At 44.6% G+C, this 141,055-nt stretch overlaps 1 protein-coding gene and 1 non-coding gene across 14 annotated transcripts; one reads left to right on the top strand and one right to left on the bottom strand.

Annotated features, from left to right (window-relative positions):
- Positions 1-25,192: 25,192 nt before the first annotated feature.
- Positions 25,193-139,566, top strand: XPO6 (exportin 6). 13 transcript variants are annotated; one of them, XM_063654701.1, is made up of 26 exons: positions 25,574-25,793; positions 55,329-55,441; positions 56,078-56,168; positions 59,776-59,888; positions 61,005-61,202; positions 67,197-67,356; positions 70,523-70,600; positions 80,566-81,019; positions 84,282-84,408; positions 90,906-91,015; positions 102,021-102,129; positions 102,328-102,354; positions 103,412-103,504; positions 104,939-105,008; positions 111,770-111,929; positions 115,877-115,969; positions 120,159-120,303; positions 124,551-124,697; positions 125,607-125,796; positions 129,940-130,095; positions 131,126-131,240; positions 131,409-131,580; positions 132,910-133,071; positions 135,609-135,707; positions 135,866-136,096; positions 138,884-139,566. In XM_063654701.1, the coding sequence occupies exons 2-26, from the start codon at positions 55,391-55,393 to the stop codon at positions 139,517-139,519; spliced, it is 3,987 nt and encodes a 1,328-aa protein (XP_063510771.1). In that variant the 5' UTR covers positions 25,574-25,793; positions 55,329-55,390; the 3' UTR covers positions 139,520-139,566. The 13 variants fall into 13 exon arrangements, with proteins under 13 accessions (XP_054308701.1, XP_063510774.1, XP_063510779.1 ...); XM_063654706.1 differs by lacking the exon at positions 55,329-55,441 and adding an exon at positions 27,965-28,100; XM_063654704.1 differs by lacking the exon at positions 55,329-55,441 and having other exon boundaries at positions 25,277-25,793.
- Positions 57,887-58,012, bottom strand: LOC129016397 (small nucleolar RNA SNORA25). Its single transcript, XR_008494799.2, has one exon. It is a non-coding gene; the product is annotated as a small nucleolar RNA SNORA25 (small nucleolar RNA).
- Positions 139,567-141,055: the final 1,489 nt, after the last annotated feature.

The raw sequence follows: 141,055 nt of genomic DNA, 5'->3' as shown, positions 1-141,055 counted from the left end.
CTTTTTGAGACAGGATCTTGCTCTATCCTTCAAGCTGGAGTGCAGTGGTGTATCATGGCTCAATGCAGCCTCAACTTCCTGGACTCCAGCAATCCTCTTATCTCAGCCTCCCAAGTAGCTGGGACTACAGGTGTGCACCACCATGTCTAGCTTACCTTTGTATTTTTTTGTAGAGATGGGGTTTCACCATGTTGCCCAGGCTGGTCTCCAACTCCTGCGCTCAAGTGATCCTCCTGCCTTGGCCTCCCAAAGTGTTGGGATTACGGACGTGAGCCACCGTGCCTGGTCCCATCTGCTCTGGACTTTCTCAAGCGTCTCTCTGGTGTCTCATCGCTTTTCCCCCAAGAAGTAGAGTTCAGAACTTCTCCCTCTGAGATTTCCCAAACTCTCTCTTTTTTCCCATTACTTCCCCTCTGCCTTTCTCTTTTCTCCCTACCCCAGGGGCATCTGAAAGTGACAAGTCCTATTTTTGGTCTTTATCTTTCTCCAATAAGGACTTAAGCTATTGGGATACAAAAGCCTGAAACTCACGGATTTTACCTGCTTTCCACCCTCTCCCATTTCTCTACTGAATATGAGACAAAGACAGGTTTTGGATTAACAGTAGGGAAGAAAGAAGAAAATAAAATATCAGGCTAGACATGGTGGCTCACACCTGTAATCTCAGCACTTTGGGAGGCTGAGCTGGGAGGATCACTTGAGCCCAGAAGTTTGAGACCAGTCTGGGGAACACAGTAAGACTCCGTCTCTACAAATAATAATAATAATAATAATAATAGTAAAGGTTTTTTAAAATCATGAAATTAAATAAAACATCAATCCGTGTCTCAAAAACTATTATCCTGCCATATTTACAATAAAGTGTCCTGTGGTTGGCACTATTTGGCATTCCTCATTTCCCTCTCTCTTGCTACTGCCACTATAGAGTCTAGAAAAGCTACATTTTCTCTTTCTCAGCCTCTCTTGAAGCTTAGGGAGGTGGTATTTCCCAGTCCTGGTCGATAAGATAGGAACAGAAGGCTGTTCAAGGTTTACAGGAAAGCTTTGAAAAAAGGGGGGCCACGTGTGGCTGGCATCATTTCTTTCCCTCTGCTTCCTACTTATAATGTGAACATGGCTGGGCGCCATGGCTCACATCTTTAATCCCAGCACTTCAGGAGGCCAAAGCAGGTGGATCACCTGAGGTCAGGAGTTCGAGATCAGCCTGGCTAACATGGTGAAACCCTGTTTCTACTAAAAATACAAAAAATTAGTTGGGGGTGGTGGCACGCATCTGTAATCCCAGCTATTTGGGAGGCTGAGGCAGGAGAGTTGCTTGAACCTGGGAGGTGGAGGTTACAGTGAGCTGAGATCATGCCATTGCATGCACTCCAGCTTGGGCAACAAGAGTGAAACCATCTCAAAAAAAAAAAAAAAAAAAAAAAAAAAAAAAGAACACGAACGTGAACACAATGCCTGGAGCTGCAGCAGTTATCTTGCAACCATGAAGAAAAGGCTAAGAGAATCATACAGATGCCATGGCATCATAAGCAGTTGTATCTATATAGTATCATTTATTTACTATTAAGAAAGAAAAATAAACCCTGTTTTTAAGTAAACATAATCCCCAGGACATGGTAGGAGCCCCTGGATCAGGCTATGCCTGAAAGCCTTTTAGACTTTTGTTACTTGCTGCTGAAAGCATTCCTAATGTATATATGTTATTAAATTAACACAAATGCTTTTCTCTTTATTGTCACAAACTATGCCCAGATAGTGACAGAGTGACAGGCATCTTGAATTTTTTTTTTTTTTTTTTTTTTTTATTTTTTTTTTAGATGGAGTCTCACTCTGTTACCCAGGCTGGAGTGCAATGGCACCATCTTGGCTCACTGCAACCTCTGCCTTCTGGGTTCAAGCTATTCTTCTGCCTCAGCCTCCCATCTTGAACTCTGAACCACATGGATGCAAGACCATTTCTAACCATCCTTCAATCATGCTCAGCCCAGGGCCTGCCACCAATTCTGTCCTGAGGGTTTGCATGCCAGACTCTAATTTTCAGAGTAAGTCAGGTGTGTAAGGTAATGTTCAGGGCATACTGAGTGGAAACTCTTGATCCTTCAGACAGGCTGTAGAATGGAGATAGTCCTCCAATTATTGCCAACCTTAGGACCCACCACCATGCCTTGGTTCCCCTTTCTCAGCAGCAGAGCTCATAAACTGAGTGTTTGAAGGAAGTCCAGACCTGTCTACTATAAGTCTTCTACAGGATATGTCATTGCTACCGTCTGAATGTTTGTGTCCCTCCAAAATTCACCTGTTAAAACCTAGCCCCTACGGTGATGGCATTGAGAGGCTGGGGCCTTTGGGAGGTCATTAGGTCGTGAGGGTTCTGCCCTAGTGAATGGAATTTGTGCCCTTATAAAAGAGGTATGGGCCGGTGTGATGGCTCACACCTGTAATCCCAGCACTTTGGGAGGCTGAGGCAGTGGATTGCTTGAGCCCAGGAGTTCAAGGTCAGTCTGGGCAACATAGCAAAACCCTACAAAAAATACAAAAATTAGCGGGGTGTGGTGGTGCATGCCTGTAGTCCCAGCGACTCAGGAAGCTGAGGTGGGAGGATCACCTGAGCCTGGAAGGTCAAGACTGCAGTGTGGCCAGGTGCAGTGGCTCACACCTGTAATCTCGGCACTTTGGGAGGCTGACGCGGGTGGATCATTTGAGGTCAAGAGTTCAAGACCAGCCTGGCCAACATGGTGAAACCCCATCTCTACTAAAAATACAAGAAATTAGCAGGGCAGTAATGGCATGCACCTGTAATCCCAGCTACTCAGGAGGCTGAGGCAGGAGAATCATTTGAGCCTAGGCGGTAGAGGCTGCAGTGAGCCCAGATTGTGCCACTGCACTCCAGCCTGGGTGACAGAGTGAGACCCTGTCAAAAAAAAAAAAAAAAAAAAAAAAAAAAAAAAAGCCGGCGCGGTGGCTCAGGCCTGTAATCCCAGCACTTTGGGAGGCTGAGGCGGGTGGATCATTTGAGGTCAGGAGTCCGAGACCAGCCTAACCAACATAGAGAAACCGCATCTCTACTAAAAATACAAAATTAGCTAGATGCGGTGGCACATGCCTGTAATTCCAGCTACTCAGGAGGCCGAGGCAGGAGAATCACTTGAACCCGGGAGGCGGAGGTTGTGGTGAGCCGAGATCATGCCATTGCACTCTAGCCTGGCCAATAAGAGCAAAGCTCCGTCTCAAAAAAAAAAAAAAAAAAAAAAAAAATGGTGGCTGGGTGCTGTGGCTCACGCCTGTAATCCCAGCACTTTAGGAGGCCGAGGCAGGCAGACTACAAGGTCAGGAGACTGAGACCATTCTGGCTAACACAGTGAAATCCCATCTCTACTAAAAATACAAAAAAATTAGCCGGGCATGGTGGCACACACCTGTGGTCCCAACTACGTGGGAGGCTGAGGCAGAATTGCTTGAACCTGGGAGGCGGAGGTTGCAGTGAGTTGAGATCGTACCACTGCACTCCAACCTGGGCTACAGAGTGAGACTCTGTCTCAAAAAAAAAAAAAAAAAAGGTTTGAGAGAGCCTGTTTTCCACTTCTTCGGTGTGAGGACACAGTAACAACGTTAACAAGGTGGCATCTATGAGGAACAGGCCCTCACCAAATTGGTCAGTACCTTGATCTTGTCTTCACAGCCTCCAAAACCGTGAGCAATATATATCTGTTGTTGGCAAATTACCCAGTATATGTTGTTATAGCAGCCTGAATGGACTAAGACAGTCATGATGTACTGGGAAGGTTCCTGACTGCTCCAACGGGTGGTGCCAGGCTCAGGGCCCCTCTTCTTTTTTTTTTAAGATGGGATCTCACTCTGTTGCTCAGGCTGGACTGAAGTGGCGCCATCTTGGCTCACTGCAACCTCCGCCTCCCAGGTTCAAGTGTTTCTCCTGCCCACCCTGTAGCTGGGATTACAGGCGCCTGCCACCAAGCCTGGCTAATTTTTGTATTTTTAGTAGAGATGGGGTTTAGCCATGTCGGCCAGGCTGGTCTCGAACTCCTGATCTCAGGTGATCCACCCACCTTGGCCTCCCAAAGTGCAGGGATTATAGGCGTGAGCCACCACACCCGGCCAGCTCCTCTTCTTTGAGAAGTCCCTTTGCTAGTCCCTCACTTCTACACTCTCCCTCAGCTGAGCTCACCAGGGCCTGGAAATGGAGAGGTGACAGAATACAGATATGGTTGGTGCATGGAACATGTGTCCCATGGACTTCAAATCTGATTCCAGCTAGCTAAAAAGTCATGACCCAAGCCAAGTCAGCCAGAGTAAGTCCTAGGACTCTTTTCAGAACAATTCAGGAGGAGAAACTTTCTTTCCTTTAGACTTAATCCTGAGAGAATCATAGTCTAGAATAGCCAGGATCCATCACTAGGGGCAAGTATGCCCTAGAGTAAAGTGAAAGCTAGGACGGTGGGCATGGTGGCTTACGCCTGTAATCCCAGCAGTTTAGGAGACTGAAGCAGGTGGATCACCCGAGGTAAGGAGTTTGAGACCAGCCTGGCCAACATGGTAAAACCCTGTCTCAACTAAAAATACAAAAATTAGCCAGGCATGGTGGCGGGCGCCTGTAATCCCAGCTACTTGGGAGGCTGAGGCAGGAGAATTGCTTGAACTCAGGAGGCAGAGGTTGCAGTGGGCCAAGACTTCGCCATTGCACTCCAGCCTGGGCAACAAGAGCAAAACTCCGTCTCAAAAATAAAAAAAACAAAAAACAAACAACAAAAAAAGAAAGCTAGGAGACAGAGAGACCAAGTCCCTAGGACATGGTAGAACCCCTGGATCAGGCTATGCCTGAAGGCCACCTATACCTAGAGTTTTAATATATGTGAATTAGAATAGATCGTGTGTGTGTGTGTGTGTGTGTGTGTCAGAATCTTATTCTGTGGCCTAGTCTGGAGTGCGGTGGCATGATTTTGGCTCACTGCAGCATCTGCCTCCCAGGTTCAAGCAATTCTTGTGCCTCGGCCTCCCAAGTAGCTGGGATTACAGGCATGTGCCATCATGCCAGGCTAATTTTTTTATTTTTTATTTTTAGTAGAGATGTGGTTTCCCCATGTTTGCCAGGCTGGTCTCGAATTCCTGGCCTCAAGTGTGGATCCCTCTTTTGTTATAGCCAACTGGAATTACTTTTCTCTCTTAAAAAAAAGTCTTGCAAATTTCAGGCCATGATGAAAACACTGTGGTATGCAGGCAGCTAGGCTGAGATCTAAAGCCCAAATTGCCTGCGGTCAGATCCATTGCCATGCACTGATTGACCAGAGTCTGAATCCAAAGTCTCCCTGGGAGAATTTATGTGCCCGTAGCTTTTCCTGATATTTGTACTCTGCCTTGTCTCTGAGGCTTTCCCAGACCATTGGGTTCAGCCCAAAGTGCATCTCTCTCTTCTCCACATTTGCCAGCACAGTGCATTTGGCACTGAAGTATGTGCCATCTCATCTGTTATTGTCCTGAGATGGTCTTTAAATCTTGGCAAACTTGGGCTGTTCTTCAACTTTTCTCTTTTGATGTTAACTCCTCCCGGACAGTGGCTAGCTCTTATTGATTTAATTTTTCCACATAGCTCTTAGCAGAGGGCTTAGCACATTGATGGACTTTTGGGTGGCAGCATGGGATGATGGAAGGAACGCTAGCCTTGCATCCTGGCTCTGCCACTTAACGAGCTGGATGACCTTCGGCAAGTTACTGAAGTATTCTGGGCCCTGTGAGAATTGCTGTGAAGACTAAACATAACGTGTGCCTTTTTCCATTCAGGTTTCAACAATAAAAGATCATAAACTGGCTGGGCGAGGTGGCTCACTCCTGTAATCCCAGCACTTAGGGAGGCTGAGGCATGCGGATCACCTGAGGTCAGGAGTTCAAGACCAGCCCGGCCAATACGACAAAACCCCGTCTCTACTAAAAATACAAAAAATTAGCCAGCTTGGTGATGGGGGCCTGTAATCCTAGCTACTCAGGAGGCTGAAGCACAAGAATTGCTTGAGCCTGGGAGGCAGAGGTTGCAGTGAGCTGAGATCACGCCACTGCACTCCAGCCTAGGCGATGAAATGAGACTCCAACTCAAAAAAAAAAAAAAAAGATCATAAATTGGGTGGCTTACGAACAACAGAAATTTATTGCTCACAGCTCTGGAGACTGGCAAGTCCAAGATCAAGGTGCTGGAAGGTTTGGGCTGGTGAGGGCCTGCTTTCTGGTTCTTACATGGCACCTTCCAGCTGTGTCCCCACATGGAGGAAAAGGCAAGGCGGCTCTCTGGGACCTCTTTTATAAGGGGACTAATTCCAATCATGAGGACTCCACTTCCATGACCTGGTCACCTCCCAAACTGCACCTCCTAATATCATTGCATTGGGGGTTAGGATTTCAAAAGATGAATTTGGAGGAGATGCAAACATTCAGACCACAGTGATGTGTCATTCAATTGTTTGTTCAATCAATAAATATTTATTGAGTACACATTCTATGTCAGGCATGGGGCTACAGACTGAAAATATGATGGTGAGTGTATAAGTTAAGATACACTGGCTGGGCGTGGTGGCTCACACCTGTAATACCAGCACTTTGGGAGGCCAAGGCAGGCAGATCACAAGGTTAGAAGTTCGAGACCAGCCTGGTCAATATGGTGAAACCCTGTCTCTACTAAAAATACAAAAATTAGCTGGGCATGGTGGCGGGTGCCTGTAATCCCAGCTACTCGGGATGCTGAGGCAAGAGAATCACTTGAGCCTGGGAGGTGGAGGTTGCAGTGAGCCGACATCGTACCACTGCATTCCAGCCTGGGCGACAGAGCGAGACTCCATCTCAAAAAAAAGAAAACAACAACAATAACAACAACAAAAACACTTTGGTTGGCCGGGCGTGGTGATTCATGCCTGTAACCCCAGCACTTTAGGAGGCTGAGGTCAAAGGATTGTTTGAGGCTAGAAGTTCAAGACCAGCCTGGGCAACACAGCAAGACCCTGTCTCTATTTTTTTTTATTAAAAACAATGTTTTTTAAAGATACACTTTGTGGCTGGGTGCGGTGGCTCATGCCTGTAATTCCAGCACTTTGGGAGGCCGAGGCAGGCGGATCATGAGGTCAGGAGATCAAGACCATCCTGGCCAACATGGTGTAACCCTGTCTCTACTAAAAATACAAAAATTAGCCAGGCGTGGTGGCAGGCACCTGTAGTCCCAGCTACTTGGGAGGCTGAGGCAGGAGAATCATTTGAACTTGGGAGGCAGAGGTTGCAGTGAGCTGAGATTGCACCACTGCACTCCAGCCTGGGTAACAGAGTGAGACTGTCTCAAAAAAAAAAAAAAAAAAAAAAGATACACTTTGGTTGCTTGCAAGCAATAGCAACAAGCCTGGTTTCTTTTTTTCTTCTGGCACATGGCTAGACTACATTTCTTAGCCCCTCCTGCAGCTGGATGGGGCCATATGAGTAAGTTTTGGTCACTGGAATGTGGGCAGAAGTGATATATGTTGCTTCTAGGCCTTTCTCCTAAAATACTTCCAGGAGAAGATCTGATGTAGGTCCAAAGAACTACAGGAATGTTGAGCCCCAAGATGGAAAGGGCCTGGGTCCCTGAATAACTGTGGAGCAGAGCCTCACTGCCAACCCACTGTGACTGTGACATGAACCAGAAATAGGCTTTTCCTTTGTTAAACTACTGGGATTTTATTTTTTAATTTTATTGATTGATTGATTGATTGATTGCTTCTGAGACAGGGTCTTGCTCTGTCACCTAGCTGGAGTGTAGTGGTGTGATCATGGATCATTGAAACCTCCACCTCCAGGGCTCAAGTGATCCTCCCACCTCAGCCTCCTGAGTAGCTGGGATTACAGGTTTGTGCCACCACATGCAGCTGATTTTAAAATTTTTTGTAGAGATAAGGTCTTGCTATGTTGCCCAGGCTGGCCTCGAACTCCTGAGCTCCAGTGACCCTCCTGCCTCAGCCTCCCAAAGTGCTGAGATTACAGGTATGAACCACTGTGCCTGGCCAAACTCCTGGGATTTTAGATTATCTGTTACAGCAGCATAGCCTATCCTGACATCAACTCTAGCCAACTCGAGCAAAACTGGATTTCTTGGAAGGAAATGGGATGCTCATAAAGTTGACAGCAAGCTTGGGAATGAGCAGCTCTGGAGGTTAGAAGGGAGGACTGGTCATGGAGAGTGTGCACTCGTTTTGGAACTGTCATCCAGCCATTTCAATCTCTTTGTCTCAATATTAAAATTTCCAGGCCAGGCGTGGTGGCTCATGCCTGTAATCTCAGCACTTTGGGAAGCCAAGGCAGGCAGATCACGAGGTCAGGAGTTCGAGACCAGCCTGACCAACATGGTGAAACTCTATCTCTACTAAAAATACAAAAATTAGCTGGGCGTGGTGGCACGTGCCTGTAATCCCAGCTACTCTGGAGGCTGAGGGAGGAGACTCGCTCGAACCCTGGAGGTGGAGGTTGCAGTGAGCTGAGATTGTGCCACTGCACTCCAGCCTGGGCGACAGAGAGAGACTCCACCTCAAAAGAAAAAAAAATTTCCAGAAGGGGCGATTTATCTGGCCTGGTTTTGATCATATGCCCTGCCCCTTGGCTAGAGGATAGCAGACCTTTTATTTCAATCCCTGCTAACTGTATTTATTTATTTATTGGTGACAGAGTCTCAATTTAGTATATATACATACTAAAATTAGTTGGGTGTGGTAGCACATGCCTGCAGTCCTAGCTATTTGGGAAGCTGAGGTGGGAGGATCACTTGAGCCCAAGAGCCAGAGGTTGCAGTGAGTTATAATTTTGCCACTGTCCTCCAGCCTGGGTGACAGAGCAAGAGGCTGTCTCAATCAAATCAATCAACCCACCAATCAATCAATCAATCAATAAAGGGGGATAGCAAAGGGAAGGACATATGTAACAGCTATGAAGTACTACAATAAATGCAAATTTCTCTCCTCTTCTTCCTCACTAAATGTGCAGGGCTGAAGCATTTTATTTATTTATTTATTTATGAGATGGAGTTTTACTCATTTTCCAGGCTGGGGTGCAATGGCGCGATCTCAGCTCACCGCACCCTCCACCTCCCAGGTTCAAGTGATTCTCCTGCCTCAGCCTCCCGAGTAGCTGGGATTACAGGCATGCACCACCACGCTCAACTAATTTTGTATATTCAGTAGAGACAGGGTTTCTCCATGCTGGTCAGGCTGGTCTCAAACTCCCAGCCTGTGGTGATCCGCCTGCCTTAGCCTCCCAAAGTGCTGGGATTACAGGAGTGAGCCACCGCTCCTGGCCTGAAACATTTTATTTTTGGTCACTTCTGGAAAATGGAAAAGGTGGCTAGGTGTGGTGGCTCAGGCCTAGAATCTTAGCACTTTGGGAGGCTGAGGTGGAAGGACCCTTTGAGGTCAGAAGTTTGAGACCAGCCTGGGCAACAGAGCAAGACCCCGTCTCTATTCTATACATTTTTTGAAAATTAAAAAAAGAAAATGGAAAAAGGGAGATAAAATTAACATGATTTACAGATGATACAGCCTTATACCTGGAAAACCTAAGTGAATTTGTTGCCAAAAAAAAAAAAATGATAAAATATTCAGTTAGTTAGCTGGGTCCAAGATTAAAAAAAGGAAATCAATTGCTTCCCTATTAATACCAACACCAACCACTTAGAGGGTGTAATGGAAGGGGTGACCCCATTTACAATAGCAACACAAAAGATGAAAGACCTAATAATAGATTTAACAAGAAATGTATAAAATATATACGAAGGAAACTTTAAAATGCTGCTGACGAAGGCAAAAGAAGACCAGAACTCACGGAATGACAGACTTATTCTTGAAAGAGCAAAGTCAACAGCATAAAGACATCACTTCTCCCTAAGATGACGTATACAATTAATGCTATTACAATTAAAAGTAATTCTTAGGCTGGGTGTGGTGGCTCATGCCTGTAATCTCAGCACTTTGGGAGGCCAAGGCAGGTAGATCACTGAGGTCAGGAGTTTGAGATCAGCCTGGCCAGCATAGTGAAACCCTGTCTCTACTAAAAATACAAAAAAAATTAGCCGGGCATGATGGCAGGCTCCTGTAATACCAGCTACTTGGGAAGCTAAGGCAGGGGAATCACTTGAACACAGGAGGTGGAGGTTGCAGTGAGCCAAGACTGTGCCACTGCACTCCACCCTGGGCAACAGAGCGAGACACTGTCTCGGAAAAAAAAAAAAAAAAAGTAATTTTCGGCCTGTTGAACACTCAAAAAAATTTTTTTTTTTTTTTGAGACGGAGTCTCGCTCTGTCACCCACACTGGAGTGCAATGGCTTGATCTTGGCTCACTGCAAGCTCCGCCTCCTGGGTTCATGCCATTCTCCTGCCTCAGCCTCCCAAGTAGCTGGGACTACAGGCGCCCGCCACCATGCTCAGCTAATTTTTTGTATTTTTAGTAGAGATGGGGTTTTACCGTGTTAGCCAGGATGGTCTCGATCTCCTGACCTCGTGATCCACCTGCCTCGGCCTCCCAAAGTGCTGGGATTACAGGCGTGAGCCACCACGCTCAGCCCAACAATTTTTTAAAGCTCAGCTCAAATGCCATCACCTCCTACATAAAGCCCTCCTGAAAGTTAGGATGTATTATTCACAGTCTCTTGATTTTTATTTATTTTATTTTTTGACATGGGGTCTCACTCTATTGCTGAGGCTGGAGTGCAGTGGCACGATTATCGGCTCACTGTGACCTCTGCCTCCCGGGTTCAAGCAATTCTCCTGCCTCAGCCTCCTGAGTAGTTTGGACTACAGATGCCTGCCACCATGCCTGGCTGATTTTTGTATTTTTAGTAGAGACGGGATTTCACCATGTTGGACAGGCTGATTTCAAACTCCTGACCTCAGGTGATCCACACACGTTGGCCTCCCAAAGTGCTGGGATTACAGGTGTGAGCCACTGTACCTGGCTGTTCATAGTCTCTTGACCTTTATTTTATTCTGCCTTTGGTCTTAGAATCCTTGGCTGATACATGTGACTCTTCTTTAAGAATTAGAACCTTAGGTCAGGCGCGGTGGCTCACACCTGTAATCCCAGCACTTTGGGAAGCCGAGGTGGGCAGATCACGAGGTCAAGAGATTGAGACCATCCTGGCCAACATGATGAAACCCCACCTCTACTAAAAATACAAAAGTTAACTGGGCGTGGTGGTGCGTGCCTGTAGTCCCAGCTACTCCGGAGGCTGAGGCAGGAGAATTGCTTGAACCCAGGAGGCAGAGGTTGCAGTGAGCCAAGATCGAGTCACTGCACTCCAGCCTGGTAACAGAGCGAGACTCCGTCTGAAAAAAAAGAAAAAAAAAAGAAAAGAATTAGAATCTTATGTGTGTATTTAATTCCTATATTTTTTTAAATTATAGAAGAGATGGGGTTTCCCTATGTTGCCCAGGCTAGTCTCCAACTCCTGGGCTCAAGAGATCTGCCCACCTTGGCTTCCCAAAGTGCTGGGATTACAGGCGTGAGCCACCGTGCTTGGCCTTATTTATTTATTTATTTAAGAGACAAGGTTTTGCTTTGTCACCCAGGGTGGAGTGCAGTAGTGTAATCATAGCTCACTACAGCCTTGCTAACTCCTGGGCTCAAGCGATCCTCCCACCTAAAGTTCCCGAGTAGCTGGGACTACAGGTGTGAGCCACCACGCCCAGACAATAAGAACTTTTTGAAGGTAAGGACGCTCTCTCACCTGTCTCTGTGTATCAGGAAAGTAGGGCTCAGGGAAAGAGTGACCTTGAGGCTCAGGAGGCCTGGAGTCCCAAAGGTCAGGCCACAGGCAGGCTTTGTCTGAAGTGCAGAAGCAGCATCCCTGTCCCTTCTCCTGCCCTCCTTGTCCCTCTGATGGCTGGGACTCTGGGCTTGCCACCTGATTCTGCTTCTTGCCATCACCCCTGTTGGAACATGGTGTTGCCTCCTATTGTCTTGGAGCCTAAACTTGGCCAGTCCCAGGCAATTCTTTTGCTCCATGCATCAAGTCCTGGCAACTGGCCTGGCCTCTTCCTGGGAACGAAGTTACCGGTCCCTGGTTTGGGTTTGGCTTCTCCCGTCTCAAAACAACAGCCTGGACTGGGCACAGTGGCTCACACCTGTAATCCCAGCACTTTAGGAGGCCGAGGCGGGTGGATCACCTGAGGTCAGGAGTTTGAGACCAACCTGGCCAACATGGTAAAACCTCATCTTTACTAAAAATACAAAAATTAGCCGGGCGTGGTGGCGGGCACCTGTAGTCCCAGCTACTCAGGAGGCTGAAGCAGGAGAATCACTTGAACCTGGGAGACGGAGGTTGCAGTGAGCCGAGATCATGCCATTGCATTTCAGCCTGGGCGATAAGAGTGAAACTCTGTCTAAAAACAAACAAACAAACAAACAAACAAACAAAGCAACCTGGATTCATACCTCATACTGGACACCAAGATAGACTCCAAGTAGATGAAAGATTTACCTGCTAAAAAGAAAAAACTAGAAAAGCAGTGGAAGAAAGCACAGGCAAATTCCTTGATAACATTGGCATGGAAGCCTCCTTCTTTTCTTTTTTTTTTTTTTTGAGATGGAGTCTTGTTCTGCCACCCAGGCTGGAGTGCTGTGGCAGGATCTCGGCTCACTGCAACCTCTGCCTCCAGGGTTCAAGTGATTCTCCTGCCACAATCTCCTGAGTAGCTGGGACTACAGGCGTGCCGCCATGCCCAGCTAATTTTTGTATTATCAGTAGAGGCGGGGTTTCACCATATTGGCCAGGCTGGTCTTGAACTCCTGACCTCGTGATCCACACACCTTGGACTCCCAAAGTGCTGGGATTACAGGCATGAGCAACTGTGCCCTACCTCTCTCTTTTTTTTTTTTTAGAAAGAGTCTCGCTCTGGCACCCAGGCTGGAGTGCAGTGGCACAATTATAGTTCACTGCAGCCTCAAACTCCTGGGCTTAAGGGATCCTCCTGCTTCAGCCTCCCGAGTAGCTGAGACTACAGGCAGGTGCCACCATGGCTGGCCAATATTAGAAATTTTTTGGTAGAGAGGGAGTCTTGCTATGTTGCCCAGGCTGGTCTCAAATTCCTGGGCTGAAGCAATCCTCCCACCTTGGTCTCCCAAAGTGCTGCGATGACAGGCATGAGCCACCATGCCTGGCCAGGATAATGCGTTCTGTTAATGTAAAGGTCCTTTTCTTTGCTGAGCACCAAGAGTATGGATATGCAAATGGGGGGCAGCATCTAGGGCAATGCTGAGTCCCATTTCTGCATAATAGTGGGGAGAGCGGGCTGGGCGCGGTGGCTCATGCCTGTAATCCCAGCACTTTGGGAGGCAGAGGCGGGTGGATCATGAGGTCAGGAGTTCAAGACCAGCCTGGCCAACATGGTGAAACCCCATCTCTACTAAAAATACAAAAATTAGCTGGGCACGGTGGCGAGTGCATGTAATCCCAGCTACTCAGGAGGCTGAGGCAGAGAACTGCTTAAACCCGGGAGGCAGAGGTTGCAGTGAGCCAAGATCGCACCACTGCACTCAGGCCTGGGCAACAGAGTGAGACTCCGTCTCAAAAAAAAAAAAAAAAAAAAAGAAGTGGCAGAGAGAAACGTGAGATTTGGAGTGAAATTCTGAAGGCAGGGAAGATGTCCCGGACAGCTAGGCATTATGGGAGATGAGGGGCTCAGGAAAAAAGTGAGCTAGCAGCAGACCAGCTGATGAAATATTGTGAAAAAAGGCAGAAAGTATGGGGGAATAAAAAGCTGATGGCCGGGCGCTGTGGCTCACCCCTGTAATCCCAGCACTTTGGGAGGCCGAGGCGGGTGGATCATGAGGGTCAGGAGTTCAAGACCAGCCTGGCCAACATGGTGAAACCCCGTCTCTACTAAAAATACAAAAATTAGCCCGGCGTAGTGGCCTGCGCCTGTAGTCCCAGCTATTTGGGAGGCTGAGGCAGAAGAATCGCTGGAACCCAGGAGGTGGAGGTTGCAGTGAGACGAAATCAGAGGTTGCAGTGAGCTAAGATCGTGCCACTGCACTCCAGCCTGGGAGAGAGGCGCGAGACTCCAACAACAACAACAAAAAAAGGCTGAAAGGTGGGCCAGGCATGGTGGCTCACACCTGTAATCCCAGCACTTTGGGAGGCTGAGACAGGTAGATCATGAGGTCAGGCGTTAGAGACCAGCCTGGCCAACATGGTGAAACCTCGTCTCTACTAAACATACAAAAATTAGCTGGGTGTGGTGGCGCACGCCTGTAGTCTCAGCTACTCGGGAGGCTGAGGCAAAAGAATCGCTTGAACCCAGGAGGCGGAGGTTGCAGTGAGCAAAGATCGTGCCACTGCACGCCAGCCTGCGCGACAGAGTGAGTCTCAAAAAAAACAAAAAAAAGCTGAAAGGTTGGGTTATTTGCTATGGGGTCAGTGATGTGTCCTCTCCTCTGTATCCTCATGAACTCTTAGTAAAGATGCATAGACCGATGCAGCAGCTTGTGTCTGTAGCCCCAGCTACACAGGAGGCTGATGTGGGAGGATCTCTTGAGCCCAGGAGTTCAAGGCTGCAGTAAGTTGAGATCGCACCACTGCACTCCAGCCTGGGATACACAGCCAGACCCCATCTCCCTTAAAAAAAAAAAAAAAAAGGGCATAGTGGCTCACGCCTGTATCCCAACACTTTGAGAGGCTCAGGTGGGAGGATTGCTTCAGCCTAGGATTGTTTGAGAACAGCTTGGGCAACGCAGTGAGAGCCCATCTCTACAAAAAATTAAAAAATTATCCAAGTGTGGTGGTGTATGTGTGTTGTCCCAGCTACTCGGGAGGCTGAGACAGGAGAATTTCTTGAACCTGGGAGGCGGAGGTTGCAGTGAGCCGAGATCGCGCCACTGCATTCTAGCCTATGCAACAGAGCGAGACTCTGTCTCAAAAAAAAAAAAAAAAAAAAAAAAAAGAAAGAAATATATTGTTCCAACAACCAGCTAAAAGTGAAGGTGGGAGGTTGGGTTCAAGCTCTGAGGGGTCTCATAATCTGAAAGTTGCCTGACGTTCTTGGAAGATGTGAGTATGTCTTGGGTTTGGATGGGAGTAGTTTTGTTGTTTTTTTTGGTTTTGTTTTGTTTTGTTTTTGAGATGGAGTCTCGCTCTATTGCCCAGGCTGGAGTGCAGTGGCACTATCTCGGCTCACTGCAACCTCCACCTCCCAGGTTCAAGCAATTCTCTGCCTCAGCCTCCCGAGTAGCTGGGATTATAGGCAAGTGCCACTATGCCCGGATAATTTTTGTATTTTTAGTAGAGATGGGGTTTCACCATGTTGGCCAGGCTGGTCTTGAACTCCTGACCTCATGATCCACCTGCCTTGGCCTCCCAAAGTGTTGGAATTACAGGCGTGAGCCACCACGCCAGGCCGGGAGTGGTCTTAATGAACATGAGTCTCAGACACTACCTTTCTTTTTTTTTTTATTGTTTTATTTTGAGACAGAGTTTCACTCTGTCGCTCAGGCTGGAGTGCAATGGCGCGATCTTGGCTCACTGCAGCTTCCACCTTTGTAGAGATTGGGTCTCACTATGTTGCCCAGGCTCGTGTCAAACCTGTAGGTTCATGTGATCCTCCCACTTTGGCCTCCCAAAGTGCTGGGGTTACAGGCATGAGCCACTGTGCCTGGTCAGATTCCCTTTTGATCAATGAAATGGGTGGAATAAAACCAGGCATGGTCCCTGTAGTCCCAGCTACTTGGGAGGCCATGGTGGAGAATCGCTTGAGCCCAGGAGGTCAAGGCAGCAGTGAGCCATGTTTTCGCCACTGCACTCCAGCTTGGGCAACAGAGCAAGATCACATCTCAAAAAGAATCTGCTTAAGTTATTCTTTAAAAAAAAGCATTATGATTCTAATATCAGAAATCCTATCTAAAAGAGCAATGCGGATGCAAGTGGTCAGTATCTAGTGCCGTGTGACTTTTGGGTACAAGGAAGTGGGTCAAAGTGCAGCCTGGTTAATGCTTAATTGTAACTGTATTTCTGTGCAGAATTCTTGTTAATCCTGTGAGGATGGCTTCATTCAGGCAAAATTTCTCCATTAATCATGGCAATGGATGTTTGCAAACATTCATTTACTCTATGCCAGGAAATCACTGAGTAGGATACATTTGAGTTGGGTCCTTAGGGTGAGTAGGAATTTAAAAGGAAGGGAAAGGGATGAGGAAAAGGACACTCCAAATAGCACAACAACATGAGCCTTGGCTCTGAGACATGAAAGAGTCTGCCGGGTGCAGTGGCTCATGCCTGGAATCCCAGCACTTTGGGAGACTGAGGCAGGTAAATCACCTGAGGTCAGGAGTCCGAGACTGGCCTGGCCAACATGGTGAAAACCCAACTCTACTGAAAAAACACACACACACACAGAAAACACAAAAATTAGCTGGACGTGGTGGCACATGCCTGTAATTGCAGCTACTTAGGAGGCTGAGGCACAAGAAGCACTTTAACCAGGGAGGCAGAGGTTACGGTAAGCAGAGAACGCACCATTACACTCCAGCCTGGGCAATAGAGTGAGACTCCGTCTCAAAAAAAAAAAAAAAAAAAAAAAGGACACTAGCTTGCTGGGCTTGTATATGGAGAGGAGTTAGAAAGGTGGGATGGAGGCCGGGTGCAGTAGCTCACACCTGTAATCCTTCGGCCTTTGGGAGGCCGAGGCGGGTGGATCGCCAGAGGTTGGGAGTTTGAGACCAGCCTGACTAACATTTTGAAAACCCGTCTCTACTAAAATTACAAAAATTAGCCGGGCATGGTGACAGGACCCTGTAATCCTAGCTACTTGGGAGGCTGAGGCAGGAGAATCGCTTGAACCCGGGAAGCGGAAGTTGCAGTGAGCCAAGATCACACCATTGCACTCCAGCCTGGGCAACAAGAGCGAGACTTCATCTCAAAAAAAAAAGAAAGCTGGGATGGATATAGTGATTAATAACTCAAATTTATTGAAAATCTTGGTCAAGTGTGGTGGCTCATGCCTGTGATCCCAGCACTTTGAGAGGCTGAGGTGGGAGGATTGCTTGAGCCCGGGAGTTTGAAACCAGCCTGGGCAACATAGTGAGACTGGTCTCTACAAAAGAATAAATAAAAAATAGCTGGGTGTGGTGACACGTGCCTATAGTTTCAGCTACTCAGGAGGATGAGGTGGAAGGATCACTGGAGCCTGGAATGTTGAGGCTGCAGTGAGCCATGACTGCACCACTGCACTCCTGCCTGGGCAATGGAGTGAGATCCTGTCTCTCCTTAAAAAAAAAAAAAAAAAAAAAGAAAGAAAGTCTTGTAGTATACAAGCACAGTTCTTTTTTTTTTTTGAGATAGAGTCTCACTGTGTTGCCCAGGCTGGAGTGCAGTGGTGCGGTCTCAGCTCACTGCAACCTCCGCCTCCTGGGTTCAAACATTTCTCCTGCCTCAGCCTCCCAAGTAGCTGGGACTACAGGTATGCACCACCACAACTGGCTCAGTTTTGTATTTTTAGTAGAGACAGGGTTCCACCATATTAGCCAGGCTGGTCTCAAACTCCTGACCCAGGTGATCCACTCACACAGTTCTAAACAGTTCCCATCCTTTGCCGTGGTCATGGTGGGCTGCCGGATCTCTTCCATGTGCTCCCCTGCTGTCACACTTTCCCTGTGCTGCCTGCCCTATGCCTGGAAGTTTAACCTGTACGGATTACATCAGCAGGCTCCCTTGCTCCCTGGCTTACAGCTGGACTTATCCAATGTGGATCCCCCAGCAGGAGATTAGCAAGAGAGCGGACAGGGAGGTCAGCATGTTTATTTCACTGGCATTCTCCCCACAGCATTGCCTTGGCTGGCTGCTTCCTTCAGCTGCTCTGACACAATTCTTCCTTTCCAGATTCTGGCCCCCATTCCTCCTCTTGTCCCTGCAGGCTTAGAAGTACTAATAATCATGCTGTTACTAGACCTCTTGTGTTGTGTTTTCCTTTGCAGGGTTTCCTTACACCCCACCCTTTAAAAATAGTCCCCTTGTTAGCTGGGCATCGTGGCTCACACCTGTAATCCCAACATTTTGGGAGGCCGAGGTGGGGGGATCACCTGAGGTCAGGAGTTCACGACTAGCCTGGCCAACACAGTGAAACCTCATCTCTACTAAAAATACAAAAATTAGCCAGTCATGGTGGTGCGTGCCTATAATCCTAGCTACTCAAGAGGCTAAGGCAGGAGAATCGCTTGCACCCGGGAGGCAGAGGTTGCAGTGAGCTGAGATCATGCCACTGTACTCCAGCCTGGGTGACAGAGCGAGACTCTGTCTCCAAAAAAAAAAAAAAAATAGTCCCCTTGTCAACATTTCTTTTGTTTTTTTTTCAGACAGACTTTTCCTCTGTCTTTCAGGCTGGAGTGCAGTGGTGTGATCTTGGCTCACTGCAACCTCTACCTCCCAGGTTCAAGCGATTCTCTTGCCTCAGCCATCTGAGTAGCTGGGACTACAGGCACATGCCACCACGCCTGGATAATTTTTGTGTTTTTAGTAGAGACAGGGTTTCGCCATGCTGGCCAGGCTGGCCTCGAACTCCTAACCTCAAGTGATCCACCCGCTTTGGCCTCCCAAAGTGCTGGAATTACAGGCGTGAGCCACTGTGCCCGGCTCCCTTGTCAATATTTTGACTCCTAATTTGATTTTCCTGATAGAATTTGGCTGAAACAGGTACCTGCCCAGCCAAGTACGTAGTAGTATTATTCCTATTTTTTATGGATGAGGAAACTGAGGTTACAAAGAGTTTAAATGACTTGCTAAAGGCCACACAGCTACGTAACAGGGTGAGTAAAAACTCAAAGAGTCTGGCTCTAGAGCTGTGAAGGCCTTCAAAGGCCTTAAATGCCAGGCTTCGCAGACAGTGTGTTCCCATCACCTACAGAGGGTGCCAGACTCTCACCCTTTCTTCCTTCTGAGATCCTCACAGAGCTGTCGTGGGGCTCAGAGAGATCTTGGCTATGGAGGCCAGGCACAGTGGCTCACCCCTGTAATCCCAGCATTTTGGGAGGCTGAGACAGGAGGATTCCTTGAGCCTAGGAGTTTGTTTGTTTTTTTTGAGACAAAGTCTTTCTCTTGTCCCCAAGCTGGAGTGCAATGGCACGATCTTGGCTCACTGCAACCTCCACCACCCAGGTTCAAGCGATTCTCCTGCCTCAGCCTCCCAAGTAGCTCGGATTACAGATGCCTGCCACCACGCACAGCTAATTTTTGTATTTTTAGTAGAGACAGGGTTTCACCATGTTGGCCAAGCTGGTCTCGAACTCCTGACCTCAGGTGATCTGCCCACCTTGGCCTCCCAAAGTGCTGGGATTACAGGCGTGAGCTACCATGCCTGGCCGAGCCTAGGAGTTTGAGACCAGCCTAGGGAGACCCTCGTCTCTGCATTAAAAAAAAAAAAAATTAGCTGGGCACAGTGACTGTAGTCCCAGCTACTCGGGAGGCTGAGGTGGGAGGATCACTTGAGCCCAGGAGTTTGAAGCTACTTCAGTTATGATCGAGACACTGCACTCCAGCCTGGGCAACAGAGCAAGACCCTGTCTCAAAACAAACAAATGAAAAAACAAAAACAAAAACGAGAGCTCGAGAGAGAGAGAAATGTTGGCCATTGAAAGAGCTACTCTGGAGCTTGGTGGCACATATGACCCAAGATTAGCCAATCAGGGCATCACACTCCCCAGGCCATGGTGACTGGTTCAGGAGTGGGCATGTGACCCAATCAAAGACAAAGGGTTTATTTTTCTACGACATTTGTAGGAGATGCATATGCCCTTCTCTCCACCAGGCTTCAACCTGGAAGAAGGGAAAGCCTGGATATGCCAGGGCTCATGAGGATAAATGACCCCCAGTCAAGGAAGCAGAAGCAACGAATAGAGAGAAACTGAATTCTGTGATATTCACACCCTGAATCCACCATATCCGAAATTCATCCAAACCTTTGGATGGCATTTTACGAGACAATACATTCTTTTTTTCTCCTTTGACTGTTAAAGAGTCCAAACTTTAGGGTCCCCACCTCTTACTTGCAATGAAACGGACACAGTGGAAGACAGCTTGGAGTAGGAAAAGGACTGAAGACTGCAGCAGCCGGGTGAACTTCTATTCGTCCATCAAGACCCAACCCAAAGGTTACCATCTTTGTTGCTTCCTCCCCATTTCCTCGTATGCTTAGGAAGTTCATACACACCTCACAATGTGCTATAATTATTTGGGTGGCTGTTGCTGACCCAGACAGTGGACAATTTGCCTGATTCTTATTCACTTTAAATACTTCATTTTTAGCAAAAGGCCTGGCACAAAGCTAATACTAACTCACTGAAAGTTTGTTGAATGAATAACTAAATGCAGGTGATCAAGGCAGTAGCAATAGAAATAGGCAGGCAGCGATGGCTGGGGGCCATCCCTGCAGTGCCAACTAAAAGTAATAGCAGCCTTAAATCTTTTTTTGGAATAAGACAGGCTTCAGATTAATATTAATAACAAAATGTTACTTACTTTACTTGAACAAAATCCCTGGAGTCAAATTTATAATAGCTGTGACTTATCGCATGCCTCATGTGCCAGGTGTTTTATGTACATTAAATTAAATCTTCACCCCAGCCTGGCAATGGAGCTATGATGTGGTGACTCCACACATCCAGTTTATTCTGAGGAACTGAAAGCAACTCCAGGGGATTCTATAAGCCACTCATAGCAGTTCCATCCTCCTTCACTATGGCTAGATCTGGGGGACTAGGCCTAGGCCAATTAGGATCAGTAGGGAAAGCTTCTTGCCTTGAGAAAGGATGTGAGAAAGGTGCTCTTTCTTTTTTATTTTGAGTTGGAGTCTCACTCTGTCACCCAGGCTGGAGTGCAGTGGTGCAATCTTGGCTCACTGCAACCTCTGCCTCCTGGGTTCAAGCAATAGTCTCCTTCCTCAGCCTCCTGAGTAGCTGGGACTACAGGCGCCTGCCACCATGCCCAGTTAATTTTTTTTTTTTTTTGAGATGGAGTTTTGCTCTGGTTGCCCAGGCTGGAGTGCAATGGTGCGATCTCGGCTCACCGCAACATCCGCCTCCCGGGTTCACGCGATTCTCCTGCCTCAGCCTCCCAAGTAGCTAGGATTACAGGCATGCACCACCAGGCCTGGCTAATTTTTTGTATTTTTAGTAGAGATGGGGTTTCTCCATATTGGCTAGGCTGGTCTTGAACTCTCGACCTTAGGTGATCCACCCACCTCGGCCTCCCAAAGTGCTGGGATTACAGGCATAAGCCACCATGCCCGGCCTAATTTTTGTATTTTTAAGTAGAGATGGGGTTTCACCAGTTGGCCAGGCTGGTCTCAAACTGCTGACCTCAAGCGATCCATCCATCTTGGCCTCCCAAAGTGTTGGGGATTACAGGTGTGAGCCACTGTGCCTGGCCAAAAGGTGCTCTCTTTTGCTGGATTTGAACAGGGAATTTTGTGGCCCTGGCTGTTCCTGGCAACCACCTTCACAAGCCTGAGAATGAAGAAGAGCAGAGCAAGAAAGTCCTAGAGGAATGGCCGGGCGTGGTGGCTCATGCCTGTAATCCCAGCACTTTGGGAGGCTGAAGTGGGCAGATCACTTGAGCTCAGAAGTTGGAGACTAGCCTGGGCAACACACTGAGACATTGTCTTTGCTGAAAAAAAAAAAAAAAAAAAGCTGGCCATAGTGGCGTACACCTGTAGTCCCAGCTAATTGGGAGGTTAAGGTGAGAGGCTTGCTTGAGCTTGGGAGGTCGAGACTGCAGTGAGCTGTGATTGCGCCACTGCACTCTAGCACGGAGAACAGACTGAGACTCTGTCTCAAAAAAACAAAACAAAACAAACAAACAAACACAAAACCACACACAGAAAAAAAGAATATCCTAGAGGAATGGATCTAGGCCTCCCATCACACCCAGCCAGAAGCTAATGAATCTCTGGAAGTCCAGTTATGCGAGTGATGTAACCCAAAGGCATACCCTTAAGTGAGTCAGTTGCATTTCTGTTGTCTCATTCAATTTTACAGTAAGGAAACCAAGACTTCGAGAGTCAATTACTCAAGATACCTTAGCTAGAGAAGTTAAGAGCTGGATTCCACTCCAAATGAGTCTCATCCCAAAGCTTTCGCTCATCCTACTAAACTGAGCCAAGAAAGTGACTTGGCCTCCATCCCGATTCATCAGCTTACCTACTGAGATGGCTTCTCTTCTCTTGTACATGCTGTTTCTGCTGCCTTGAATGTTCTATGCCCCCTCTCTTTGCCTAGCAAACTCCTACTTCTTTAAGGCCAAAGCTTAAAGAAATGTCACTTCCTGACTTCCTCCCCATCCTAATCCGTCAGATTATTTTAGATCCCTTGGCCTTATTAGCGAGTAAACTATATTAAAGTTATATCATGTTAGTTTCAATTTTTCCCTCATTGCTCTTATCACTGACCCATTATTGTATAATATTTTACAAATAATTTGTCTTTAAATTCCATAAGGGCACACATATATTTGTTTTGCTCAGCATTGAATCCTTGAAATAGTGACTGTCACTTAGTGGACAACAATAAAGATTTGATAAAATAAATGTGCTTGAGGCTGGGCATGGTGGCTCATGCCTGTAATACCACAACTTTGGGAGGTCGAGGTGGGCGCATCACTTGAGGTCAGGAGTTTGAGACCAGCCTGGCCAACATGGCGAAACCCCATCTCTACTAAAAATACAAAAATAAATTTAGCTGGGTGTGGTGGCATGTGCCTGTAAGCCCAGCTACTCGGGAGGCTGAGGCAGGAGAATCGCTTGAACCCGGGAGGCGGAGGTTGCAGTGAGCTGAGATTGCGCCACTGTACTCCAGCCCGGGCAACAAGAGCGAAACTCCCTCTCAAAAGAAAAAAAAAGTGCTTGATGGCCGGGCGCAGTGGCTCATGCCTATAATCTCAGCACTTTGGGAGGACGAGGCGGGTGGATCACCTGAGGTCGGGAGTTTGAGACCAGCCTGACCAACATGGTGAAACCTCATCTCTACTGAAAATACAAAAAATTAGTCGGGTGTGGTGGTGGGCTCCTGTAATCCCAGCTACTTGGGAGGCTGAGGCAGGAGAATTGCTTGAACCCAGGAGGCGGACGTTGCGGTGAGCTGAGATCATGCCATTGCACTCCAGCCTGGGCAACAAGAGTGAAACTCTGCCTCATAAAAAAAAAAAAAAAAAGTGCTTGAGGCCAGGAGTTTGAGGCTGCAGTGAGCCATGATCATGTCACTGCAACAGAGTGAGACCCTTTCTCCAGAAAAAAAAAAAGAAAAAAAAAGCAACAACCCCTGAAAGCTATTGCTTTCAGTGGTAAAGTGTTGTATCAGTGGTTCTCCAAATGTGGTAGCTAGACCTGCAGCATCAGCTTCATTTGGGAGCTTGTTAGAAATGCAAATTATTCAGCCCCATCTCAAACCTACTGGATGGGGAAGTCTATGAGTGGAGCGAGTAATCTTTGTTTTAACAGTCCTTCTGGGTGAATTGATTCAGATCACACTGAGGTTTGACAGGAAAGAAAAATAGCTCAGGGAAGTCTGAGTTATGTGAAGTACGCAAAATTTGTCAGGTCCACTGAGACTTGTGTATGGGAGTTCGGGCACACTCCCACCTCCACATGCCCGGGGACAATTGTTTAAAGATATTTTGTTCCAGACTAGCTGCCTCCCCCATTTCCTTCAGGTTCCTGAAATTTGTGATACAAAGAACAATGTATAGGCAATAGCTTATGTTATTTTTTCCCCCTTTCTCACCATTCCTATTCAACTTTATGTTATGCCTCTTTTTTCCTTAGAAACCCACTTGAAGCCAGGCGGGAGGGCTCACGCCTATAATCCCAGCACTTTGGGAGGCCGAGGCTGGCGGATCACCTGAGGTGGGGAGTTCAAGACCAGCCTGGCCACTATGGTGAAACCCCGTTTCTACTAAAAATAAAAAAAATAGCCGGGCATCATGGCGGGTGCTTGTAGTCCCAGCTACTGGAGAGGCTGAGGCAGGATAATCGTTTGAACCCGGGAGGCGGAAGTTGCAGTGAGCCGAGATTGCGCCATTGCACTCCAGCCTGGGCGACAGAGCGAGACTCCATCTCAAACAACAACAACAACAAACTACACTCTAGTCTGGGCGACAGAGCAAGACCCTGTCTTAAAAACAAACAAACAAGAAAACCCCATTTGTAACTGCCACTAACTGGACTATACTTCTGGTGGGCCATCTTCAAGCTTTGGGCTTGAATAAACCCTATACTTAAATACTATTTTCTCAATCTCGTTATTTAAGGTTGACAAGGGCCATTGGGTTATATAGATTTGCTCCAATCTATGTAGTAGGCACACCCGCGGGCTCAACCTCAGCTGTTTGGGATAGTTTCCTGACTCTGTTTCTTAACATTAGCACTTTCAGCCTGGCTGGATGACTCATACCTGTAATCCCAGCACTTTGGAAGGCTGAGGCAGGAAAGCTGCTTGAGCCCAGGAGTTCCAGACCAGCCCGAGCATCAAAAGGATACCTCATCTCTGCAAAAAATAAAAAAATTTAGCTGGGCATGGTGGCGCGCCAGGAGGTTGAGGCTGCAGTGAGCCATGATTGTGCTACCGAACTCCAGCCTGGGCAACAGAGCAAGACCCTGTCCCTAAAAATAAAATGAAATAAAGATGAGCACTTTCACGAGTAAAGTGGATTGGAGAATAGGAACAGGAATCCAACACATTCTCTCTCTGCCTCTCTCAGCACCTTGACTATAGAAGTTATGTTTATCTCCCCGGTCCTAGCATCCACAGCGGGGCCAGGAATATAGTCGGGCAAGAGTGTGTGGACTGCATGAATGTAAGCTCCATGGGGCCGCGTGTCGCCACGCTGCCAGCTCGATGCTCCCTACGTAAAAGGGACTCACTAAAGCTTTGCAGAATGAATGGGCGAAGAAAGCGAAAGAGAAACCACGCCTTTACTAAAATGGCAGCCAGGGCTCCCTTTACCAAGATGGCTGCCCGCCCGCGTGGCCGCAGGGCGGTGGGCGGAGCAAGGGAGGGCGTGGCAAGAAGGCGGGGCCAGTGGGAGCCGTCAGGTGCGGCCCCGCCCTCCGCCCTCCGCCGGCTCCCCCGGCTCGCCCCGCTCGATTCCGGATTGGTCCGGTTCCAGCGCCGCAGCCCGGCGGCCGCGCTGTGGGGCCGCCCGGCGCTCGCCACTTCCGGCGCGTTGGGGCTGTTGGTCGGGGGCGGCCGCGCGGTACTAGCGGGCGGCTCCAGGACGGGTGCGCGCAGGGATGCTCTGGGGGGCGGCGGCAGCGGCCGTGTGGGTTGAGGCTGCGAGGACAGCGCGGGCCCCCGGGCCTCTCCCCTGAGCCGGCCGCCTGGGCCGCGCAGTCGAGGCCCGTCAGCCTCCGCCCGTTCAGACTCGGGGCCGGGCCCGCCGCCACCTCTGCCCGCGGAGGCCGGGGAGCCCCTGCCTGGGCCCGCAGCCTCCCCCGCGGGGGTCGGGCCCGGGCGGGGGTCCCGAGCCGCTGCCCTCCTCGCCGGCATCCGAGCCTCATTTCCTGCTTTTTCAGTTTCCTTGGGGAGGGGCGGGTGGGTCTGGATGAATTGTCTCGGGGGCCCCCGATGAGGCGACCCGGGCGGCCCTGCCCTTTTTAGAGGGTCCCCTTGGGGCCCGGTGGGGAAGGGGTTGTCTTTGCATGGGTGGGGGACTTCCCGAGTCTGCCGGGACCATGACCTGAACTGTGCGAGCGGGACGTGTCCGAAGCCCAAGAACCAGCTCATCTGAGCCGCCCCCTCCCCGGCCAGCATGGTAAGTAGGATTGGAGCACCCTTCCCTCCTGGGGTGCCCTACCGGAGGGGTGGGAATGGGCCCCGGGGCTGCTGAGCCATCGCTTCTCTCCCCATGGCGGGTAGAGGCGCGTGCGGAGCCTGGCCGGTGACACATGCGTGCAGAGTGTGCAGCCCCGGCCCTGCGCTCCCATCCCCCCAGGGATGATGGCTCAGGCCTGGGAGGGCCCTGGGAGCGCAGCAGGCACAACCCTTGCATCTGGTGTTTGCCTCCTGCAGCTCCGGACAATAACTATCGTTTATTGAGGGCTTACTACTTGCCAAGGCCCTGCGCGAAGTGATTGACAGTGCAGTAGTATTTAATGATCACACCAGCCCTCTGTTCGGAAGTGGGGAGACTGAGGCACGGAGCAATTAATTCCCCAGCTCAAGGTCAAGCGACTTTTTAACAGTGTTAAGATTTGAACCTAGGCATCTGACTTTGAACCTAGGCATCTCTAATACACTTAGAGAGCTGGGTGATTGTAGGAGAAACATCTCATCTAGCTGTAGGTTTATATATGGGGAAACTGAGAGAGGGATTTACAGAGGTCACTTGCACAGGTGATGGCAAAGTCAGGAATGGTCGTGATCTTTTGACACTGAGGCTGCTATTCTACATGCTCTGATCTCTGCTGAAGATACCTTCCACGTTTTCTAGACCGATACTTTCAATACTCCCCTAAATGTGTGTACCAACATCTCTTTGTTAAGCATTTGCCTTTTTGCTCTTGTAATTATTTCTGAGCCTTATCTGTCTATTGCGGTAGACACAGCTCCTTTCAAAGACCAAATTGTCCGAACCCTTATCTGCTCCAGCTCCTGGCACATAGTAAGCCCTTGGTAAGTACTGGATCACCCAGCCTGTGGTTGAGCACCTCGAGGAGTGGAGCTGTTCTCCTCAGTTTCACCCATTTTACCCCTGGCAAATTAGTGGTAAAATAGAGAAAGGGACATAGCTGCATCTTTTGTGATGCAGACCTTAAGGCCTGTGGAATTTTCGAAACATTCAAGGGGCCTGTGGGTAGTGTGTAGGTCCTGAGATATGGAGCTTACAGCCAGCTAGGTAAAGTACACCATTAATGCTGAGCAGCACCGTACAGTATATGCTATACGTATAGTGTATGTGTTTTATTTTTATTTTATTTGAGACAGGGTCTTGCTTTGTTTCCTAGGCTGGAGTGCAGTGGCACTTTCATGGCTCACTGCAGCCTCGACCTCCTAGGCTCAAGCAGTCCTCCCACCTTAGCCTCCCAAGTAGCTGGGACTGCAGGCAAGTGCCACCATGCCTGGCTAATTTTTTGTGGAGATGAGGTCTCACCATGTTCCCCAGGCTGGTCTTGAACCTGAGCTCAAGTGATCCGTCCTCCTCAGCCTCCCAAAGTGCTGGGATTACAGGCGTGAGCCACCGCGCACAGCTGAGTCTGTATATTTTAACATATATATTACACAGTATGAATTGTGGCAAATCAGTTAAGCTCTCAGTTCCAATTCCTCAATTATGAAATTTGGGGTAGGAATTCTCTAAAGAGTAATCTAGAGGTATGAGGTATAAAATTTAGTGGCTGATGAAAGTAGCACTCATTCCTTCCTTCATTTATTCTTTCAGTAATGCTTTTTTTTTTTTTTTTTGAGATGGAGTTTAGCTCTTGTTGCCCAGGCTGGAGTGCGGTGGTGCAGTCTCAGCTCACTGCAACTTCTGCCTCCCAGGTTCAAGTGATTCTCCTGCCTCAGCCTCCCAAGTAGCTGGGATTATAGGCATGCGTCACCATGCCCGGCTAAATTTTGTATTTTTAGTAGAGATGGGGTTTCACTATGTTGGTCAGGCTGGTCTCGACCTCCTGACCTCAGGTGATCCACCCGCCTCGGCCTTCCAGAGTGCTGAGATTACATGCGTAAGCCATCGCGCCCGGCCTCGATGTACTTCTTAAGTTTTGTTTTTTAATTGTAGTAAAGTATACATAATTAAAATTTGCCATTTTAACCATTTTTAAGTGTACAGTTCAGTGACATTAAGAACACTCACATTGTTTTCCAACCATCACCACCATATATCTCCAAAGATTTTTTCCCAAAACAACCTATACCCCTCTTTTTTCAGTCTCTCCTCTGCCCTACTTTAGTTTCTGTTTCTATGAATTTGACTTACTTTAGGTAGCTCATGTAAGTGGAGTCATGAAGTATTTGGCCTGTTGTGACTGGCTTATTTCACATGGCACAGTGTTCTCAAGCTTCATCCGTGTTGTGGCGTGTGTCAGAGCTTCCTTCCTTTTGAAGGCTGAATTCCATTGTGAGTATGTGCTACATTTCATATATCCTTTCATCCTTCAGTGGATACCTGGGTTGCTTCCACCCTTTGGCTATTGTGAATAATACTGCTATGAATATGGGTGTACAAATCTTACAAGTGAATTTTCAGTAGCCACCACCATATACCAGGGCCTAGGGCATGTACAGATGAACAAAACACACGTTCCTCCCCTTGGGAAACTTACAGCATTGCTTTAGGACCCTTGGACAGAATTTTGTTATTGACTGAGCTAGCCCAGCACCCTTGTACTCAGGTTTCATTTTAATTGGCAGTCAGTAGAGCGTCATGGGAATGACCGACCACCTTTGAGTAATGAATTGTAAAGTAGTTGGCTTCATGAACTCCATGTGCATTTTTTCTGAGGTATATTGCAAGTCAAAGTTTTTGTCACCTAGACCTCAGTTATTTAAGTACACAGGGGGTGGCCATAGTTGATGTGAATAGGATTGTCCTTTTCGTGTCACTGACACAGTGGTTCATCTGTAGGTATCCCAGGGTCAGGGGCTTGGGTAGGGTAGGCCCTGTCCCCCAAAGGTAAGGAAACTGTTGCCTGGCTGGTGTCTTACAGGCAGAGGGTCTTTTCCCTGGGATCCCAGCTCTTTATTCCAGGAAATTATTTCCTCTCCATTTCTTGCTGACTTAACATTTTTACTTTTAAGGGTATTGGTTGGCATAAGTTTGAGCCTTTTTAATATCTTCTTTTTAAATCTTCAACTCTAATAAGACTCGAAAGTGGCGTAATGTGATAAAAACTACCACTTATTAAGCATCTTTGATGTGCTAGCTATTCTTCACTCATTACTTGTTTTTTCTTTCTTTTTTTTAAGATGGAGTCTCGCTCTGTCACCCAGGCTGGAGTGTAGTGGCATGATCTTGGATCACTACAACCTCTGCCTCTTGGATTCAAATGATTCTCCAGCCTCAGCCTCCTGAGTAGCTGGGATTACAGGCACCTGCCATCATGCCCGGCTAGTTTTTTTTTTTTTGTATTTCTAGTAGAGATGGGGTTTCACCAGGTTGGCCAGGCTGATCTCGAACTCCTGACCTCAGGTGATCCACTTGCCTTGGCCTCCCAAAGTTCTGGTATTATAGGCGTGAGCCACTGTGCCTGGCCTACTTTTTCTCTTAGTCATTCAGTATCAGTAAACCCCACCACCTCTGCTAGGTTCCACTGTGGCTGTTCCTGCCAGAGCGGGAGATGGACAGACCTGCTCTAGGATTCCTAGTTGACAGGTGGTGGAGTTGGCATTTAGACCCAAAGTGCTCTACTCTGGAGCCTGTGCTCTTGGTGCTGCCTCATGGGAAGGAAGATCAGGAGAGTCCTCCACCTGTATTTTGTTTGGCTTAGAGATAGATAGTGGTGGGGCATAGGGAGTATGGGGAATTTTGTTTACACTATCCCTGTTGACCTTCACATTTAGAACCAGTTTAAAAAGATTTATAGTTGCAGTATAGAATTACAGGAAGAGCTAGCATACTTTAACTGTATTTGATTAAATCATTTTTGGTTGCATTCCTATGGATTCTTAAGTGGTGTGACATGTTAGAGGTTTCCACTACTTTGCTGAGAAATTATTACTTAGTATTGAGTGAGCTGTTGCTTAATATGAAAATTGTGTGCAAAATTGAGTTTTTGCTTATATTAGCATTTCTTTTTTAGTTGCTTAGAAATTGAATTGCCTGCTAAGGTGTCTTTTCTTTCTTTCTTTCTTTTTTTTTTTTTTTTTTTGAGACGGCGTCTTGCTCTTTCACCCAGGCTGTAGTGCAATGGTACGATCTTGGCTTACTGCAACCTCTGTCTCCCAGGTTCAAGCGATTCTCCTGCCTCAGCCTCCTGAGTAGCTGGGATTACAGGCACCCACCACCATACCCGGCTAATTTTTGTGTTTTTTAGTAGAGATGGGGTTTGACCACGTTGGTCAGGCTGGTCTCGAACTCTAGACCTCAGGTGATCTGCCCACCTTGGCCTCCCAAAGTGCTGGGATTACAGGTGGGAGCCACCACACCTGGCCTTATTTTTTTAATATCAATTACCATGAGTGGCCCCTGTAATGGAGGCAGAATCAGAACTGAAATGTAGCCACTCACATGGCATGTCATCTACTTGTTCACCCACAGCATTGTACCCCATGCTCTGAGAGGTACGAAGAAGACGTGGGGGTGCAGGGAGATGGCAGGGAAAGGTTCAGCAGTACCCAGAGGTTTTGTATGTCAGTCACAGCATTAGAGAAAGTCTGGAGAAAAAGTTACTTTTCAAGAAATGACTTGAATAGCTTCTGAAAAAATTAGTATATGATATGGTTCAAATCACCTGATAAAACCAAAATGTGGTCAGCAAAATTAATGTAGTATAAAGAAATAGGTAGATTAAGCCAGAGTTTTTGTTACTGGTTTTTACTTTTATTATATATTTATATTTATTTTTTGAGACAGGGTCTTGCTCTGTTGTCTAGGCTGGGGCGCAGCGGCACAGTCACAGCTCATAGTGACCTCGATCTCCTGGTCTCAAGCAATCCTCCCACCTCAGCCTCCTCAGTAGCTGAGACTACAGGCCCATGCCACCATGCCCAGCTAATTTTTTTATTTTTATTTTTTGTAGATAGTGGGGGTTGCTATGTTGCCCAGCCTGGTCTTGAACTTCTGACCTCAACCAGTCCTCTTGCTTCAGCCTCCCAAAGTGCTAGGATCACAGGCGTGGGCCACCACACCATGCCAAATAATCATGAAATAATGTGTTGACTTCCTGCTGTGAAGTTTACAACCCTAGGTGCTGTGGTTACAATATAATAGTTAATTGTGTGTGTGTGTGTGTGTGTGTGTGTGTGTGTATGCGTGTGTATGTGTGTGTATGTATATATATATATATATATAGCTTTCTATATGCCAGGCATCTTACATCTATGAACCTATGAACCCATTTACCGTCCCAAACAACTCCAGGAGGTAGAGGCAGTTTTTTTTTTTTTGAGACAGAGTCTTGCTCTGTCGCCTAGGCTGGAGTGCAGTGGTGTGATCTCGGCTCACTGCAGTCTCCACTTCCTGTGTTCAAGTGATTCTCCTGCCTCAGCCTCCCGAGTAGCTGGGACTACAGGTGCACACCACCACGCCTGAATAATTTTTGTATTTTTAGTGGAGATGGGGTTTCATCATGTTGGCCAGGCTGGTCTTGAACTCCTGACCTCAGATGATCCACCCATCTGGGCCTCCCAACGTGCTGGGATTACAGGCGTGAACCACTGTGCCTGGCTTAAAGGCAGCTTTCATTTCACGTTTTATAGCTGACATTCAGTGCACTGAGAGGTTAGGCAACTTCCCAAGGTCACACAGCGAGTCACTGCTCATAACCGTTACACTTCCAGGGTAGTATTTAATAACTGCCCCTGCCCTCTGGGAGTCAGATAAGACTCCCAGATAAGACTCCCAGAGTCTTCCCCAGAGTGGGGAAGATAAGACAACATACTCTGAAAATATAAGAGACTGATAGTAGAAGAATGTGTTAGTGCAAAGGGGCATTGGTACAAAGATTGCATAGGTACTGACCTGAGAGAGATTGGCTGAGAAGAGTCAGGGAAGGCTTCCCAGGAGGGGATATTTGAGTCTTGAAGGATGAGGAAGAGTTTGACACTGGGACAAAGAAAGGGCCTTCCAAGTGAAAGTTTCTTGCAGACAGTGACAAAGGTCACATATATAGCAACAAAGATAATAGAAAATGGTAGGTGTGAAGTGAGAGTGAAGGAAATAAATGTTTGTTGGGTGCGTAGGACTTTCTAGGGCTTTATATGCATACCTATGTACACATATACATGTAGTACACAAACATGGTGTTTTTTTATCTGAAACCTTTACTCCTACTTTCCTGGCCAGTTATTGCCCTATTTCTTTTTTCTCCTTTGCAGCAAAACCCCAGGAAAGAGTGGCCTGTACTTGGTCTCTAATTCCTCACTTTCCCTTCGCTCATTAATTTTAGACATAGGATCTCGCTCTGTCGCCCAGGCTGGAGTGCAGTGGAGTGACCATAGTTCACAGCAGCCTCGAACTCCTGGGCTCAAGGGATCCCCCTGCCTCGGCCTCCCAAAATGCTGGGATTATAGATGTGAGCCCCCACGCCTGGCATTATTCTCTCTTAATCTCACTTATCAAGATCCCTGCCACCAGTGTTGCTAAATCCAGTGGTTAGCTCTCAATCCCTGTCTTACTGGATCTGTCAGTAGCATTAGACAAGTGGAGTACCCCTTCTGCAGTTCAGCCTTTCGTCACTTGGCCGCTGGGACACTAAGGTGTGTTCTTGGTTTTCCTCCTGTCGCGCAGGTTGTTTCTTCCTCATCTCATAGCCGGAACACTCTAGGCCTTGAACTTAGTGCCATCATCCAGGACACCTATAACCCAACATCTCTCTCCTCAGCTCCAGTTCTCGAGTCTCCAGCTGCCTGCTTGACATCCAAGCTGGTTTGTGAGACGGGTCACATCTCCCCTCTAGCTCAGCTCCTTTAGCTCTCACTGGCTGTGCTGCAGCTCCCTCGGTCTTCTTACTGCTCTTCAGACCTTCTGGGCATGTTCCTGCTCCAGGCGTTTGGCCTGGCTCCCTGCCTTTGCTTGGACCGTGCTCTCCCTAAGAATCTGCTTGACTAAACCTTTAAGCCTCAAGAATCACTTTTCCAGTGGGGCCTACCCTCGCCATCCTGTTTAAAATGGTAATGCCACTTCAGCACTTCCAGTCCCTCACATCCTGCTTTACTTCTTTTTGTACAATTTTTTAACATTTTATATACTCAATGTTAATAATGAGGTCGGTCTTTTGTTGCCTCCCGCTAAAATGTTAGCTCCATAAAGCTAGGGAATCTCTCTTTTGTTCATGTATCCCAAGAGTCTAGAGCAATTCTTGGCATAGTGGGCAATTAAATTGTGGTAGGGATGTTGTTGAGGTCTTGGGTGTTAAAAGGGAGCTTTAGGGAGGGAATAAACTAGGCTCCCTAGCAGTTTCAGAAGTTTGGAAGTTTCAGAAGAGAAGGATGTGAAGAAGTAGTTGGAGAGAAGGCTATCAAGGTAGTTTGTGGCTAGATGATGGAGGGTCTCCAGTACTACCCTAGGGAGTTTGGCTTTCTTTTGTTGGATGCTTTTCCTTAAAGGAAACTCAATCTGCTGTATGTAGGTTAGATGCGGGAAACCAGATGTTACACCATGCCTGTGTGGATGTGACAAGGGCCTGCCTGTTCTTGCATGTGTAATTAGTGGTTGAGAGGAAGACCTGGGCAAGGGAGTTGTCACTTAAAACTGATTCCAGGGTTAAGAGATGAGGAAGAAGGAGAAGCACAAGCTGATTTTGGAAGCCTGTAACCTGGTGATTGGGAGTAGTAGAAAGTTTTAATCAGTTGGTGATTTGGATTTGGTAGGAATGGAAGCGATAACATGTAAACTGATAGGAAGAGATGACAGGAGATGGGCCATGTGCTGATGAAATATGGGACGTGGCTATCTCCGTAGGTAAGTGAGCAGTTGTGGTGCTGTTGACATGAAGGTAATTGGCCCTGGGCGGGAGAAGGATGTTGAAGATCTTAAGTAGTTGCATTGTCAAACTTATCTGTCTAAGCCAAGGAAGATGTGATGGCACAGGCTGTGTTGAAAGGGTAGGAATTCCTGAAAGTGTGGTTGCCACTCTGCCTCTACTTTTTCAACCCTCCACCTCTCCTTTCCCCCTGTCATTCATTCCACAACCCATTGCAGATTGACTTTTTTTTTTTTTTTTTTTTGAGATGGGGTCTTACTCTGTTGCCCAGGCTGGCGTGCAGTGGAGCAATCATGTCTCACTGCAGCCTCTATCTCCTGAGGCTCACGCGATCCTCCCACCTCAGCCTCCTGAGTAGCTGGAACTATACATATGCATCACCATGCCTGGGTAATTTTGTATTTTTTGTAGATTCGTGGTTTCACCATGTTGCCCAGGCTGGCCTCGAGCTGCTGGGCTCAAGTGATCCTCCGGCCTCAGCCTCCCAAAGTGCTAGGATTACAGGCATAAGCCACTGCGCCCAGCCAGCAGACTGGCTTTTTGTCTTTACCACTTTTCAAGATTATGTGTAACCTGTGTGTGCTGAGTTCAGTTTAATGCCTATTTTCAATCCTTAGGTCATTTGACCTCTCTGTGTGGCCTTTGGCAGCCACTGATCTCCTTTTCTTTTCTTGAAACACTTTTCTTCTTGGCTCCCGTGGCATCCATGGTATTAGTCTCTTGGTTTAGCCTCCCATGGTTTCAGCTATGACCCATGTACCAATGGAAACTAAACCCTCACCAGCTGTGGATATCCAGTGTTCTGACAACATCAAATTAAATGTGTCTTAAACCAAATCCATCATCTTCCTCTCAGGTTAGTGCCTCCTCTGCCTTGCCCTGGTTCTGTTAATGACCTCATTTTCTAGCTAGTCAAACGATGAACCTGAGTCATCTTTAACTTCCTCTTCTATAGCGCCCCCCTGCTTCCAGACCTGTTGATGCTGCTGCTAACATATCTGTGTCCTGACCCTGACCTTTCTCTCCATTCCCTCTGCTTTGATCAGGCTGTCATTGTCTCTTGCTTTGGTTGTTGCTGTCATGACCGGTCCTCTCTTCCAGGTTCTGCGTCCCTCTGTCCATCTTCTGTACTGCTGAGCTGCCTCATAGAACTCAGATGTGATCATGCCACGTGAACCCCAGTCATTCAGAGCAGAGGGTTCCCACTGTTGTCAGAGACCAAGTTTTTATCATGGTAGAGTAACATGGGCCCTGAATTTTAAGTTTCTTACTTTCTTTGAGGTCTCTCAGTAAGGATGAAGATGGTTCATTAAATACTTAAAGTGATTTATTTGGAGTATCTTTGAAAGACTTCCCAAAGTACACCTTGTTTTCCAGCCACAGCAAACCATTTGTCATTCCCAGAACACTCAGTGTACTTTCATACTTGTCTGCCTTTGCTGATGCTGTTCCCTCTGCTCTAGCGCTCTTTTCTTTCTTGCAAATGAAACTTACGTGACATCTCAAGGTTACCATAAACATTACCTCTCTGAGGCTTTCCAGCTGGTAGTTTAACATAGGTCATCTTCGATTATAGTTTGGTATTTTTTGGCTTTTTTTATTTTGATTTATTTGTTTTTGTTAATATAAGAATGACAAGACTACATTATTATTATTATTTTTTTTGAGGCGGAGTCTCGCTCTGTCGCCCAGGCTGGAGTGCAGTGGTGCGATCTCGACTCACTACAAGCTCCGCCTCCCGGATTCAAGCATTCTCCTGCCTCAGCCTCCCGAGTAGCTGGGACTACAGGCGCACGCTGCCACGCCTGGCTAATTTTTTTGTATTTTTAGTAGAGATGGGGTTTCACCGTGTTAGTCAGGATGGTCTCAATCTCCTGACCTCGTGATCCACCCGCCTCAGCCTCCCAAAGTGCTGGGATTACAGGCATGAGCCACCGTGCCCGGCCGAGACTACATTCTTACAGCAAGTGTCAGACAGTTCAGAAGTTTCAAGAGCAAAATGTGGGACTCTTGCCTCCTTCCCCACTCCCTCCTCCTCCTTCCCACTCCAAGCCTGGGGGTGAGGAGGATTAGTTCTTTCTCTTTAAGAGCCCATAGCAGAGTGTATCTTACTCTGCTTTGCCTCTCTAGTGCCTAGTAAGCATTCAGCAGATACATGAGTAATTAAGAGAGTCAGGTGTAAAAATAAACCCAAGCAGGTCAAGGTGGGCCCTTGAGGTTAGTAAATGATAGTAATAGTATTTGGAGAGGGTGGTAAGAGTGAAATAGAGTATGAATGCAGTAACACCTTGTATTTTCAAAATCCATGCAACCAGCAAGCTCAGATAACTGTATTTTTCCCCCCGGTGGGTGGAGATGGGCAGCAGGTGAGCAAGGGAAGTTGTCAGAACAAGTGCTGGGGGGGTGGTGTGCTTGCTGGGGAGCCCCAAAGCTAATTGCTACTGGGAAAACCGCTGAGGAACAACGAGGAGTGGGAGTGGGGTGAGGTGAGGTCCTTGTGGATCTTAACCAAGGAAAGACACAGGGCAGAGAAGTGAGGGGGTGAAAGAGGCTAATGGGAAGGGAAGGAAACGGGCATACAGAGAGAAAAGGTCTGTGTTTCATAATTGCACTCTGTGCTAGTCATCGTTAGGGGGCCCTCATGCATACTGCGTAGGGTACTTGATTTAATCTCTCACAGCCACCCTGCCAGGTAGGTATTATGTTTCCATTTTATAGTTGAGGAAGATAAGGACGCTGAGGCCCAGGGAGGGTAATGCCAAGTAACTTGTCCAAAGTTACCTAGTGTTCTCTTCAGCTGGGCTAAGAAAATAAAAAACCAAAAAAACAGAAATCAGAATTACCTAGTGAGTTGACAGAGCCAGGATTGAGTTCTAAGGTTCCAACTCCAAGGCCCGTGTTTTTTCTAGATCACTAGGTTTCTTTTTTATGAGACGGAATCTTTACCTGTTGCCCAGGCTGGAGTGCAATGGTGCGATTTTGGCTCACTGCACTCCAGCCTGGGTGACAGACGAAACTCCGTCTCAAAAAAAAAGAAAGAAAGAAAAAGTAGTATGACTTGAGGGCACAGTGGTAGCTGGTCCATATTACAGGACATCAACAAAAAGGAAGATTGCTTGATTTCTTTGAGTTTTAATTCAGGTAAGCCCATTAGGCTTAGCATATGCAATAGGTTCATTTCCATTAGAGCAGTCTGCTGCTGTTTTATATGAAGGTTATAATGAAAAAAATCTCTGGTCTACGGCTCCCTGAAAAGTTAAGGGTATTTTATGAGCCAAATGGAGCTGGAAGAAAAATCGTTGGTTTCTAAACTCACTAATAATCAGACCTGAGAAGTTCTGTCCTTTCCTTTCCCTTTTTCTTTTTGAGCTAGCGTCTCCCTCTGTTTCGCCCAGGCTGGGGCGTAGTGGCGTGATCTTGGCTCACTGCAACCTCTGTCTCCGGATTCAAGCATTTCTCCTGCCTCAGCCTCCCGAGTAGATGGAATTACAGGTGTCCACCACCATGCCTGGCTAATTTTTGTATTTTTAGTAGAGACAGGGTTTCACCATGTTGGGCAGGCTGGTCTCGAACTCCTGACCTCAGGTAATCCACTGCCTTGGCCTCCCAAAGTGCTGGGATTACAGGAGTGAGCCACCGTGCCCGGCCCAGGGAAGGCCTTTTAAAAAATTCATGAGGAGGCCAGGTGCAGTGGCTCATGCCTTTAATCCCAGCACTTTGGGAGGCCAAGGTGGGCGGATCACAAGGTCAGGTGTTCGAGACCAGCCTGGCCAACATAAGTGAAACCCATTAGCCAGGTGTGGTGGCGGGTGCCTGTAATCCCAGCTACTTGGGAGGCTGAGGCAGGAGAATCACTTGAACCCAGGAGGTGGAGGTTGTAGTGAGCTGAGATTGCACCATTGCACTTTAGCCTGGGTGACAGAGCAAGACTCTGTCTCAAAATAAAAAGGCCGGGTGCGGTGACTCACTTCTGTAATCCCAGCACTTTGGGAGGCCGAGGCAGGCGGATCACCTGAGGTCAGGAGTTTGAGACCAGCCTGACCAACATGGCGAAACCCGTCTCTACTAAAAATACAAAAATGAGCTGGACATGGTGGTGGGCACCTGTAATCCCAGCTACTCAGGAGGCCGAGGTAGGAGAATTGCTTGAATCCAGGAGCTGGAGGTTGTAGTGAGCCAAGTGCTTTGTTATTGTCCAGGAAATTATTCATCTGCATTTTGTTTTTAGAGAAAGATAAATTGAATGATCTATCAAGGATTTTTTAAATTTAGGGGCACATGTCATCAGGACCTCCTGAGGCTGTGTCACGGGCTCATGTCCTTTTAAATAAAAAAATTTTTATAAAAAGGGTTTATTTAATTTAATTTCTTTTTTTTGAGACGGAGTTTCACTCTTGTTACCCAGGCTGGAGTGCAATGGCACGATCTCAGCTCACTGCAACCTCCACCTTCTGGGTTCAAGCGATTCTCCTGCCTTAGCCTCCCAAGTAGCTGGGATTACATGTGACACCACACCCGGCTAATTTTTATATTTTTAGTAGAGATGGGGTTTCACCAGGTTGGCCAGGCTGGTCTCGAACTCTCAACCTCGGGTGATCCACCCACCTCCGCCTCCCAAAGTGCTGGGATTACATGTGTGAGCCACTGCGCCTGGTCAGATTTATTTATTTTAAATATGTAATTTTGAGATAATGTAAGACTTATAGAAGAGTTGCAGAAATAGTATAGGGAGTTTTTGTAAGCTCTCCTCCCATAAGTACTTACTAACAAACAACAAAACTGCAGCAGCCAAGCCCTCCAACATTTGTGACCAACAATTTATTTTTTAAAAAATTTCTTTTTTTTTTTTAAATTTTAAAATTATTATTTTTTTTCTTGTATCAGGATAGGATCTTGCTATGTTGCCCAGGCTGGTTTTAAAATCCTGGGCTCAAGCAATCCTCCTGCTTTGGCCTCCCAAAGTGCTGGGATTACAGGTGTGAGCCGTTGTTCCTGGCCTTGTGACCAATAATTTAGCTCAGTTTCTGTGCCTTCTTTATTCTAGTACTGCTAGACAATTAAAGTAGGTACTGATGCTACTGTAGAAACACAAAATCTTCTCTGCCACTTCTTGATTTTGCTTAGTTGTTATTATCTTGATTGTAAAAAGTATTTTGAACTCTAGAATATTTGATAATTAAAAAAAAAAGAAATTACCACCATTGGATTCAATCTCTAATAACATTTTGATTTGCTTCCTTCTAGTCTTTTTTCCTATTTACTTTTTCAATATGGTTGAGATTATACTAAATGCACTTTTTTCTTCTGCCTTTTCCACTTTATAGCATAAGCGGCTTTTCAAATCATTGAATATTTTATAAATATTTGCAGTGGCTTTATAATGCTGCATTGCATGGATTCTTAAGCAGTTCATTGTTCTGTTTTTTGCCATGGTAAATAATAATGTGATTAATGTCTTTGCAAAAAGCTTTGTATGTATTTTAGAAAATTGCCTTAGGATAGATTCCCAGAAAGGCCCAAGGGTATGAGGGTTTTTTTTTCTTTTAAATAAACTTAGATGTAGTCTGAACAATTTTTTTTTTTTTTTTTTTTTAGACAGAGTCTCTCTGTGTTGCTCAGGCTGCAGTGCAGTGGCGTGATCTTGGCTCACTGTAACCTCCGCCTCCTGGGTTCAAGCAGTTTTCCTGCCTCAGCCTGCCAAGTAGCTGGTACTACAGGCGCCTGCCACCACGCCTGGCTAATTTTTTTTTTGTATTTTTAGTAGAGACAGGGTTTTACTATGTTGGCCAGGCTGGTCTTGAACTCCTGACTTCGTGATCTGCCTGCCCCGGCCTCCCAAAGTGCTGGGATTACAGGCGTAAGCCACCGCACCCGGTCTAGTCTGAACATGTTTAAGGCACTTAATCACGTGTTTTCCAGAATGGTTACATGAGTTTATTCTTCCCATCAGCTGTAGATAAATAACAGTGTTGGGTAATCTTAAGAAAATTGTCACTAATTTAATAGGTTAAATAATGGCTTCTCATTATTGTTCCGCAGTATCTTTTTCTGTGTGTTTATGTAGGAAACTTATCAACAAGTTAGATTTTATTTTTTGACTGTTTATAGGAGACAGATCCCTTAAGCTTTATTTAGGTATCACTTATATTTACATTAATGTATTAGAAATAGTGTCTTAACATATTTTTATTTTTTCCAGTCTTAAGTTAGTTTTCAAAAAGCTGTAGTAAAATACACATTATTTTTTTTTGAGTCAGAGTCTCTCTCTGTCACCCAGGCTAAAGTGCAGTGGCGTGATCTCAGCTCACTGCAACCTCTGTCTCCCGGATTCAAGCGATTCTCCTGCCTCAGCCTCCCGAGTAGCTGGGATTACAGGCGTGAGCCACCACGCCCGGCTAAATTTTGTATTTTTAGTAGAGATGGGTTTTCACCATGTTGTCTAGGCTGGTCTTGAACTCCTGACCTGAAGTGATCTGCCTGCCTCGGCCTTAAAATACTACATGTTTTAGTCTGTTTTGTGTTGCTAAAGGAGTATTTGAAGCTGGGTAATTTGTAAAGGGAAAAGGTGTATTTGGCTCCCAATTTTGGTGGCTGAAAGTTTCAAGATTGGGCATGTGGTAAGGGACTCAGGCTACTTCCACTCCTGGTGGACGGTGAAGGGGAATCTGTGTGCAGAGATCACAGGGCAAGAGAGGAAGGATAAGAGTGAGAGGAGAGGCACCAGGCCCTTTCAAACAGCCAGCTCTCAGGAACTAGGAGAGAGAATTTACTTACCCTCACCCTCCGAACTCCTTGCCGGGGAGGGCATTAAACTTTTTATCAGATATCTACCCCCATGACCCAAACACCTCTCATTAGGCCCTGCTTCCAACATTGGGGATCAAATTTAGACATGAGATTAGGTGGAGACAAACCACATCCAGACTATAGCAACACATAATATAAAACGTCACCATTTTAAAGTATGCAGTTCAGTGACATTAAGTGCATTCAGCATGTTGTGTAAGAATTAAGTGCATTCAGCATGTTGTGCAAGAATCACCACTCTAGTTTCACACTTTTTCATCACTCCAGAGGAAACCTGTACCCATTAAGCAGTCATTCCCCTTTTTCCCTTGCCCCAGCCCCTGGTGACCACAAATCTAATTCCTATCTCATGAATTTGCTTATTCTGGATATTTTATATAAATTATCATACACTATATGGTCCTTCCTTATCTCCGAATGCATAAAAAGATGACATAGATTAAGTAAAAGTTGAATTGAATCTATATTTTGAAAATTGAAATCCATCTATGGCAGCAGTCTTAAATTCAGCATATTTAATTGGCCAGGATGTCCCATGCTCCAGCCACTAGGAAGAAATAGTTTATACCAATAGTTACTGCCAGTGGACAGAGGGTTATAGACCTTGGGGTAGGATGGAACCTAAAATAGAGACAAAGACAGGAAAAGTATGGGACTTAGAGAGTGAAAGCCAGTGAATGGCAGGCAGCACATTCCATGGTGGAATAAACAGGAAACTTCTAGGCATTTACCTTGATTTGGAGTTCAAATTGGAGAACTTGCAGGTAAGTGCAAGTTCTTCTGTGTTATCAAAAAAAAAACCAGCCTAAAGAATGAATAAGTTTGTTTGTGACAGTGTCTAGTACTTAAGACCTTAGGAAATGTGCGGAGTTTTGCTTAAGAGCAAGAGTGGTATTTGGGATGACAAGGACAAGCAGAGAGGATCCCTAGGCACCTCTTTCTCAGTGTTTGACATTTTCTTTCTTTCCTTTTTTTTTTTTTGAGACGAGTCTCTCTCTGTCACCCAGGCTGGAGTGCAGTGGTGTGATCTCTGCTCACTGCAACCTCCATCTCCTGGGTTCAAGCGATTCTCCTGCCTCAGCCTTCCGAGTAGCTGGTACTACTGACTTACGCCACCACACCTGGCTAATTTTTGTATTTTTAGTAAAGACGAGGTTTCACCATGTTGACCAGGCTGGTCTCTAACTCCTGACTTCAAGTGGTCTGCCCGCCTCAGCCTCTCAAAGTGCTGGGATTACAGGCGTGAGCCACCACGCCTGGCCACGTTTGACTGGGATCCTTGGGTGTGGGGAAATGTGTTTTTAGGTGAATGGTTTTCATGCTTCCATATACATATATGTATAGAGCTTATTCACTGTTTTTCATAGTTAGAAGGTGTTCTACAGTGTGGATGTACCTTATTTAACCAATCCTGCCTTGATGGAAATTTAAGTTGTCCCCAGTCTTTTGTTGTACAAACGGCGTTGACATGAAGATCCTTTACACCTAAGCTTTGGAGGAAAAATCACCAAAAGTGTATTGCTGGGTGAAGTTGTCTTTGTGTTTGAAATTTGATAAATATTGCTGACTTGTCTTCCACTGAGGTGGCACCAGTTGTTTTGTCATCCCCGTATGAGAGTGAAAGATGTAATTTCAGTTCATTGTGGTCGGTGTCATGTTGAAGCCCACAAGGAGTGAGGAGCTCTGAGGGTGGGGATGGAGGGACTGCATTAGGCTTCACAGAGGTGGGGACCTTTTCGAGGAGTCAGGAGCATTCTAGATAGAAGAAATGGCGTGTGTGAAGACATGGAACTGTTATGTGGAGAGAAAAGGGTGAGTTTGGGTTTGGCTGAGGCAGAGGGTAGGTGGGTGGCTGTGGATGGTGAGGTGGGGACAGTAAGTCAGCTAGGTTAAGGGCCAGGTGATGAAATGGTTTAATCACCCCTGGTGGTCAGGTAGCAAAGACCCTGGGCGGCAGTGGTGATGGGGCTTGCAGTTGAAAGATACTTGAGAGAGAATGTACAGACCAGTCTTTTTAGCAACCATTTTTTATCTCCCAAAAACTTTCTAGACTTGTTAGAACCAGAATCACAAAGCTGGGAAGGGCTTTAGTGCAGGGCTTTTCTAGTGCTCTGTAGGCCCATAGGGATTCTTGGAGGTGTCACAGGTACTAGGTTTGGGAGTACAGACAGGCATTTGAGACCCCCTCCTCTACCCTTATTTATTAAGCAGTTTCTCATTCAGTCTGCTTTCTATGGTGGGGTTCTATGCAATATTTCTTTCTTTAAAAAGAAAAAAAGTGTTTGCTGCTAGAATCATGAGTCTAGTCCCAAACTCTTACTGTCCTGAACACAGATGGAGGCCTGTGGGACACGTTTTCATTCTTACATTCTTCGTTTGCAGCAGTGAGAGGTGATTTGTATATGAAAATGAAAGTGAAAAGGCATTTGGCATTCTTGGGATGTTTTTGAGCATTTAGCTAATTTTTTATGTAGGATTTTTATTTTGTTCCTTTTTTTTTAAGCTCATTGACTCACCAGTGAAATATCTAGTGAAATAGTTTTGCTCATTTATGGATGAGGGTGCTAAGGGATTTACATCCATTGATGTCATTCCCACAGCTACTTGGTGAGGGGGAGTACTGTTGAAAGTTCGTTTTGCACGTGAAGAAACTTGAGCTCCGAGAGGTTAGGTAATTTGCTCAGGGGCATGCAGATAAGTAATCAGGAAGTCATCATCAGATGTGACCTGCCCTGATTCCACAGCCCACACCCTTCAGTTCATACTAAGGCATTCCCAGGACAAGCGTACCCAGCCACCTGTTGGGGGTGGAAGGGCCCAGGAAGAAGGGTGTTGGATTTCTGGTCAGTCTTGGCTTTGTGCTGGTGCTTGTAGACGGGGCAGAGCTGGCAGACGGACTGAGTCACTTCTAGCAAAATTGGTTGAGAATCGTGGGATGGTTGATGCGTGCTTGCTGTGCGGGGATTGAAGGCTCATGGAAAACCCCATGTAGAGTCATCATCTTCACTATCCAGGGATGTGAGCAAGGCCAAGGTCCTTGGCCGAGTACCTGTTTTCATTTCACCTGTGCACCGACTCCCTCCAGAAAGGCGCCATCTGCTTTCCTGCTGCTCACTGCCACCACAGCCACCACTACCACTGTTTTGCCTTTCTAATCCAGTGCCTCGCCAGTGGGGTGGAGGGATGGAACTGTGTATAGTTTCAGTATTACAATGTAGTTTTTTATATTGTACAAATTTTAGTTTATTAGTGGAACCCGGGCACATGAGAGTCCCTGGTTAGAGAGTTGCTTTGCAGCGTCTTCTCCCTTTGTGGCCCTTTGTGGCTAGTAATGATCTGCGGGGATGGGAGGAGCATTGAGAACATATTGGCCATGAAGAGTCACTTCCTCCCGACACAGATCTCTGCTTGTGCAGCGCCCCCACACTTCCTGCGTAATGCAGTGCCCTCAGAGATCCCCCAGCAGTTGCTACCCCGGCAACGTTATCTATATTTGCAGGGATACTTAAGGACCCTTTGGCAATTAGCAGTGATATTTTGAGAGCCTTTGAGGAATGTGACCGAACATGAATTTAAAAAAAGTATAAAGGTGGCACTAGGTGTATTCAGAGGGACAAGCTGGTGGCAACTTAGGGGGACTTTGCCTTTATAAAAGCAGACCCACACATGGAGTTTACGTAAGAAGAACTTACAGTGAGGGAGAGGCGACTGTATCAGCCAATACGGATGAAGAATGCTCCAGGAGCTTGCGGGGTTTGCCCACAGTTCCACAGACTAGACTCAGTAGAGCCAGGACTGGCTCTAACCTGGTACTTTCTCTGCCTGCCATGCTTGGCCATGTACCCTTTAGTGACAGCACTGTTTCCCATTGGAGAAAACAAACCTGTTAGTTTTCTCATTGCTTGTGTAGAGGGTAACCTTCCTGTATCTCCTCGTTCTTGCTTTAGCCTACATTCAGGGGGTTGTTGACTGCACACCAGGTGGGAGCAGTATTGGGGCACATTCTTCTGGTCCTGTCTCTACCCTCTCATTTCTTCCTTTCCATAGGAGTGATTTATCTGATTGGTGCACCGGGGAGAGCCTCACTCCATTGGTCCACATCTACCAGGTGTGAGGTCACTGCATCAGAACACTGCCTGGCTTTGTGCTTGAACTCTCTCCCCTGCTTACCCTTAAGAGAAGCCTGTCCTTAGCTGTGTCCTACCTTCCTTTTGCGGCTAGCACCATTCTTTGTCCCTAGGTCTGGAGGCGGGTGGTAAGGCCAGCTAGAAATGGGAAGGGCGAGGCGTTGCAGCTTTGCCATTGACAAAGAGGATGGTAGACTTTGGTTTGCTCTTGCTTTCTTGAGACTTTATAGCAACTGGGTGGAACCTGGAGGGGATGATTATGCTACCCCAGTTCCCAGTAGTAATGCAGTCTAGAGATTTTTACCAAAGTCAAATAATATTATAACTTTTTTTTTTTTTTTGAGACGGGGTCTCGCTCTGTCACCCAGGCTGGAGTGCAGTGGCACAAGCTCCGCTCACTGCAGCCTCCGCCACCTGGGTTCAAGTGATTCTCCTCCCTCAGCCTCCTGAGTAGCTGGGATTACAGGCGTCCGCCACCACCACTCCTGGCTAATTTTTGTATTTTTAGTAGAGATGGGGTTTCACCACGTTGGCCAGGCTGGTCTCAAACTCCTGACCTCAGGTGATCCGCCTGCCTCAGCCTCCCACAGTGCTGGGATTACGGGCGTGAGCCACCGCGCCCAGCCGTTATGTTAACTTATTTAAAATGCCAAGTCTACCTGGGAATAATTCAGGATGAAGGTGGTTTTACAAAAGAGACGTGCTCTTAAATAACACAGGTGGTAATAGCAGCTGAAAGGAAATTACTCACCTGAGCAGTAGTGTTAATCATCATGTTAGATTTGCAGCATGCTTTTATAGTGGTTCATCAGTTTCATACTCATTCATTACCTGATATCATCCAATGCCAGGTAAAGCCAGCTCATTCATCATCCTTAAAACCCTTGGAGCAGAACTCCTCTGTGCTTCCTCAAGGGGTGTAGGAGCTGTCACTGGGCAAGAGCTCTGGTGGCCTGCCCGTGTCTTCACTTGACCCACAGCTAGCTGACTTTGGGAGGATGCTCTCTCTCGGCTTCATTTTCCTCGTTGTAGAACAAGATTGGACTTGCTGTGCTCTGGGGTTTGTTTACTTCTGTCTTAAGATTCTGTGATCCTGTTTTAGGATTTCTTGGTAGCATGCCTTGTGTTAATGTGCCCAGTAAGTATCTTTTGAGTTTAATACTAGGCATGCAGATATAAACATCCATCCTCCTGGGATATGTACCTGGGAAAGGGAAGCAGATGGGACTGTGAAGAGAGAGCCTATTCTTGGCTGTATTACTCATTTATTTTAGACAGTTTCTGCAGAATAACTATTTTTATCGTTTACTTTTTTGGCTGTTTAATTAAGCCTTCTGACTGGAATATAAATAAGTATATAAAATATATGTATTTTAGCTCCTAGTGGATATGGTTTGTTGCCCAACCAGTAGATGCAAACATTTTAATATCTAGGCTCTGTAACCGTGGTGAAAATAAACCTGGCACCTGAGAGAATAATTCTTTCCTATTGTATCCTTTTCTCCGTTTCTCTTTCCCATATGCTCAGCTAGCTAGGAGCAGCCAGGAGCAAGGTAGAGGGTACTGGCCAGTGGATGGTATTTTAAAAACTGTTTATTTCAAAATGATTTCAAATAGAAATATTTCAAGGAATAAGTTATACAAAGATCTCTCATACCCTTTACCCAAACTCACCTACCGTTAATATTTTGTCCTGTTAACTTTATTATTTGCACATTCCCTGTTTATATGTATATATAGACGTATATGCATGTACATGCATGCACATTCACACACACATGTATTTTTTTCTGAACAATTTTAGAGTAAGTTGCCTTTGTCATGGTCCATTGCCCTATATCATATATTTCTTAATGGGGCATTCTCCCACATGACTACGGTACAGTTACCATCTTCAGCTAATAGGACATTGATTCAGTACTTTGATCTAAGCTACTACCACCTGTATTCCAGTTTTGTCAGTTGGCTCAGTCATGCCTTTCATAACATTTTTTCCCTCCAGTCCAGGATCAGTCTGTGGTCAGGTGTAGCATTTACTTGTCATGCTCTTTAGTCTTTAGATTTGTTGTTTAAAATTATTGAAACCAGGCTGGGCACGCTGGCTCAGGCCTGTAATCCCAGCACTTTGGGAGGCCAAGGTGGGTGGGATCGCTTGAGGTCAAGAGTTCAAGACCAGCCTGGCCAACATGATGAAATCTTGTCTCTAATAAAAATACAAAAAAAATTAGCCAGGCGTGGTGACGGGCACCTGAAATCCCAGCTCCTTGGGAGGCTGAGGCATGACAATTGCTTGAACCCGGGAGGTGGAGGTTGCAGTGAGCTGAGATTGCGCCACTGTGCTCCAGCTGGGCGATAGAGCTAAACTGAGTCTCAAAAAAAAAAAAAACAAAAACTGGTGCATCTCTCCATTGGTAGCTGATTGATGAGTCTTGTTTTTGTGCATTCTCCAATACTACGTGGATGAGGTTTCCCAGCATAAAACGTACCATCCTCTGTATACAAAGATGTTTCCTCTAACTGGTCTCCATGGGGAGAAAATATGCTGCTTCCACGTTATCACTGCCACAGTGGGACCAGTTTAACTTCCTGGCCCAGACACCCAGCAGTCATCTTGCTTCTAACTCTTGGTCCTCAGCAGTAATTAGAGGAAGAGACAGACAATCTGACTGGGCACTTTGTGCAAACCCAAGAAATAATGGAGGAATGTTCTGCCATCGATCAACTTTATGGTAGTTTTAGATTAAAGCAGAAAAGTGCTTTTTAATGACTAAAATTATGTTTAGATGCAGCCAGAGTGTATGTTTTAATCAAATATTAAATGTCTGTGTGAAGATATTATGCAAAGTTATGTCTAGATCTAAGCTGCAGACAAGAAAACAAGAAGCCTTTCTCATGCAAGGGGATGACTTTGTTCCAGATTGTGTTAATAGAGGGGTGGGCGCGCCTGCCCAGCCTTAGCAGTCCTGTTACATGCTGTGGTTGTCTGTTTGCTTCAGTAGAAGACATTCTTTCCCCCCTGCAACTCTTGTACACAATGTTTAGAATTAATTACATCAATGTATATTTGTACCTCTGTCTTCCCTCTGCTTGGCCTTACCCTGTCCTATCACAGTCAGGCTAAGGAAAGGAACTCACATGGGTGTGGCTGGGGCTGAGATTCTGGCTGGCTGCTCACTGGCTGTGTGTCTTTGAGCGAGTCATCCAGTGTCTCTGGGCTTCCCTGATTGCCCTGCTGACTGCTAGACTCTGGAGGGTTAGTGGGCTTCACCACTTTTTCTTTTTTTTTAATAGAGGAATAAAGTGAGATTTCCACTTCAATATGCTGTGCTTTTTTTTTTTTTTTTTTTAAAGGAAGTGTCAGCTGGGCGCGGTGGCTCATGCCTCTAATCCCAGCACTTTTGGAGGCCGAGGCAGGCAGATCCCTTGAGCCCTGGAAGTTTAAGATCAGCCTGGGCAACATGGTGAAACCCTAGCTCTACAAAAAATACAAAAATCAGCTGGGTGTGGTGGTGTGTGGCTGTGGTCCCAGCTACTTGGGAGGCTGAGGTAGAAGGATAGCTTGAGCCCGAGAGATAGAGTTTGTGCCAGTGTACTCCAGCCTGGGCGACAGAGCAAGACCTGTGCCTCCAGAAAACAAAAGGAAAAGGAAAATATCTACGGGCTGGGATGCAAAAGACCAGTAGTGACGGGAGGGAGAGATGGGAGGAAGCCTTGTTCTGAATGTCGTTCTCCTGACTAGGGCTTCCTTGATGCACTTTTGTAGCTTTCTGGCTTTTTGAGCTGAATGACTTCAGGAGGGAGATAGGTAGATGTCACTCGCCTTGGTTCCCACGTGTGTTATTTTAAGCTTAGTATTTCATTTCATACTTGTGTGCAGGCCTACAGGTCAAAGATTTATTTCCCTCTTTTTTTTTTTTTTTTTTGCAGTGGTGAAGGGTGTAGGGAAGTGAGAGTGATGATCTGAGAGTTTAGACATCTATGGTAATCCTGCTAGCTTTCAGAGAAAGTTTACATGAGATTGAATATCTTTGCTAATGGCATGTGTTGTAACACACTGGATATGTTTTGCATACTTTTTAACCTTGGTTGGCAGCAGGGATAGAATCACTTTTCTTGGAAACCTTTATATACAAGCAAATAGGGTAATGACACTGTTCTAGATATGCCACAGGGATATTTGAATGGGACTCTGGGATACTAGTCCTCATTTTGTTGAGGTTTGGTATCCATGAGCCCATGAACCTGAATATAGGAGACCCATATGATTCACCTCCTAGTAGATTATACAAAATGTGGTTCTGGGAAAGGATGGCAAAAAGCTTAATAGAAGTGTCTTTAAAAAATAGTCATTTTTGGCTGGGCATGGTGGCCCATGCCTATAATCCCAGAACTTTGAGAGGCATAGGTGGGAGGATTGCTTGAGCCTGGGGGTTTTAAGACTAGCTTGGGCAACATAGCAAGACCCCATCTTTATTTAAAAAAAATTTAAAAAATAGTCATTATTCCCCAATATTAATTTTGTAAAAAGGTTATGCTTAGAGGGAGTTGTTTTAGAGGCCATTAGGTAACATATTATAGATTTAATCAGGGTTTGAGGACACCACCTTCTAGCTGCCACATCTTAGGGAAAAGCACCGTATTATCCACCTTCAGTCTCAGTGTTAGCAGTCTCCTGTTTTTCAACACAGATTGAATCTGCGTGTGAGCAGAAGTCTGCTTATGGTCAGAACCCTTAAAGGGGAAAATGTAAAGAGTCACATGTATCTTCAATTTGGAGGAATTACCAGTATTCTTGAGAAACTGAAAGTGATACCAACAGTTTTCTTGTTCCCTTTACTCTCTTGAATTTGGTCTTTAAAATAGTTGAGCACCAGCCCATGGTAGATATTGTAGAAAATACAGACATACTAGATAGAGCATCTTTCCAGACAGTTGATGTTCTGGTTAGAGAGAGAAGCCTAATATCTATGACATATGAACTGTGACTTTCAGCCCACACTTCATGCCTGACATTGTGTTTACTATGTATTTTACATTTTATTTAATTCTCAGAATGACCTAATATGTTAGGTACTTTTACTGTCCCCACTTGTACACAAGAGGAAACAGTGACACATTAAATAACTAGGCCAAGGTCAAGCTGCACATTTGGATTCAAACTTGGGGAACCTGACCCTAGAGCCTGCGTTTTAAAACTATTTTGCCATTCTGAAATGACAGAGAACAGCACCAAGGGCAAAATTCTGTAGTACTGATTACAAGACAAAGACACAAGATGAAAATGACCTAATCTGTACTGTAATCTGTGTAGGAAAATTCATGAAGGTTAAACTATAAATTGCAGTCCCAGAAGCAAATGAAGGATGGGGCTAGGTACTCGCTTACGAAACCATGAGTGTTCAGATTGGAGTGGCTTCCTATGGCGAGTGACGTTGAATCAGGCATGCTTTCCTTCTTATCCTCCTAGTAAACTTCTTTGCTCTTCAAAACCCAAATCACCCCTGTGAAGCTTTCTTTCCTTCAGATAGAGTTAGTTCTCTCTTTGGTCTTCTGAGGCTGTTCATATGTACGCCAGGACTACAAGATGTAACTGCTAGGCCACCTTCAGTTCTTTGAAGTTAGGGACCGTCTTACTCATCATTGTATCCCAGGGGCTTAATTTAAGCAATATCAGTTACTTAGTGAGTGTTGAATTCTCATTTGTCCAACAAATAGCTGAGTTGCTTAGTCACTCCAGAATTAAAGCTAGGTTTAGAATAATTGGAGCAGAAAATTAGTTGGGTGTGATGGCATGTGCCTCTATAGCTTCTCAGGAGGCTGAGGTGGGGAGGATCACCTGAGCCCAGGGGTTTGAGGCTGCAGTGAGCTGTGATTGTTCCACTGCACTCCAGTCTGGGTGATACAGCAACACTCTGTCTCTTTAAAAAAAAAAAATTAGGCTGAATGCAGAGGCTCCCACCTGTAATCCCAGCATTTTGGGAGGCCAAGGTGGGAGGATCACTTGAAGTCAGGCGTTAAACACCAACCTCGGCAACAGAGCAAGACCCAGACTCTACAAAAATGAAAATAAAAATCAGCCAGGTGTGGTGACATGTACCTGTAGTCTCAGCTACTTGAAGCTGAGGCAGGAGGATTGCTTGAGCCCAGGAGTTTGAGGCCTCAGTGAACTATGATCATACCACTGCACTCTAGCCTGGCAACAGAGTGAGACAGAAAAATCTATATTTAGGAGAATTTATCTGGCAGTAAAGTACTGGTTGGATTGGAATTGGAAAACCTGGTAACCAGGTAAAAGCAATTATAGTAATGTAGGCAGGAGATGATTAGGGCTCCGTAGAAATAGTGGTGAGGGAGAAGGTACAAACCTGCGAAAGAGTGAGAAGCAACAGTCCGCAGACCTGATGGTGTTTGCTGTGGATGGAGAATATGGGGAAGAAGCAAAGGCGATCTCAAATTATGTCACCCTTCCGCTTCTTCCAAGTTTTAATTTTTTAGGTGATTATGGGTCTTGGTGGACTTAGTAGTCCCTTAATGAATGAGTCAATGGCATAGATCTCTGAACTGCTGACCCATGAGCAGCAAAGTAAAAGGAGCAGATAAAGTCAGGGCAGGCACAGTTGCAAGCTTATCACCTTTGCAGATTTTAACTGTTTCTGGAACAGAAAACTTGGGTTTGTCTTAGATCTATGCAGAGCTCTCCAAGAGTATATTCTGAGCCAAGCTTAACTCGTCATCCTGCCCAAGGATTTTAAGTGTATGTGCCATTTGCTATTGAGGTGAGCCAAGTAACTCTTGGGGAAGCATAGGCTTGTGGGGTTGCCACCCTGGCAGCTCTGAAGACAAGAGATGGTTCCTAGAAATCAGGAGCCTCATGCTCACGCTGTTACCTGCAGGCTTATTGCCAGTCCCCAGAGCCATAGTTGTGCTGATAGAGCTAAAATACAGTTTCTAAAGAGTCTGATAACACCAACCTGGACTTTAGAAATGAGGATTTTAAAACATTAAGTGTTTAAAATTGCAGTATATATTTACATAGAAGCAGATAAATCGTAAAGTTGATCATCTTTTTGTAACTAACACTCAGATAAAGAAATAGACTATTACCAGAATCCCTCCTCCTCCAAGGTAACCACTAGTCTGATTATAACACCATAGATAAGTTTTACTTATTTAAATTATTATTATTATTATTTTTTAAGAGACAAGGTCTTGCTCTGTTGCCCAGGCTAGAGTGCATTGGTGCAGTCATACCTCACTGCATCCTTGAACTCCTGGGCTCGAGTGATCCTCTTGCCTCAGCCTCCCAAGTAGCTGGAATTATAGGTGTGGGCCACTATGCCTGGCTTTTTTTTTTTTTAATTAAGATTAATATAAAGTGAATAATGAAAGGTTGTGTTTTGGTTTCTTTCACTCTACATTGTGTTTGTGAGATTCATCTGTGTTGTTGCATGTAGCAATATTAATTCCTGTTGTCTTATAATATTCTCCTCTATCAAGAAATCACTATTCATCCATTCCAGTGGTGATGGATATTTGGGTTCTTTTGACTTTTTGGGTATTGTGTATAATAGTGCTCTGAACATTTGTGTATATTTTCGTTTGGTATACATGTAAAAATTTCTGTTGGGTATATATCAAGGAGTAGAATTGCAGGGTCATAAGATATGCATATGTTTAGCTGTCAGTTTTCTAAAGTGGTTGTACCAGTGTATACTCCCACCAGCAGTATATGCATGTGCTGGTTGCTCAGCCTCCTCATCAACACTTATTATTGTCAGTCTTTTAAAGTTTAGCCATTCTGGTAGATGTGTAGCACTATCTTATTTCAAATTTGTATTTTCCTGATAACTAATGAGGCTGAACACTTATTTATAGGCTTTTTGAATACCCTCTTTTATAAGTAATTATTTGCCTGTCCAAAAAAATTGAAGTCCTTTGTCTTTTTTTTTTTTTTTTTTTACTGATTTGTTGAAGTTATTTTATGCTCTGATATGAGTTCCCTGTTTCCATATTGCAGATAGCTCCTATTTTGTGGCTTTCTTTTACACTCTCTCCATTGTGCCATCTGATGAACATTTCAACTTATCAGTCTTTTCCTTTATGGTTAGTGGTTTATGTGTTCTGTTTAAGAAATTTTTCCCTACCCCTAGATTGTGTGAAGATACTCTGTATCTACAATCCAACTGGAATTTTTGTGTGTGAATGTGTCTCACTTGGTTTTAAACTAATCTTAACTTTCCTTAGTTTGTCAAGATTGTCTGAGGCTTAAATCCCAAGCATAAGGTAGGAGGCAGTCAGATAAATTTTCTTGTTCTTCATAAATTAATGCAGCGCAGGAGATAAAGTTTTTGGATAGCCTTTGGGAATGGAAGCCTTGTCTCCCTACCACACAATGGCACTTGGATTTTGTTTTATGTTCTTTGTCCCTTTCATTACTTGAAAGTGTAATCTGCTTGGAGTATTACCTCTTCCTCACTTGCAGTCAATTCCTTAACTCACTCCAATCTACTTTCTGGCTTCACCACTTGCTTGAAACAGCTGGCCAAGGTTCCAGTGGCTTTGTTGCCAAATGGGAGCCAGGGAATTCTCCAGTATCCTTGAACCAGTATCCTTGAATGTGCCTTCTATGTCTTTTCTACCTCTGTTCTGATTGTGTGATGTTGGCAAATTCTCGGCCTCCTGATTTTTACCGCTTATACATTTACATAGCTTCATTTTGAAATCTAGTCTGAAAAGCCCCACTAGATGTGATTGGGACAAAGCCCTTAAACCTGAGGGCATGAGTCTCTAGTTTCAAAGTAGGCCTGACCACTTTTGTTGTTTTGCTTTGGTCTGTTTTCATTTGGTATCTAAGACCACATAAACATGAGATCAGCCATAACTACAGATTAGATAGTTCCTTAGGGTTTATGTAGCAGTTTTACATGGATCGCCTGATTGGATCTCATATCACCCTGTGAGGCAGGTATTATTGTTGCAGATATAGAAATGATTAAAAATGCAAACAGCTCTTATTTGTTCTTGTTGAGAAACACCTGGTCATGCCCCATTAGGTTTTGGAGCTTCCTTTTTCATGTAGCCGTCATTTAATGGGAGAATGCATCTGGATTTTTTTGTTTTTTTTTTTTAAGACTAGTGAAGTGTAGTAGTGAGAACGGGAGAAAGAGTAGAACAAGGAGTTGCATCTGTAACTGACTGAAAACAGTCCACTGAGATAACTCAGTACCTTTGGGCCAGCCCATCTGGGATTCTTAGGAGTACTTTTGTCCTTCCACTTTCTGCAGGAACCGTAACTTCTTGGGTTGGGGCAGAGAGTAAAGGGTAAATGGGACTGGGAATGGTGGCAGAGTTGGATTCTTTTTGGAGATTATCAGGAACTTGCCAGTAATCATTTATTTCTCAGATCTCTTCCTCAAGAATCTAGTACTAAATATATGTTGGTGGTTGATTGCCTGGATGTGATAAGCTCAAGTTTGCTCCAGGATCTACTTTAAAATGATTCAACACAAGAAGTTATGGAGAGATATGATTTGCAGATGTGTCCTTAGTTTCCAGGAACACATTTTGGCTTCAGAAGAACTATTGATTTATTTTAACATGTGCTATTTTTCTTGATTCTTCTGCATCTTCCCACAGCCTTTTTATTTTAAATAGCAAATCCTTTTTTTCAAATGAAATGGCATACCAGACTCGATTTATGAAACAGACTACGGCGTTCTTTTATTATGTACACTCATTTTAGAGGTTTGCATTTATAGCATTTATTTATAAAGTCAGTGAGAACAGTGAGGCTGTTTTGATCAACACAAACACTTGAAACATTTTAGAAGATTGCAGTCTTATTTTAGCTCCACTTTTCAGTTTATTTTTGGGTTTGAAAAAATAGATAGTTTTTAATAAAACAGCTTGTCTTGCAAGCCAAGGATATTTTTTAGTTAAACTGATATGGAAGTTTGAAAGAGGAGTAGGGGTCTAGGCTAATCTTTATCCTAAGTATAAAGTTCAGGGAAGAAAGTCCCTCTCACTCACAAGCGCTCAAAGTATTGTACAATAATTCATCATTCAGTGTGTCGCAGTTCAGGTGTCATTGCAGATGCATCATCCTGTGACCTTAGTGTGGGAGGAACGTGGCCCTGTGTTCTGTGTAGTGCACTTGCTTGTGTTGGTTGGTGTGCACACGCTTGTGAATCAAGTCTGATTCAGCCTCTGTAATTGGTACTGAGAAGTGCTGGTTTTTCCACAGAGATGAAAATTTGTTCCTCAGTCTTCACAAAGTCAGTCACCCGACGGAGGCCTCTGGTATACTACAGTTTGACATGTGACACATTTGAGTGTGGGCTTGTTGTTTTAAAATGCAGTTTTTATAGTCAGGTCTCAGTCCATGGGTGATGGAGAGGATATGGGGAAGGGAGATAGGTAGGAAGAAAGAATTTAAGAGATAATTAAATAATCAGAACTGCTGCTGGCTCTTGATTATGTCTGAGGTAGAATTATACCAGTGATGACCCAAAAATGGTTTGGGAATGGTTACCTTTTTGCAGGCAGGTTGTGTGAAGGAGTGTTAACTCAAGGTCATTCCTGCGACTCCTACTTGAGTAAGAATGAAGGAAGTGGGTTTTGGGGCTCCATATGAACCCCAAAGGGAGGGGATGAGCACTGGGGGCCTTGAGCTGCCTCTCCTCTCATTTCCAACCTGAGCAGTTCTGCTGAGAGTCTGGCTCTCACTGTGGGCCTGTGGTTTACAGGAGCTAATTTTGAATCCCTATTTAGCTTGGCTCTCAGCTGCACTTTAATCTCTGTTGGCTGCTCACGTGAGATTGAGAATTGACTGTATGACTCCTGGAATGCCTTCAGAAACCTCCAAGAATCCATGGCCAGTTGCAGTGAGTGACTCACACTTGTAGTCCCATGGCTTTGGGTGGCTGGGATGGGAAGATCGCTTGAGCCCAGGAATTCAAGGCTGCAGTGAGCTATGATTGCACCACTATACTCCAGCCTGGGCAGAGACCCTGTATCTTAAAAAAAAAAAAACAGCTCTCCTTGGTTACCCCCCAAAACCCCTGAGAATCCATGAAGCTGTTTGATATAAGTGCTGTGAATCAAAATATGGCAAATTATTCAGACACAGGGGAAATGTATCAGGGATGGATAGTCTATGAGGAGTTCTGGCCTTCTTAAATCTCCCTGCTCTGCCCATTCAGGAAGGGCCAGGGACTAATTTGCTTTCAACCATTATTCCAGAGTTGAATTTTGAATTTCCCCTTTCCTTAGCATACATAATTGAAAATCAGCTGCACAGTAGCATGAATTTATAGAGGATGCAACAACAACGTTGGGTTTTGAGCCAGCTGGGAAATTCCCTTCAGTTTTTTCTGGCGTATACCATGCATTTGAAGAATGTTGAACCAAGATTTTGAGGAAGTAAATTGCTCTTGCTGTTGAATGTGACCTAGAAGGAACTGAGGAACAGTGGAACTGAAGATGCAGCGTATTGATTTTTTTTCAAATTCCTTTGTTAGGCATCTGAAGAAGCCTCTCTCAGGGCATTGGAAAGTCTGATGACAGAATTTTTTCACGATTGTACGACCAATGAAAGAAAACGTGAGATAGGTAAGTGGAGCGTTGACTTGTAAAGAGGAATTTATAATGAGGAGGCCCTGGTCGGGAGGAAGGAGTTGTTCGTAGCTGTGACTGGTCAAGTCTGCGTGCTTTCCACTTGAATTCTTGCTCTTTTTGCTCTGGTTCTGTTGGCTGGTGGCTGGGGAAACCCCTCCACTTGACCAAAGGAAAGAAAATCCATCACTGTGGATCTTAATTTCAGCAATGTTGTTGGACTTTTATATAAGAAGCCTGCGACTTTTTGGTGGGGGGGTCTAGGGTGGGGTGGGACAGAGTCTTGCTATGTTGCCCAGGCTGGTCTTGAACTCCTGGCCTCAAGTGATCTTCCCATCTCAGCCTCCTGAATAGCTGGGATTATAAGCTGGAGCCACTGCGCCTGGATGGTTATTTAAAGAGAAACAGTAACAACTCAGGAAAGTGTCAAAATGAACATGTTTTGCTGTGCAGAGGTCTGATCTGAACCTAATAGTGCCCAGAAATCCCGTAACTGGTATTACTTTTGGGGGCTTCCCCCCGCTGCCTGGGCAACGTAAGATCCTGTCTCAAAAATTTTTTTTTTTTTTTTTTTGAGACAGCATCTCACTCTGTTGCCCAGGCTGGAGTTCATGGGGGCGATCTCGGCTCACTGCAACCTCCACCTCCTGGGTTCAAGTGATTCTCCTGTCTCAGCCTCCCGAGTTGCTGGGATTACAGCTGCCCACCACCACCCCCGGCTAATTTTTTGTATTTTTAGTAGAGACGGGGTTTCACCGTATTAGCCAGGTGGGTCTTGAACTGACCTCAAGAGATCTGCCCACCTCGGCCTCCCAAAGTGCTGGGATTACAGGTGTGAGGCACCGTGCCTGGCCATTAGTCTTCGATATTCTGACACTCTACTGTATTCTTTGAAGTCTTGTTTTAGATTATAATTGAAATGCTTTTGATTCTTTTAATTTTTGGTTTGTAAATCAAATATTGCTCACCTTCTATTTCATGAATTAAACGTAGAACGTTCTGAACATGTTCATATTCTAATCTGATCTTAAAAGAGATTTAAGTAGCCAAATGCTCCAGATGCCAAATTTGAGTGCAGGCTGAAGGGAATCCAGGGGTTTGTTTCTATACAGTAGGCTTGTCTTAGTTCAGTTCTCTTTGTACCTAGTCATTGTAGCTTTATTTGAGTGTGTGGACTTGGACCACTTATTGCTTCTTTTCTACGGTCTTGGGATAAACTCTAGGCTTTTCCTAGTTTGGTCAGAGAAAGGAGGGAAGCCTTTTCTTCAAAAGACTCCACCCACCCTCCAGCAAAGGTAAATTACTAGTGCTCTAGAAATTGATAGCGCTATTAGCAGGGACCTCAAGACCGTGTGGTCATTGTAGAGTGGAGGAAACAGAAGCATCAAGGGGGAGCGATGACTCACTTGGGGTCAGACTCAGAGTCTAGAACAGAGCCCAGAGTTCCTCAGTTCCAGTCTGGTTTGACTTCACTTTGGGGATTCACAGAAACCTTTGCTTAATTATTAGGGCAGGCTGTTGGCTTCCTTTTATGGATTTGTTATTAACTTTTATTTTTATTAAAATAATTTTTTTGACTGGGCATGGTGGCTCATGCCTGTAATCTCAGCACTTTGGGAGGTCAAGGCGGGTGGATCACTTGAGCCCAGGGGTTTGAGACCAGTCTGGGCAACATAGCAAGACTCTGTCTCTACAAAAATATGCTTCCTCCCTTTTCTTATGTCTCCTCAGGAAAACAGCACCATTGAGTGCTATGGCGTCCTATAGAGAACTTCAGTCTTTGGTCATAGCATTAAGAGCTCATGGTTTCATAGCCCCACGAGCCCTCTTTGAAATGATCTAAAATTAAAAGGCTTGGATTTTTTTTTTTTTTGAAACGGTGCTTCACTCTGTTGCCAGGCTGGAGTGCAGTGGCGCAATCTCGGCTCACTGCAAGCTCCGCCTCCTGGGTTCAAGCGATTCTCCTGCCTCAGCCTCCGGAGTAGCTGGGACTAGAGGCACTTGCCACTACGCCCAGCTAATTTTTGTATTTTTAGTAGTGACGGGGTTTCACCATGTTGGCCAGGATAGTCTCGATCTCTTGACCTCGTGATACACCTGCCTCGGCCTCCCAAAGTGCTGGGATTAACGGATATGAGCCAATGGGCTCGGCCTTTTTTCGTTTTTTTGTTTGTTTGTTTTGTTTTAAGAGATAGGATTTTGCTCTATCACTCAGGCTGGGTGTAGCGGCATGATCATAGCTCATTGCAACCTCGGCCTCCTGGGCTAAAGCTTCAGGCACACCAAAGCATGTTCATTTTGACAGTCTCCTAAGTTGTTGAGTTTTTTTTTCTTTAAATAGCCATCTGGGCGTGGTGGCTCATGCTTATAATCCTGGCTATTCAGGTGGCTGAGACAGGAGGATCACTTGAGGCCAGGAGTTAAAGACCAGCCTGGGCAACAGAGCAAGGTCTCCTCCTGCCTCAGCCTCTTGAGTAACTAGGACTACAGGTACTTGCCACCATATCTAGTTAAGTTTTTCATTGTTTTGTAGAGACAGGGTCTCAGTGTTGCCCAGGCTGGTCTTTCAACTCCTGGCCTCAAGCAGTCCTCCTGCCTCAGCTTCTCAAAGTGCTGGGATTCCAGATGTGAGCCACTGTGCGTGGCCTTTCCATGGATTTTTTTTAATGAGATTGCCTCGTTGCATTTAGCTTAAGTTGTAGGGAACTAACAGAGCAATGACTTGAGGATTAGAAGAAGCTGCTATGTGTTCTGCTTTTCCAGAGGCTTTCTAGAATCTCTCAAGGTTGTGGGCCTTTGCACTTTTACCCTTTTTGGATTATATTTCATGACCAGTGCAGCAGGTCAAGGTGACTAAGGGACAGCATGTCCAGAAACATGATGGTAGCCCCGTAATGCTTGCTGCCTTGTGGGTTCTGGCTGATGCCATCAGCAGCCTCAGGAGGAGGAAAACCGTCTCTAACCAACGTGATGTGTGGACAGGGCTACTCGCCGCAACACTCGTCATTGTTGCTCTTGCCACAGGTCGATTCACGTTTTTGGTGGCAGTGTTTTAAAATAAAACCAACCCAAATGAAGAGTTAGCCATTTTGAATTCTCTTGCATTTTTTTCCTTTCCTATCTTTGTAGAGTTAGTCTTAATCTTTTCTTTTTCTGCCTTTCTAGCCGTCATTTTGTGTGTGTGAACAATGTAGGCTCCACTGAAGATTTATAGAGGAATGGTGAGGCCCTAGAATGTAGCTCATATTCAGAGGAAGTAAGTTAGCTAGCAGTTTTAAGAAGATGAAAGGGTACTCTTAGAACATTCCAGCCACACATTAGCTTAAATAAGAACTTCAGCAGTGAAAAGTTTCTCTGCGTAGAGAAATATCCATAGCGAGGTTATTGGCTTTTAGGTGGCTGAAAACATTGTCAGTGTCCATGGTCACCTCAGACGCAGAAAAATATTGTATGATTTATTCTTTCTATCTTGAAGAATCCGCTGGTTTTGACATCATTTACATTATATGCAGAGAGGCATGTTTAAATAATAATAAGATAGCCCAGTCTTGTCTAATTTCATGTATTTTCATAGCTTTCTTTTGTTGCCATTTAACTTTTCCAGAGGAGCTTCTTAATAACTTTGCCCAGCAAATAGGAGCCTGGAGATTCTGCCTGTACTTTCTTTCCAGCACTAGGAATGACTATGTAATGATGTACAGTTTAACAGTTTTTGAGGTAAGTTGTCAGTAATTTTATACTCTTCTGAAAAGGATTTTGTAGTTGTATTGCCATATCATCAGCACTAGACTAGAGCTGTAATATGCTGGGAGAGGGTAGCTCAGCTCTGGGGTGTCGTCCCACATACTGTCTATGTAGTTGTCTGGTGTTTGGGGCATCTTCCATCTTCCACACTAGAAAGGTAAGATGGATGGTTGACTTTAGGGTTAAGTAGGTAGGTCATTTGTGGTAACATGTAACTATTCCCTGCCTGTTATCATTGATAAGGGAAAGATAATTAAAGAAAAACATTTTAGGAGGAGAAATAATAACCATAATACCATCATCCCCAACAACAAAAAGTTTTATTTATCACCTCTCTTCCAATCCTTGTCTTCTGTGCCCCCCTTTAAAAAATCTAACTGTAGGCCGGGCGCAGTGGCTCATGCCTGTAATCCCAGCACTTTGGGAGGCCGAGGCCGGTGGATCAATGAGGTCAGGAGATGGAGACCATCCTGGCTAATACGGTGAAACCCCGACTCTACTAAAAATGCAAAAAAAAAAAAAATTAGCCGGGCGCGGTGGCGGGCGCCTGTAGTCCCAGCTACTTGGGAGGCTGTGGTAGGAGAATGGCATGAACCTGGGAGGCAGAGCTTGCAGTGAGCCAAGATTGTACCACTGCACTCCAGCCTGGGCGACAGAGCGAGACTCCGTCTCAAAAAAAAAAAAAATCTAATTGTAATCATATTGCCCATGCTATTTTATATTCTACTTTTCCCCACTTTATTTTATATCCCCACATGTGGTTATGACATTATTCACCAAGGCATTCTCCTGTTTTTGAACATTGAAGTTGTTTCTGTCATTATATTTTGGTGGCCATTAGAGACAGTGGTGTAAAAAAGTTTTTGCACGTACAGCTTTTTGTTTCTGTTATTTGGCAGTTCTTCCTAGGAATGGGACTGTTGTGTCATAAGATTTGAATACTTTTATTATTCTTATTGCCATATTGCCTCAAACCTTTATTTAAAGAGGGATTCTTGTTTATTGAAGTGATATAGCTACCTGTGGGATGAAAAGCAGTTATTTTTGTGTATAGGTTGTTAACTTAAAAGATGTATATTTGTTTTTCAGAATCTGATCAATAAAATGTGGCTTGGGGTCCCATCTCAGGATAAGATGGAAATCCGTAGCTGCCTGCCCAAACTCCTTTTGGCTCACCATAAAACCTTACCTTACTTTATCCGGAACAAGCTCTGCAAAGTTATTGTTGATATTGGACGTCAGGATTGGCCCATGTTCTACCACGACTTTTTTACTAACATTTTACAGGTAAGGATATGCCTAAGGAAACTTTATCTTGTGAATAGTTTGTTGAAGTGATTATTTCCTTGTCCTGAAGAGGACTTTTAAGATTAGCAGTTTGGAACTGCAGTAGTGAGGTTATTGTAGGACTGATTATGGCATTCACTTAACTTTATATTTATAAGACATATTGTATCTTTGTGCGGTGGAGAAAGTGGGGGAGAAAAACCTAATCTCTTTGTTAACCTCTTGTGCAGTTTGTTCAGCCAGTATTTGAAAGCCTGTTAGGTGCTGTACTAGGTGTTGGGGGTACAAGGGTGAGGCTTTCAGTGGTTTCAGCATTTAGTGGGGGAAATAGCTGTGCAAACAGTAATTACTCAACAATATGGTAATTATTGTGGAAGTATATGCAGAGTGCTGTGGTGGCATAGCATGTAGACTTGGTGTTGTTGGGCTGAGATGTGAGATGGTGAAGTGGCAGAGTAAGGGGCTAGATTGATGGGCAGAGGCCAGGCCAGGAAGGGTTGGGGGGTTCCATTGTGCAATTCGTAGTTTTTCCTAGGGAGCTAATGAAAAGTTTTGAGGAGGGAGAAAACATGGCTACATGTTTATGGTGGAATGATGGCTAGCTGGGGTCTGGATTGCAGAGCGGCGAGGTGAGAGGGAAAGAGGCAGGGTGAAGAGGATCTGAGCCAAAAGGAGACAACCTGGTGGGTGGAGGTGAGGCACCCAGGGGACGGGGCAGTAGGCCAGTTATACTAGGTGAGAGGGGAGAGAAGGGAGGAATCTAGAATGACTTCCAGTTTTCTGGCTCAGATAGATTTTTCAGGCCAGGGTTGAAAGAAGGGGAATGAGTTTGGGCAGAAGATGGTGAATTCAGTTTGATAGAAAATGCATTTAAAATTTGTGTGTTCCTTCTTTGTAATAACTAATGAGACATTAGGAAGTGTGGATCTGAGATCAGGATTTAGAAGTCAGAAGGGAGTAGTTGGGACCAAAAAGCTATGAGGGAGATGCTGTTGCTCATTTGAATCCTGTGATCAAGTTGGAAACATTTTCATGTATTGAGCTAGTCTTGGGTATGCATGAAGTGGGTATTATATACAGTTTATAGAAATAAAGTTCTTTGAAAATTGTTTATAGTCTCAGTGACTGTAGGATTTTCCAGAACAATATCATTTTCTAATGTTCTGCCTGCTCTTCATACAAACCATTTTAATGATGCAGCAATTCAAAAAGAATTCAGCATCCAAAGTGCTTCTCTCAGATTGTCTCTCAAAGGGGCACAAAAATTCTTCATTTAGTTTTGTTTTGTATAGTGCTTCATTTATCTAGAGATTTATTGGGTTGTTACTGCAAAGGAGATTCATGCCTTTATTCAAGTAAACTATTTGTTGAACACTAAGCACATGAAGGGGATATAGTAGTGAACAAAGACCAAATGCCTTCCTGGAATTTATGATCTCAGGGCGGGGACGGGGGCATCAACGAACAATAAGCAGGTACACACTTGGAGGTATTTATAAGTATGATGAGAACTCAATCCACGGAAGGGGAAAGAAACTAGCAGGGGTTGTGTTTAGATGGGATGCTTGTAGAAGGCTTTTCTGGGGACAGACATTTGAGCAGAAACCTAAGTGGGGGTGATGGGGTGCACCACGTGGGTATCTAGGGGAACAGTATTTTGGGCAGAGAGAATAGCAAGTGCACAGGACCTGAGGAATGGCAAGCAGGCCAGTAGGCCTGGACTGGGAGGACACGAGGTGGGAGACACTTCCCTGGTGTTCTGGCCAATACACTTGCCTTTAATCCAAGTTGAGGATGGTTATGGTAACCCTCTCCAAGGCTCTCTTAAGTGGGTGCCAGGGAAGCCCACTGGAGACAGGAAAGACCAAGAGGGTTGGGAGTCTAAGTGAACCTATTCCTGAGTTGGTTAGTGGTGCGTCCTGTGACAAGAAGAGAGGGACCTTGAGACAGAGAGTCACAGGCCTTATGATAGCAGGTAAGGTGGAGCCACAGTTCCACCGCTGCGATTGGTCCCTTTGTTGAAGAACAGAACGTTTCCTGGCTACATTTGAAGTATAATTATTTGTAACAAAAGATGGATTTGGAAGAGAGCACTTTTAGGTGAAGGGCTTCTGGAGGTTTAAAAAGGCTAGTTGTCCACTGTTCTCCACCACCTCCCCCTTTCAGCCCCTTCGATAATGACTCCTTTAACCTCATGTAGGTTTCGTGACTTTGAAACACCATATAGTAGAAGGAGCCAGACTGTGAGACAGTAGGTTTGGGTTCTGCACCCAACTTTGTGTAAAGTAATCTTTTTCTTTTCTTTAATTTTAATAAATAGAGATAGAGTCTCACTATATTGCCTAGGCTGGTCTTGACTTCTTGGCCTCAAGTGATTTTCCTGCCGTGGCCTCTCAAAGTGCTAGGATTATAGGCATGAGCTACTGCCCCTAGCCTAAAGTCCTCTTTGATTTTAGCACTTCCTGCCACTTATGTAAGCTTCCCTTTCTTTCTTTGTAAAATGAGAGGGTTGGACTAAGTGATCTTTGAAATCCTTTCCAGTTGTGTTATGTCCTGCTTCTTATTTATTCTTGTGAACTAGACAATGGCATATAAGCCTTGTCAAGAATGATCAGTACTCAATGATCAGTGCTCAACTGCTGACATTTCTGATAGTATAGTGGAGTTATCCCTTTGTATCTGTGGGGGATTGGTTCCAGGACCCCCTTGGATACCACAATTCATGGATGCCGAAGTCCCTGATATAAAAAGGCATGGTTTGCATGTAAGCTATGCACATCCTTTTGTGTAGGTTAGAACATCTCTGGATTACTTCTAATACCTAATAGAAGGTAAATACTCTGTAAGTAGTTGTTATACTGTATTGTTTAGGAAATAATGACAAGAAAAAACTATACATGTTTAATAAAGATGCAGCTGTTTTTTCTTCTTTTTCCTGATTATGTTCTATCTGTGGTTGTTTGAACTCTTGAATGCAGAACTCATGGATATGGAGGGCTAACTGTAGACGTTTTCTTCAGGTGTTGGTAAATAATGCCAAACTGGTTCTGGAATCCATTTCACCATCACATGATCCTTTGAGTAAATCATCTCAAGGGTTTTTTTTTTTTGGCTCATGTTGTGTTTGCAGTCTGGGGTGCATGGTTTTGTTTTTTTTTAAACTCTGTGACAGTTTGTTGGGTGGTATCTATGCAGTTTTTGTTATAATTGTGGTGACCACCATAACCAGATAGAGAGGGGTTGATTTGGTAACCCAGCCTTACCTGTTGTGTGTTGGTTATACCCTTTCTAGGCTCCTGGAGAAGTAATTGAAATTGAAACCAACCCCTTTCCTTCCCACCTGCCTGCATATACGCCAGCACACACATAACACCAACGGTTCTAGAACCTGTTCTTCAAATTCCTGAAGTCTGTTGAGCAGAACCTGTGGTCACATTGTGCCTGGGGCCAGAGACTTAAGGGGCAAGCAGCATAGGAGAGAATTGCTGTTTCTTCTGTTGGGTTGTGTAATAAAAACAATGGAACCTTTTCAGAAGTTCACGCTAGAAACCTGAACTTGTTCTTCAACCTGCAGGAGCTTATTGTCTGTTAAATTGCAGAGATTACCTATGTTACAGGCTTAAATTATAGATGTGAAGATGGTAAAGGGAGACACTATTTTAATAAAAAGCTTTCTGGGTACAAAGCTAATGAGAGGAAAAATTACACATTTTATCAAGCTCTTTTTCAAGTAAAGAATAGCTTTCTTTTTTCATCTGGCTTCTTGCCTGACCTTCTCCCCTTCCCCTAAATGGTGAGAGGAAGGAGAGCTTGCAGATAGATTTTCCATATCGTAGGGGATTTTTATATCCGGGAAGCACAGCATTTCATATTTATAGGAGGGTGTATATTGCCAAATGGGATATTTGGCATTACGAGTCATTTCCAGCTGAGAGAGTAAGGATGCAGCCTGGAGGGGAAAATAGAGACAAAAGAGGTAGAGGAGAAAGAAAGGAAAAGGAGGAAGTAATGGGAATCTTTTAGAATATAGACTGATAAGCCAAAGGTCTCCAAATTGAAAGAGATGCTTACCAAGGATCAGTTCTACTTCATTGTGTGAAGAGAAATTTCCTGTCCTCCCTACACTGCATGATCTGAATTTAAGTCAGTGTTAGAAATAGGCCCAATTTGTAGAAAATGAAGATAAAAATTGTGGAGAATATACAAAGTTTTAGTGTTCAAGAGACCTGAATTTATAGAGAGCATTTTAAACACATTATTCATTGCTGCTGGTTACCTAGTGCTGCTTCTGAAGACACTTGAATTTACCTTAAGTTCCCATTATTGAGTACTTGTCCTGTTCTTTAGGGGTGAGCTTTTCCTTGCTTTGTGATAGGGAGAGTTATTTCTAAGGGAAAGGAATGTACCCTGTATTTCTTTCTTTTTTTTTTTTGAGATGGAGTCTTGCTCTCTTGCCCAGGCTGGAATACAGTGGGGTGATCTTGGCTCACTGCAGCCTTTGCCTCCTGGGTTCAAGTGATCCTCCTGCCTCAGCCTCCTGAGTAGCTGGGACTATAGGCGCCTGCCACCACACCCGGCTAATTTTTGTATTTTTAGTAGAGATGGAATTTCACCATGTTGGCCAGGCTGGTCTCGAACTGCTGACCTCAAGTGATCTGCCTGCCTTGGCCTCCCAAAGTGCTGGGATTATAGGCATGAGCCACCACGCCTAGCCCGTACCCTGTATTTCTTGAAGTGAAGAATATAAAGTCTGTATGGGTGCAGTTCCTGAGTGTTCTCCTCTTCCCTAAAGTTTATATATTTTTTTAGCTTGAGTAAGTAAAAAAAAAAAAAAAAAGTGTGTCAGGGAATTAACTACATTTAAACTTAATTAAGATTAAAGAAAAACTTGAAGGGCTTTTCAAATTGTCTGCTCTTTTATAGATTGTAGCAATTAACAGATAATTTTAGTGGCAACTTGTTTACTTCTATCATTTCTGGAAATTAAAAAATAAGTGTGATAGTAATGCTTTGAATTTTGTAAAAATGATTAGGAAGATGTAAGTAGTGCTGTGCTGTTGAAGGCATACTTTTTTTGTCTTGCTTAGTTAAACTTTCTTATGGTAGAGAGACTATTACACATGATAGAAAAAGCAACTTAATTTGCTACATAGGTATTTGCAAAATCCTAACTAATCTTAGTTTAATGACATGTTTGTGTGGTGTTGCTCTGCTATATTTAATAATGAACTTTTCTGAAGCATGCAAAGTTAAGAAGTGTAAAGTTGATTTAACAACATGCATATTGAAAAGACACCACAAATTGATTTACACATCTTAATCAGTAATATAGATATAATTTATATACATACACACACAAAACTTGGTTACTAGACAAAGTAACAAAGGCTGTGTTAGGAATCTGGACATGTATAAAAATTGTCATGTTAGGTATAAAAGACCATTGTTTTCTAGCTGTTTTTAAGTTCATGGTATTAGAATTTTGTCCATAAAATATGATGAGAATGTATTTTGAATGGTTAAAAAGAGCTACCTAAATATCCTCTAAGTGATGTTTCTTTTTTTTTTTTTTGAGACAGAGTTTTGCTCTGTTGCCCAGGCTGGAATGCAATGGCACGATCTTGGCTCACCACAACCTCCACCTGCTGGGTTCAAGCAATTCTCCTGCCTCAGCCTCCCAAGTAGCTGGGATTGTAGGCATGCGCCACCACACCCGGCTAATTTTGTATTTTTAGTAGAGACGGGGTTTCTCCATGTTGGTCAGGCTGGTCTCGAACTCCCGACCTCAGGTGATCCGCCCGTCTCGGCCACCCAAAGTGCTGGGATTACAGGCGTGAGCCATTGCACCTGGCCTCTAAGTGATGTTTCTGAAGTGTTGATTTATGTTCATGTAAGATTAAACACACACAGATGCTTCACAGCTTTAATGCTACTGAGTCCTCTTTGTACTTTATTAGTCCAACACTCTGCTCAGATCATGCTTTTTCCTGGCAGTTGATCCAGTCCCCTGTGACAACCCCCCTTGGGCTGATAATGTTGAAGACAACTTCAGAAGAGCTGGCTTGTCCCCGTGAGGACCTCAGTGTGGCTCGGAAGGAGGAGTTGCGGAAGCTGCTACTGGACCAGGTGCAGACAGTGCTTGGGCTACTGACAGGTGAGCAGTATGGTAGTGCCCAGAGATAGAGGCCTGCCCGCAGGCACCCAGAGTTCAGGCGTTGGCACTCAGCAGCTTTGAGCAGTTGTTTGCGCTGTTTCTGAGATAGCATGAAAATGGGAAGCTGCATTCCCAACACCTATAGCCCAGGGTCTAGCACACAGTAGGACTACAAAATAGATTTGTACCTTATTTTCCTTGTAGTCTTTCATGAAGTGGTCTTCACTGTAACTGTGATCAGTGAGGTAGAGTGCAGGTCACAGGAGTATGCCTACAGTGCCGATCACTGCATGGTAAGTTAGGTGGGTGGCAAGCACTGTATTTAAAATAATTTGAATTGAAGATCAGGAGGAGTTGGAGTAGGAGGATATGAAAATTTCCCGTTCTGGGTAAGGAAGTGAGACGTGGTGTGGAGCCAGCCCCTTGTGCACTAGGTTGTAGTTGTATGTAGCATTTTGTCTCTTCTGTTTGATGAGAGCCTCGTGACAAGGTGTAAAGGGTAAGAATAAACAGAAAGCAAACCACAACATGAGACAGGAAGGTAGGAGGAGAGGGGAGTACCCTGGGTGACTGGGGTGGCTGCTCTGTGCTGCTATGAGACCTGTTTGCTAGGGAGGCACGTATGCAATGCCTGGCCATGAGGCCCTGGGGGTGCCGGGAGTCTGGGCTTGCTACTTGAGGGAATCTTGTAGTGAAAAGAAGTTTTTATCTCTTAACTCCTTTATCCAGGCTTCTTCTTGGATGTCTAGGAACTTTCTTTATATCTTCAGTTTAGTGCTTGACATGTGGTGGGCACTTAAAGTTGGCTGAAAGAACCATTGATTTAAAAAAGTAAACTTGGGTTAGTGCAATGGCTCACACCTATAATCCCAGCGCTTTGGGAGGCTGAGGTGGGAGGATCACTTGAGCCCAGGAGTTTGAGACCAGACTGGGCAACATATTGAGACCCCCATTTCTGGAAAAAACAAAACAAAACCAAAAAGTTAGCTGGGTGTGATGATGCATGCCTGTAGTCCCAGCTACTCAGGAGGCTAAAGAAGGAGAATTGCTTGAGCTCAGGAGTTTGAGGCTGCAGTGAGCTATGATCGTATCACTGCACTCCAACCTGGGTGACAGAGTAAGACCCTGTCTCTTTAAAAAAAAAAAAAGAAAAAGAAAAAGAACTTGGCATTTGCCCCCCCATCCTTCCCTAAAGCCCCAGGGGTAAACCTAAACCTTCAGAGTATTTATTCGTTCAAAGCACTTTTTTTTTCTTTTTCCTTTTTTTGAGACAGGATCTCTCTCTGTTGCCCAGGCTGGAGTGTGGTGATGTGAACACAGCTTACTGCAGCCTCAAATTTTGGGGCCTAAGCGATCCTTCCACCTCAGCCTCCACAGAAGCTGGGACTACAGGCATGCGGCACCACACCTGGCTAATTTTTGTATTTTTAGTAGACATAGAGTCTCTGTATTGCCCAGGCTAGTCTCTAACTCTTAGGCTCAAGTGATCCTCCTGCCTTAGCCTCCCAAAGTGCTGAAATTACAGGCATGAGCCGCTGTGCCTGGTCTCAAAGCACATTTTTTGACACCCCAACTAAATTAAATTTCTAATGTTAGGGACCATGTTTTATACCTCTTGTGTCCTACTGTGCCTAGCAGTATATTAAATATTTTAAAAATTGAGGTAAAACTCACCATTTTAAAGTGCAATATTGACTGGCTTTTAGTATATTCTTGAGGTTGTGCAACCTTCACCGCTATCTAATTTCAGAACATTGTCATCACTATAAAAAGAAGCCTCGTACCCATTAGCAGTACCCCCCTCCCCCTCCCCGCCTCATTCTCCTCTCCCCCAATCCCTGGCATTCACTAATCTACTTAGTCTGTCTCTATGGATTTGCCCTTTTTGGACTTCTCATAAAAATGGAAGCATACAATATGTGATCTTTTGTGTCTGGCTTTTTCACTTAACATAATGCTTTCAAGATTTATTCAGGTTTTAATATGAAAAATTTGAGAATAAGATATTTTCAAAAGCCTTTATGATCACCTTATGTTCCGGGTTCTATACGGGTACAAAGAGGAAGAAAACACAGTTCCCACTCTCAGGTAATTTACACTTGAGTGGGGAGAGACAAGTAAACAGTTAAAGATGTTTTAAGAGCTAAATAGAGGTATGTTTTATGTGCAGGAATTCCTGAAGGAGGTGATAGCTGAATGGAATTTTGAGCAACAGACAGGTGGCATTTAGTCTGGTGGAAAGGTCATGTTGAAATTGGGAGGAGGAGAGCAGGTTAGAGGTTGAGAGGGACACATGTAGAAGGAACAGCAGACAGTTGAGCGTAGCAAGGCCGCGTCTGTCGGGTGAGCTGAAGCCTGGGTCAGGTGAGGCTAGATGAGGCCAGCAGAAGCCAGGATTTCCAGCCTGTTTCCTGCATGAGGAACGAAAGAGGATTGGTGGCAGGTTTGTGGGGAACGAAAAGTTGAGTTTGGGATATGCACGTAGCGTTGTCCAGGAAGCAGGTGGACATGCAGGTCTGTTATTGCCTTGCCTTGTTTCTGAAGCCCCCATCGTGTGATGCAGAGCTTGGTGTATATAGTCAAGGTGAGTTTGGGCCAAGAACAGGAGACTAGAGAGGCTTCAGAATATATTGAAGCCATAGCAGTGGATGAGTCACTCTAGCAGTGAGAGTGAAATGAGAGGAGAAGCAGGTCAGTAAGGGAACCTGGGGAAACGTGTGTTTAAGTGACTCATGGGCAGAGGATGGAAGTAATAGTGAAAGGGATAGAATTGAGTTCAAAGAAACCAGAGAAAAGCCAGGAAAGAGTGGTGCTGCCGGCTCAGAGAAGGGTTTAGGTAATGGCCTGTAATGCCACAGTGTGGTCAAGGAGGATGGGGATTAAGTGACTGGTGAGTGCATGCAGCAACCAGGTGACTCTGGCAAAGAGCAATGCTGGAGGCAACAGTGGGGAGAGGCCACACCGCAAGGCCACAGTGAAGCAGTGGAGAACCAGAAGATAGCTGTGAAGTCGAGAGGCACAGCCGCTAGCTGAAGGAGGAAATGGTCAAGAAAGGGATGTTCAAGTACTCATGTTTGATCAGAGGTATCAAGAAACTTTCTCTAAATCTGATTTTTATATGCTGGACATTATTTCTCTTATAACTCTGTTTCTCCTTTCTTGGTAGGTATCTTGGAGACTGTCTGGGACAAACACAGTGTTACTGCTGCCACTCCACCACCATCCCCGACCTCAGGAGAAAGTGGTATGGTCTGCCTGCCAGCCAAGGCATTCTTCTTTTTAAATGTATTGGGGGCCAGGTGTGGTGATTTGCAACTGTAGTCCTCAGTACTGAGGAGGCTGAGGTGGAAGGATCACTAGAGGCCAAGAGTTTGAGACCAGCCTGGGCAACATAGTGAGACTCTATCTCTATTTTTAAAAATTACATTAAAAAAATAGTCCTAGGTTGTTGCCCTCATTTTTTTATTTTTCCCGAATGTCATGGTTGTGTGCTTGTGCTGAGATTGTTAGGAGCCTTTGGGATTGAAACGTCTGCTTGTCCTTCTGTAGGGGTGGCAGGAGGTGGGCAGCAGCCTGCAGGAGAGGACATAGGAACTGGAATATTGAGTGCTTTCTTCCACACTGGATTCATGTTGGCCAAGGCAGAGTGGAGACCTCTCTGCCTACATAGTGGAGACCTCTCTGCCTGCATAGTGGAGACTATGTAGTAGTTAGCATTGAATCAACATTGGTTAAGAGTCATTTGGTAAAGCAGGGCATATTTGCAGAGGCTATTAAATAGTTTACTGGTTGCTAGTTATTGTCCACAGTTATGTTAATATCTGCTTCAAAATTCAGAGTGCAGTTCATCTAAAGATGACTACTTTCAAGGATGGATGGAAAGAGGAAATTGCATCTGAACAGGAACTTTTAGTTTCTAAATGCTGCTGTTTACACTAAATGATCACAAATGCTTTTCCAGCAGAGTACATCCTGTGAATTGGCACATATAGCTTCCTCTACTGTAAAGGTTGATGTGGCTAATGAGAAATATTTCCACATCTTCTCCTTTATTTCAAGGAGATAGGCTGTGGAAGTCAGACATCTCTAAGCCCAAGCTGTTTTATGTAGCCTGTTGTTAGTGTGTGGAAGCTGAAATTCTTGCAGAGTTACTCTAGAATTGAAAAATCTATCTGGAAGTTTTGGGGAGTACTCATAGTGCACTAATTATTACAAATTCTCATTATCTTACTTGGATTAAAAATTATTGGAGAGCCATTTGTCATACTGCTTAGATTACAAACAATTATAGAGTTCTAGAGTGCATTATAAGCTCATAGGAAATGGAACTTTGTATTTGGTGGCAAACCTTTATTCTTTAGGTAGATATTTGAGGTGGCTCAGCAGATTTATATGTTGCAGTATCTGGAGATTAAAGAAACATTTGGAAATGATTCAGAGATTTGATTTTATGAGTGAACAAACGCCTTGGAGTATCCACAGTTAAGTTTGTTTTTTTGTTTAAATTCTGTTTGCAAATATTAATTCTTTTTTTCGAGACAAAGTCTCCTTCTGTCACCCAGACTAAAGTGCAGCGGTGTGATCACAATTCACTGCAGCCTTGACTTCCTGGGCTCCAGCAATCTTCCCATTTCAGCCTCCCAAGTAGCTGGGACCATAGATGCGCACTAACATGCCTGGCTAATTTTTGTATTTTTTGTAGAGACGGGGTTTCGCCATGTTGCCCAGGCTGATCTTGAACTCCTGAGCTTAAGCTATCCACCCGCCTCAGCCTTTCAGATTTCTGGGATTACAGGTGTGAGCCACCACACCCAGCCAAGATTAGTTCTTTTGAGTTAGATTTGTTTTAGACAGTTGAATACTCGCTAGCACAGTTTATTAGCAGCAGCAGTTTACTGTAGAAGAAACACTTGTTTGTGTTTCAGTTGGCTTCATCCAAACAGGTTCTGAGCTAACTCAGTTTATACTTTGTTAGGCTCTGTTTTCCTCAGGGTCATATTGGGGAATGTCAGATAATACAAACCAGAGATATGTGCTTACTTCTTCCATGTGTTGCCTAGGTTTTATGAGACTAGGCGGAATAAAATATGAACTAACTTGACATTTGCTTGTAACAAAACCTAAAATGTGGTGCCTACTTCTTGAGAATTGCCTCTTAAAATTTTTTGAAGTGTTGGATTTTAGTATTTGAGAAATAACAAAATAAATTGAGACTGTGGGGGCACCTAGGGAGTTATGTAAGCTTTTAAGCTGGTATACTTCCCCTTTAAAAAAAAATTGCATGTTCATTTGTTACAGTATTTTTCTTTCTTTTTATGGTAATGTAAGTGAAGTCATTAGATCTTGCCCCACTATTTGAACAGTGCTGATGATGCAATCACCATTCATTTTGATGCTTTTGCTCAACTGTCTTTGTGCACTTAAGATGCCAAGTTAAGCAGTAAAACTTCCAGAAAATTGTTTTGCTTTCTTGACCGTATCAGTTTTCTAGAGAAAATTTATTCTGAGAAACTGTAGGGCCCAGTGAAGCAACCAAATGAATTCCTTAGCTCAGCCCCTGTGGGGCTCTCCTGCCCCGTGTCTTAGGTTTAGTAGACCCCTGAGGCTTGTGGGTTTTTTTTCCCCATATACTTTCTTTTAATGTAATTTTCTGTCTTATTACTTTTAAAGAACAAAGCCCAGGGACTTTGTTCCTGCAACAACTCCTTTAATAGTCTGGATGTAGAAAAAGGTTTGAAGGAGTGTGTGTGGTTTATTTCTCAGCATAGTTCCCCCAAATTGTTACCTTAACTCCTAAACCGGCTGCAATAGTGATCACTCACCTTGGGAGATCAGACTAGTCTGTCTCTTGCTTACAAACAAGGAAGCTTGCCAGGGGTTGCATCACTAGTGAGCAGAGTGGGGACATGAACCCCTACCAGAACCCTAGAATTCCAAATCTAGGTGCACGGTCATTGTCCTAGCTTTGCTTTCTTGGTCCTTCTCGCCAATTCTGTCCACTTCCTTCTTCCCCTGGTTTTGAGTCTTGGCCCTGCCACTTACTCTGTGACCTTGAGTGGATCCTTCACCTTCTCTGACCGCTGATGTCCTTGACTATAAAAAGAGAATAGCTTCCTCTGAGGATAAATGAGGGAGGATGTGGACATTGACCCCCTGCCTGCTGAGGCTGTTCCTTCCTGCTGCACTTGAGCAGCCTCATCTTCCTTCATCTCCTCTCATCTTCACTTCTCTTTGCCTGGACCAATGGGGAAAAAAGTGCCCAGAATGAGATTATGTGACTACAGCAATTCTGAGTTAGCTTTGATTGTTCTGTGGTAAAATTAAGGGACCATATCTTTCTCATGCACATGATATATAGTTTCAAATATAGATCTGTACATACGTGATGATGAAAAGTTCTTCAGGATGAGGATGTATCAGAGAGCGTGAATTGAGGCCAGTACTTCTGTTTCCTCCCAAACTCTTAACAGATTGCATATCTTCATGCAAATCTTTTCATGTATTCCTTGTATACTACCTATAGAAAGGTGGGACTTGGGAGGGTCACTTACAACTCCTGTGATCTTATTTTCTCCTCCAGGGGCTCCTTGAATAGAGTTTTCCCCCATTTTACTGGACCAAGGCTGCAGTTAGAGCTGTGGTTTGTCCTGCAGGGGATATTTGTCAATGTCTGGAGAAATTTAGGTTAACGTGACTGGAGAAGTGCTATTGGCATCTAGTGAGTGGAGGCCAGGGATGCTGCTAAACACCTCACGGTACACAGCGGACCAAAGAATGATCTAGCCCCAGATGCCAGTAGTGCTGAGGTTGAGAAACCCTAAGTTAGTAAATATACAACTGATAAGAAAAACATGAAGTTTCAATAATTAAAAAGCTTTGCATGAAAGTTTATTACAGTGCTGGGCATGGTGGCTTAGGCCTGTAAATCCCAGCAATTTGGGGGGCCGAGGTGAGAGGATCACTTGAGCTTAGGAATTTGAGACCTGTGTTGGCAACATAGTGAGACCCCATCTCTAATATATATATATCTGGGCATGGTGGCTCCTGCCTGTAGTCCCAGCTACTTGGGAGGGTTGAGGTGGGAGAATCGCTTGAGTCCAGGAGGTTGAGGCTGCAGTGAGCCGTGAGTGCATCACTGTACTACTCCAGCCTGGGCGACAGAGCAAGACCCTGTCTCCAAAAAAAAAAAAAAATTACAAATATGCCAACCATGTCTTCATTCCTTCTAAGTCAGTAAATGTACCAGAGTTGTCTACACAGCTCTGTGGGCATTGGTGCATATCGCTGCCAGGGTCACAGGTTTTGTAATCAAGCTACCCTCTTCCTTAGAGAACTTGATAAAGCTCTCTTAGATTTGCATTGGAAGTGCTGCTGCATGAAGCAGAATCTGTTTTGTGGTGATTCCTTCCACTTTGATTATGGTGTAATTTTTGAAAAACACTTCCGTCATCCACTAAAATACCTTGTAACATTCAAATTTGAGTAAAATCATTTTTATGGAGAAATAGTCTTAACAGGTTCTTTCCCCCACCCCAACCTTTTTAGGCAAATTAGTTGTGGTACACTCCTTAGCAGATGCTAACTTCCATGACCACGGTCCTGCTACTTTCTTTCTTTTGAGGACAAAAGTAATCGCAGATCATTCATATCCACCTAAACAGTTTTCGCCTTGCATAATCTTGTTCAGTCTTTGTCTTCACATATTTGTCTTTCTATGCTTGTAGTCATGGTATACCCATGCTATTATTTTACATATGATTTTAGGCCATACACATTTTTCCATATTTATTTTTTCTCTTTTTTTATTACAGAGGAGAACAATTAGGAATATATTTCTGTATTTAAATATTAGCTTTCTTATTGCTCATTTTTCCTGGTTGCATAATCTTACCAGTTAACTTGCTTTTTGGAAGGGAACATTGGTTTTGAGGCCAGACCCTGGTTTGGTTTCATTTCTACCTTATGCTAGCAGAGGGACTTGGGGAAACACTTGGTCTGTCTGTGCCTTAGTTATTTTAATGGTCTGTAAATATGGGTAATAATGCCTACCTTAGAGTTGTGAATATTAAATGAGAATATGCACATATAGTTTTCAGTATAGGGCCAAGCAAGTAATCACAACAGACGGTGGCTGTTAACTGCTTTTACTGTAAGTATTATTATAGATGTTTTGTTTTTTTTCCTTTTAGCATCCATTCTGGAAAAAGTCTTCTGAGCCACATACTAGGGACAGCTTTTAAGTCTACTTTTCTTTTTTTTGGCTCCTCGTAAATCAATTTGATAAGTCCACTTTTAAGAATAGAACTTAAACCCTTCGTTAATAAATTCACAAAATCCTCATTATAATGGCGGAGGAGGTTGAGGCTGAGAAAGGCTAGCCAACTTGTTCATGTTCATCCAGCATTAGTATAAGACCTCGGCTCTCAATAAGTCTGGGGACCCCTGGAAGTCCCCCAAACCCTTTTAGGGAGTCCCAAAGGCCAGGTATGTGTTCATAAAAATACTAAGACATTGTTTGCCATTTTTATTCCCATTCTCTCATGAGTATATGAATAAAAAAGTTAATTCCAGATTCCACATTGCAGTTAGCCCTTCAGAAATGACTATTCATCAGACTTTAATCTAATATGATAGAATAGACACAGTTATTTGAAAAGGCCACTAAAGCCCTTTGTTCATTTGTAGTTGCATATCTGTGTGGAGTTGCATTTTCTTCACATACTTCAGTGAAAACAATCTATTGCAAAAGAGTGAAGGCAGAAGCAGTTGGGAGAGTCTAGTTATCTTTTAAACCAGCCACTAAAGAGATTTCAAAAATATAAAAACTGTACTACCTTTCTCACTATTTTTGGGTAAAATACAGTTTTTTTCATTTAAAAATGTTATGCTAACATGATGGCTTTGTAATTAAATGAATTAAATATTTAAACACTTCTCAGCTTTATTTCTAATATGGCAAATATCAATAGAAGTAACACTTCTAAGAGCTTTCTCTTTGGGATGCTTAGTAATTTTTAAGAGTGAGGACTTCTGAAACCCAAACATTTGAGACCTAGTGCTATAAAGTACAAAATAAAATGTAAACATTTACCCAGTATCTTATATAGAAAGAACATCAAATAATATTTGATCACTCCTGACATCTCTACACAGAGATAAGACAGATAAAAAGACAAAAATGGCATCAGATTATATATTTTTTGTTTTTAATAACATTTAAATTTTAGTTTTACTTGATTTTTTTTTTTTTTTTGAGATGGAGTCTCACTTTGTTATCCAGGCTAGAGTGCAGTGGCATGATCTTGGGTCACTGCAGCCTCCGCCTCCCAGGGGCAAGCAATTCTCCTGCCTCAGCCTCCTGAGTAGTTGCGATTACAGGTGGCAGCTGCCACGCCCGGCTAATTATTGTATTTTTAGTAGAGATGGGGTTTCGCCATTTTGGCCAGGCTGGTCTGGAACTTCTGACCTCAAGTGATCTATCCACTTCAGCCTCCCAAAGTGCTGGGATTACAGGCGTGAGCCACTGTACCCAGCATTTTACTTGAATTTTTTTTTTTTTTTTTAAGACGGAGGCTTGCTCTGTTGCCCAGGCTGGAGTGCAGTGGTGCTATCTCTACTTACTGCAACCTCCACCTCCCGGGTTCAAGCAATTCTCCTGCCCCAGCCTCCCAAGTAGCTGGGATTATAGGCACGCACCACCACACCCAGGTAATTTTTGTATTTTAGTAGAGACAGGGTTTTACCATGTTGGCTGGGCTTGTCTCGAATTCCTGACCTCAAGTGATCTGCCCGCCTTGGCTTCCCAAAGTGCTGGGATTACAGGCGTGAGCCACCGTGCCCGGCCAGGTTTTACCTAAACGTAACAGAAAGTATTAAACTTAAGGAATTGCTGACCTTGAGGTGCTTTTTCTGCAAGAAATATTAATTTCTAAAAGATAATGGTTAAGAAAAAATGATAAAAATCAATTTTGTACTACATGTTTGAATTTTATGTATCACCTCCCCCCACCATGTTTAATTTTAGACCATGTATTTTGGGACTTCTTCCTTGTGAAAGATGGGAAAATTAGCTAGCGCACCCTCTTAATTCCTACGTCTGCTTAGTCTTGAGTCTCTATGTAATTTGATGCCGGTGTGTCCTTTTGCTACAGTTGCTCCATTCCTTAATTCTTTATTTTGATTTATCTCTTTATCTGTGTGGTTTCTTTGTCTGGTATCCTCCTTGAGAAGAATTTGTGGAGTTACCTGAGTTTTTGCATGTTTGAGAGAATGTCCCCACGCTGTGAATGTTGCTGTGGAGAAGTCTGACTGAGGTGTTTTCTCCTTTGTATCTGTACTTTTTCTGCCTACACTGCTTCCTCATTTTAAACATTCTTAGTATTGATCACTCTTCATCATTTTTTTCTTGGAACAGGATAAACCCTTTCACGTTGTAGAGTCATATCAAATTTCAGGAATTTTTTCTTCTTGTTATAGGTTTTTTTTTTCTTTTTCTTTTTTTCTTCTTTTTTTAAAAACAGAGTCTTGCTCTGTCACCCAGGCTGGAGTGCAGTGGTACAATTGTAGCTCACTGCAGCCTTGACCTCCCCGGGCTCAAGCGATCCTCCCACTTCAGCCTCCTGAGTAGCTGGGCCTATAGGCATGCGCCACCATGCTCAGCTAATTTTTGCATTTTTTGTAGAGACGGGGTGTTGCTATGTTGCCCGAGCTGGTTTTGAATTCCTGGGCTCAAGTGATCTGCCCGCCTCAGCCTCCCAAAGTGCTGGGATTACAGGTGTGAGCCACCGCTCCTGGCCTGTTGTTATAGTTTTAAATATTTTTCTTCTTTTGTCTTCTCTAAAATAATTTTACAGCTTTTTTTCCCTGTTTCATTTTGTTTGATTTCCTTTAGTCTAGTGCTTTCAAAAATCAAGCAAGCATAAGAATCACTTGGAGTGCTTATAAGAACACAGATTCCTGGGCCCCAACCCCTTCAGGCTCTACTCCAGTAGGTGTGGGATGGGGCCTGATGATTTGTATTTCTGACAAGTTCCCTGATTACATTACTGGTCCAGGTCCACAGAGTAGCCCCATGGTTCTCCAATTTTGGGTCTTGGGGTCGCTTGACTCTTAAAAAATTACTGAGGTCCTCAAAACACTTTATAAGTTATATCTGTTGATAGAAAAACTGAGAAAAATGTACAAATAGTCATTAATTCATTTAAAAATATCTGTGATGAACCCATTACGTATTAACAGATAATATGCTTTAATAAAAAATAACTACATTTTTCAAAGCAAACAGAAAAATTCACTGAGAAGAGTGGTGTTGTGTTACAGTTTTGCAAATCTCTAACATGTGGCTTAGTGAAAGGCAGCTTCTGCATTTCATCTGTTGCAATATCCCATGTGATGTAGCCTCTGGAAAGCTCCATTGTACACTTGGAGATAATGAAAGTGAAAAAGGAAAAGAACATCTTGGTATTCCTTTAAAAATAGTTTTGAATTTGTGGACTCCCTTCCCTGTAATCAACAGCCATTTTAATGTAGATAACCTCTGTCTTTTGTTTGGTAACATGTTCTTGTAAGAACTTACTGTTTTGTGTCCATGTATTTTAATATGTAAGTGGTATAGTGAAACTATCATTCTGTTTCTTACTTTTAATTTAACTGTATCTTTTTAAGGTCTCTCCAAGCTGTTGCCTGTCTGTGCCTTAGTCCTCTACTTCTGCTCACTGTGTGATATGATACCTGCCTCTGCATTCCCTATCCTCTCCCGCCAAGGAGGAGGCCAGACTGCCTCCAGCTCCCCCTCACGCCTGTCCCTTCATGGACCCGTGTGAGGGTTGCGTTAGGAGCATACCAGGAGAATGGTCAGGTGAAAGGATATGTGAATGTTTAATAGGACTCCAGAGTGCCAGGTCCTCCTCAGAATGGCCGTTCTTCCTGCACCGCCTTGTGAAGGTTCCTGCATCCATTCCTTGTACTTGACATCTGGCATTTGCCAACATTTTTCAGACTCCTTTTAATTTGCTTTTTCTGATTACTAGTGAATTTGAAATCTCTTCATATGCTTTAGAGTTTCTTTCTCTGAAAATTGTCTCTCCATATCAACTGCCTGTTTTTGTACTGGGGTTGTTGTGTTTACTGATGTGTGGCATTTTAAAAATAGATTTTAGTTTTTAGTCCTTTTCGATGTTAGAAATTGTGAATATCTTCTCACAGTCTGTTGTCCACCTGGTAACTTTCCCTTAATGTTTTTCGTTGATTAGGAACTCTTTTTTTATTTTTATTTTTTATTTTTTGAGATGGAGTTTTGCTCTTGATGCCCAGGCTGGAGTGCAATGGCGTGATCTTAGCTCACTGCAACCTCCACCTCCTGGGTTCAAGCGATTCTCCTGCCTCAGCCTCCCAAGTAGCTGGGATGACAGGCATGCACCACCATGCCTGGCTAACTTTCTATATTACTAGAGACAGGGTTTCACCATGTTGGTCGGGCTGGTCTTGAACTACTGACCTCAGGTAATCCGCCCGCCTCGGCCTCCCAAAGTGCTGGGATTACAGGCATGAGCCACCGCGCCCAGCCTTGATTAGAAAATCTTAATTTTTGATATATTCATCAGTATTTTTTGTTAAGGTTTTCCTTTTTGGTAGTTTTAAGGAGTCTTTTTCTCTCTTATATTTCAAATACTCTTATATTTTCTTCTGTTAACTTCAAAGTTTTATCTTTGGTTTAAGTCTTTAAGTCATTTGGTGCCCAACTTTGTATGTGGTGTTAGGGATTTTTATTTGTTTATTTATTTAATGGTCATGTATCATGCTTTTCAAAAGCAAGGTCATGATTTGGGGGAACAGTAGCAAGAAAAGAAAAACTTGAGTGGATTTGAGGTTTTGCAGCCAGAGAATAATCCCATCTTCTCTTCACTTATGTCTCCTGGGAATCTACTGTTGTACAAATCTCACTAAAACTAAATTTGAGTCAAAACACTAAAGATTGTATCCAGATCCCCCTCACTACGAATCATAATCAATTATCTTATTTTTGCTGTACTGTTAAAATTTCCTAATTAGTGTTTGAGCATATAGATTTTATTTTTTTATTTCATAGATAACTAAACTGATACATATATATATATATATATATATTTTTTTTTTTTTTAAGGAGAATTACTTAAAGTCATTTGTAAGAGATTTGATGCTGGATAGCTTAAAAGCCTTTCTTATTTTCAGGTGACTTACTGAGTAACCTGTTGCAGAGTCCCAGTTCAGCCAAACTGTTGAATCAGCCAATTCCCATCCTTGATGTGGAGAGTGAGTATATCTGTTCCCTGGCTTTGGAGTGCCTGGCCCATCTCTTCAGTTGGATTCCTCTGTCTGCCAGCATCACCCCATCCCTCCTTACCACCATCTTCCACTTTGCGCGATTTGGCTGTGACATCCGGGCCAGAAAGATGGCGTCAGTTAACGGCAGCAGCCAGAACTGTGTCTCGGGTCAGGAGCGCGGCCGGCTGGGGGTCCTGGCCATGTCCTGCATCAATGAACTCATGTCCAAGAACTGTGTGCCTATGGAATTTGAGGAGTATTTACTGCGTATGTTCCAGCAGACTTTCTACCTCCTGCAGAAAATCACCAAGGATAACAATGCCCACACAGTGAAGAGCAGGCTAGAAGAGCTCGATGAGAGGTAATGAAACCAGGCGTGGAGCTGGTGTGCCCCAAGAAAGGGCCCTGACTGTTTACCATGCTGTGCTGCATGGCATCTGTAATCCTCTTTGATTTCAGAATATGGGGCTCCTGGTGAGGAACAGAAAGGTAGGTGTGTGCCAGTAAGTCTGAGATTAGCTGGAAGGGCTCGGGTGGTTAAGGGAAGTGACTGAGTTTGAAAAATGCTTGTGCCTTGTGTAGGTTTGTTGTCTTTTCTCCCCATCCCTCTCCTGTCCTCCCTTCTACTCCTCTTGCCCCCTTTTCCTTACTATTTGCTTGCAGGTCTGAGGTGGTGCAGGGACTGAGACTGCTGCTCCTGCGTAGCCAAGAACAGGAGGAGAGGTCCGTGGAGGTACAGGAGTTATAATCGCCCTTTCTCACTTGGTGTCAGTTTTTACTATTTGACTCTTCCCAAGTGAACATCCTGCAGTATACAGGAATGTTGTTGTTATTGTGAGTTTTACACCAATGGCAAGTTTTCATCAAACAATAGGAGGGATGTTAATGTGTGCACAGGTTAATGTAGCGCACAGCTGTGTTTCTTTGTTATTGTCCTCTTCAGTGGAGCCTACAATGACCTACTTTTTTTTTAAAAAAGCACTCTAAAAGACGACTCCATCACAGTACTCTGAGGCAGGGTTTCATGATTTATGTCTCTTGCAGATGAGGTCATTTATGTATCATACAACTGCTGCTGTATGAAAACAGGAGGGAAGTTGGAAACTTATATTATGAACAATCAGATTGACTGTTTAGAGACTTTCAAGCAATAAATCGTATCGAATTAGTAAATATTTACAGATGACATGGCAGCAAAAGTTGCTGATATTCTCAGTTTTCCTTAGATTGTCCTTTGTTATTAAGCTATATAGAATTAAGCTATTTTCTTTTCCTTAGAGTAAATAGTAGAATATAAAATCAAGTGAATAAAGTTGAAAGTTTTACTGCTTTTTAAATTGGGCAATTTTGTAAAATATTTCTAAAATTAAAAAATTGGTACATAAGATTATTTTGGTTTGGTTTATTGTAAAACCGTGATGTTTGCTCTGTATAACACAATCTGATATGGTGATATGTTCTTAAAAATTATTTGGTGATAGCTTTCTATATGAATTCAAAGGCATCATTCACACTTTCATATTCTTTCTGTCTGTGGTTAAGAAAGGCTGTATTACCTTCATTTTTTTTTTTATGATCTGTGTGTCTCATGTCAGTATCTCCTCATATGTTAATTTAAAAATCTAGCTGCTTGTATCAACTATCAAATATCAGTTGTTTTGACTTTAATCATAATGTAGTCACAGACAACTTTGTTGTGGCTTCCATTTGGATGGTATAGAAATGTCATTATGGATTGTCTATGTACTGATGTTGTTACGTGTAACTTTTGTGCTCTTGGTTTTACATTTTCATCCTGTGCTTCCTATTGCCCTGTGAAAGCTGAGAGGTGCCTGGGAGCAGAAAGGTGACATAAATAATGCTGTGTGCTTGCTTCCTGGCTCTGGGTCCCCTACCACTAATTCTAAACAGCTCAGTCCATTCTCAGTTGTTTAGGAGCTGCTAACCAGATCCTTGGCTTCTCTTTCCCCTAACTTTCTACTGTTCATTAGCACCTATACCAGAAGGTGGGCAGGGGAAAGAAAATGAGGTGCAATAAAATCTGTAGTTTTAGCTACTGAACAGCCCTGTTTGTATTTTTAAAAAGTTGGGGTAGATACTAAAGTAAAATTGAGATTGTTCTGTATTTAGCCCATGGCTTTCTTTTTTTTTTTTTTTAATGGGTAGTAGGGAATTGAGTGCACCTTCCTAAAGAACAGTCAGCTGGCTGGTGACTTTGAATATCCATGTAAAACTATCATGTGGTACATAAGCGAGTGAGGAAGGAGTTCCTACTCTTATTAGTGATTGATGACACCAGAGAGAAGTGTCTTTGTATGTTCCTGTCTCTAAAAACAGTTGATTTTAGTGCCTTACTGTTTTTCGAGTACTTGGCCCCATGATCCACAGAGACAGCCATTCTCTTTATCAAAACAAATTAATATGTATTTTTTAAAAAGCTGCAAATAAGCTCGGCCGCATAGAGGTCAGGCAGGTAGGCTGGCCACCCTCAGGGAGATAGGTCCCAGGAGCAACATGGGACATTTTATTTCCAGGCCAGTTTTGCTTTTCTGAGTAGTAGTTTTCTCTCCTTTTATTATTTCACATATCTCTGTTTTGAAAAATAGCTTTTGCAGTAATGAGTTTCAGAATTGCTTTTAGCCATTATTTCATTTTCAGCTAAGGCCTAGTATGTCTTTACCTTTTTGTGTTGGTCTCTGAAATGTGATTTATGAAGGTATGGCCATCTCATTTTCTAATCACCTTTTGGTATTTAGGGGCTTAAAATGACAGTTTCTGAAATGTGAGAGTGATGATGTGCTGTGTATTTAATAACAGAGATCTCTTATCCTTGCAGCTGTGACCCATACTCTTCTGTGAAATGATTTTGTGAATACAAATGAGTTGGGGATTCACTGTGAAGTGAAAAGAAAGAGCACTGGATTGGGAGTGGATGATAGTCCTGTTCTGCCATGAGTTGGCTGAGTGACTTTGGGCTGGTCACTTTACCTCTCTGGGCTTCATCTGCAAAATGGAAGCATCAGACTAAAGTCCCTGAGGCTTGCCCAGCTCTAATAGCCTTCCTCCCTTATATTTGAAATCACTTTTAGAGTATTGGGATGTGCTGTATTTAATTAGCACCAGGAACCAAAGGGGGAAAAAATGGCTGTTAAGTTGCAAGCCTGAGTACATCTTACCTGGATGCCATGCCCTTTGTAGCCTGGTTTTGTTTTTGTGTCTTTAGCACCGTTCATTTAAGTATTTTGGCCTCCTGGAAAGAAAACCAGCCTTCTATACTTGCCAGATTGAAATGACACAGTGATCTGCCCATCAACTTTTTATCATTTCCCTTCACTTTAATTGGGTCACAACACAAATGACTTAGAAAATGTGAGCGCACTAGATTATAAGAAGCCTTAGCAGACAGTGTCTGAGGATTAAAGTTGCTTTTCTGCTATGTTTCAGGTGGTTAATGGAATGAAGGGTTGCCTGTCCTGTAGGTAATTGTTGCAGGCCTTTATATTTTTAAAAGAAAATATATTACAAATTTGTATAGTTCTGTACTGAAAGAACTTTGGATTGAATTTAAGTTCTAAGGAGGTGGCTGGGTTTCTTATTGTTACCTTTTGTCTTGTCTCATTTAGCTATATCGAGAAGTTTACTGACTTTCTTCGGCTCTTTGTGAGTGTTCACCTAAGAAGAATCGAGTCTTACTCCCAGTTCCCTGTGGTGGAGTTTTTGACACTTTTGTTCAAGTACACATTTCATCAGGTAAAGCACCAAAGCCATCCTTCCCTTCCAGAGAAAAGGTTTATTACCTTGTTACTTTGAGAAGAAAGAACTTTTTCTTTCAAGTTTATTTTCCAAACATTAATATAATGCTTATTATGTGAAGAGTCACAGGTTTAATCTTCCTAACATCCCTGTGAAGTAGGTTCTATTACCATTGTCATCTCTCTTTTGCAGGTAAAGAGACTGGGGCACAAAGAGTAACTTGCTTAGAGTCATACAGTTACTAAGTGATGGAGCCGGGATCTGAACCCAGAGTCAGGGCTCTTGACCACTATTATGTGAGCAAAGCAAAGACAGGAAAAGTCTGAAATTAAGGCCTTTAGTTCTGTTCTGTAACTGCCACTGAAACCTCCCTCAAGAAGATTATATATAGTGAAGCTCTTGAGAGTTAAGTTTTGGTAGTGTCCAATTTTTTCTCCCCTTCAACAAATGTTTTTTGAGCTCCTATTGTATTCCAGGATTTAGACATATAACCTTCACAAGCAAAGTCTTTGCCTGCATTGAGTTTACTTACATTCTAGTGACCCTAGTCATTCTAGTGTGTGTGTGTGTATGTATGTGTATATGTGTATATATATACACACACACACACACAAACATACACACACACACAAAATATATAAAATTATATATGTGGCTTTATTGAGGCATAATTTTATATACCATGGAATTCACTCATTGTAATTGTATAACTCAGTGATGTTCAGTGAATTCATAGAGCTGTCCAAGCATCACCACAGTACAATTTTAGATATTTCTATCACATCTTATCCCCGGTGCCTGTTGGTGTGTGTTTTATCTTAGTTTTTCAAGTTTTTGGTAGACACTGGGTCTTGCTATGTTGACGAGGCTGACTTTGAACACCTGGCCTCAAGTGAGCCTCCTGTCTGGGCCTCCTGAAGTGCCGGTGTTACAGGCGTGAGCTACCGTGCCCAGCCGTGTGTTTTTAAAATAAGTTTTTTATTGAAGTATGACACACATACAGAAAAGTGCATAAATCTTAGGTGTAGTTGGATGAATTTTCCCCAAATCGACATATGCATGTAACCATCACCTAAGTCAAGAAATACATTGTTGCCAGCAACCAGGAAATCTCCTCATGTCCTTTCCAATCACTCCCCTCCTTTCTCCCCAGAAGTAACCCCAGTCCTGACCTTAATACCACAGACTAGTTTTGCCTGTTTTAGAGCTTCTCTGAATGAAAGCACATAATGTATGTTTTATCTGTGTTTTTATTGGCCATTGTGTTTGTGAGCTTCGTTGTGTGTGTGGCAGTCGTGTGTTGATTTTCGTTGTGCTGTTGTTAAGTCATTATTTGCAAGTCCACTCCCCTGCTGATTTGGCTGCTTCCAGTGCTTGCTGATCTTGCAGTGAACATTCTTGTACGTGCTTTTGGATGTACACAGATAGCTGTTTTAGTTGGTATACCAGGGATGAAACTAATGGGTCACTGAGGACATTTGATTTTAGAAGTAGCCTTTTTTTTTTCTTTTTTTAAAACCACTAGTGTAGCTTAATGTGGCTAGAGGAAAGGCAAGGGTCTAGGCTAGGAGAGTTGTGTATATGACTCGGAGCAGGGGTTTGATGTGAAAGCTGTCCTTTCTCAAGGAAGATCTTGGCATGTGAAAATAGAAGAGTACCCAGTGGTAAGGATGAGCCAGTCCTGGGAGCAGGGGAGGGAAGGCCAAAACTTTAAGAAGCTCAGAGGTGTCAGGTAGAGGGGCAAGTGCGTGCAGAGCATGAGGAGAGCCGTGCCAAGCTCATAGTCCTCAGGAGAACTTGAAATGACTGCAGGAGGGTGAGGATGTAGAGGAGAAGCATCAGAGGAGGAACAGTTTTGAGACATCCAGAGGAATTTTAAAGGAGACCATGAAAAAGGAGGATTTGAGAGAATGTTAAATAGCGTAACAGAAATGAGGGAGCTGAGGAGCCAGTTCTGAGGCCAGAAACAGGAGGCTTACTTGGGGGAGATGGAATGACAATGTCTTGACCTTTCACTCTCTATGTAAAATGGGGTCTTCTAGTGTGTATAGTATAGAAGAAAGTGAAGCATCTTTCAAAGTAGGCATGTCTTATGCCTGATTCTTTGGATTGGACCCAAAAGTTTTGTGTTTGAGGTCTGCTTATTTCTATTAGTTCTGTGTCCTTGGAGAAACCTTAAATTTACTTAGATTTCAGTTTCCTCACCTAAGAAGATAGACTGCAGTGGACATCTTCAGGCCTTTCCTCTGGCTTATTTTTTATGATTCTTTCAGTAGACTCCTATCTGTCATCGAATTGAAAATGGTGGTTTTATATATTTATATATTATATTTATATGTTGGGAAAGTAATTGGGGAAAAAGTATGCTCATGAAGCAAACCACAAGCTTCTTTCCTCTTCTCTCTACCTGGAATCGTCAGACGAGCTCCTTTCTGCTCTCCTGTCTCCTGTATGAGGACCTTCCTTTCTGGGAGCAGGCTGGCCACCTGTGGGAGTAGGTATGTCTTTGAGGTCCAGACAGAATCAGATTCTGAGCATTAGGTAGAGGGACAGGAACCTGAAAGGTACACTGTCCCAGCTTACTGTGGGTAAACCAGGGCAGACAGCCCTTTGTTGGGGAGGTAGAATGGTGAAAAGGTGGCAAGGTGCACTCCAGGACCAAGGCCTGCTCGTAGGGGAGGTCTTTGGAATAAGACTTAAGAATAAGAAAAATGATCTCAAGAGACAGCTTTAAGTTCTCATCTGTTCACTAACAAGTATGATCTTACTCTCTCATAGCTTTATTACCTGTAATGTGGGAAAATGTGTCTTTCTCTCGTCTAGAGGGTTATATGAATATACTTAATATTCTTGCCTGTTGTTTCTAAAATTCACAAATTTTAGTACAGTCATGTGTTGCGTCCCTTAATTGACAGGGATGTGTTCTGATGAATGTGTTAGGTGATGTCATCGTTGTGTGGACATCATAGAGTGCACTTACGCAAGCCTAGATGGGAGAGTCCATCACACACGTAGGCTAGGTGGTGTAGGCCACACACCTGTGCAGTGTGTTACTGTGTAGAGTACTACTCTACTATTCCACTGTGTAGAATACTGTAGGCAGCTGTAACACAAGGGTAGGGATTTGTAACTAAACATAGAAAAGGTAGAATGAAAATACAGGGTTATCTTACTGGGCCACTGTCATACATGCAGTCTATTGTTGATGGAAATGTTGTTATATGGTACATGACTATACTGATGAACATAATTTCGAAGAACAGTCATAGGACAGAAGATGGTGCTAGGATCTTCTTTAACCATTTCTCCTTTTCTGTTTCTTTTCCTGCATTTTTCTGTAAATGCCCTGCCGCCAGCGCCTCCAGGTAGCAGTGCTCAGCAGGTGTCTGCTGCCTCCTGCCTTGCTTTGCTTGCTGAGCCTCGTGGCTGTCTATAAGCCTATGTCTCTCTGTCTTAATGCTCCTAAGCTTAGTGCATCCTCACCACTTCCTTCTTGTTCTTGTGTTTTTCATTTTTCCCCTTCTTCCTGAAACTGTGCCTGAGATGGTATACCCTGGGGGGAAGGGCTGTGGACCAAAGAGCCTTAAGATCCACCTTCCTTTTGTTTTTTTTTTGTTTGTTTGTTTGCTTTTTTTTTTTGGAGACAGAGTTTCACTCTTGTTGCCCACGCTGGAGTGCGATGGCGCAATCTTGACTTACTGCAACCTCTGCCTCGCAGGTTCAAGCAATTCTTCCTCTCAGCCTCCTGAGTAGCTGGGATTACAGGCACGCACCACCCCACCTGGCTAATTTTTTGTATTTTTAGTAGAGATAGGGTTTCACCATGTTGACCAGGCTGGTCTCGAATTCCTGACCTCAGGTGATCCACTCGACTTAGCCTCCCAAAGTGCTGGGATTATGGGTGTGAACCACCGTGCCTGGCCAAGATCCACTTTCTAGTTCTGATTTTGTTCCTTAATTGTCTTGTTACCTTGGGCAAGACATGACTGGACTGGATTTCTGAGCCTTGGTTTCTTTATCTGTAAAAGGGGAAGATGCAAAATATTTGTTCACTTTCCAAGACTCTTAGGAAGATCACATAGACCAATGCAAATGAAAACTAAACACTGTAAACCACTTGGAAGATAGAGTGGTATCATTAGTTTCTTAAAGAAACCTGGATTTGTAGCCCTGCAATCTGAAAAGTAAATTGGAGTCTAGGTCCATTTTAAAAATGGGTCTATGAAGGTTTTGAAAAGTTAGGCGACTTCAAAAATGGAGCCAGCCCATCATCTTGATGACCAGAATGAACCATGTCCACAGCAACTATCAGAGGCCAGGTCATGGGCAGCCTGTGGGCGGTGCACAAGCCCTCGCAGTGGGGCCTGCAGGAATGGATGTGAAAGGTGGTGCTTCAGGTTATACAGGGTGTGTCTGCTCACCTTTCCCCCAGCCTTGAGCATACAGTAAGTCCTCAATTCACACGCATGAAGTTTACATGTATAATTATAAAGTACTTTGACGGAGCCATAATACTTGGATTTATGTGGTAGCCTTTCTCAAAGGCACTTCCATATGCATCTGATGAGCTGTGCTCTTTTGAGGGGGCTGGTGGATAGTTTTGAACCAAGGAGGGATAACCTTGGTGATTGACTTGAGGGAAGCTCAGCAATTTGAACCCAGGACAAGAGTGTGTCTCTTGGATGGGCAAGTCTAGTGGCCTGTCCAAGGACTACTCATATCATTTCTTTCTTCTTTTTTTTTGAGACAGGGTCTTGCTCTGTTGTCCAGGCTGGAGTGCAGTGGCACGATCTCAGCTCACTGCAACCTCCGCCTCCTGGGTTCAAGCAATTTTCCTGCTAAGCCTCCTGAGTAGCTGGGATCACAGGCGTGCATTGCCATGCCCGGCTAATTTTTGTATTTTTAGTAAAGAAAGGGCTTACATCATGTTGGCCAGGGTGGTCTCAAACTCCTGACCTCAAGAGCTCCACCTGCCTGGGCCTCCCAAAGTGCTGGGATTACAGATGTGAGCCACTCCATCTGGCTGCCGTATCATTTCCATGTGGCTTATTCATTGTTTTTCCTGGTTATTCTCCTGGTTCACTTCATGTCATGGATATTGTCAGTATTGCCAAGTATGAGGTAGAGACAGGACTTGGTCATTTTGTTTTCTGAGGTTGGTCCTGTCTAGTTCCAGAGCTACCCTTTGGGTCGTGAAGTTGGAATTTGCCTGGCTTTTTAAGTTACACTCTTTTCTTTTTTCTTTTTTTTCTTTTTCTTCCTTTCCTTTCCTTTCTATTTTAATTTTTTTTCTAAAATATACACACCGGGTCTCACTATGTTGCCCAGGCTGGTCTCGAACTCCTGGTCTCAAGCAGTCCACCCACCTTGGCCTCTCATAATGCTGGAATTACAGGCATAAGCCACCACGCCCAGCCAAGTTACACTTATTCTGTCTCAGACTTCAGCTTAGGTATAGAACTCCCACTGGATACCACCACCCATTGTTAGTTATTTCTTGGGCACCTCCATGTATGCCCTTGTAAACGTCTAGATTTCCATGTGGATCAGCAATGGAAAGAAACTGATCCAAGAAGGTGATGTTATTATTTATTTTCATATTTGATCTTGTCACCAAATATGTGGTCCAGTGAGGCAGCCACTAGCAAAACCAAAGGAGTCTTTCAGGTAGTGGGCATTTGAGTGGAGATATCAGGGTTTGCAGCCACAAGTTGAACCTGAATGCATAGGGGAAGGATTAGCTGTTGGAGATTGTGTTGCCTGGACTTTGCATGAAATAGAGTCTCAGAGCCCTTGAGAAAGTTAACTAGTGCAGTGGTCTTCATTGTACTACTAGGATCCTACAAAGACTTCTCACTTTGTTCCTCCACATCAGCACCTGGTTAGAGGTTGCTATTAGCAAGTTTGACACTCTTGCTTTTGCAAATGGGATAATGCCCTGAGGGTCAGACTTAATGAGCTCATTTTCAGTCTGTTCTATAGGAAGACTGCAAGTGTTACTTTCCTTACATTCCAGTGTGTGAACCTGTCACCTTTGGAGCCACTGAAACTGATTTTAGCTTTCGTAATGGTTTGTAATGGAAAGAGCATTGACTGGGGGTAAAGGGACTTGTTTTTACCTCTGGCCTTGAACAACTTATATCTCTGAATCTCGATTGCTCTCTTGAAAATAGATTTAAACTAGATGATCTGTAAGAGCCCTCTCCACCAGTCTCAGATTTTAAGATAGGTTTTTGCTTGGCTTATTTTATAACTCAGTTTATGCTGCACAGTATCTCCCTCGTGATGTGTTCCATGGTACCCTTGTCTTGTTAGGTTCAGGAGGGCCCAGTGGTATAGACCGACTAAAAGCCACCAGTTTTGGTTACCAGGAAACTGGGGAATCTAGGCTTATAGTTTCATCATTCTGCTGGAATTAAACACTGGCATGTGTGTGTTTCTAAGGAATAGTAACATTAAATAATTTCATTGTCTGGATTTTTTTTGTACCATAGCCTACTCATGAAGGTTACTTCTCTTGTTTGGATATCTGGACGCTCTTTTTGGACTATCTGACAAGTAAAATTAAAAGTCGTCTTGGAGACAAGGAAGCAGTTCTCAACAGGTAAACTCCTCAAACACTGAAACTAGATATGGTCATTTTGCCAGTTATTCTAGTGGCCAAAGGGACAGCCATGCATCTGGACCTTTTCAGTGAAGCTGAGTCATGTAAGCTGTTTAGGCAATAATGCCATTGAGCATTTCCTTTTTTTCTCTTTTAAGTATTTTGTTAAGACTTTTTAAAATTTTAAAAGTAATATGTATTACTAATTTTTTATATTTTAATGCATTTGTGTTAGTGTTCTTAATTTTTTAATAGCCCTTATTTTAGAGATACAAACTGAAGTATTTATTGGATAAAATGATATGACATCTGGGATTTGCTTAAATAACCCAGTGGGGGTAGAAGGGAAGTGGGTTGGTGTAGAGAAGAAACAGGCTGCCCATGTGTTGGTGATTGATGTTGGAGTTAGTTCATAGGAACTTGGGGTTCATTATGTTCTTACTCATTTGTATGTGTTTGAAAATTTCCTAAATAAATTAATAAATACCTGTTAAGAAAAAGGTGTTCATTTTTAAATCTAGGAAAAGATATAGAAAAATGTAAGGAAGATAAATTATTCATAATCCCATACCCCAGAGATAATTGCTTTTGCACTTTTTATTGTATTTTTTAAAAACAGAGAATGGGGAACAATTTGTTTTTCCCCCCCATGTGTTTCTCAAACCCATTTTTCTTCCTTGCAGGAAGAGAGTATATTTCCTGTACAATATGTTCTTTGTGCCACAGGGTGGGGAGAAGAGGAGGGGAAGGTGGAGATTCAGCATGCCAGGAAAATAATGGCAGCATCCATATATGGGGAAAGTAAATGCGGCAGCTTTTCTTAGCAGAAACATACCCATCATAGTCTCAGTAGGTGACTGCATCCCAGTCACACAGTGAGCAGGCAGTCATGAAGGAGGCAAAGAAGCTATATTTTGCATTTTAGGATCAGAGTAGTTTCCTAATAAACTAAACCTGATTCGTATAATTTGTATATTTATGCTGTGAGATTACAAACTAGGTGATCTAGCCCTAGGTACTTTATCATACTTAACAGAGTACCTGCAGATTTTACTCAGTTTGGTTATAGCTCCTACTTCTTTGCACAGTATTTGTAAGAGCAATTTCAGATTAGGTGGTCATTGTGTTGTAAAACCAGTGCATGAGGGGGTTCTGTCGAGTGGAAGCCATGACGGGGAATCGCACAGACCTATGTTTGGATCCTGGTTTTGTAGTTCCTACCTAGGGGTACTTGGGTAAGGTACTTAGCCTGTGGAAGCTTCTGTTTCCTCATTTGTAAAATGAGGATGAAAATAATAGTTGTTGAGACATTAATTGAAATAACAAACTAACATATTTAGAATGCTTGGCACACTATAAGTGTTCGGCTGGTGGTGGTGTTAGTGAATACTCTTTCCCCATAAATGTACCAAATGGAAGAAGGTGGAGAGGAGAGACTCCACTGCAGAGAAAAGGTTGGACTGGAACTCCAAAGGCTTTTCCATTGCTGAGGTTTTATGAGTTTAAAAAATTCTAAACAGGACCTAGGTGTGGTAGTATGTACCTGTAGTCCCAGCTACATGGGAGGCTGAGGCAGAAGAATCATTGAAGCTCAGAAGTTCAGAACTGCTGTGTGCAGTGATCACGCTGTGGCTGGCCACTGCTCTCCAGGCTGGGAACATAGTGAGACTCTGTGTCTCTTGGTACTAGTCACTGGTACCATTTGCTGAACTCTGTCTCTATTGAAAATTAAAATAAATAAATATGCAAATATTCTGTTGAGAATTTTATTTTCCAAGTTTAAACATTTGTTCTTTTGTTCCCAAAGATGGTTTTTGTAATTGTGGAATAAGTTCCAGGTTGCTACGGTGTCAGGTCACATGTGTGATTATAGGTAGTACGTTCATATATCAGAAATCGTATTACACACAGGAGATCCTGTTTTTGGTGAAGTTGCCAACTTTAAGTAATTATGTTTTTGAAATGAGATGCTTGAAGGAAAAGTTACTTGTGCCAAAATAATCTTTCTTGCATGCTAAAGAGGCATATCTTTTTGGTTCTGGGACTATGCTTCATTTTTTTATATTTAGTGGTAGATATTCCTTCATATCTCTCAAGCTTGTTGTGAGAATAAACTGAGGAAATGATTAATATGAAAATGCATTTTGAAAAGCAGTACAAGGCCGAGCGTGGTGGCTCATGCCTGTAATCCCAGCGCTTTAGGAGGCCAAGGCGGGTGGATCACGAGTTCAGGAGTTCCAAGACCAGCCTGGCCGAGAAGGTGAAACCCCGTCTCTACTAAAAATACAAAAATTAGCTGGGCATGGTGGCAGGCATCTATAATCCCAGCTACTTGGGAGGCTGAGGCAGGAGAATCTCCTGAACCCGGGTGGCAGAGGTTGCAGTGAGCCAAGATTATACCACTGGACTCCAGCCTAGGCGACAGAGTGAGACTCTGTCTAAAAAAACAAAAACAAAGTACAAATGAGAGATGTGAAGAATATGGTCCTGTTGAGAAAATATATACTAGCAGATTATTAGTATTAAACACACACATCTGCAGATCATTATACTAATAGAAGGAGCAGTGGTATAGAGAATTTAAATTCTTTTTTTGCTTTAGGCCAGCTGTGTTACTTTTGGTCGAGTCGTATGCTGATCACATTTCCTCTTGCAAAATGGACGTACTTAACACTTCTCTTGCAGGATGGTTAGGATTCAAGGAAATCATGCATGTAAAATACCTGGCACAGCATCTAGATGTATTAGGCACTCAGTAAATGGTCACAGTGATGACAACAGCAATGATGAATAGTAGAAGATGTTACTGCCTTTAGACTGTGGTTGTGACTGTAGAGTTAGGTGGCATGGCCCCTGGACAGTCTAAAGGCCTTTAGCCCACCTGCAGATGTTTACCTGCCTGCCCAGGCATCTGTTATCTGATGTCACAGTTGTCAGTTGTTCTGGCTGACCACTTGAAACAGTGGGAATTTTTCTTATTGATCATGTGATTATCATCCTAAATGAGGCTTTCTAATTTTTCATGATTTATTCTTTTTTTAAACATAACACTTACATATAATGCCTTTATGCCTTTGAAAAATAAAACAACAGGCCAAGTGCCATGGCTCATTCCTGTAATCCCAGCACTTTGGGAGACTGAGGCAGGAGGATCACTTGAGGGCAGGAGTTTGAGACCAGCCCGGCCTACATAATGAGACCCTGTCTCTACAAAAACTTAAAAAACAAATTAGCCAGACATGGTAGTGTGCACGTGTAGTTCCAGCTCCTTGTGGGGACCGAGGTGGGAGGATCACTTGAGCCCAGGAGTTTGAGACCAGCGTGGGCAACATAGCAAGACTCTGTCTGTACAAAAAATACAAAAAATTAGCCAGGCATGGTGGTATATGCCTGTAGTCCCAGCTACCCAGGAGGCTGAGGCAGGAGGACTGCTTGAGCCCAGGAGTTGGAGGCCACGGTGAGCTATGATCATGCCATTGCACTCCAGCCTGGGCGACAGAGCAAGACTGTCTCTAAAATAAAATAAAACAACAACAACAACAAAAACCCCTCCAAGCTCCTCTGGTTAATGCTGTTAAATAGTAACCACCGTCTGGGGAACTGCATGTCCTATCACATACTCCTTAGTGGTCTAAGACAGTAGACTACAAAGAACATGTGTTAGTCCACTGGGCTGCAGAAAGAAAGTATTTCAACTTCAGCTTATAATTTTTTCTATAACCCTTACATTCACCACTCCAGACTATGAGAGACTCTTAATATATCAGAGATATGCTGTTTTGCAGGAGCAGCTGCTGAAGAACACTGGCTTCTGGTGATGACCACATTTATGTTAACTAAGAGCATGCACATGTGATCAAATGTTTGTCAACTGATAAAATATACCAGAGAGAAGTTGGGATGTTCTGGAATCATATTTCAGAAGCAACTAATCTTGCAGGAAGTAGTCAAAAATGTTTTCTTGCTGTCTTAAATGGGAAACGTAGGTGTGGTTAAGTCACAAAGGCAGCACTCATTTCCTGTCTCTTGTGGTTTAAAGGTTTTGCATCATTCATCACAACAAAGTGGTAAGCATTGTAGGCTACAAATTTAGAAGCACAAATGTACATAGATTTATTTTTGGTCCTAGGAGCTTGGAAATTGGAGCTCTGCATGCTCCCTTGCCTGGTCAGGAGTGCAGTGACACGATCTTGGCTCGCTGCAAGCTCTGCCTCCCGGGTTCACACCATTCTCCTGCCTCAGCCTCCCGAGTAGCTGGGACTACAGGCGCCCGCCACCACTCCCGGCTAATTTTTTGTATTTTTAGTAGAGACGGGGTTTCACCATGTTAGCCAGGATGGTCTCGATCTCCTGACCTCATGATCCACCTGCCTCGGCCTCCCAAAGTGCTAGGATTACAGGTGTGAGAGGAGTTTCTTGATGAGAGACCGTGGGGACTTGAGAGAGCCTGAGCCCCAGTGTTAATGGGGTAAATGTTCTGTAGCCATTCCTGCAGAGCGGAATGGCTGATGGGGTAGATCGTCCTGATCTGTATTTTGAGGTGGTGGCATGGAAAGGCCCGAATTTTCCTTTCCCTTTCCTTGTTTATGCTTTTGGATGGTTGTGCCTTCCTCACAGATTGTTGAGAAAGTGGAATGAACTAATGAGCGTAAAGTGCCTTGGCTGACAGTAGGTGCTCAGTAAATAAGCATTGGTTCACCTCCCCTTTCTGTCTCACTTCCGGCTCTTTGTGCTTGTCAATGTGAAGGGAGTCACCTGTGTAGAAACTTATTTTTACAGGAAGATGAAGAAACCTGAGTGTGTGAAGCAACCTAAAGTCATTGTGTCATGTTCTGTGAGCCTCTTTGTGACTAGACTTCTGGCAAGTGCTGGCCACAAACCAATGTAGGGATTCTGGTGACATTAGATAGGACTGTAAACAAATGTGAGTGAGCGTGAGAAAAACTGCTCCTCGCTTTTTGGAGTGGGTGAACCTGCTTAATAAAGAGGAAGTGCCACTGTTACACATGACATTGTGGTGCAATAAAGGTGTGAACTAGGTTTAGATCAGAGCTCTAGCAGCTTTCTAGTTCCTGCTCTTGACTGCCCCACAGGGCAAGTCAATAGAGTCTTAGTTGCTTTATTGAGTTGAAAAAGCTATCCAGGAATATGCTTCAATCCTTTGTATTTACCTGACTTGGAATTTTGTCTGTTTATCGCCTGTGTGTTTTTCTTTTTTTTTCTTATTATACTTTAAGTTTTAGGGTACATGTGCACAATGTGCAGGTTAGTTATATATGTATACATGTGCCATGCTGGTGTGTTGTACCCATTAACTCGTCTTTTAGCATTAGGTATATCTCCTAATGCTATCCCTCCCCACTCCCACCACCCCACAACAGTCCCCAGAGTGTGATGTTCCCCTTCCTGTGTCATGTGTTCTCATTGTTCAGTTCCCATCTATGAGTGAGAACATGCGGTGTTTGTTTTTTTTGTCCTTGCGATAGTTTACTGAGAATGATGATTGTGTGTTTTTCATTCATTCCTTTGTTCATTTGTTCTTTATTCATATATATTTTATTGAGCACCTACTATGTAGTTGCCTTAACATGTATAATTTTATTTAACTCTCAGAACTTGAGGCTTATAGGCTTATTATCTCTGTGGTGTATATAAGCATTTAATGCTGTAAATTTCCTTCTAATCCCTGCTTCAGCTTTATCCCTCAAAAACACTTTTTTTTTTTTTTTTTGAGACGGGGTCTCACTCTGTCACCAGGCTGGAGTGCAGTGGCGTGCTCTCGGCTCCCTGCAACCTCCGCTTCCCGGGTTCAAGCAATTCTCCTGCCTCAGCCTCCTGAGTAGCTGGGATTACAGGCACAAACCACCTCGCCCAGCGAATTTTTGTATTATCAGTAGAGACAGGGTTTCACCATGTTGGTCAGGCTGGTCTCAATCTTGTGACCTTGTGATCCGCCCGCCTTGGCCTCCCAAAGTACTGGGATTACAGGCGTGAGCCACCACGCCCAGCTATCCCTCAAATTTTAATGTTACATTTTAATTTTCATTTGATTTAAAATATTTTCTAATTTCTTTGGAGATTTCCTTTGTTTAGTTTCCACATATTTGGAGATTTTCCATATACCTTTCTGTTATTGTTTTCTAGTTTAATTTGTACATGTCTTTTTTTTTTTTTTTGAGATGGAGTCTTGCTCTGTCACCCAGGCTGGAGTGCAATGGCGTGATCTCGGCTCACTGCAACCTCCACCTCCCAGGTTCAAGCGATTCTCCTGCCTCAGCCTCCCAAGTAGCTGGTATTACAGGTGCCCGCCACCACACCTGGCTAATTTTTGTATTTTTAGTAGAGACAGGGTTTTGCCATGTTGGCCAGGCTGGTCTGGAACTCCTGACCTCAGGTGATCCACCTGCCTTGGCCTCCCAAAGTGCTGGGATTACAGGCGTGAGCCACTGCTCCCAGCCTGTACATGTTGTCTTTATCCTACTTATTCTATCAGTTACTGAGAGAGGGGTGAATTTTCCAAAAATAATTTTGGATTTGTCTGTCTCCTTTTAGTTTGATCAGTTTTTGCTTCATTTATTTTGAGACTCTGTTAGTTGCATACACATTTAGTTTTCTTTTCCAGTGTATCTGTTGAGTGTTGGACCACATTTCTTGATGTGGGTTTTTTTGGTGGTTGCTCTGGGTATTACAGTATGTATACTTAACTTTTCACAGTCACATTTTACCACAAGGGTGGTATGGAAACCTTACCACCATATGGATTAGAGTCCTTTAGCCTCTCTTCTTTATATTGAGGTTTTGCATATACATACTTGGAAAACCCCACCAGACAGTATTCTACTTTATACACGTACCCATCATTCATATTTTATAGCTCCTGAGAAGAAAGAAGTAGTCTATTAGATTTACCCAGACATTGCCATTTCTCTTGCTTTTCCTTCATTCTTGAAGTTGCAGGTTTCTTCCTCATATTGTTTACCTTCTCTATTAGTTAGATTGGGCCACCATAACAAAATACCACAGGCTGGCCTTAAACAACAGAAATTTATTTTCTCATAGTTTTGGAGTCTAGAAGTTCCACTTCAAGATGCTGGCAGATTCTGTTTCTGTGAGCTCTCTTGGTGGCTTGTAGACGGCGCCTTCTCTCTGAATGCTCACGTGGCCTTTCCTGTGTGCATGTGAGGAAAGGGAGGGAGAGAACCCTTGTGTCTCTTCGTCTTCTCATAAGGGCAACAGTCCTATTGGATTAAGGCCCTACTCTTTGACCTCACATAACTTTATTACCTTTTTATAGGCCCTGTCTTCAAATACAGACACAATGAGGGTTAGGCTTCAATATATGAATGAGTAGTTTTTGGGGAAGAGTCGCACAATTCAGACCATAGAGGAACCTCATGGAGCATTGTTATTATAGCTGTTTTAGAGTCATTGATAATTCCAACACCTTTGTCATCTTGAGGTTGGCGTCTGTTGATTGTCTTCTCCTTGAGAAGTTGTGTCTCTTTGAGTAGCAAGTAATTTTTTGAATCCTTTTACCTATTTGTTCTACCTTTAGGCATGGCTTCCCTCTCCATCATCATCTTATGGTCAGAGATGGATGCTGGATGATGCTACAGACATCACACCCACGATTCAGGCAGTAGGAACGAGAAGTGGGATAGGTTGGGCAAAAGAAGCTTTCTTAGAAGTCCCACCCAGTAGCTGCTTTTAGTCTCTTGTTGACCGCCCCCATTTTCAGGGGAGATGTTGTCTTTGAGTTGGCCCCAATACCCAGTGCTCTCTTGCTGAGGAAGGAGAATGGGTATTGGGCAGGCAACCAGAATGTCTGCCACAGCCGTATACTTTCTCCACCTCCCACGTGACACTTTGGGAGATCAGTGATCTATGTGCATGTTTGCCTGGTTCCTGCTTGGACTTAATTTTCTAAGCGATACGGGTTTTTTTTGCAGCCAGAGTTGCCAATTGCCAGTTAAGATTTTAGGTCTAATTTAGGGTTACATTTGCATAGAAAGTCTCTGAATTTCCTTTTAGCACAGCGAGACAATTTATAGATGACAAAATTCATCTGTCCTCTGGTCTGAAGTAGATTTTCTTTCCTAGCAGAATTGTGAAAATATTTTGATCTGTCACAGCAATTTATAGTGTGAAACTTCTGTAACTTTAGAAATTTATGTCTTGAACAAAGGCAAAAACATAAACTCTAGGCCTAAATGTTTGATCTTACCTTTCTATGGAGTTTACTAAGTGGGATTTTGTCTTTATTGGGTGAATTTTCCCGCAGATGTTGCAGATTTTATTAGTGCCTTTTTCCCGCCAGCATTCTTTCCTGGGTCCTGTTCAGTTGCTAGTCTACTTTAGGGCTGGCGTGTGTTGGGTTGTTAAGTCGTTTGCATACATTTGGGGAGTCATTGCTGGATATGGGTAAGTAGGGAGTGTCTCTGTCTCTAGTTAAGAAACGAGCTGTCGGGAGCTAAATAGTGGGTGCTCATGGACATAGGATGGCAACAACAGACACTGGAGACTGATAGAGGGGGAGCGGGGAGGAGGGCAGGGGCTGAAAAGCTATTGGGTACTACTATGCTCAGTGTCTGGGTGAGGAGATGAGTTGTACCTCAAACCTCAGCATCACGTGGTATACTCCGGTAACCAGTCTCTATATGTATCCCCTGAATCTAACATAAAAGTTGAAATTATGTTAAAAAATAAGTCAGTAAATACAAATGTCAATTTTGGCATAGGTTAAATTCTTAAGTTAAAAAAAAAAAAGATACTCTGGTCACCAAAATCTGAAATGGGACAATCCAGGAGGATTTGTAAGTGGTCTGTAGACTGAGTCTCATCACATGGGCTGTACCTCATGGACTAAATGGACTGTATTTGGTCTTGGTATTGGATATCTTTTAGCTTTGGTTATCATGTTGTTCCAGTACTCAACTGTATTAGATTGGGTGGTGTATTAGAGTCCTGTCAGGAAATCAGAAACCATACTTAATTATTTGAACAGAAAATTCATTGTAGGAAATTGATTAAATAGGTTTCAGAGGGAACACTGAGATAACACAGATGATAAGTACAGGAAGTGGCTCCACCCCTAAGGCTAGAAGTACAAAGGCAAGAAGCTGGGGCTGTCAAAATCTGGAAGATCACTGCTTGGTTCCTGAGAAACTAGGGTTCAGATCTCTGAAGAGAGGGCCCCATCCAGCTGCCGCAGGAGTTCAGAGGAGGGATCTTTTCGAACTGGGACCATTCCTTTGAGGAGAGGGTGTTGCCTCTACCTCTGAGGGTGCACGATACTAGTTCTGGGAATGTGGAATGAAGCTGGAAACCGGAACCAGTTGCTTCTGCCAGGTGTCTGTTGCTGGGGCAGCACTGCCAGGACAGCAAGCCCACAGGAAGGATGCAGTCCTTTTGTCCCTTCTGCCTTCCAGTCTCCCTCCAGTGTCCCTGCTGGCAGAACCTAACAGACCTAAACAAAGTGTCCTTTGAGTCTCAGCCCCAGCATCATAACTTTGGAGAGTAGATTGATGTGGAGAGCTTACTAACCAGCACTGGTGGTTTGCTCTATGAGTGGGACCAGTCCCTTAACTTATCTTAGAAGCGTTTCAGGATAGGCGAGTATTTAGGCAACATGATTTGTTCTTGAAAATAAGCAGTTTGTTGGTCCTTGTGGTAGCAATTGTTGCTTATAACTTGGTATCTTCTGAGTTGGGTTCTTATTACATGTGGGAAATATCCAAACCTACCGCTCTGAGTATTTCTTTGAGAAATTATTCTTAGACACAAATCAAAGGGTCAGGGTTTCCCCAGGCTCTTTTTAGTTTCTAAGTCTTCTTAAAATGGACTAAAGATTAGGTTTTGGGAGTTGGGTGGAGCAGGCTTAAAACCCATTGGTGCTGGGCGTGGGATCACGCCTGTAATCCTGACACGTTGAGAGGTTGAGGCGGGTGGATCATCTGAGGTCGGGATTTCAAGACCAACCTGGCCAACATGGCGAAACCCCGTCTTTACTAAAAATACAAAAATTAGTGACCCTAGTGGGTCATGCCTGTAATCCCAGCCACTCGGAAGGTTGAGGCATGAGAATCACTGAACCTGGGGAGGCGGAGGTTGGAGTGTGCTAACCTCACTCCAACCTCCAAGTGCCGTTGCACTTCAGCTTGGGTGACAGAGTGAGACTCTGTCTCCAAAAACAAAACAAAACAAAACAAAACAAAATTTCATTGGTGATTTATGTGTAATGAGAACATGATTTTGAGTTAGGGAGCCCTAGGTTTGAAATAGCTTTGTGGCCTTGGGCAGTTTATTTAACTTCTGTTAATTGTTGTTTCCTCATCAGAAAAATATTGCTACCATTTACTTCTCACAGCTGTTAAAAGCATGAAATCATTGAATTAGGTAATATTTATATGCAGTGCCTGTCATCCCCAGAGCAGCTGCTAAGACCATAACTTGAAAATACTTAGTAAAAGAAAGGACAAGGGATTTAAAGTGCAGCACTAGAAAATACCTGTTTGACACAAAAGAAGGCAGGAATGGAGGAATTGAGGAACATAAGTCATAGAAAATAAATACAAAATGGCAGAAATGAGGCCTTCCTTATCAGTAATTACATTACATTTAGTGGATTAGATTCTCCTGTTAAAAAAAGGCAGAAAATAGATTTTTTAAAGCCACGACCCAATGACTTGTTGTCTACAAGAGACTCACTTTGGATTCAGATACAAATAGATTGAAAGTAAAAAGATGGAAAAAGATATTCCATGCAAAAAGTAATCAAAAGAAAGCTCGGGTCACTATACTAACAGCAGACAAAATATATTAATACCTCTGCTTCTCTTCCATGGGCGCACACACCTGCCAACCCATAAACTCAGCCTCAGGAATTTCGATGCTCCTTTTCCATGGTGATCAACACGGACACCATTTCTTTTATAGTGCAGGAGGCATTTTCCAAATTCTAAGCTGAAAGCCTCCTTTCAATGTTGAATTTCTCCCTGCCACGCAGGTACGAAGACGCCCTGGTGCTCCTCCTCACAGAGGTGTTGAATCGAATCCAGTTCAGATACAACCAAGCCCAGCTGGAGGAGTTGGATGACGAGACTCTGGATGACGATGTAAGCAGCATGCCCTGATTGACTTTTTGTCGCTGTCACGTTGTGACGTGAATCAGAATGGGGACCTGGAACCCAGAGCCCTCTGCTCCAAAGACTGTTCTGAAACCAGAGTGGTCTTCTGGTTTGAGTCGTACATTTGAAATTTTTAATCTCCTGCTGGTCCCTTTTGGCTTATTAACTGTAAAAAATGTTTTACAGGCTTTTTCGTCTATGTGGACTAGAGATGTAAGTAGAGAAACCATATGCACAATGAAAAATGGTTTAGTGAGAACTCTGTATCCTCTCTGTCTCCCCTGCCTTGCACCCTTCCCTCTGCTTCCCAACCTGGGCAGCAGTAAGAGCTAGCTGGATGCTTGTGGAGACCATTAGCGAGATACTGAACCGATAAGGCTAGAATGAAAGGAAGTCTGTTTGGAGTACATTATGCAAACTTCTACTTCTTAAAATCAGCCTTGAATTTATTGATGCTGATGTGCCCAACATTAATAAGGAAAATGTCTTTAAGGAAACAATTCCAGTGTTTTTTTTTAAACCATTAGGCACTTTAAATTTTTTCAAATAACTGCTGCTCTTCTCAAAGTAAGAGTGACTGCGGCATGGTCAAGAGCTTATGGGTGGTCATATTTGGGTTACAGAGAGCCCTTTGCCTAGAGCCAGATGGCCTGGGTTTGAAGCTCTGCAACCTTGGGCATGGAGGAGATTGGAGGGCTGGGTGTGGCATTTCTGTGAGCCTTAATGTCCTCATCTCCTAAAAGGGGAGTGACGTGTCTTGCTTCTTAAATGTCAGCATGGATAAGAATCACTGGAACAGCTTGTTAAAGCAGATTCTGATTCTGGAGGCTTGGGGTGGGGACCATAGAATTTGCATTTCTGACAGCCCACCAGGGGATGTGTTTGCTGGCTGGCTGTGGACCCCATTCTGAGTGGCACTGAGTCAGTCAGTTATGTGAATAGGGATACAGTAGTGGACCATGTCAGAAGGTGATGCATGATCATTTCCAACAGGTGATTTCACAAGTGGCTCTCCATCTCTGTATCCTATAACCCAAGGGGGGGAAAATAGCTTATTCTATGTGGATCATTTACTTTCTGAGGAAGTAGTTTTTTGTGAAATTAATTCATTGTTTTTAAAAAATTCTAGCTTGGCCTTTTTATAGTACAAGATAACCTGGTTCCATCATTTTCCATTTCTTCAAAATTTTATGTCTGAGAGTGGACTTGAGGTTGGCAAGGAAGATGAGAGGATTCTGGGAGAGCTGATTTTCCTGTGCTTCCCCCACAGCAGCAGACGGAGTGGCAGCGGTACTTACGGCAGAGCTTGGAGGTGGTGGCCAAAGTGATGGAGCTCCTGCCCACGCACGCCTTCTCCACACTGGTAATGCGCCGTCCGGGGGAGTGGAGAGTGTAGCGGTTTCTCTGTACACAGAGCATGGCTGGTTGACTCCCCTGGATCTCTCTCTCTCTCCCCTCTTTCCCCTCTATGTAATTTTTAAAAACAGAATACCATAAGTGATGCTCAAACTGAACAAATATTAACATTTCCACAAAATATTAAACCAACTTTTGGAACCTTGTTTAATCTTGAATATAATAGCAATTTGACTAAAGCCTTAATACCTCTATCAGTAGCTTACAAGTGGCCAGGCCGAGTGGGAGCTGTTACTTATAGAAGTTACATTGCTGAAAAGCTGGCCTTTGTAAAGCTTGCTCTTGGCAAATTGCTAGCTTTCTCTGCGTGTGTCTATACGTGCTGGAATCTTTAGTTGTAAAGATTGATTCCCTTCCCTATGTGGTGCGTGTTATTCAAAGAGATTTCATTAAATTCATCACTTTTTCAAGGCAAGGCAGTTATTAGGGTAATTCTTTTTTTTTTTTTTTTGAGACGGAGTCTCACGCTGTTGCCCAGGCCGGACAGTGGCGTGATCTTGGCTCACTGCAACCTCCACCTACTGGGTTCAAGCAGTTCTCCTGCCTCAGCCTCCCGAGTAGGTGGGACTACAGGAGCTCACCACCACACACCCAGCTAACTTTTTGTATTTTTAGTGGAGACGGGGTTTCACCGTGTTAGCCAGGATAGTCTCGATCTCCTGACCTTGTCGTCTGCCCGCCTCTGCCTCCCAAAGTGCTGGGATTTATAGGCATGAGCCACCGCCCCTGGCCATAGGGTCATCTTTTGCATTGAATGACCCAGCTATACTTGTGTTCTCTCCTGGCAAGCTTTGTACTTTGCCATCTGCCTTTCTTAGGGGCCAGTCACGTTTTAATCTTACTGGTGAGTGTAGCAGCTTGCGAAAGAAAGATGCAGCTCCGGTTATGACGTTCTGACTGCTACTTGAGCCAGGGAGCTGACTTCCAAATAATTTGGCCCATCTTATCACTTTACCATGTGCTTTAATAAGGCATAGCTGACATTTCTCTCAAGGTAGAGGTTCCCTTGGATTTGAAGGGAGATATGGTCCCTTCTCAGAGTTCTAGAAGGTGTAGGTCATTTCAGGGTTTGAAATTACTATTAAGAACATAATAGTCATACCACAGTGTCCTTTGCTTTTTTCTTTTAAAAAAAGGGTCGAACTAATACGTTTTCTTTCTTATTCTGTGTATTAATTGGTGGTTTCAATTATAGAAACTGTAGTTAAGGGGGCACTGAAGGGGGGTCATAGCTTTTTAGCTGCATTTAAATGTTTCTAGAGAAAAGGTTTCGATCCTGTTCCTCGCCCCATAGTTGCGTGTTATGTTGTAATGTTAAAATGCTATTAAAACTTGCATTTATGACTTAAAATTTTTGTTGTTGTTGTTTCTTTGTTTTCAGTTCCCTGTTCTTCAGGACAATTTAGAAGTTTATTTGGGATTACAACAGTTTATAGTCACTTCAGGGTCAGGTAAACTCATTTTTATTTTCTAATTTAACCAAACATTCAAAAAACCACCGGACTGATATTTCGTTACTGCTGCCGTTGTTGTCGGAACATGATTTCTTCACTGCAGCCTCCCCACTGGCATCTCTCCCCACTTCTAAACAGGGAACGTTTTTAAAGGCTTATGATAAAAAGCTGTGGGGGAGGTAAAAGATGAGGTCATGACAGTGTATTCCAAGGAGGTGTTTGGAAAAGAAATGGATTTGGAGTAAAGAGACAGGACTTACTAAAAAGCCTCTAATTAATTTCCTTATGTCCTTTCAACCAGCAGGTGTACTAGGGAGAACATGGCCTTGTGCTTTCTTGCTTCCTGCTCACTCTAGAATTGGAAGGCCATAGCGCAGCTGATGGCCTGTAGTCCCCCCGCCCCCTGCACCTGTTGCAAATGGCCCCAGGGGCTGTGACCAGAGCTGGTTGAAAAGGCTTTTGGCTGCTGTTTACAGGCCCTGCCTGCTTGGGGTTTAGGGTTAGCTTGCTTTGTTATTTTGTTGATAACAATAATAATAATAGCTTCCATTTGTAGCTCTCATTACATGCCAGGCACTGTGTTATTGACTTATATTACTTAATTATCTCCATTGTCCTGTGAGGTGTAAGTGCTATTACTAGTTACCCCTGATTTACATAAGAGGAAATTGATGTTCAGAGATGTTAATTTACCCAGGGTCCCATGGCTTTGTTGGTACAAGTCGCTTGATGGTATAATAGGGAATGAAAAAATGACAAAATGTAAATGGGCGCCAGCCGCGATTCTTGTCTATTGGTGCTGTGACCGTGTATGACAATGGGATGCATGCACATTTTGGCCAGCAGTGAGGCCTGCAGTGTGGTTACCCAGCCTGGAAGGCTCCCACTTTTGCTTTTGTCAGAGCAGTTGGATTCAGAAGATCTTGTGTGCTTCTCACTGTTTCCCTTCCTGCTGCTGAGCCTGCCTCCACTTCCCTGTCAAGACCAAGGCACAGCTTGTCTTGCTGGGCCACATTGGTTGCTCTGAAATAGCTCTGAAATAGCTAACATCTGACATTCATTTTTGTCAACTGAAAACACTAGTAACTGAAAGCCACATGTGTCCTCCCTGCCCCATCAGCTGCTGTGCACCACTTCTCACTGCCCTTCCTTCTTCCCAGCGTGCTTCTTACGGGATCTGTCCTGGCTCTGGCATGCAGCCCCTGTGTTGGGTAACTGTTGTTTCAGCCCAGCACAGAGCCGCCCAGTGTGCAGCCCATCTCCTGGATGAGGTTGTGATTCATGGCAGAGCCTCCACAGGAGCCTTTTTCTGAGGCTGTCCGTCTTGGTGGTCTGTGACGGCTGGTTTCCATGACTATATAAGCTTCTAAATAATCTAGTGGGCCCCAGGAGGCTGATGGGCCTTGGCATGCCCCGAATGTAGGCCCTGACTTTGTAGATAGGGTAAGAAATTTAAAAAGTCAAAACTTTAAAAAGACACTTTCAAAACAGACATGCCTGTAAAATGTGCTGTCACCGCTAATGAAAATCATTTGGCTGTGTAGAAGTGCTACAGATGTTTCCAGAAGCCATTTTTGGGAATAATCGTGCCCAGGTGGTCTTTCCTTCAGGACCACTATTCAAATTAGAATGTACTCAGGACCCTGAAGACACTGTTCTTGATCTATTTAAAAAATCAAGCAGGTGTTTTTTCCTCCCCTACACTGACCCTTCAGTGTCCTGTTTACTTTTGTAAAAGCTGGTGTTTTTACATTCTGTTGTGTCTGTCTTTAGGTGAAAGTCTAGTGAATCTGAAACTCTATTTCTGGGACATAGCTGATAATTCTGAGCTCTTCTCCCTAGAAGGATAATGTGATTTATTTTTTCCTATGGGAAATACCGCATACCTGCTTTCACTAAAGCCTGTTTACTGGCAATTTCACAGAACTCGGCTCTTCCAGATCATTTATAAATCTCATCCTCAGCACTGATCCTTGGCTTGTACTCCAGTGGCAAAACCTCTCAGGCCAGAAAAATGCTTATTTCCTGTTTTAAAATGAGCTCTCTCATCCATGACAAAGCATTCCCCCATTTTTGGTGGCTCAGAAGCCAAGTTTCCAGTGCAAAGACTATTAACAAATGGAAACTCTGAGTACATTTTTTCCCCTGGTTCCCATAGCCATTTACCCCCTCAAATAACCTCCATGCCACACCAGTCAGCCTCATGACCCTCAACAGAAACTGCACCCTCTCATCCCTGATAGGCTCTGGGCCTTCCTTCATTTGCATTTACTTTCTAGCCCAGCCTTTAGTTCTTGGGTCTCCTCTGGAGCCTGTGTAAATGGGCGCCAGCCGTGATTCTTGTCTACTCCTGGTGCTGTGACCGTGTATGACAATAGGATGCACATTTTGGCCAGCAGTGAGGCCTGCAGTGTGGTTACCCAGCCTAGAAGGCTCCCACTTTTGCTTTTGTCAGAGCGGTTGGATTCAGAAGATCTTGTGTGCTTCTCACTGTTTCCCTTCCTGCTGCTGAGTCTGCCTCCACTTCCCTGTCAAGACCAAGGCACAGCTTGTCTTGCTGGGCCACGTTGGTTGCTCTGTGCTGCTCTGGCTCCTGGCAGGTTGTCCTTTGCTCCCTCTGTCTTTTCTACCTTACGTGGGTTAAGAAACCCTCATTGGTGGTGTTCCCCTTGCACAGCATTGATGTCTGTATGTGGCCCCAAAGCCTCCATTCTGTATTTGACTTCTGCCACACCTCATTGAGATCTTCCTTCATTGAGACAGTATTTCTCCTCTAAGTAACCCTTTAACTTTTCTGGTTACCCATGCAAACTTTCCTGTCTAAGGGATTATTTTGCCTACAAAATTTTATGTAAGATTTTTAGACTTAAATTGTTTCTTCTGCTTGGGTCCGTTTATGATTTATGATTATGATTTGTTTGTTCTCTCAGAGGGAAATGCCTGAATGCTAATTTTTAGACCTCCCTCAACTCCTCAAAAGGAGAAGACTAAATTATGTTTAAGACTTTTTTTCCCCCTAGGGCAGTGATTTGCCAAGGGGCTGTTCTTTGGATGTGGCTTAGGTCATATCTAGACAGCTTTAGGATGACTTGGTTTGTGGAAGATAGGACTTTTGTGTGGCCATGATGTTTTGTGCCTCCAAACCTTTCAGCATTATTCTCATCTGAAGGTTCTACCTTGCAGATGTCCTGTGCTTTTGGGGGGAAATCTAAGCCTTGGCCAGACAGAAGAAAGTGTGGGTAGATCTGAACAACTTTTCACAGTGGGACACTGGCCTATCCCCTCAAGTTTACTTGATGCCCTGCGTGACTTTTGTGGTGGTGAAATTAGGTTTCTAGGCTGAAGGAGGGGGTGTCAAGGGTAGAGAATTTGATTTGGGGTATTTATTGACCATGTGATTGTCTGCCTTGCAGATAGAACAGGAAAGAACCAGCTATAATTTTGATGAATATGGATCTTATATCACATATGTGTGAAGTGGAACTGTATGGAATTGCAGTTTTGTTGGGTCAGAAGTGATCAAGTGTCAACAGTTTCATATTGTTCAAACTCACAGTTTAAAACACACACCCAGCACTTCCAAGCTGTTTTCCATCCTGGGTACTGCATGCTAGGTACCCATAGTTTTCATCCTAGGTACTGCTCTTTGCTAGACAAAATAGGACAAGTTCAGAGGGGAGGGGATGGCAAGGATTCTTAGGAGGGTAATGAGGGGTTACATCCCCAGGGCTATCATGCTGTCAGCAGGCTTTGGCTTGTTTTGTGTTCTGCCCTCAAGGAGTGGGCCAGGGGTGATGAGCAATCACAGGGAGACTTACTTTACCTGTGTTTGTGACCAAGTTGTCCAGAGATGGAAGGGCTCCCTTGAGCTCCCTAGCATTCAGCCGAGGTCCAGGAAGAGGCTGAAGGGCCAGGTGTGCAGGGGAAGTGCCGGGCAGAGGGGACGGCTTTGTCAGGGCGACTTTTAAGCTCTCTAGTAATTGTCTATTAAGGACCATACTCAAATGGAAACTTGATTTAGGGTAGTGTTTTGGTTTGGTTTTTAAAACAAATACAGTGTTCCCCTTGCGCACTTAAAATACTTAAGAAGCTTGTTCTCAGGTATTCAGCGGGTACCTAGTTGAAGGGATTGGATACCATAGAGAAGTTGGAAACTGGTGGTCAGGGTAGAGCCTGGGGGGAGGTGGAGGTGCGAAATGAAGGTTGAGCATGCAGAGAGTGCCAGGGGCTACTGAAGCAGACTCAGTGACCCTCAGTGTTGCTCTGAGAAAGAAAAGCTGGCCTCCCCTCTTTTTGGGCCTGTACTATGCCATACCCAGTGTCAGGGTGTATTTTTCATTAGAGTTTATTCCCACAGAGCCCTGAGGTCTGGTTGGTGTGCAGAGGAGCAGCAGGTTTTAGAAGTCAACCCTGGGAGTTGGTTGCATAGATATAACCTTGAAAATCCCATTGACATTCAGAGGGTGTATAATTTTGGCACTTCAGTTAACTGAGAGATTGGGGCTGTCTCTTTTGTAGCCCATGAAGTCCGTGTTCCCTTTCGCACAACCAGCGTGATGAAAATCCCTCTCAGTGTGTTGGTTCTGTGAGTTCGTCTGTCTGGGTGGGATGGTCATTCTGTTGCTCTGGTTGGAGGAGGTGGCTTACTCCTTAGCCGCACCCACAGCCTCTGCAGGGCTGCCTCAGGCTGGGAATCTTGTTTCTGCGCCAGGGCACTGCTGTCCTTGTGGAGTGGAGGAGGCAGGAGCAGGTGATTTGGGGCAGGTTAAAACCAGCCTTTGTCACTGGCCCTCTCTCTGTCTGAGGTCCTTCCATGAGTTACCTCTTCTTTCGTTCTCCTGCTCCTTAAGATGCGGCCCTCTGTCCCCTCTTCCAGTCTCGTGTCTTCCTTTGGGGGCTGTTGCAGGCACCGTTGCAAGCCTCATCCCTTGGCGTTGGCGGCGGATCGAGGCATTCAGCCTGCTACTTCATCTGCCACGTGCTTTGTAGGTGTCCACCCTTCCTTTCCGCAGGTGCCACCCATCCGTGTTTACTGTCGGTAATACATGCCAGTATTCCCAGGGACAGGGTGAGGAAGGAACCTGCCTGGGACTCCCTGTCCTGCTCTAGTTTGCCATCTGTTCTGTTGCATCTAAATCATTCATACATTTACGGTCACTCACTCTGTACCAGCTGCTGTGCTGGCTGCTGGACATAGCTGCTCACCACGAGGGATTTTGTGGTCAGTAAGGAGATGGACTTGTAAATCATCGGTTTATCTCCTTGGCATGGGTGCCAAGAAGGAAGGCAGGAGTGGGGAGGCCCCACAGAGACAGGATGCCTCTGAGAGGCTGGAGGCTATGTAGGAGCTTGCAAAGCTTGGGTGGGCAGAGGATGAAATGATCGGCAGTCTAGGCAGAGGCACAGAGACACGAGGCTCTGGGGAATTACCAGTGGGTCTGGATGACATAGTGGCATAGTAGAAGGTGGCGAGGCCATGAGAGACCTGAGTCGATACTGGAGAGTCTAGGCTCTCCCCTTTTAGCAGGAGAGAGCCTCCAGAGGCTTCAGCACCTGCTTCAGGGGAGCTGCAAGCTTAGTCTGGGCTCTGGGAAGCTGATTTTGGAGCACAGCGGGAGGAGGGTTGGTGGTGACCAAGTGTGAGGAGGAGGGTTGGTGATGACCAGTGTGAGTCTCGCCTCCTAAGAGACAGGAGAGAACTGAAGTAGGGGGAGGGAGCAGGTGTGGAAAGTACCTAGGGAGTGCTGGGATCATAGGTGCCCTAGTTATGGTGCCCTAGTGGAGTTACCACCCCACCTTCATTGCTGCTGTGTCAGTGAGAAGGACTCGAATCAGACCTGCAGGTCTCTGTTCTGGCCTGAAAATTCTTACTATTTTTTGTGGACATTTGTGAATAGAGGGATCCAAAAACCAGGGAAGTGACCGAATCAAGGGATGTTTTGTCCTTCATCTTAGCATCCTCCTTGTTCAGTTTGAAGAAGTTGTGTTGAAAAGTAAGGAAATTTCAGACCTTAGTAAGTCACTAGTTCTTTGTTATTTATAATAATTAGAAATACTGAACAATGTTCTGTAGCTTAGAGGGTTATATATTTTAACATGGCCCTTATAATAGTGATACTGAGGCTTAGGAGGGTTGGCACTGAGCCCGGAAGTGGCAGAGGGAATCTGTGTCTTCGGAATCCAAGTCCCATGTTCTTTATTTCATACTGTGCCACCTCCCAGCCTTCAGGGGTGGAGTGCTGAGTATACCCCTTCTCTCTTAGCAGGGGCAGGTCCTAACTGTTGGTCCATTGAAATTTCATTCTGAGATAGAGTCCTATGCTAAAGGAACCAGATTTGGAGTCACATAGACTCAGCGTAGAACACCAGCCTTGCCCTGGAAATGTGACACGTGCTTGGCAAGTGCCTGGGCCTCCCTGGGTGTGCCTCCTTGTATGTAACAGTGGTGGTGTCAGGACCTTACAGGGTCAAAAGGAATCAGATCAGGGGCTCCCTCCATGTTAGCACACCCCAGACTGTCTGCCCCTCCCCACAACTCTGTCTCTGTCCCTGGCCTCTGGAGCACAAACGTGTAGTGTTAGGTGGATACCGGGCCCAGTTACCCTGCTCAGTACTGGGAAGCAGCCCGTGGGTTGCTTTGTTTGGAGAATTGGTTTTGCTGCTGGTTTTGCTGCGTGTGGCTTGCTGGACGAGCTGTTATCTGTAGTATCTAAAACATGGTCTTCCTGTGAAAAACTTTCTGGCGTGTTGTGTTCCAGGACACAGGTTGAACATCACGGCGGAGAATGACTGCCGGCGGCTGCACTGCTCCCTGAGAGACTTGAGCTCCCTGCTGCAGGCCGTGGGCCGCCTGGCCGAGTACTTTATCGGGGATGTGTTTGCTGCACGGTTCAATGATGCCCTCACAGTCGTGGAGAGGTAGGCTGGCAGTTACCTTATGGAGCTGTTCCTTCTTCAGAGTTCAGCTTTACCTTCTTGTGTGAGGGGCAGCATATTGCCAAATAGCTTCTGCTCTGGCCCCGGGTAAATCTAGGCTCTGCCACATACAAGCTGATATGGAACAAATTACTTAACCTCTGTGAACTTCAGGTCCCTCATTTACAATATGAAGTAGATGTTGTTTCCTGTAGGTTTAGTGTGAGAATTAAATGAGATAAAGCCCTTAGCACTGTGCCTAGCACATAACAAAACGCCTGATAAGCTATTTAAGCTATTGTTTCTTTGAAGATCTTGTGTATAAATATAAACACAGTTGTAGACCCAGGAGAAACCAGGAGAGGTCAGTCTTCATGTCTTTCCTCATAGGATAAAGAGATATTAAGAAAGCCCTACTGATAAGGAGTCAACTCCACCATCCAAGTAGGCAGCTAGATGCACAGGGTGCTTTTTGTGGTTTTTCCAGTCCCATTAGGGCCTCGGGAGTGAAAGCTGGGTAGCCTCCACGCCTGGCCCGAAAGGTGGTTCCCAGCCTTTCACCACTGGGCTCCTTTTCGTCTCCTTCCTCTTGGGTCTCGCACCAGGTTTACAGATGCACTTGTTGAGGAACACTTGATTCTACCCAATCAGCAGTCCCTCCTCCCTTTCTCGCGTCAAAAAACCCAAGATGTAAGTGACAGGACATTTAGATCATTTCAAGGCAGCTGTTGAATTGGTTAGATCAAAACTGAGTAGATGTGGATCCAGCCCAAAGCCAAGACACCTGATGCTTCAACTGGCCCAGCAGCCGCATCACTGGTGACGTGCAGAGGGGAAGTGAGCCTCAGGAGCCTGGGTGCATGCATGCCAGACTTCACTGCCACATCTTAGCTGAAAAGCAAAGATAGCCAAGGGGCTTAAATCCCTTAAAAGCCAGATTCGTATTAATAATAAAAACAGCACACAGTAGTAGGACATTTTCTGTGTTTTTGCACATGGTCTTTCATTTTGTTCTGTACTTTGAGAGACAAGCATTGCCGTTTTATTGTTGAGTAAGTACATTGTGGCTCAGCGATGTGAGTGCCTTGCCTCAGTTCACACAGTCCTTGAGAGGGAGAGTGGATTTTGACAGTTTCCTGGGTCCACATGTTGTGCTCTTTCCAAACCATAGCGTTTGTATTGCCAGTCCGTTCCTCCTCCTCTTCTTGTACTGGGCCCATTTGCACTGAGGTTTAGCAGGGATAAGACATATTTTTCTGTCTGAAATCCAAAGATAAGTCCATTATTTGAATTTACTCTGTTAAGCAATATAGATATATCTTATCTGTCAGTTGGCCGGGCGCAGTGGCTCACGCCTGTAATCCCAACACTTTTTGGGAGGCTGAGGCGGGCGGATCACCTGAGGTCAGGAGTTCAAGACCAGCCTAACCAATATGATGAAACCCCATCTCTACTAAAAATACAAAAATTAGCCGGGCGTGGGGGCATGCGCCTGTAATCCCAGATACTCAGGAGGCTGAGATAGGAGAATCGCTTGAACCCGGGAAGTGGAGGTTGCAGTGAGCCGAGATCGCGCCAGTGCACTCCAGCCTGGGCAACAAGAATGAAACTCCGTCTCAAAAAAAAAAAAAAAAAAAAAAAAAGGTATATCTGTCAGTCATCTCAACTTTGTAGTGAGATGATGTCTCAAAGATCCTGAATCATTTGATAGGTCCCTATTTTTCTGCACTGCTTAGATTTGCAAGCCCAGTACTTAAACATACTTGCTATTAATATTTTGTCTTCATTTAGAATAAAATGTGAGAGAAGGCTCTTGTTATGACTACATGACCTTAATAGCCAGTATGATTAGCAGTGTTTTCATTTATTGGTTACATAAAACAAAGCTAATATTAAAACTGCTAAACACAGACACATTAAAAGATGTTTGGAAATGCATTTTTAGTGTAGAACAGGATTTAAACACCAGGTGCATATTGGTATATTGTTTTCTGATAATAACTGTTCTGATCATGAGGACTTCGTGAGACTTCGGGAACTTTAGTTCTTTTGCCCTCACTTTCTTGACTGACCGGAAGTGCTCCTTTTTGATTGCTTTCTTGTTGCTCTCCAGCAATCAGAAATACAAATACAAGTTTGTATTTGTAACAAGTTCCTTAGTTGATTGTTCCGCTGGGACAAAGACAAACACTGCCTTCCCTGGCATCCACTTCCAGGTTTCCTCGCAGAGTAGGCAGAGAGAAACTAGCCAGGTCTTGGGTTTTTTCCCCTTCACTCAGAAAGGAATGTCTTTCAACTCCAGGCGTGGTGGCTCACCTGTAATCCCAGCGCTTTGGGAAGCTGAGGTGAGCAGATCGCTTGAGTCCAGGAGTTCAAGACCAACCTGGACAACATGACGAAACCCGTTTCTACTAAAAAGACAAAAAAATTTAGCTGGGTGTGGTGGCATGCGCCTGTAGTCCCCGCTATGGGAGGGGGCGCTGAGGCGGGAGGATCACTTGAGCCCCGGAAGTCTAGGCTGCAGTGAGCCAAGATCACTACAATCCTCCGGCCTGGTTGACAGAGCAAGACCCTTTCTCAAAAAAAAGAGGAGAGAAAGGAATGTTGTTATGTCTGTAATGAAAGAGGCATTTCCCATTTCCTACTAGATAGAGCTATTAGTTATTGTGTTTAATGCTCGTTAGTATCCAGTGAGCCCTTGAGCAACCAGTGGGCTCAACAGCTTGCTTCTGAAAGAATTGTACTTGAACATAAAACACCTCCGCCTATTCTAGAAACATTTGCTCCTCTCATCTGCCTCCTCCAAAATTTTATCAAATGTTTTCAAATTTGAAGAAGAGTTGAAAGAATTGTACAGGGAATACGCATATACCCACCACATAGATTCTATGGTGGACAGTTTGCTGTATTTTCTTTATTATGTATCAACCCATCTGAAACATTTCCTTTTAAAAATGATTTTAAATAAAAGCTAAGATGGTTTTATCATTATCAATTTTATAGAAAAGTCCATGTCATCCTATTTCGATAAACTGCCAAAAGAGCAGTTCTGTTTTTTTTTTTTTTTTAAACAAAACAAAACAAAACAAACCAAACAGGATTTTGGTCTCGTTCTATTACCCAGGCTAGAGTGCAATGGCATGATCCTGGCTTAGTCCATCCTCAACCTCCTGGGCTCAAGCAGTCCTCCCTACTTAGCCTCTCCCAAGTAGCTGAGACTACAGGCATGTGCCACCACATCTGGATAAAATTTTAAAAGACAGGGTCCTACTTTGTTGTCCAGGCTGGTCTTGAACTCCTGGCCTCAAGTGATCCTCCCACCTTGGCCTCCCAAAGTGCTGGGATTACAGGCATGAGCAACCACATCCTGCCTGCTTTTTAAAAACTATTTTTTATTCTCCTCAATTATAAAACATTATATATTAATTGTAGATAATTTGGAAATGCAGAAAAATAGAGGGAAAAAAATCATCCATAATCTACCCACTCTATCCTCCCCCTAAAACAAGTGGTACCAATAAGCATATTCTGGTGAAAATTCTTCCCGCCTGTCTTCTGTTAATAGATGAACATTCACGATATATTCTGTATATATATTTAGTACAACCATGTCATGTTTAAAACATCCTGAATATTTATCATTAAATATGCCTCTAAGCATTGTTTTTATTGTGTATATTACATTGTATTACCTCCTCTGGATTGGATATTTATATTGTTGTCAAAGTTTTTGACACCTTCAATAAGGCTTTAGTTAATGTGCTTGTATATAAATCTTTATGCATATCTCAGATTATTTCCTTGGCATAAAATTGAAAGTCTGGTCTTGATTCTTTTTTGTATATGGAAAAAGTCTGCCCTTACGCTCTTTGTTGGTACCAGCCTTGTCTGTTTTGTCTGTCTTAGTTCATAAGCCGAATGTTCTTGTTTACCTGCCTCTTTGCCAACAGGTTGGTCAAAGTCACTCTGTACGGATCTCAGATAAAATTGTACAACATTGAAACTGCTGTGCCATCAGTATTGAAACCTGACCTCATTGATGTGTAAGTCTAGAGTTTGATGTTTGTGCATTTTTAGGAAAGACCTTGCCTGCAGTCTCCAGATGATTTTATTGAGAAAAAGGAACAGTAGTGGCTGCCATGAATCGGGGAAAAACTCTTAAACTGCAAACCTAGAAAGAGAGAGAGATTTTTTTGACTATATGTCTGGGGCAGAGGTGGTTGGAGAAAGTGGAATTAGGTAAGTGAGAGATGGGATGGAGATTCTATGGAGTAGGCATTTCAGGAGGAAAGAACAGTACAGGCTGAGACAGTCACACAGGCAGGAGGTGGCTACTCCATGTGGTGCAAGAAGAGACTGGATAGGTGTGTTGGGACTAATGGGAAACATCTCAGATGCCATCAGTCTTTCCTGTAGATCATTGACTAAAACTGTAGGATACTGTAGGATGCAGAAGAATGCTTGGGGAACACATTTCTCAGAGATTCTGATTTTAGCAGAATGGCATAAGGCCATAAGGCTTGGGTATTTGCGTATTAAACAAGAACCCCAGGTTATTTTGAAGCAGGACATCTAGAGACCACCTACAGAGCTACCTACAGAAACTCTACAGATAACATGGGATGCTGTTAGGAAAGTGACATATGGAAGGACAGGGACAGGAGATGGGCATTATCCCAGAGACTTCACTGCCCGGAAGACTTGCTTTAGACGAGAGCAGGGGGTTGGCAAACTATGGCCTTTGCCAAATCTGGCTTACTGACTGCTTTTGTAAATAAAGTTTTATTGAAACATAGCTACATTGATTTACATATGGTCTGGGAGTGGTTTTGCACTACAGCAGCAGAGTAGAGTAGCTGTGACAGAGTGTATGTATGCCCTGCAAATCTGAAAATATATACACTCGGGTCTTTACAGAAAAGGTCTGCCGACCCCTGCTGTAGAGCATTCTTGAGCTGCAGATTAGATAAATGATGGAAAGAGAATCTTACTTACTATGGTGGTTTTAAACTTTTAAAAAATATATTGCTTTCCCTTTTGAGAATTTAGAGAAAGTTGTAAAGCATCTCCCAAGAAAGATGCCAGTTTCCTTATACATACAACAACTTGTACACATTTTGGGAGTTTCAGAGCCCCTCCTTTCAGCCTTGAGGAGCTCTACAGATGTGCTAGATTGACTGAAATTCTTACTCCTAATGCTGACTTTGATGTCCTTTCTCCTTATTTTGGTATTTAGAACTTAAAGGGTAACGTGATTCTAAATATAAAATAAAATTTTAAATGTAAAATACAAAATAACTATGTGGTCACTATGAATTTCAAACTTTCAGTAACTATATTTCCTTACTTTAAAGTACTAGCACATTTTCTTACCCAACTGCTAATTTTGAAAAAGTTCAAACCTATAGAAAATGAGAAAAACAGGTGAATAAGCACCCATGGACCCTTAGCCTAGAGTAACAAATTATAAATTGGCTTTTGTTTCTTGTGCCTTCTCTGCACACAATACATGATTATTATTATTATTATTATTTTGCTGAGCCATTTGAAAATAAACTGCATGGCTGAACGTGATGATTCTTACCTGTAATCCCAGCACTTTGGGAGGCCGAGGCAGGCAGATCACTTGAGGTCAGGAGTTCGAGTCCTGCCTGGCCAATGTGGTGAAACCCTGTCTCTACCAAAAAATATAACAATTACCCGGGCATGGTGGCACTTGCACCTGTAGTCCCAACTACTTGGGAGGCTGAGCTGGGAGAGTCGCTTGAACCCGGGAGGCTGAGATCACACCACTGCTCTCCAGCCTGGGTGACAGAGTGAGACCCTGTCTCAAAAAAGAAAAGAAAGAAAATAAATTGCAGACATGTCACTTCACCCGTAAATCCTTCAGTGTGTGTATCCTAGAAATAAGTTCATTCAGCTCTTTAACTATGATATCATTATCAACCCTCACATAATTTAATACATACAATAATGTCATCTCATATATAGTCCATATTAAAATTTCTTCAGTTGTCCCAGGAATGTTTTTGTATCCTTTTTTCTTTTCTTGGATCCAAGGTCTAACTAATCATGAGCCACACATTAAATGTATCTCCTGTAATCTAGAACAGTTCACCCAATTGTGTTTGTATGTCTGCATGTGCGTGTGTGTGTGAGTGACTGAGGACCTTTTGCAGATCCAGATATTAATTTTTTTAAAAGCGTGTCCTACAATCTGGATTTGTCTAATTATTTCCATTGTATTAGATTCAGTTTAAACATTTTTAGCAAGGTTACTACATAGGCAATGATGTGCCTTTCCTCTTGCATCATGTCAGAAGGCTCTTAATATCAAATTTCCCTGTAATTGTTGATGCTGAGTTTGATTTTAAAATGGTGTCTAGGCTGGGCACACTGGCTCATATTTGTAATCCCAGCACTTTGGGAGGTTGAGGTGGGAAGATTGCTTGAGCCCAGGAGTTTGAGAGGAGCCTGGGCAACATAGTGAGACTCTGTCCCTACCAAAAAAAAAAAAAAAAAAAAAAATAGCCGGACATAGTGGTGCATGCCTGTGGCCCCAGCCACTTAGGAGGCTGAGCCAGGAGAATTGCTTGAGCCCAGGAGTTGGAGGCTGCAGTGAGCTATGATTGTGCCACTGCACTCCTGCCTGGGCAACAGAGCGAGACCCTGTTTCAGCAACATAAATAAGTAAATAAAGTGGTATCTGCCTATATCCTAATTCTGTCTGCTGAAAGGTCTTAGAAACAGTGACACTCCAGTAGCAATCCTACCCCTTTTCCCCAGGTCTTGGTTTCTCAAATCCATTCTCCAGAGCACCTTGGAGAAAAAAAGCTCAAGTCTGGGGGCGGGGGTGATGTTGGACAATCTTGCCAAGTCAGCAAGTAAGGAAGTGCTCAGTGACTGTTGGGAACATGTGAAGAGGATGCAGGACCCAGCTTGAAAGGGTTCTTCCTGGTCAAACTTGACAGTTCAGTCATCAAGAAAGAATAAGGACAATAATGAATTATACCAGTTTGAATGAAAATAATCTACTCATTCAAAGTGATTAACAGGCTAGGCCGGTGCAGAGCCTCACACCTGCAATCCCAGCCCTTTGGGAGGCCAAGGCAGAAGGATCGCTTGAAGTCAGGAGTTTGAGACCAGCCTGGCCAACATAGACCCCGTAAAAATACGAAAGTTAGCCTGGCATGGTGGCATGGACCTGTAGTCCCAGCTACTTGGGAGGCTGAAGCAGGAGAATCACTTGAGCCCAGAAGGTTGAGGCTGCAGTGAGCCATGATCATGCCCCTGCATGCCAGCCTGAGCAACAGAATATGACCCTGTCTCAAGTAAACAAACAGATAAACAAAAACCCAAAGTGATTAACAAAATAAGGATGAGAGGAGGAAAAGCCTCCTTTTAGAGAAGACTGCCAACTAATGAGGAGAAAAGGAAAGATAGAAAAATTACCAATTCACAACCACCAATGTAATACTGATTTAGGCAGGAGTCGTTAATAAATGCCCAAACCATGAGGAACACTGTCTTTGTGTCACCTCATAGTAGTATCACCTTACAGCTTACTAATTATTACCGAAAGGTAATTACATTTAGGTATGTTAGAAGGCCTGGTGTCACAACTGTCTCTCCTTGTTTAAGATTGATTGTTTATTATATTTGAAGAATTGCATACTTTTTTGATGTATATTTTGTTGCATGTACGATGCAGTCAGTACAGCCTTTGCTGAAACCAAGCATAGTCTTTGCTGCCTCAGTTATCCCCTAGCCAGGTAGAATGTATGGTGCAGTGGAAGCTTAAACTCCAAAATCTGACATCAAAGCTCTGTTTATAAAGCTGTCACACCTGGTAGTTGTCTGTGCTTTAGTCTGCAGCTAGGAATGTTAAATTTGTACTAGTTCTGAAGTCAACACATGATCACTTAAGTTCTTTGATTTTGCTTTTATAATTTACCTTTCTCTTAGGTGAGCATGTGTCACAGAAAGATTGAATAAGATTCAGTAGACATTGACTAACTGCCTTCTGTGCTCTAGTCAGCGGTGGCAATGTTTAGATGATGAATATCTTAGTTTTTAGGTTCTACGTGAACCAGTAAATGATTTCTATGCTGTTGCCCATGTCTTAGAACAGCAAATGCAGTGGATGCAATTCTTACCTCCTATGAAAATAAGTTGAACGCTAATATGTTTTCACCTTAACCTTTAAAATCACATCTTCTTTTCTTTCTGCAGGCATGCTCAGTCCCTGGCTGCGCTGCAGGCTTACTCTCACTGGTTAGCACAGTATTGCAGTGAAGTTCACCGGCAGAACACGCAGCAGTTCGTGACACTCATCTCTACTACCATGGATGCAATCACACCTCTAATCAGCACCAAGGTCTCGAAACAGCAAAGCCTACACCTTTTATCTAACTCTCTGTCTCTCCTTCTGTTCCTATACCCATTTACTAGAAAATCTAAATATGACACAGAGTTAGACCCATAAATCTTTCTGCTGTTATACACCTGTTTTATTTCATGTTCTTTTTTAGTTGTAGCCTACATACATTCAAATACAACTTTACTTTTTTAGTTATCTAAATTCCACATGAATACATGCTCACTGTGAAAAAGTAAAATATCGTTCAGATTTCCAGACTAAAAAGTTGTGATACCTCTGAAACATTTTCCTTCGTGCGGTAAGCACAGTTGGGCATTGGTTGTGCAGGCACACCTCGTTTTATTGTGCTTCACAGATACTGTGTTTTTTTGCAAGTTGAAGGCTTATGGCAACCCTGCATCAAGCAAATCTGTCAGCGCCATTTTTTTTGACAGTATTTGGTGCTTCCATGTGTTACATTTTGGTAATTGTTAGAATATTTCAGACTTTTTTGTTACTATATCTTACAGTGATTTGTGATCAGTGATCTTTAATGTTACTATTGTAATTATTTTGGAGTGCCACAAACCAAAGACTGCAAACTTGATTGATAAATGTGTGTGTTTTGACTGCTCTACTGATTGGAAGCTTCCCCATCTTCCTGTCTTTAGGCCTCCCTATTCCCTGAGCCATTTAGTAACCCTACAATGACCTTTACATGTTCAAGTGAAAGGAAGAGTCACATGTCTCTTACTTTAAATAAAAATCTAGAAATGATTAAGCTTAGTGAGGAAGGCATGTCAAAAGCCAGGATAGGCCAAAGGCTCTTTTTTTTTTTTTTGTCGTTGTTGTTGTTGTTGAGACGGAGTCTTGCTCTGTCGCCCGGGCTGGAGTGCAGTGGCGTGATCTTGGCTAACTGCAAGCTCCGCCTCTCGGGTTCACGCCATTCTCCTGCCTCAGCCTCTTGAGTAGCTGGGACTACTGGCACCCGCCGCCAGTAGTATTTTTTTGTATTTTTTGTAGAGATGGGGTTTCACCGTGTTAGCCAGGATGGTCTTGATCTCCTGACCTCATGATCCGCCTGCCTCGGCCTCCCAAAGTGCTGGGATTACGGGTGTGAGCCACCGTGCCCGGCCTGGCCAAAGGTTCTTGAGCCAAACAGCCAAGTTGTGAATGCAAAGGAAAAGTTCTTGGAGGAGATTAAAATTTCTGCTTCAGTGAACACATGAGTGATGAGAAAGCAGAACAGCCTTATTGTTGTTGATATGGAGAAAGTTTCAGTGGTTTGGATAGACCAAGCTAGCCACAACATTCCCTTAAGCCAAAGCCAAATCCAGATCAGGCCCTTCAGTTCTGTGAAGGCTGAGAGAAGTGAGGAAGCTACAGAAGAAAAGTTGGAAGCTAACACAGGTTGGTTCATGAGGTTTAAGGAAAGAAGCCATCTCCAGGATGAAGCAGCAAGTACTGATGGAGAAGCTGCAGCAAGTTCTGCAGAAGTTCTAGATCACTGCTGAAGGTGGCCACACTAAACAACAGATTTTCTGTGTAGATGAGACAGCTTTATACTGGAAGAAGGTGCCATCTGGGACTTGGATAGCTAGAGAGGAGGAGTCAGTGCCTGGCTTCAGAGCTTCAGAGGACAGGCCAACTCTCTTTTAGGGGGCAACTGTAACTGGAGACTTCAGGTTGAAGCCGGTGCTCATGTATCATTCTGAAAATCCTAGGGCCCTTAGGAATTATGCTGAATCCACTTTGCCTGTCTCTATAAATAGAACAACAAAGCCTGAATGACAGCACATCTGTTTACATCATGGTTTACTGAATATTTTAAGCTCATTATTGAGACCTGCTCAGAAAAAAAGATTCCTTTCAAAATCTGCTGATTGGCAATGCACCTGGTTACCTAAGGCCTCAGATGGAGATATTCAAAGATACTAGTTTCCATGGCTGCTCACACAACATCCATTCTGTAGTTCTGTAGCCCATGGGTCAAGGGGTAATTCTGGCTTTCAAGTCTTATTGTTTCAGAAATACATTTCATAAGACTATAGCTGCCATAGATAGTGGTTCCTCCAATGGATCTGGGCAAATAAACTGAAAACCTTCTGGGAAGGATTCACCATTCTAGATGCCATTAAAGACATTCATGATTCACGGAAGCAGGTCAAAATATCGGCATTAATGGGAGTTTGGAAGAAGCTGGTTCCCAGCCTCATGGATGACTTTAAGGGGTTCAGGACTTCAGTAGAGAAAGTAACTGCGGATGTGGAAATAACGGGAGAACTAGAGGCGGAGTCTGAAGATGGGATGGAATTGCTGCAATCTCAGATCAAGCTTGAACAGATGAGGACTTGCTTCTTGTAAATGACCAAAGAAAGTGGGTTTTTGAAATGGAATCAGCTGGTGAAGATGCTGTGAACATTGTTGAAATAACAGAGGATTAGAATAACACATAAACTCAGTTGATGAAGGAGCAGCAGGGTTTGAGAGGACTGACTCCAACTTTGAAAGAAGTTCTACTGTGGGCAAAATGCTATGAAACAGCACTGCATGCTCCAGAGAAATATTTCATGAAAGGAAGTCAATCGATGCAGCAAACTTCATTGTTGTCTTATTTTAAGTAATTGCCACAGCCACCCCAACTTTGAGCAACCACCACCCTATTCAGTCAGCAGCAGTCACATTCAAGGAAGACCCTTCACCAGCAAAAAGATTACCACTCTGAAGGCTAGATGATTGTTAGCATTTTTAGCAATAAACTACTTTTTAATTAAGATATGTACATTGTTTCTTAGACGTAATGCTATTGCACACTTTATAGACTACAGTATAGTGTAAACAAAACTTTTATATGCATTGGGAAACAAAAAAATTAGTGTGCTTGCGTTATTGCATAATTTGCTTTATTGTGGTGGTCTGGAGCTGAACCTGCAATATCTCTGAGGTATGCCTGTATATCCTTCCAGACTTTTTTCTCTTTTTATGTAATAAGTAATAACTAAGTTTGTAGATAGCTAGAGATATAGCTACTTTTGCCTAACAGTATGCCTTGGTTTTCCTTTACATATGTAGAGCAACTTCAGATTTTCAAAATGTCCAGTGGTTTTTTTTTTTTTTTGTGAGGATGTATAATAATTTTCCTATTGCTAGAAATGAGCATTCCTTTTATGTCCATCTTCCATATGCTAGTGGGCCTGTAGGATAGATTCCTGGAAGTGGAATTACTGAGTCAAAGGTTATAACCATGTTAAAACTGGACAGATTCTATTATGTTACCTCAAAGTCTGCTATATTACTAGAGCATATATGTGTTTATTCTTTGAATTTTTTTTGTAGTTTTAGTCATACATAGCATTTTATACATTTTTAAACAATGTATTATTTTAATAACAATGTGTTGCTTTCCATAAATTTATGTTGTATTTATAATTATAACTTTGAAAATAGTTCTATCCCATCAGGAATATGTTTCATTATTTTCCTAGCCATTGCTGGACTTCTAGGCTGCCTCCCTTAAAAAATAAAAAATTATTATAAAGAATTCTGAAATGCATGCATTCATGAATGTAGCTTTACCCTTTTAGGTAATCTTAGAGTAAGTGATTATAGGTGATCTTAAGAGTAAGGGTTAAAGGTTAGGAATATTTTGTGACTTTGGGAAATCATAGTAATTTTTTTCCCGAAGTAATTCTGCCTGCCTTGACTTTTTGGTGTGCTGTTTTTATCTTAGTCTTAACCAGCATTAGGTCCCATCTGTAACACGTTTTTCTCCTTTGCTAATTTGAAAGCAACAGTGGTAATTGAACCAAGTATTTGATAGGCATGCTGAAGGGAAAGCAGTAGGAGAGACTGGCCTGAGTGTTAAGGCACAGAAGAGTGGGGGGCTCGGGGAGATCTTGGCTCTGCTGGAGCAATTAGTGAGGTGAAGAATTCTAGGACCTGGATGACATGCCAGGGAGTGTGATTTAATAGCTGATAGGGAGCCACTGCAGACTCTGAGCTGAGAAGTGCCTGAGTTCAAGGCTGCTGGTGACTGTGAAAGAGGAACGGGAGGAGGTGATAATGGCTGTGGCAGGAGCTGTGGACATGACAGAGAAGATGGGCTTCTCTTGTAGTCATCATAGGAAAAATTCTTGAGCTAGATAGAGCCTAGGTGGTGTAATTTGGAAACCAAGAACCACACGTAGCTTGTGGCTGCCTCAGCAAAGTTCGAATCCCAGTCTTACAGGGATGTGGTGAGCCGATGTGCCCTCTTCCCTCTACAGGTCCAAGACAAGCTGCTGCTATCTGCATGCCACTTACTGGTCTCACTGGCCACCACCGTGCGGCCCGTCTTTCTGATCAGCATCCCTGCAGTGCAGAAAGTATTCAACAGAATCACTGATGCCTCTGCCCTGCGACTTGTTGATAAGGTGAGGCCCCAGAGCTCCCCGGGGTCCCCAGGGCTGTGTGACTGAGACCCAAGGAAGCTGAGGAAGAAGAGTCTGGCCTTTGATTTTGTACTCAGAGCTTACAGGCTGTACCAGCATAGACGGATTTCTTATGTGTGTGGCACTGACACAGACAGTGATTCTCATCGTGCCCATTCTAAGGCAGGCAGTCAGTGTGCTGATTCAGGCGTGGAAAAGCACCTCCCAGTGTGCAGAAAGATTTTGCTGCTTTGCAGCCTGGTAATTTCGGCCAGTGTTGTGAGATTCTCTTTGCGTTCTTTCTGATCCAAAGCAGTCTGGTATTTGTTGTCACTGTTCTGTGTGTGTTCTTTGGGGTGAGAAGTGTCAGGCAAGTGCATTTTCTTAGAATCCTCAAAGGCGGCTCAGGCTAGAAGTTTAAAAACCCCCTAACGGGAGGGCAGGAAGGTTTGAAGAGGGCACCAGAGGGTACCAGGATGTGATTGCAGGATGCGACCTGGTGGTAGGGGCATGGATTGTCATGGATTCTCCCGCAAGTCCTGCTCTAAGTAGCTTCTCAGAGGACTCAGAAGCCACCAGCTGAGCAATGCCTGAGATTCAGTGTCTGCAGTGTGATTTCTCCCTCTCTAATACTTCAGGTATCAGGTTAGAGAGGAAACGAGAGCTCCAGGAATGATGCTTGAGGTTGGCTCTGGGTTATGCTAGACCTAGACATGGTGCTATTACTTCATTTCATCTTCCTCCCTAAGTTGCCTTCCAGTTGGACCAAAGGCCCTGCCCAGGTTATAAGAAACGAGCCTGGGGGCTAGGATTCCAGGTTTGCAGCCAGCGGGTGCTGAAGGCTGTGTTGGGCATGCCGCTCCACTGTCTTTGGCTCTGACCTCTGATGGATGCCTTTGGGGTCTCTTGTAGGCCCAGGTGTTGGTGTGCCGAGCCCTCTCTAACATCTTGCTGCTTCCGTGGCCAAACCTTCCAGAGAATGAGCAGCAGTGGCCCGTGCGCTCCATCAACCACGCCAGCCTCATCTCTGCACTCTCCCGGGACTATCGCAACCTGAAGCCCAGTGCTGTTGCCCCACAGAGAAAGATGCCACTGGATGACAGTAAGTGACCCCTAGGCTAGGACAGCTGGGGAAGGAGGTAGGCAGGCATCGTTCTTTGTGGCAGATGAGATTTGCCCCGGAGGCTCCTGAGGTAAATTTTTTTTTGTCCACAGTCCCACAGAGGCTGAGCAGGAAGTCACACTCGGGGGTGGGATCCTGCTACCTTTGGAATTCAGTTAAGACAACAGCCAGACCTATTTCCCGAATCAAACTGTCCCTTCTCTTATTTAAAATGTAAAAAATGCTGGAGCCCTAAGAAAAAATGGAAGACACTGGTGATGGTTGGTGACTTCTGTCTATAAAATACATCTTAAGGTGGTTATTGATCTATTTCAGATGCTTGTGTAGGCAAGCAAAGCAGTTCACCTCTACACGCTGGGAAAATGCGCTCAAGAACTGTTTTTTCCAGATTGATTTCAACCTTTTTCCAAATACAGATCTTCCAGAGTTTTGAAAGAGCTTGGTTTCTTAAAAAATGGCACTTGAAGTTTGCTTGTTTATATTAAAGAAAGAGGGAAAAAAATGAATAAGGAAATACCTCTTTGAAATAACAAGTAGTACCGAAATATTTTAAAAATACGATCTCCTTTCACAAAAAGAAAATAATAGAACATTATTAGATGGTGCCATTTATGGAATGTCAGCAAAAATGCTTTGTGAAATGTCAGAAATAGTAATAAATACTATATTCTTTAAAAAACACTACTTTTATAACCAGGAAGATTAACATATGTGCATTGTACAAATATATTAAAATAGAATAATATAAAGAAGGAAAAAGTAACTCCTAAATCTGACCAGTTTTAATATTTTAGAAAGTAACCATTTTAACCATGCTTCCTCCTTACCTTCCCTTTTCTATTTTAAAATATGCTTCATGGTTACATAGCTGGATGAGAGTAGCTGACATATTGAGGGTATACTGTGTACTAGGCTTTTTGCCTTGGTGATTTTATATCCATCGTCAAGTCTCTGGCTGTGCCAGCATCAACTTTCAAAGTCTGGTGTTGGTCTCTTCCTGGTTCTAAGTATTTTTCAAAAATCAGTAATTCATTCAGTTCTCACATCAGCCTTTTGAGTTCGGTACTGTTATGATCTTGATTGATGATTAGCATGAGGAAGCTGAGGTCTAGAAGATTAAGGAACTTTCCCAGGGCTTGCATCCAGCTGTTTTGGAGTCACGCTTTATCACGTGTAATGGTCTCCTTTCCGCACTTTATCTTACATGGGAGTTATGTTGGTCTGCATGGGCGAGGATATGCTCAGTGGTAACAAACAACTCCAAAAGCGAAGTGGCTTAATACAAGAAGAAAAAGGATATGTTGTTTGTACTATATGTCCAGCTTGGGTCAGCAGAGTGGGGAGGTCACATAGGGACCCAGGCTGTGGAAGGCTCCATTTCAGTGTGTTCACTCTGGAAGAGATTGCGGTGAATTGCGTAGTGGTTCTTAAAGGTCTTGCCTGAAACTAACACTACTTCCACCTCTATTTCCTTGGCCAGAGCCAGCTACATGGGCTTGGCTTAACTCAGAGGGCAGGGAAGTGTGATGCCACTGTGTGCTGAAAGGGTTTGCAGTGTAGTCTGTGAATGACGTCTTCAGTATGCTGACTGTGTGCAGGCACTGGGTTGAGCACTTTGTATACATTATTTCATGTAACTTCCTGTGTAACCCTGTAACCCTGTGAGGTATGTCTTATCCTCATTCCACAGTGTTGAAATGAAGGTTGGAAAGTTTCATTTTTCTTATCGCAACTTTATACTTTGAAAAAAAAATTCCAAACCTACAGACTAGCCGAAGGAGTAAGAAAATGAGCAACTGCATCTCTCTCACCCAGATCCACTAATTGTGAATGTTTTGCCACATTTGTGCTCTCTTTTCTACAATACACTTTTTCTTAAAAGCCAGCTGTTTAAGTTGCAGATAATTGACACTTCATCTCTGAATACTTAACCTTTGTATCTATATAGAACAAGATATTAAACATTGTTACAATAATGTCATTTAACATGTAGCCACATTAACACTTTCCCCAGTTGTTAACCAAATTGTTCTTTTTTGCTTTAAAAAAATCTAGGATGTAATCTAGGATAGTTTTAACTGTGTTTGGTTGTTATATCTCTTTAGTCTCCTTTGATCCAGAAGAGCATGCCCAGTTTTTGTCTTTCGTGACATTGGCATTTTTGAAGCGTCCAGGCCTGTTTTCTTGTCATATGTCTCCTAGTCTTGTTTTGCCTGATTGTTTCCATAGGTTGTAGTGTAGTGGTGCATGTTCGTGTTTGCATTTCCTCTTGCATTGCTTCTGTTTGTCCCATCCTTGGTGATGCTCAGTCTGGGTGCCTGTTGGGAGTAGGGCCTGCCAGTCTGTCCATTGGGAAGGTGCTTGGCAGGTGTAATTGCTCAGGACTGTAGAGAAAGTGGGCGAAGTCAAGAGTTGGACTTGGGTCTGAATGGCTCCAGCTCCTGTAGTCTGCACCACTTTGCCGCATTGCCTCTTTCTTCTTGAAAACAAAAAAGAAAAAGAAAAGAAAAAAGGTTTTTAATGGTTTTATAATGTCCTGTCTCATGGAAGTACAACAGTTACCCACCCCATTCTCCTATTATTATATACTTACAGTGCTTTCAATTTTTGACTTGTATATTTTTTTAAATACATCTTTTGTCCTCGTTTGAATTTCCTTAAATGCCAGAGGTCAGATTTTGGTCTGTTGACTATTGGTTTTTTGCTTTAAACTGCTTCCCCTGTTGCCTGTGCGTTCTTGAGGAAGTGGCTGCCCTGAGTGCGGTTTCCTGGCTGAGTAGAAGTCCATGTGCTTGTAGTTGTGGATGGCTCCCTGCTCAGCAGTGTAGGTGAGCCTTTCCTTTACTCTCCAGTGTCACTGTGACTGGGGGACCAGGACCAGGCCTGTGGCGAGAAGCGTCTTCCTTCATCCTCAGCCCTGTGAGTGGGGCGATGCTCTCTATCCACATTTTCAGATGAGGGGCAGCAGGGCCAGGCCTGCCTCCATCCACCTCCTGAGCATGTCTTCTTTCTGCCGTACCCCCTCCTCAAAGCTGCGGCAGTCCCACAGAGGCTGCTGAGCACTGGGGTTCAGGGGACCCAGAGAGTGCTGCCAGGTGGGAGGCAGCTCTCAGCCCAGCTCTGGCTCAGCCTCTGGCGGTCGCCAGGGTTGAGTCTACTAGGCTCAGGCTGAGCCATGGGCGTCACCTTGAGGAGGGTGGTGGGAAACTCTGCATCTTAAGAGGGTGACTCCACTCGCACTGGGAACAATGGCAGCATCTCCGTCCTGGATTCTTAGATGGCTGGCACACTGCTAGCATCATTCAGGACCTTGTCTCTAATCCCCACTGCAGCACTGCCAGGGTGGGGTTGTCAGCTCTCCCAGACGGATGAGGGTCCTGCCCACGGCACGTAGCCTTCAGATGATCACCTGTGGTTCATAGCCAGGGCTCTCTGACCTCTGCCTGTTTGCGGCCCACTACATCTGTTTTCCCTGTGTGCCATATGGAGTCAAAAGTCATCTCCGGGTTAGCATTATATATTGTCAATAACATAATAACAGTAATTATATGCCTTATCAAGCTACAGGGCTAATAGGCCAGAGATGGATCAGGCAGGTTGTTCTTGCAGCCAGCACCATTACTTGTGCTTGGCAGGTGTTTGTGGGATTACTGGGCTGGAGTAGCGTCCCACTGAGGGACAAGGTTTGAGCTGCATGTGTCCGTCCTGGCCTGTGACCTTATGACACTCATTTTCTTACCAGTCTATTCACTATCTTTTAGATTTGATTAAATCCAAGGCACCCAACCTGGGGGTACATTTATTTATCTTTTTTCTTCTGTGGACTTGTTGCCGATGGCCAGAGGCAAAACAGGCAAAAACCTGGGCAAGCAGGCAGGCAGGCATCTTCTCCCCAACACACACTCCAGGCTTCTGGAGTCCTGGCAGTAATAATAGTAAAAACAAAAACTAAAACATAAAGAGAGGAGAATTTATATTGTAATCAAGAGACTGTTCCTTTAGTGAGACTCGTGTGATCATCTTCTTGGTACCTTTGCAAGTTTCCTCCCCCTCCCTTGTGTCTCCTCTTACCATGCTTTCTCCCCAGACAGCTTATAACCTGCAACTCATCTTGATTTGCAGCCAAACTGATTATCCACCAGACACTCAGCGTCTTAGAAGATATTGTGGAGAATATCTCGGGGGAGTCCACCAAGTCTCGACAGATTTGCTACCAGTCGCTGCAGGAATCTGTTCAGGTCTCCCTGGCCCTCTTTCCAGCTTTTATCCATCAGTCAGGTAGGAGCTGGCCCAGAGGCCCCACTGGTGGGTGGTGCTAACAAGGGCCAGAATGCCCACTTAGATCTGTAGAGCACACTGAGTCGGTGCAGTACAGGCCTTGACTTGTTCCGTGCAATGAAACCCGGTACTGAAGGGAAAGGGCAGTGATGTTTATTTGTGGAGTCTGGGGCCAAGGCCCTTTGGAAAAGTGAGCAGAGCTCTCCGTATGGGCCTTGGCACCTACAAGAGAAGGCAAGAGAGCTTTTTTGGCTTAGTTCTCCTTATTTTGTGGCAAGGTGCATTTGCCGAGAACGTTCCCCTCACCCTTGTCTGTCACTGTTAGTGATAGAGGGCCTCTCTAGCTCTGTGGATGTACTTGCCCAGCTCTCATGACAGCATTATAGTAGTCTTGTCAGTTTTACAAGAGAAATATCAAGCACTTCTCAGTCAGCAAATATTCATTGCCTCTTGCAAGCAGATTGCATGCAGTTAGGGCTGAAACACACTACACAAGATGATTGTTGAGATCTGGAAGTGAAGCTGCCCTATATGTAACCAGTATTTTCTGCAATTAATCCATTTAATGGACCAGGGCCATGTAACCTAAATACACCTTCATTATCCACTTTCAACCACTTAACCCCTGACCCAGCTGCAGGGATTATTAGTCATAGGGGGAAATGGCTTAAGCACTCAGGTGTTGACCCAGTTGACTAGTTTCATCAGTGTGGGCACAAAGTGATCCCTCTCCAGTGAAACTCTAACCATCACTGGATGTCGGGCAATGAGGGAGGGTTCGAGATGACCTTCATTTCCTGTAGTGAGCCACCAGGTGGAGGTTCCCTATACCAGAACTATTTTCTTAGCATGTCCCTAGTCATTTTCCACTTTCTGTCACTGGCCCGGATGGTGCTGGGGGAAATGTTTCCAGCAGGAAGCTGTAGAGAAAGCTGATATAGTGCAGATTTCAGGAGTAGGTTGATGAAGCCCAGGGTTCTGGTTCTCACTGTGTGCAAGCCTCTGACGGTGTCTCTGCCCCTTTTCTCAGATGTGACTGATGAGATGCTGAGCTTCTTCCTCACTCTGTTTCGAGGCCTTAGAGTACAGATGGGTGTGCCTTTCACTGAGCAAATCATACAGACTTTCCTCAACATGTTTACCAGGTAAGCACAGACCCACCATCTACAGTTTTCAGATTCAAGGGAGAAGTAGTGGGTCTGGCGACAAAGTGTGGCTTTTTGCTCCTGTTCTGCACTTGCCACAGCATGGGTTTTCATGCTGGCCCCCAGAGAAACATGTGGTTGCTTACTGTGTGGCTTTCTCCTCTGTAGAGAGCAGTTAGCCGAGAGCATCCTCCACGAGGGCAGCACGGGCTGTCGGGTGGTGGAGAAGTTTCTGAAGATCCTGCAGGTGGTGGTCCAGGAGCCAGGCCAGGTGTTCAAGCCCTTTCTCCCCAGCATCATCGCCCTGTGCATGGAGCAAGTGTATCCCATCATTGCCGAGGTAGGGGCTCAGGCGGTCCCCTGTGCGGCACCCCCATCTCGAGATTGGGAAGGGAATGAGATTTCGCAGAAAATGCATTGTGTTTTAAAGTTCATTTGTTAGTTTAATATGCTTATAAAGTAGTTTCTCCCAAGGAAGAAGGCCTTTAGTGTGGTACAGTGTTTTTATATTGATCGAGTTCACTGGAGCTGGTCTAGTGTCAGCATAGCAGTTATTCCACAGGGTCAGTTGCTAAGATCAGGCTCCTGCGGCAAATTTTATACCTTTAAGAGACTCTGGTTTTCTGTAGCAAACATTCTAACATATGCACTTTCCTATTAGAAACTTTCATGGTCTCGAGGATACAAGGCAATTTCTTGAAACCATTCAAACAAACCTTTCAATGTTACAGGAAAGCCCTTTGTCCTTCTTAGAAAATAGGCAGGCAGTCAGCATAATAAGACCCAGAATAAGTATAGATTTAATTTCAGTTTTTTTGGTAATAGTCATATAAATAAGAGCTAATCTTTAACTGTCTGAACTGAGACTCGGACAGGTCTGGTTGCTGTGCATTACGAAATGCACTGGGCCTATGAGGCTTCTTCTGTGGATGCTTGTGGCCCCTGGTGTCTGTCTAATTTTAATCAAGGCTGAACTGGAATGTATGTGGGCCTTCTAATTTTGAATTCTGCAGAGACATTTGGAATAAGGGATTGGGGGAGCTGGATTCGATGACAAAACACTGCTGAGCCTGACCCTTCTCTAACTCCTCTCAGAATCCTGGCTGCTGGGAAAGAGGAGACTGGCCCAGAGAGCCTGGCTCCCAAGTGTTCTTTAAACCCTCCCCTTCTGGGGAGCAGAATTGCTTTAAGGCATTGGGTGTGTCTTTAGCCTCCGTGGTTGTGTAAGACCAACAGGTTAGTGGGACAGCATTTTTTATCCTGGGAAAAGGAACAAGCAAGAAGATCTGACAGGTCGAATAGAACAGAAAATCCATACTCCTAATTGTTCATCCACTTGGTAGCTTTTTTCTAGTGTAAAAGCTGAGTGCTCATCAGAAAAAGGGGCCCTTGGCACTGACCCATGCATTCTCTCTCAAATGTGGGCCATGTCTCTCCTGAAGAACTCGCGGTGTGAACCGCCGACTCCAGGGGCTGGATGTCTTTTGCACAGGCAGTGACAGGACTCCAGGGGCTGGATGTCTTTTGCGCAGGTAGTGACAGGCATGTGGATGGAGTGTTGACACTTGGCTTGCTGTCACGAGGCATCTCCTAGGCATCTTTGCTGCCCTGGGCCCAGGCCGGAGCAGCTCCGCAAGCTGCAGGTCTGAGCGTCTGTGTGTCTCTGCAGCGTCCCTCCCCTGATGTGAAGGCCGAGCTGTTTGAGCTCCTTTTCCGGACGCTCCATCACAACTGGAGGTACTTCTTCAAGTCCACCGTGCTGGCCAGTGTCCAGAGGGGGATAGCTGAGGAGCAGATGGAGAATGAGCCCCAGTTCAGTGCCATCATGCAGGTAACATGGGGGCGGGGGTGCTGCCAGGTGACTTCCTCTAACCTGACCACTGCAGCGAGTGCTGTCTTTGAAGCCCCACAGTCTCGGGTCTGAAGCTCAGTTCTGCCTCTTAGTATTGATGAAGTTAATTAATTTCTTGGAGCCTCAGTTTCTTCATCTGTAAGGTGGAGCTAATGTTGCCTGGGTCACAGATTTGTTGTGAGGTTAAATTAGATGACATACACAAAGTGCGTGACACTTGGAGATGCTTGATAAACGTCAGTTCCGCTGACCTCATAGTGCTGTTTCCCCAAGTGTAAAGTGTCTGCCTATGCCAGAGTCACCGAGGGCCTTCTTAGCGGGGAGCTGCCTGAATATGAGTCTCCGCAGGAGGGCCCCGGACCTGCAATATGATTCTGACTCTGACCATTACTGGGAGAAACACTGCCCTGGGAGGGAGCATTCGCTTTCAGGGCAGATGCAGCTGTCCACTGGAGAGAGTGCACTGTCTGGGGGGCTAAATACCCCTTGCTGTGGAAGACTGGGACGGCATCCCCTCGCCCAGACAGCCAGCCTGCTCTGTGGCTGCGTCAGGCACGCTCCTAGGGTCGGCACTCAGGTGTCTGACGTTCTCATCTGAGTCTAGCTAGGGGAGTCTCTTTTGGTTTTTTCAGTGCATGCTTTTCCTCATGGGGAAGCAAGCGGGATTTCCACCCTCCCTCCAGCTCCCTACTAGCACACAGCATGCGCATGGGCATGCACACACACTCACTGACTCTTGTGTGGCAGTTCTTTTCAGGCACGTGCCCTTGCCTTGGCCTTCCCATCCCTGGCACCCAGCGAGGCCTCAGGTCTGCAGTACTCAAGTGTTTGCGCCTCCCCTGCCTTTCTCTTGAACGCTGTCCTTGCCTGGAAGGCTTCTTTGGCAGGCTGTTGCCTGGTCCCCGCTGAGGGCTGGTGAAAGGCACTTTGGAGAATAGTTTCACAGTTTGGCAGTTTCTTTTAAAGTTAAATGTGTAGTTACTGTATGACCTAGCAGTCTCACTTCTAAGTATTTTACCCAAGATAAATGAAAGCATATGTTCACACAACCTGTATGCTGATGTTTATAGAAGCTGTTTCATAATTGCCAAAAGCTGGAAACAATTTGAGTATCCAGCAGCTGAATGGATGAACAGGCTCATGCGTGCCTCTAAGGGACTGGTACTCGGCAGTAAGCAAGCATGGATTCTTGGTACAATCAGCAGCATAGATGAGTTTCACATGCATTCTGCTAGGTGAAAGAAGCTAGATGCCAAAGGCTATGCATGGTAGGATCCCATGCCATTCTATGACATTCTGGAAAAGGCAGAACCACAGGGACAGATAATGAGCAGTGGTTGCCTTAGGGGTGAGGGTGTGAGGGGACGTTCTGGGCGATGGAAGTGTCCTGTCTTGGTTGTGATGGTGGTGATACAAATCCACAGGTAGGTCAGAATTCATAGAAAGATAAACCTCAAAAGTTTACTCTGTTATACTTCCATGAACCTAACTTTAAACAGTAAATAAGTGGAAACTATTGGTCATCATGGAGATCTCATCCCTGCTGCAGGGATTACAAGATCCCCCTCTGGTAGCTTAGGGGCCCAGGGACAGAATGACAAAGCAGTCACCACTTGTTTTGTAGGGGGGTCCTGCAGACCACCGGCCTCCCCCACTGCCCCCATGGTCACTTTCTATTCTTTCTATTGGAGCAGGGCACTTCGTGTAATTTTTTTTTTTTTTTGGAGACAAGTCTTGTTCTGTCACCCAGGCTGGAGTGCAGTGAGTGGTAGGATCTCAGCTCACTGCAACCTCTGCCTCCTGGATTGAAGTGATTCTCCTGCCTCAGCCTCCCGAGTAGCTGTGATTACAGGCGTCTGCCAGCACGCCTGGCTAATTTTTGTATTTTTAGTAGAGATGGGGTTTTACCGTGTTGGCCAGGGTGGTCTTAAACTGCCACCCTTTAGTGATCCGCCCACCTCGGCTTCCCAAAGTGCTGGGATTACAGGCCTGAGCTTCCATGCCCGGACTGATCTAGTAACTTTTACACCCAGGAATTCCAAAGCAGTTTAAAAATACTTTGCTTAGCCCCTAGGCAGAGGCTTAACCTCCAGGTAGAGGCTCCATGAAGGAGCCTGTAGGGCTTGTGGCTTTTGAGACGGGATGCAAGGAGAAGGAGGGCAAGGGAGGGGATTGCTTGGCTTGAGCGGGAGCAGGCAGGCAGGCTTTGGTGTCTGCCAAGATTGCTGAGGGATTTGACTAGAGGTGTGAGCTTCTTGCTTCAAGGCCAGGTCCTGTGATGGGTTTCTAGAGGTTCGTTACAAAAGGTATATATGAGACCATAATAAGAAGCAAGGCCCGGTGGGGAAAACATGAACTCTGAGACTTAGGAGGAGCATCGCAGAGGTCTGAGCTGGTGGGCCAGAAGCTTCAAGACAATGGGTACCCTGGCCCTGGCACTTGTTCTTCTGACATGGGGTAGATGCTCCAGAAGTGCTTGGTCTTGCAGTTTATAAAATGGTGGTCTCATTTCCTAGGCTTTCGGACAGTCCTTTCTCCAGCCCGACATCCACCTTTTTAAACAAAATCTCTTCTACTTGGAGACTCTCAACACCAAGCAGAAGCTGTACCACAAGGTAAGTGCCCCAGCTCTTGGAAATATTCTTCCATTAGGGGCATCGTGGCCTGTGTCCCACCCTCAGGTTACTCACTGGAGAGTGCGACGGAAAGTGGATGGGTCCCGGGACAGGCCCCTGGGGGCCGGCTGCCGCTCACCTGGTCTCTCTGCCTGCAGAAGATCTTCCGGACTGCCATGCTGTTCCAGTTTGTGAATGTGCTGCTCCAGGTCCTGGTCCACAAGTCCCATGATCTTCTGCAGGAGGAGATTGGCATCGCCATCTACAACATGGCCTCAGTCGACTTTGATGGCTTCTTTGCCGCCTTCCTCCCAGAGTTCCTGACCAGCTGTGATGGTGTGGATGCCAACCAGAAAAGTGTGCTCGGGCGGAATTTCAAGATGGATCGGGTGAGGAGAGAAAGAGGCCGGGCTAAGAGGAGGGCAGAGTGGGCATGCAAGCCTGGCACCTATGCAGCAAGGAGGGGGCACATTAAGGCCTCTGGGCGTGGTCTGTGCCCACCCTGCAGCTTGGCGGCAGCTCACGAGATGCCTGCTGACCCGGTGCTGTAGCCTGATTGAGGGGCACAGCCTTTTCCCCAGTCTTGGTGTCTGTAGCACATATGTTCTTAGTCTCAGCCATGGAGGTCCCGAGTTCCTGGCTCTGCAGCATCTCCATTTGTCTTGGCATCTTTGTTCATACCCAGGGCCCTGCCGTTCTCCCTCCTGGGTGGCGAGCCCCAGTGGGGCCAGCATTGGAGTGTGCCCAGGCTTGCATTCAGGCTGCGATGGTTGGTGCTTGGGAGCTGCACTTCTGGGTCCCCAGGGTTAGAGGTGGGACCCAAGTTCCCCGGCTGTCTTGGGCTCTTTCCAGACCGGCCCCAGCTCAGCTTGGGCTGAGTTGCTGCCAGGTCCTGGGAGGAGCCCTCCTAGTACTCACCCTCTTGTCCCACTGCTGCCACCTGTGCAGGGACTGTCAGGTGGGCTGTCCCCACCCGTGCAGCACCTCGGTAGGAGCTGGGTGCTGCTGGCTCTCGGTGTCCATGAGGCCATCTTGTTGGAGCCTGACAGTGCCTGGGACCTCCTTCTCCATGGGGCTTACCTGTTCTCTTCTTCCTGTGTCAGGTGACCAGGCCTCTCTCTTGCCTGATAGGAACTTCTGGGAACTTTTCCTTGTACCACTTTATACTTGATGAAATTAGGAGAAGAAATGGCTTTCTCCCTGGTCTTCTTGGGGTTCTTGACCTGAGTCCTCTCGTGAAGGAGCTTGTCCACGGCTCCACCGTAGTGCTCAGATGCACACACTGCTCTCGCTGGTGCAAACCTGGCCGCCTGCTTTCCTCATTTGCCACGTGTGGCAGGGAAGCTTTTGCTTAGACTCATCCTGTTCTCCTTTGTCTTGGGATCTTCCTTTTCTTGGGACTTGTTCTCTCCTAAGCCTCTTCCAGTTCACTTCAGCCCCTGGATATGTTTTTTCCTTTTTCTGGAGGCCAGATCCTAATACTTAATGATCAGCTTCTAATGACATCAATATCAGTCAACTTTTTGATTTAAAGCTGTGGTTTCAAAATCTAGTTATAGGCCGGGCGCAGTGTCTCACACCTGTAATCTCAGCACTTTGGGAGGCCAAGGCGGGCAGATCACTTGAGGTTAGGGGGTTTGAGACCAGCCTGGCCAACACGGCGAAACCCTGTCTCTACTAAAAATAAAAAAACTTAGCCAGGTGTGATGGCACACGCCTGTAATCCCAGCTGCTCAGGAGGCTGAGGCACAAGAATCTCTTGAACCTGGGAGGCAGAGGTTGCAGTGAGCGGAGATTGTGCCACTGCACTCCAGCCTGGGCGGCAGAGCGGGACTCTGTCTCAAAAAAAAAAAAATCTAGTTATATCAGAAGCACCTGGGGTACTTATTAAAAATGGAGAAACAGACTTCTGTGTTCTACCCAGGAAATTCTGGTTTGGCATTTGGGAGCCACTGATTTAAAAGACATCCCTTAGTTGTTTTTTTGAGGGTAAAATAAAAGAATCACCGCCTTCCATTCAATCATGCACTGTGTGTTTGAAGCCAGCTGCTTCTCAAGCCCCGGGCCAGGAACTGGGGCACCAGTCCCAGCCTTCACCAAGTCTTTCGTGGTAGACAGGCCAATACAGCGCCCTCTGTGGGCCACACAGTACCAAGCATGTGACATGTCTTGGCTCAAGTAAGCCTTCTAACAAGCCTCTGAAGTGTGGGTCCTGTTACTCCCCCATTTCACAGATGGCGGGGGCTCAAAAGGTGAGCAGTTCACAGAACTTGGAAGTGGTAGAGCTGCGAAGCAGGAGGCAGACCTGGGTGTTCTGGCCCCAGAGCCTGCACACACTCCCCAGAAGCAGAGAGCTCAGGACAGAGGTGCTGACCTGGCTGCTGGGGCCAGGAAATAGGAGGCGTCTGTGCAGGCTTTGAATGGAGTTCTGGAAGAGGAATAGTGGTTGGGCAGGAAAATGAACTTGGTCCTGCTCCTGGCTCTGCTGGCGCTTGCTGGGCCTGTTTGAGTCCTCACCGGGACCTACACTGAAAAAAAAAAAGCAGAGTCTCACCGTGTGCATGACGGCAGAGGTCAGGGCCTCACTTCTGGCCCAGGGCTTTCCATGGCCCACGCTGCGCCCAGCGGTACAGGCCTTGGGACTGTGTGTGCTGCTGCTCGGGTGGCTCTCGAGTGGCAGGGGTGGCCTGGAGCCCCGTGGGTAAGGGTTCTGCAGACATTTGTGGGTGTGCGTGTCACCTTAAGGGGCCATGGTGAAGAAGAGGGCTGTCACCACAGCCATGTCTGTGTTTGAGGGGCCGGACTCAGGAGCAAGTGTGCTGGTCCCTTCAGTGTGAGCTGGGGCCAGTTTCTTCATGGTGCAGCGCTTTGGTCTTTCTGTCCTTAGACTAGTGGTTCTGGTAGAGCTTGGTGGCAGCCTCGTGGTGAGGACTCAGTGAGTTGATGTCTGTATGTTGATTGCAGCAGTGTCTGGCACCCAAGAGGCCCTAGGGACGTATTCCTCTTGTTCTTTTTCTCCCGCAGCGCCTGGCACAGAGCCTCTGTGACACGCAGTGCAACAGTGAATAGAAGTTTTGAGTTTTAGAAAGTGCTCCCCTATCTTCAGTGCACACTCTGGGATGGAAGTAGCTGTTGGGGTCTGGTGGGTGGGTGACCTGGTGTTTTGTCGGCTGCAGCTATGCCCCTGCCTTCCAGGACCTGCCCTCATTCACCCAGAATGTGCACAGGCTGGTCAACGACCTGCGCTACTACAGACTCTGCAACGACAGCCTGCCCCCTGGCACTGTGAAGCTCTAGGCCTGCTACTGCCTGGGGACATGGACTTCTGCTGCTGCCACCTGCGCCAGCCCTACCTTCCACCACAGATGTCTCCCAGACGGGCCTCGGTCACACTCCTTGGCTTCTCCCACCGCAAGCAACGCTGCCTGCCTCTGCCACTCCTCCACATCTTGCCGCTGCCCAGCAGAGCTGGCTTCTGGGTCCACCTGAGCACTGGATGGTGCTCCCAGGGTGTTGGAGCAGGTGAGGGGGTGTGTGGCCAGGTACTAGGAGGCACCGGGAAATCCCATGGGGTGGCCCATGCAGACCAGGCGCATGTGGGTCATGGGGCAGAATCGCCAAGGACAGCTCACGACAGTGCCACCTTCTCACCATTCCAGCCAAGGAGAGATGTGACGTCGGAACTGCTCTGGCGCGTCTGTCAAGCCTCCCCCGCCCCAATTGCCTTGAGATCTCTACTCTTTGTCAGAGATTTGCAAAGACTCACGTTTTTGTTGTTTTCTCATCATTCCATTGTGATACTAAGAAACTAAGAAGCTTAATGAAAAGAAATAAAATGCCTATGTTGTTGTTCTAGAAACCCTGGCTGGGGAGCTGCTTGCTACTCGCAGCCGCCTTGAGGCTGGGTTCCCAGCAAGGCGCATCCTGATGGGAATGTGGGCAGTGCGGCTTGGAGTGGGCTGGCTCCTGGCATCTCCCACCTTCTAATGGCGTCTCCCTGACTGCTCTTACTCAGCGAGGGGAGGGGGTCTCACTGACAGTTGGCCAGATGATGGAGGGAGGCTGGAGTCTGGGAGGGGGTCTCGCTGACGGTTGGCCTGGTGCTGGTGGAGGCTGGAGGCTGGAGGCTGGGAGGGGGTGTTGCTGACGGTTGGCCTGGTGGTGGAGGGAGGCTGGAGTCCAGGCTGCCTGACTCCTGTGGCCCCTGTGGCACCCACTCCCCCTGCCCCCCAAGGTGGGAAGTGTGGGCTCCGCCTCCCCTACCCCCTAGGGAATAGATTCCTTCCCACGATGTGCAGCAGGATCTGGCCCTCCGTGGCCTGAAGTCTCGCTGGAGGACAGGGAGGTGGGGTCTCGTGATGGATTGTCTGGGTGAGAATAGAGGTTGGAGAGGGAGGGAGGGTGTGACTCTGTGAGGGTGGGGATAGGTGGGACCTGGGGCTCTATGATGTGTCTGAGAGCTGGGGCTTTGCCCAGATTCATGTGTGGAAATGGCATTTGTCATCGAATTGTCCAGAATCAGGAACCAGCAGCTCCTCCTGCGCTAAGTGTCATGATGACTGGGCAGGCCCAAATCGGGTAGTTGCTGATGTGGACTACAGCGCCTGGCAGGGAGAGACTGGCTCACCTGGACGTGAGGGAGGGCGTTGACTGGCTTGTTGCCAGGCCTGGGGAAGTGGGGAGCTGTGGGTTGATGTTTGTTTCTGAGACTTCCATAGGAATCACCTGGGCAGGGGCTGGGCCGGGGTGAGCAGGGCGTGCATGATGTGTGCTTGTGTGGCAGGCCCTCGCTCCATGTCAATCACAGCCTCCCAACTGCAGCGAGCTCTGCTCCAGAGTTCAGAAAGGAGAGAATAGAAATGCCGATGGCTCTTCTGCAGAAAGGAATTAGCATCCAATTATGCCTGGGCTATATATATACCACCTCACCTGCCTGCTAGGGAAGGCCAAGAGTGCTGTCTGTGCCTGAGACCGTGAAAGGGCTTTTTCCTTTGGAGATGGAGGGGTTGAAGGGATAGGATTTGTTGCCTGTGAACCCCACCCTTGGACAGAAGAACACAGGTAGGACTTAGGAGCGCAGAGGAAAGGCCAATGGGGAGTAAGCTGGGCTGGGATGGAGTACTTTTTTTTCTTTGAGACACAGTCTTGCTCTGTCGCCAGGCTGGAGCGCAGTGGCGCTGCAACCTCCGCCTCCCGGGTTCAAGTGATTCTCCCACCTCAGCCTCCCGAGTAGTTACAGGCGTGCGCCATCATGCCCAGCTAATTTTTGTATTTTTAGTAGAGATGGGATTTCACCGTGTTGGCCAGGATGGTCTCAATCTCTACCTTCCACTGTAGATGTCTCCCAG

This window comes from Pongo pygmaeus, chromosome 18 (genome assembly GCF_028885625.2).
Source record: "Pongo pygmaeus isolate AG05252 chromosome 18, NHGRI_mPonPyg2-v2.0_pri, whole genome shotgun sequence".
Lineage (NCBI taxonomy): Eukaryota > Metazoa > Chordata > Mammalia > Primates > Hominidae > Pongo > Pongo pygmaeus.
Note: the sequence above shows the minus strand (reverse complement) of the source record. Positions and strands in the feature narration are given on the sequence as shown.

Bases quoted from the DNA above. Each gene is read 5' to 3' on its own strand.
- XPO6 (XM_063654701.1), top strand. From the start codon at position 55,391: ATGACTCCTGGAATGCCTTCAGAAACCTCCAAGAATCCATGGCCAGTT. The intron at 84,409-90,905 runs GTAAAGCACCAA...TTTGTACCATAG, and splicing joins TCAAGTACACATTTCATCAG to CCTACTCATGAAGGTTACTT. The intron at 131,241-131,408 runs GTAAGCACAGAC...TCTCCTCTGTAG, and splicing joins TTCCTCAACATGTTTACCAG to AGAGCAGTTAGCCGAGAGCA.